Here is a 141,558-nt window from a genome sequence, read left to right on the forward strand (position 1 = left end):
CCTTTGCTTTTCACATCCAATTCCAAACACCACACTGTTATATAATGTATGATAATGGCTCACATAATAAAACATATAAATAAAGAATTTCTTGCCTCTGTTTGAATAGGAATGTTGATTTGTTAACATTATTATGGTAATACACATGTTGTTAAAGATATGATGGATAAAATAAACTTCCATCCACCCCAATCTCAATTCTATTCAAACTTTGTTCCCATATAGCAAACTCATTTTAAGAAATGCTAATTTGTATGTGCATCATAGAGGATAATTATGGGTTATAATCAAACCGCTTCCCAAAGAAACCTATGGTCACCTATCAAACAGCTCTTTTCTCTAAGCAATCACGCATTTCATTTTTAGTCATTATTATTTTTCCTTCCACTAAGCCCAATAGTGTGTCCAAATCACGTGACGTCCGCCTGCTTATTATTGCAATAACACTTTGTTTGCATAACAGTCACCCTTTTGTTCCTTATCATGGTAATTTCCGAGTGCACGGTTCACTACAGCTTTTAGGGGGCCGGCTCTGACGTCAGCCCGCCCTGCCGGACGGACACCAGCAGCACTACGCTGACTGGGTGCTGCTGACTATTAATATTCACCTTGTGAAACTATCCACAGTCAGTATATGCGGTCAGCGTTGTGCACAAAGACACGGCCACTCAGCGATACTTTTCCCAAACTGAAATCCCCTTCAGGGGAGGGAGAGAGAGAGAGAGAGAGACGGGGAGCGAGAGGGGACTGCAGAACACACAGGGTCTGGATGAATAACCATGGCAACAGCAGCAGCAGCAGGAGAAGCGATGATATAAACATTTACATCCGCGCATCCGTCCGCAAACAGCAATTCACTCCAGTAGAGGCTTGGACCAGAAACCCTCTGCGGATATCACTCCACATCAGCGCTAAGGTGAGGCTGTTTCATTCCTCATGTGACACCTTCCTCCTCTGCCTTTTGCTGGCTGGTTTGTTGTCTTCGGAACACGAGAGGATAGAGGGAAGCTCAGCTGTCATACATTACAACAGAGAAAGCTGCTTTCTGTAGTACACTGCTGCTCGGCGCCAGAGCTGCAAGGCTGACGGATTTGCTTAAAACACGGAGGCTAACGGGTTAAATTCATAGTCCATATGCGTTTCCTCTGTATGGCAGCTGAGGGTCTCTGTCTGACCTATTGCATATATGTGGTCACCACTGAGGAAACAAAACATTTAAGCCCACTCTACAGTGATAAGCTGAAGAAGCAATGGGGAAAATACATGTAGCTTTCAAAATAAAAGCATTGATAATTGTCTTTAAGCAAGCCACATACTACAGTGTGGTTTAATTTTGATAACTGGCAACTGTGTTTGGTGCAGCACTGGATTTCTTTTGATAACAAAGGATTTTTGTCAAAGCTGTCCCCCTGTAGGCTCAAATAGTGTAATACAAACACAGCAGAGACTGAAACTCGTGTGCAAAAATGCTAAAACAGACATAACTGATGACATAAGGGCAAATAGTCTTCATTTAATAATGCTGCTCATGTACTAATGTGACAAATTCAGGGACTGGTGTAGCTGACTGATCTCAAAATGTCATTATAGAACATAACGCCGAGGTTAGAGTACTTTGAAACCAGTTAATCCAACACCGAGCATTCCATTTTAATGCCCATCTTCACACTTTTAACTAGTTTTTTCTTTGGACAACGTGACCAGCACTCGGTTTCCATACAAGTGAACAGTGCTTCAGAGTTGTGAATACAAATAGTACGTCTGTTTACGGATTGCATGCAGCCCTCCAAACGCCAGCAGAAAAGCCTTTTGATCTTCAGAGAATCTAATTTGGCGATTGCAGCGATGCCAGTCACATCCTCTCAAAGTCATATTCTGATTCATTTAACTCCATAACTCGGCCCACTCCTCTCTCTTGTTCTCTTTCGTTTTTATCCTTTTTTTTTTTTGCAGGGATTTGGCGTAATATTGTAATTTAACAACAGAGAGCATAATACAGCATCATGGAGGGGTTTTAGCAAATGCTAGATTATGCCATCACATGATTGCTGGGCTGGCTCAGTGGATTTCTGTAAAGTGCCACTCCAGATAACCAATTTGCAGATAGCTTTCTCTCGAAATTAGAGATGGTGAAAATGATGGATTTGCTACAGCAACTGTGATTTGATACCCTTGCTTATAAGAAGGTGCTGTAACATATTTGGTGACAGCTTTTTGTTGTTGTGTGCTGGAGAGGGATGTGGATGTTAATCAGTGGAATAATGTCTGAGATTAATTTCCGGTTCTTTGAGCTATGTGCACATACAGCAGCTCATGGCAAACAATGGCTCTCTGTCTTACAGTGACATTTATGCCTGCTAAGCCTGCAAAAATGTGCTTATTTCACACGCAGACACTGTGAACGTGTTGCTTTTTCATCCGTTCTCAAATTGACACTGGAGATGTCATCGGTGGTCCCAGCTGAGCTGACGCCAACAGGAGCTGCAGCAAAGGAAAGAGGGCAGCTTAAGGACAACAAAGAGTTTTTAGGTTTTCCTTAAGGTGGTAGAATTAGCCAAGTTGCAAACTCTAGACCTCCAAGAATGCCAGAGTGTGTGGTGTGTTTGTGGCCTGCATTAAATAATAATAAGACAGCAGATGGGTGTTTTGCAACGATTAGTGTTTAATGATTTGCTTCTAGTAAGAAAGAGATAATTCACAAAATTGCACAAGCAGAAAATTCCAAGTGTAGTTTGGCTACAGGTTATGTAGAGATGTCTGGGAGCTGTGCTCGAACACAGTTAATTCAACAGTGTATTAAGGACATTGTATGAATGCAGGAATGTGTTTTTTACTTGTTATGTTAGTTGACATTGACCTGTTAATCATTCAGGCATAAAAGAGGCCTCCTAACTCAAAGGGTAAGCCAGGGTTGTGTCTACACATAACACACCTCTTAGCAAAGAACCAAATGTAAATTGTACCTTTAGGCACTTTGTCACTTTGTCACAGCATGTTGCAAAAACTCAACATCTGTTCAATTTCTTTTGTCGAATCTACAAAACAAACAGACAAAAAAACCTGTTTAGTATTTGTGCACCAGCACACCGATTCCCAAACATGTATTATCTAAAAATTGGGCTTATAGCAGCATCGTGTGCAATGGGTTTATAAAAAAATTGAGGAAATTGAACAAATGGAAGAAAAAAGAAAGCTGTGAGTTCTATTTTCTGCAAAGAGTTATGCAAATCGAGCAGTTAATAAAATAAAACTCTGTTGTTGTATTATTTTCGGGTCTTTACCTTACAATATAAAGCGCCTTAAGGTGACTGTTGTTGGGATTTGGCGCTATATTAATAATACTGAACTGCATTGGAATTTTCTCTCATCCTTAAATGCCAGCATTTCAAGTTCAGTCCCACAGGCATCTACATTCAACTTATTCACTAATTTATTAATGCTGACGTAAAGGTACAGAGAATGCTTTAAAACAGGGGCGTCAAACTCAAATACACAGTGGGCCAAAATTCAAAACTGGAACAAAGTCGCGGGCTAACATTAATATTTATTGAAAAATCTTCCTCCAGATATAAGAATGAATCTTTTGTTATGGACTCAAACAAGTTTTGCTGAAAAACTGAATATGGAACAAGCAAAGCTTAATACTAAACAATATATATATTACCTGTATAATACCAGTAGGCCAGCTCTAATAGTAATTTGGTATGGCTTCGCCAAATTTGGCCCGCGGGCCAGAGTTTGACACCTATGCTTTAAAAGGTCCGATGCTGCAGTTTAGCTGGTGGGGCGTTTCATCAACCAAGATCATTGTTGTCATCGTCATGAAAAGAAACACAGTGTGTCTCTCTTAGATGACTGACAGCTGTATGCCTCTGGAGCTGTCAGCGTGGGTGCTTTGGTGTGTGCCTCGCTGATTTGATTAACGTATTGATGAATTTTCAACACAGGCTGATAATCAGTGCATGCGTCTGGGTGCTCTTGTCATGTACTGTAGGCTGCTGATTGTTTCACTGGGAAATAAAAACATATTACAGTAAGTCCCCGGCCTGTGAGCTTCCATTTTATCAAGTACACAGTGTTCATTCGACTTACTGCCTACCTAACACATTGTCGGAGAAGTGAGCTGCTCCTTCTTATTATGTATGTTGGAGACAGCCGATAACAGATAAGTATAACGGTGGCCTGCACAACAGTTCAGTGAATTAAGGAAGCGACAAAGCAGCTTTAGCTATATCTTAAGCAGCGCAAAAAGAAACATATTTCAGCATCTCACCGTCTCCCATCGAATGACCTATAACTGTTCTTACAAGCAGCATGCCGAGTCAGCACAAAGAGAAAGCGTCTCTGTCGTTACTTGTCTCCTTAGGCCATTTGCGGCAGTGGGCAGCTGATGTACTACATTAGTGAAGGATACTGTGTGTCTCAGGACTGTACTCATTTGCTTTTATGGTCTTCAGCTTTAATGTGGGCACTGGATTTTACTTTCTTTCTCCACTGTTGGCAGGAATCTTCTAATCCATCTTATCAGCATTAGAAGAGAGCGTTTTTCTGCCAACTGTCAGGACACCTTAGATTCACCCTATTTGGTCAAATAAAGTGTTAAGAGAGGACACTGGGAATTAATTTCTCTGCTCAGATGAAGGGACAAGTCAGACTTTTTTCTCTAACATTTCTTTCTTTTTTAAAAGCTGTAACATCTTCTTAAAAGAATCTTGAAAAAATTCTGAAATAAAAGAAGCCTTTTTGTCCCAGCCCAGACACATTTATGCAAATGGTACAATAACTGACTCAGAAACTCACCATTAGATGCTCATTGGATAACGGCTTACTAGCTTTTCCCCAATGAGGATATTCCAGATAATCTTTCTTCCTTACTCGTAGAATGACCATCATTTTCAGGGAAATGTTTATTAAGGTGACACCTAAAGTGACCTGAAGGCGGGTGATTTCATGTAGCCTTCTATACCACCAGAAGTCTTTTTGCTTAGAGGAAGATTGCTCCCGGCTAAGCTAGCTTGGCACCTCCAAGTTAGCTTGGCCTGGACGCTCTTATACCGTCTGTGCTTTTGTCTGACTCATGCATATAGTTTAGCTGTTAATGAAATACTATGTGTGTAGTCAAGGACTCCTTTTACATAATCCTCAATTTAAAACAAATTAGATAAAAATAGAAAAAACAGTTGATATACCTGTAGTTTAGCTATTAGCACATCGTGTAAGTATTTTAAAGTGCATTCGTTTTAAAACAAGTGTCTTGAAGCTTTAAAAAAATGTGCCCCAAAGGCCCCTTTTTTAAACTAACTCAACCATTCACACCTATGGGCCATACTGAATCACCAATTAGCCTAACTGCAAACACACCCATCACCTTCTTGCTGTGAGGCAACAGTGCTAACCTCACGCTATATCGATATAAATACACTGAATACTAAGACAGGGACAGTTGTATTTTTTTCCCCCATTTTCCTTATTGCAAATTCAAATGATATACGCTCTGAGTGTCTGAGCTCTGATGAAATGAAACGTCACTGTGTACGTCTTACTTTATAGTAATATTGCTTTTATAGTTTTTACAGTGCTTACAGGAAGACTCACCCAATACCACACACATGGTGGTGTTATATTTCAAAGCGTTTAATTATGGGTTTCTTAATATGCTTGACTGTAAACACAGTCAGTGTTTGAGCACCTTTCGATTGATGGCAGCTCAAACTTGCCGTGTTTCAGCTCTCATAGCACTTTATAGCCTGTGTACTACGAGGTTGGTATCTAATGTTTGTAGTAAATTGGATGGTTCATGTTCTGAGCTTTAATTACAAGTGACAGGTAGTACTTTTAATATGGTATGAATGAACAGAGAGTCAGCAAGTCTAGTATGTACAGTACTGATCAGAAGTTATTTTGGACACATGGGTTTATAATTGTGATTTATTTAAGCAGGACTCAATGACTTGAAGCATACCTATTAGATCCTACCAATAAGAGATCCCAATAGATACCTAAGTCAAGAGACAATGGAAATTCAATATTAGTTTATATAACTGTATAATAGTAAGGCTTCTGGAGAAAGATAATGGGTTTCTGTGTTGTGTATCCAAAGGATGGATTCAAAAAAATTGTGCTACAGTAAACAAAACTGTGATAGATAATCACCCTTTCTTTTGAATAAATGGGCACCACAGCGATACACTACGTTAAACTATAAGTATTAAATGTTATTGTTATGTCAAACATAATAAGGAGACTCTTCTTCTTTGTGTTTTAAAATATTGGGCATACAAAAGTGATGTTTAAAAATGAAAAACATCTGTGTTATAAAAGTTATTATTATTCAAATGTACTATAAAGGTAATGTGACAATGCTACTGCTGCCAATAAACTGATGTTTTCTACAATAGAACCTGGCTCACAGCTTTTCTTTTTAAGGTAGATAGAAGACAGAGAACATACAGCTGCACGCATTCATTTTTTACTGTGACATAATTCAATCACAGGGGTGGTTGTCATATGTGCAACATTAACCTGACCACTGGTAATGAGAACTATATTCAGACCAGGGTCTCTATCTTTGTCTGCTATCCACACTGCAGTGGACTGAATGAGTCATGCAGTATCACTTCCATGGGAGCTAGTTTTAGAAATGTCATCATTTGTCTTACCTCTCAGTGTGGATTTGGTGTTATTTTGGCTCATTGGTCTTATACATCATATTGATTGGTTTTCTTTTTTGACAGGTGATGAGTGGGATCATATCATGTCTGAAGTACAGGGAACAGTGGAGTTTTCTCTAGAGTTGCACAAGTTTCACAATGTGGATCTCTTTCAAAGGGGGTAAGAATTTTTCTTATATATATTTAATAGTATTTAAAAAGTGCACATATCCTGAATCATTTAATTTACTGGAAAATTTCTATTTCTATTTCTGCTGCTAGTTAAATACTCTGCTGGTTAAATGCAACCATTGTTAGCTAATATCAAAATCTCTGTTTCATCATAGAACAATAACAATGCTATTTTTTGACACAGAGCTTGTGTACGCAACTAATTAAAATTAGTTCAAACATTAGTTCAATTTGTTAGCACAATCTAAAGCTTTTGATGTGGATAAAGTCCAAAAGCTATATCAAAACTGGCGCTAACTAGCTAGAGTGTTGTAGCTGCTAATTCTGCTATTGCTAGCCGATGCACAGGCCTAAGAAGAAATGTTTGCAGTAAAGTGTTGCAAAATGTCACATGCAGAGCACTGACAGTGCTGTTTGGAACAGTGTTCAAGAGAGGCAAATGAAAATGAAGCAGTGAGGCCCCCAGCAGACTGCCTGTAATGCAAAGTCGTCTTCCTATTATTATATAATGTAGTATTATTAATGAAAAAGACAGATGTTACATCCAGTGCTTTACAAATAGGGAGTTTAAAAGGTTTTGTTAATGATAGAGGTAGTTCTTCTTTCTTGTTGCAGTTTTTATGATATTCCCAGACTAAAAAAGGGCCCTGTGTAGCCTGCTCTGTCTGCAGATTAAAACATGTCATTTGGCTCAGTGAAACACCAGCTTTATCAAAATGATTTTCCCTCTCCAAATGTGATGGGCTAAAGCTTTATCACGATAATCCCTTCAGTTGAGTGCACTAATATGTTTGTTTTTACTCGATGCCACGTTGCTCTGTGATATCAGAAGAGATCCGTTGTGAGCACGAAACAAAATCTGACCCCAGTGTAAAGATAAAGCCCTATGGAAAGAGAATAGTTTAGTTACCAACATCTACACATCTTCCCACACTGAAATGTGCTTTCTTAAGTCAATACTAATCCCTGTGCTAGACTAGTGGGCCACACAGCTGTCCACTGATTGCATTAGGAATACTGATTAAATCTGCATTTGATTTGCAAAGGATAAAATGGCGATAAGCAGCATTTACATTTTATACTGTAATAGGAAAAGTACGTTTTAAAAACACAGGTGCATTTTCTTATTCAGTATTCTGTCCTTTCTGCAATTTAGCCTTTTAATAAAAACAATTCAGCTTGTTGAAAACTATTCATGGAACACTGCTATTTATACATCTCTGCCATAGCACATGAGTAAGAAGTGATCACTAAATTGACCTATTTTCTTTCCAAAAAAACACCTTTTTGATTTTCTTTATTGTGACATCTTCTCTATCGAGCGCTGTCATTAACACACTGATGACATAATCAAGTTCACAGCCATGCTTTGGTCTCAGCTTGCTAATGATGTGAAGGTTTTACCCAAATCTGCTTTGGGTCACAATGATTCAATGTAAATGATACATTTTTAACACAAAAAGACTGTTTATCATTTCAAATGAACCCTATTTGAGATATTTTCCAATACTTTTACCTAATTAATAACCCTCTGTCAATAATTCTTTAATAGTATAAGAATATTTGTGCAATCGATGGGCGACTTTGTGTAGCTTTAATGTTATTTTCTCATTAAGTTAATGGAAAGCACGTTAGAATCTGAAAACAAAGACTCTAATCAGTTTCAATAAACAGGATTACTGCAATACGTTGGTTTAAACAAGAGCTGCAAAGTTAGCCAAATTAGCCAAAGCTTTCTGTATTAGGCTCCAGGTGAATTTCACAATGCCAAAACTGCACATACCTTAAATCAGTTTCCCTGGATCTTCTTGTTAATAAAAAAATGTAGTTACAAAGATCTGTAACTGCATTTTTCAGTTGCTGAAATTTCAGCAAGTCAAACTATAAGTGGCAAATATCTTAAATGAGTTTATCACATTAATATAAATACATGGTACAATGCACAGTTATGCTCCAGAAATGGTTTGGCTAACACATACATTACCTCCAAACCATTTATTTAATTGTTTTAATCGTTAATTGTCCTAGCAACGTCTGCTCCAAGTGTTTAACTACAAAACAAGTGGGCCTGGTGAACACAGTAAAATGAACAGACAATTTTATGCAATTTTTAAGTACCATTTTCTTGTCACTTCCACTATACTAACATGCAAACTGAATGTTAATTAGCCAGATATTAGCGTGGGCAGCATGATGGCGTGGTGTTTAGCACTGTTGCCTCATAGAAGAAGGGCCTGAGTTTGATTCCACCAAGTGTCCAGGGCCTTTCTGTGTGGAGTTTGTATGGATGGTTAGGAAGAGGCTAGAAAATATGATATTTAACATCTTTTGAATTTAAGTGGCTTTAGTTGAAGAATAGTTTTACAAACAACTGCAAAGTTAAATGAAAGATGGGCTTAAGAACATTTCTGTCAAGAAAATATTTTGTGGGAATGGGAATTGAAAGCCAATACTAAGGATATAAAAAACTAAAACCTTTATTAAGGTCAAAGAGCACCAACGAGACAAAAATACAGACAAAGTACAAGGAATGCATGTCTGAAACAATAAAACAGGAAATAACTAAACAGGGAAACACCTCACACAGAGACAGGACTTGACACAGGAGAGAAAGCCAAGGGTCTTATGGAGAAACTGTTATCAAAGCTAGAAACTAAAAGGAAACTAAGGGCACAGAATATATACCTATAAAGTTATAAGTATAGGTATATACTATATATATACCTATAATAATAATAATAATAATACATTTTATTTGAGGGCGCCTTTCAGAAACCCAAGGTCACCTTACAAAAAACACAATTAATAAAAGGAACAATAGTCATAAAATACATAAAATAAGTTAAAATTACAAAACAGAGCGTGACAACAGATAAAATCAGCATTAAAGCGAATAAGCCAGTTTAAACAGATGTGTTTTGAGCTGTGTCTTAAATACGGAGAGGGAGTCAATATTTCTTAGTGCAGGAGGAAGAGAGTTCCAGAGCCGAGGAGCAGAGCGACTGAAAGCTCTGTTCCCCATAGTGATAAGGTGTGAGGACGGAACAGTAAGATGAATAGCAGATGATGATCTGAGAGTGCGGGAAACAGTGGTGATATGGAGCAGGTCACACAAATATGAAGGAGCAGATTTATGGATACACTTGTATGCAAGAAGTAAGATTTTAAAATTTATCCTGGCTTCTATGGGCAACCAGTGAAGCTGCTGAAGAACTGGGGTAATATGAGCACTTAACGGAGTGCAAGTTATGACCCGAGCTGCAGAATTTTGAAGAAGTTGGAGTTTATGAAGGGACCTTTTAGGGAGACCAAATAGGAGGGAATTACAGTAATCAATACGGGATGTAATAAGACTATGGACAAGGATGGCAGCAGCATGGGGAGTAAGGAAGGGACGGAGTCGGTGAATATTACGTAAATGGAAGTAAGCAGACCGTGTTATGTAATTAATGTGAGACTGGAATGAAAGAGTATTATCAAGTATGACACCCAAACTCTTAACCTGAGGGGAGGGAAGGGTGGGAGAATTTTCAACGTTAATGGAAAAGCTGTGGGATTTGGTTAAGATAGATGGTGTACCAACAAGTAAAACTTCAGTTTTATTACTGTTAAGTTTGAGGAAATTGGAGGAGAACCAGGATCTAATCTCAATAAGACAGTCTGAGAGGGAGGTAGGTGGGAGGGATGAATTGGGTTTAGAAGAAAGGTAGAGCTGGGTGTCATCGGCATAACAGTGAAAATTTATATTATATTTTCGGAATATATAACCAAGAGGAAGCATATAAATAATGAATAAAAGAGGCCCCAATACTGAACCCTGGGGCACACCAGCAGAAACAGGATAGAGAGCTGAAGAATGGGATTTAAGTTGGATAAACTGAGTGCGGTCTGAGAGATAGGAGGTAAACCAGGTAAGTGGGGTATGACTAATACCAATGGAAGCTAACCGGTTCAGGAGAATATTGTGAGAAATGGTATCAAACGCTGCACTAAGATCAAGAAGGATGAGAATGGTATAGGTATATATATACTATATATACCTATACATAGTATATATATACCTATACTATGACTGAGACAGAGAAACTCTTGAATCAAAAGAAACAAACCCTGAGAAACAATTCAACTGTAATACCAATAAAGTGGATCTAAAGCACTGGATAAATAATACTAAGGAAATGGATAAAGATAAAAAATAAAAATAAAACCAATAAACATACAAAGAGTACAAACAGAGACAGTAAATCGAAAGTAATTTAAAATAAACATACAAAAAATTGTTAAAACCTAAAGTTGTGTTGATACCTTTCACCTACTCACAGACTGCAGAGGGTGAAGTTAAGCAGTGCTGCTTCGTTAAGCGTGACTGTTCTGTTTTTATCCACCACCTCAGGTTCTACCAGATACGAGCAGGGCTGAAGGTCTCACCTCGAGTGCCCCACAGGGTCATAGCAACAACACAAGACAATGCAGGTAAGACAGACGATGTTTACTTCCTCACACTCTGAGAAACACACACATCAACTTTACCACTTGTTCTGGTGTGTGGAGGAACTCTTAATTTGCTGTGTTGTGTTCAGTAATCTGTTTGTGTAGTTTTGTTAAATAGATGGTGGAGCACATGTCTGAATACTTTAGTTTGACACTGGGTACTAGACCATGGTTATTGTTTTTTTGCCTCATGTTTGGCCATTTTACTGGTGCTTTTTCATGGTCAATTTCCGTCACATTTTAATTCCTTCATTGTCCCTTTCTGGCCATTTAGTGTCTCTCAGCAGTTAGTTGGCATCACCCTTTAGTCGTTGTGCTTTCATATATAGTGTTGTTCTCTGTGTGTCGTTTGTGACTACAAAGGTTGTTCTGTGTTGCTTCACCATTGTTCTCTTTTTGAATATTTTTACAACCATGTTTGGCTGTTTTGTGGTCATTTCTGATCGATCTTTTCATACAGTTTTGGATCTTTTTAAACTTGTTTGAATGACTTTCTAACAGTTAAAGGTAAATTGCATTGAGAAACAGCACACAGACTCCAAATTTACCTGCATTAATAAATTACCAGACATGATAAAATTAGACCAAATAAACCTTTGAGTTAACACACTTTGTTTTTTGAAAAAGATTGAATATTGAATATAGTTAATATTTCATGAAAAATATTAGCTAAATAAGATTCTGTACACTGCAGTCATTTCTACGTGGCCTGGCTGTGAACACCTGTAGTATTGTAGTACCAGAGTCTTTTAAGCTGATCAATTGAAACTCTTCAAATAAACAAAGAGTTTAAGTGAAGGTTTAGAACGCATCATAGCAAAAAACAGCACTAGTGAAGGTTACTAATGATCTCAGTAATGGTCTCAGATTTGAGTCAATTTGTAAAAAACACTTTACTTCAGCATCTGTATGATAGATTCTAATTTGTCCCGGTAAACAAAGAGTTTTCCTCGCACACAAAATAAGTCATAAAAATCTATCTCAGCCCCGCCCGCCGGGCAATCATATAGCCCGATGGGCGGGGCTGAGATAGATTTCGGTCGCCCGACCCGAGATATCGCTAGCCCCGGGCTAGAGATTTTGCGAGCCCTGCCCAGTGGTGACTAGTGAAACATGTAGCATTAGATTACATTTCAGTAACATGCAAGTAAGAAAAAGTAGATGTCACCCTTCAAATCAAGTCACTTAGATGTTTCTTGGTTTCACAATTCTTCTAAGATTTTCAAATCAGACATGTATAAATTGGATACAAAGGACAAGATTTGAACCTTGCAGGGATATAAGAGGTTAATCAAATCTCTAAACTAGTCTTCATTCATCTGCACATCTGTCTATGAGTGATCCTGAAAGAATAATTGATGCAGTTGTTCTAAACTTCTAAGCTGGAACATTCAAATTCTTCGTCCTCAAAGCACTCTGAAAAGCCTCTAAGTGACCCCAAATGCTGCAGCATGAATGATAGAAGGGACTAGAAGGAAAGCTAATATTTCTCACATACCTCTTTATTTGCTCCTGTTAAATCCAGAATTGAGCTTAAATGTATTCTTCTAGCATATAATTCAAGTTTCCAAAAGTAGAATGGGAGGTCCCTGTGAAGCTAGCTCCCAGTTTGGGTTCAGAAGACAGACGCCTTCTCTACTTTTATGATTAGGTCTCCAATTTTCCTGTTTAAAGCTTACTGTTGAGGCTGGTTCTGGAAATCCTGAACCATTAAGCTGCTGTAGGCTTCGTATGATGCATCGACTACTGTCACTCACGTACTTTGACTCCCCTTGCATTTATATGCTGCTATTGCATGCCCTCCTTTTTCTCTTCTTTTGCCCCTTACTCTCTAGTCAGCTGAAGACCCCTGAGCCTGCCTGATGTCTCTTCCTATTAAAAGCAGTTTTTCTCCCTACCATTAGGGACTGTCTCAACATGTGGTCCTCTATCTTTACCTAAGAATTTAAACCACCTTAAATTGGCACCATATTAAAAAATTGAATATAAAATTTTGATGTCTATATTTAAAAAAGTATCAATTAAAGATGTGACTGTTTTCTTAACGTAGAGCTGTCAACAGATGACAGATGATAATTTTAATAATAGTAATAATACTAATAATAATAATAATAATAATAATAATAATAATAATAATAATAATGACAATAGGAAAATAAAACAACCAACAATTTGACTGCTGAGTACTCAGATTTGTCTCCAAATGCACTGTAATTTCTCACTGCTATTGTGGATAAAAGACAGAAATTTACAAAAGGTTACAGTAAACAGTAAGTAGTCCCACCACTGTGCCAGCTATCCAGGATCTGTAGAGAGTGAGAGCGCTGTCTGGGAATTTTATGGCCCTGTCTTACCGATGTGATTTAGGATTTAAAAACTGAGTGATTCATCCTGCAGAATATCTGGCATCTAAAATAGCTTTGAAACATTTCAAACAATAACTCTTAAACGTTTAATAAAATTTTATTGGATTTCCAGTTATTGAGGGAAAGTCTTTAGTCTTGGCTGAAAAGGGCAAAGCCGGCTTAAAGCTGCACTGTGCTGCATAATAGAAAAACTCATCTTATGGAGAATGTCCATGTATTGAAAAAGCTCTTTAAATTTCTAAAATACATTTGTTTCCTACTTAATTAGAAAAAAAAGTGTAAACAATCACCAAAAAATACACTGTAGTGAAAGTTTTGTGAACATTGAATGCTTCATTCCTATACAAATATACAATTACTTTCAGGTTCCTCAAAGATCATGAAATATTCTTCTTCTGTTGCGTCCATATTTGTATTCATAGGTTGTGACTGAAGGCTTCCAAACCTACCTAACTGTCAAAATGTGGATCTGTGGCGTTGCAGAAAGCTGTTTCACTGCCAATCCTGATTCTCAATATTGGCTATTTTTAGCCTATCATGACTGGAGCAGTGTGTGTATGTGTGACAGTGCAGCCTACTGTTTTCACTAGGATGTTTTAGATTGTGAGGGCATTTTGGTCTTTTGGAGCAGGATATTAGTCTCAGGCATGTAGCTGTTGTCAGTGTTCTCACTGCTATAGAGGACAGCACCACCAGCAACACCAAACCGTCCATGCGTGCGTGATTGTAAAGATGATGTGTGAGTGTTTTCACCTAAAACACAGTGACAGGAGGCATGGGGTTTTTGATTAAGAAGAATTTCTTGCTCCCTCATTACTGCTGGTTCCAAGTAGCCACTATAATGTCAAGTTGAATAGAAATGAAGAATAGCGGTTTGTCTATTTTTAGGGCTGCTGAATCCTGGAGGATCAGCTTTTTTACATGTTGTAAAGAAAGAGGTAGATCATTTTCCAGACAGGGGAGGCTTCAGTTTTGTTACTTTAGCTCAGATTAGCTGACACAAATATATTTAATAATGTAACTCATTTTTAGAGGTGCCTAATGGTGCTTACTATTCAGTATTTTCACCTAAAAGCTGCTTAAGTATTGACAGTTTGTGTCTTGACAGAATGCTACCTGTTTACACAACTGTAGGCCCACACATTATCCCAAACTACAGGTGACTGTAGATGCTTGAGCTCATGATTTGTTTTAAACATGTAACTTTCCTCAAATTCACAAATTGCGTTTTTTATAAAATACTTCTTCATATACAGTAAGGAAAACTCCAGCATGCTAAGCTAGTCTAGTCTAAGCTAGTCTAAGGTCGCGCCATAGCATTTCAGTCAGGCTGATGTCTAGACTTTCACATTTGTGTTTGGTTTCATTATCTTGTTTCATAACCTAATTCGGGCCAAGCTTTAGTTGTCAGACAGATGGCGTCTCGTTGACTCTAGAATACTTTGATATATGCTCATGTTTGTGAGTTCATGGTTGACTCAAGGTTTCCAGATCCCGTGGCTGCAAAACAAGTTAAAATAATTATCCCTCCACCATCATGCTTGACAGCTGGCATGGGCTGTTTTGTTGATATACTGTGTTTAATGCAGCTTTGCAAAACCTAAGCCATTTAGTCCTGTTTTGTTTTTTAGAGAGAAGAGACTTTCTCTGGGCAATATTCTTTTATATAAGCAATATTTTATATATTTGTACTATCATGAGCTTTAACGTCTGACACTAACTGAGCTCTGTGGAGTCTGGAATGCAGCTCTTAGGTTTTTTGCAGTTTCTCTGAGAATTTTATGGTCTGATCTTGGGGTGTATTTGCTGGGTCATCTGCTCCGTGAACAATTTTTCCATTGTGTTAATGCTCACCTGAACGCTACAGAGCAGCAAACGGCCAAAACCTTTGCTTTAATAGTTGGCGTGACACTTTCTGATGATCAAATAATCAAATACATTTGATTAGCACTTGATATAGATTGGTATAGTGCATTTTTGATGCACTAATATCTAAGCTGCTGACTACACTGCAATGTTTCACCAGCCATTAGCATATGTAGACAGCAAGAAACACTGCAGCTACGTATATTACAGTGAAGATCTTGCATGCATATTGTAATTGGAAGGCTGCGGCCCTCCCCTCTCCTCTGCAGCTCTTTCCACAAGGTCATGCACTGAGCCTGCATACCTCACAGACTGAATCATAAACATAAAGCTGCCATTCTGGCCACAGATAGAACAATTACATTCATCATACAATTCCCTTACTGTGTCCTCTTTGAAAGCGTGTGCTTGACATTTCAATTGTCTGTGCCCTTCAGAAAAAAAATGAATTACTTGTGAAGGATCGTGCCACACACTCAGCTGAAGGATTTAATGACTGTGATTCATGCGCAGTAAGATTAGGATTTTCAAGTCAGAATGTTAACTGGGAGAACTGGAGTGTTGTTTACGGTGCACCGGCTAAGATGCCCTTTCTTATTAATATCATGAGGAGCAAATCTGTGTGGCGAGTTCTGTGTGCTTTACTGATAGGCAGAACACGAACACACACACACACACACACACACACACACACACACACACACACACACACACACACACACACACACACACACACACACACACACACACACACAGCAGATGCAGAGCAGAGGCTGTAAGCTGATTATTTCCAGCACAGAAGCACTGTGGCTAAAGCTGAAGGGCGTTTCAGCAGGTTTTAATGTGCAGGATGTGTTAACAGTCCAGTACCTGTGAGAAGCACAGTACACCAGAAGAGTGTCAGAACCGAGTGATTTCTGATGGCATGTGAATATGTAGTTAGTTTGATGATGCTAGGTAATTTTGTGTCAGGTAGGTTTAGCTTCTTACAAATTTCTGGACGACTAGTCCAGAAAAAAGACAAAGAAACTGGTCAAAACTGGGAGTAAAAAACCAAGATGTTTATGGCACGGTGGAACAGTGGTCAACACTGCTGCTTACAGCTACCAGATTCTGTCAATGAACATGTGGGTCAGCTTGAGCCTTCCTGTTGACATGTTTTGAACTGCCTGTGTGAGTTTTAAAGGCTCCTTCAGTTAATTGGCTTAATTCTAACTCCCTGGGAGGGGCTGGCAACATGTGCCACCCTCTCATCGATATTGATTCAATCAAAAATATTATCATTTTACTTTCAAATAAGAACACTTTCATTTTGAGATGTTGTCGGCCTGAGTAAAAAAAATACCTTGGGATTGATGATGCTTAATATTTCCTTAAGAATAGGCATCCATCCATTCACTACAGCCTATCCTTTTCAGGGTCGCGGGGGCGGGCGCTGGAGCCTATCCCAGCTATCATAGGGTGAGAGGCGGGGTACACCCTGGACAGGTCGCCAGTCTGTCGCAGGGCTAACATATAGACATAGACAATATTTACATTTAAAATAAGTAATCAGAAGTGTTATTATAGTAGATTATGATATTACTATTTTTTATCAATTAGCGTTAGATACCAGCAAAATTACAGTTTAATATATTTATATTGTAAGTCTTAAATTATATATATAATGTATATTATATATATAATATATGGTGTGTGAGTGTGTTCTACCGAATGTGTAAGAAAATGCAACTTTTAAAATTTTTTATATACTATATTTAAAGGTCTTTTCTTCTACAGCCTCATGTGACTGCCATGACAAATAGCTTACAGCCAATTTAGTGCCAGTTCTGTATAAACAAACTATAAACAATACAGTGTTACACCGATTATCAGTTTCCATCTTAACTGATCTTCAGTCTTATGAAAGAAGGGTTCATAATATTGTTATATTGCATTTTACGGGTGGTTTAGTGTTTTTTCCACCTCAAGTGTGCACAGCACTGCTAGATGTGTCAAAGCTGTTATTTCAGTTAAGCTGCGTTCTTATCAAGGCCTTATCACTGAAAGTCCCTCGACACGTATTGTAACATTTAATCAAGTCTGTAGAACAAACAGGCATTGAAAGGGAAGTATAATATCTGTGAGCGTGTGAGAGTAGCCACTGCAGCAGGTGCAGTTTGTTGATTTAGTGATTCTGGCCACATGAAGGGAGAAATCCAGCGTTTGTGAAGCACGGAGGCTCCCGAGGGAAACGATGAGTCCTTCACAGGTCAAATAGACACAGAGGATAATTTATGTTAATGACAGCACACGGTGTCGAGTTTCTAATCTGCTTATGTGTCTTGAAACAGGAGCTTGAAACCTACACAAAAACAAAATAAAAACAAGAACATCAAAGTCACATTCATGCAACTGTAAGGAGACCGTGCTAACACCGCGCAACAACTCCTACCCCAGAAAGTACATCCCCAGAGGGATTACGCTGTCTGTGCCACACATCCACCAAGCCTTTGACAGCACTCGTGCTTCCACACATCCGTCACCCTGGCTGGGGCTGCTTGATGCTGCAAGTAGTGACAGCATTATCGGGAGGAGGCCTGCAGAGAGAGGGAGAGTAAGACCGAGACAGAAAAGAGCACAACCTCAGCAGGGGATTTCAAAGACCTCTCACGGCTCACAGCTGGACAGCAGCTCTGCAGTGCTGCCAGGGAAAAATGCGCTAGTAGCACACAGTAAACAGCCACCGCGTCGCACACCAAAGTGCTGCGACGTGGACGATGATGGCAGTTGAAACAATGGGCTGCCTCTGAGATCGTGTGAGTTTTGGGGGCAAATGTGTGACCTAAGTTTTGCACATAAAATCCAATTTATTAGTTTTTCCTTGTGCTTGAAAACATATGTGAATTTAAAGGTACTACTGGCTCTGCATTCCCACACCAAGAAGTTTAAAGGACTTTAAAGTTTATCAGTTGAACTTGATGTGAGCAACATCGATAGACCTAAATATGAAAAACAGCCCACAGCTGTTCGCTTTGCCTTGCTTTAGTTAAACAAGCCTAGAGACAAGCGGTAACTTTGCTAAGAAAAACTCCAGAGTAGTTTCTGGAGGTTGTTGGCTGGCCCTGGGCGAAATTGACTGCTGCACCAACAGCCTCACTGTGATTGCTTTGGTTGCTAACAGACTGCCACGATTGCCCATAGTTTGCATGGGAAACATGTGCCATTTGTCCATGGATTAATGAAATGGGGAATGTTCACCTTTCAAAGTAAATGTTGTTCCTTACTGCTGAAACCAACAGCTTTTACACTGACACTGAACATTCTCTGTTTCCTGTTTGCATCACAATTTTTCAGGTGTTTCGAGGTAGCTGCAAATAAAAGCTGACAGATCACCCAATGTTGCAGTCAACCCGAGTCAGTCTGCCCTCACCTGTGACTCTGGTTCTATTCTACAATATGTATTCTGATATAACAGAGCGTTGCCAGGTACATGTGGGATTTTGCAATTAAATTGCCATCATGCAGCAACTACTTCGCTATTTGTGGAAGAACTTCTGAATTGAACTGATCAATACAACTGCAGGAAGGTTTTTTCTCTAGCATCCGCAGCCAGTGTGAATACAGGTTTAGAGGGAACCTACTCATAGATTTTTTTTTTGTTAACAGTGTGCGCTGACCTGCTTTCTGAACCAGCCTAAGTGGTCACATGAAGAACTGCAGTTTTTTATGTTTCCATTTTGCTGCTTGATTTCTTTTTTTTCAGCGTTCTTGGCCCAAAACTCATTTACAGATTTTATCACTTGGTTCTAGAGCTAAACGTAGATGCTTGCCTCTGAGTGCCTGTAAATATGTGCAAATGTCCTCACAAACCTGTTGATGCTGTGCAAAGATAAAGTGATGTTTTGTTTGTTTGTAGTCATGACAGAGAGCTCTGAGAAAGCTCCTGTTATCAGTTAAACATTGGTGTTTAATGCTTGTTTTAGTCTATCGGATCTATGTCTTATCATATGTGGATACTAATTGCACTTGCTGTCACTGTGCTATGCTTTTGCGTCCCACATTAGGAGAGTGCAGCTTCAGCTCTGCGGGGGTTTACGACGGCACCGTGTTCAGCCGGATATTTCAGATCCTGTACAGAAATGAGGAGATTGCGGTGAATGACTGTATGATCTTCAAAGTCCACCTGCTATTGGACGGAGAACGGGTGAGTCATGCCGGTGACATTTTCTGCACACACACAGACAAATATCCAGTTTGAAAGGGGGGGGGGGTGGATTGATTGCCATTTGCTCGCTTTTTTATTTATTCCATAGCAACTTGTAGCTTTACAGCATATTAAATGGCCCGTAATTAATGGATTTCATCATTCTCTGTTCCCTTCTGCACTTGTTGTTTTTATCATCTGACACAAACAATACTCCTTGTTCAGAACACACACATTCGTTCCACTTAATCACAGCAGATATTTTACACAACAGGGAATAAAAGATAAAAAACTACAGTGCTATATATTTTGCAGTCTGAACACCTGCAAAATATATAGTCTATCTGTCTATAGCAGTATAGATTTAAAGCAGGGGTGTTGGAGCCGTTCTATTTCTTTGGCCAAAGACAGCTCAATTTGCAAAGATGTACTTTCTGGAAACATTGACTTGTAAGGTTTGTCTAACAGAGCTTAAGATGTCTAAAGCATCATTGACTGTAGAATGAAAATAGGGCAGCAACCTCCTTGCGATTAGGAACAATCGATGGGCGCCCAGTGGTTGCATTAAATTGTTTTGCTGTTGGGAACCAATTGCAAGTAATTGTCAGTGCGCAACACCCTCACCTGACGATTGCACAGGCCACCTGGCAGGAGGCAACCTATCTCCAAACAGTTGCAGTCCGACTCAGACTAACTGCGGTCCCGCTCATCCAGATGAAGGCGAAGGTTTGCAAATAAAGCAGACGGATTGCCGATATGTTGCTTTCAATCGGACTCAGTCTTGTCAGTGACACGTAGGTAGGGACTCGACTCAACTTATATAAACTGTTTGCATTCTGATTATAGATTCCTGTTGAAAAGCAAGATTGCCGGGCAGCTATAGCAAATTGAAATTAAAGTGTCGTCATGCAGCAGAGGAATTTCTGAATTTCTACTTCAGATCTATGAACTGTGGCTGAAATGGAAGTAGTTGTGTATGAAGACAGCAACAGATTTGTGATTTTTGCAGACTGATCACAGTTACAGCTGCCATATTCTTAGAAGTTTGCACTGATGTTCTTGGTAAACATTTCATGTGATGGCTATAACAGGGATAAAAATGCATTTAAATAAACAAAGCTTATAAGTTAATGTAGCTCTAATCTTTGAAACTACTGGTCAGTCTGATGGCTCGCCCTTTGGTGCCGTTAGCTAATTTTCTGAGGCTACCAGTGTAGCCCGGATACTTGGATAGACGTTAAAGGAAATCCAGTTCAGAACTTCCTCTTAAATGTTTATGAACCCAGAAAATGTAATAAAGCTTATTGAAAGCTAAGTTGACCTCAGACACAGCAACTGTTTTTGCGATTGCATTGGTCATATTAAATTAACTATTAAATGGCTGCTAATTGGTTAGCTACATGCATGAACTGTTCCAGAAAGAGTTAGTGGTAAGTAACAGATTTTTTTAAATGGGCACTGATTTTATTTTGGAGTAGGTCTGAAGTGGAACTTTTCAACTTTTTGACAGCTGGCTTTCATTTTCAGGCCTAGAACTTGTCTCCAATACTTTCTTTAAGGGTCTGTGGGCACACTATAGTTTTTTTTGTTAACGGAGGCATTAGCGGTTTTTAAATGTGATGAAATGATTGACAGGAGTTTGGTTCCCTGAAAGATAACAAAAGCTATTCAGTGGAAAAGGTTAATTGCCTTTTTCAAAGGAATTCTGTGCTAATCATAATAACCACTCAACCAGTGTGAGGGTCACTGAGCTCGTAGACTCGTTCCGTGAAATTAATGTTATGTAACTGAAAGACTGTGCCTGTGCACCCAGACCGGCCATATTTAGTTCAGCTGATCAGGTGTGTAAACCTACCTGACAGTTATTGATGTTCTGTTTTACTGTGGGCGTGACCCTGAGAATCCACTTTGCCCGTTTTTGCCTGTGGGAGCCACCGGAGCTCAAATTGATCAGCAGTGACAGCGGTGACACGGGCTTGATGCTGGGACGTGGGAGTGTTAAGATGGCCTCATTTGAAGCTAATCATGCATTTGATAGCCGTAGCTCACACACTGACAGTACTCTAAACCGTCGCTCAGCTGCTCCCTAACATGTGGTGTATACGCCTAGTTTACTGTGGAAGGATTCCTGCTTCTGCCAGAATGTGGATTTTCTGTCTCACATGACAACTAATTTTAGAAATTTTCATTAAACGTAGGTGTTGCTGTGGAGGTGTGGAGACAGAAGAGCTTAAAGGCATATCAGATTTCATCTGTAAGCTCTCCCGAAGGCTCCCCGCTCATTAACCTTCCGGAGGTTATCTGCTGTTCACAGCTACAGATAGCGCAGACGAAAATAGCCTCTCATTTCCCCTGTGCACACCCGATGTATTCTTAATCAATCACACCATCAATATCAGATGGATTTATACGTTTACTGTAAGCGCTACAAAAGTGGAACTACTTCTATTAAAATTTAACAGCGCTGCACACCAATCCTCAGAAGAGTCTGTTGCATCCATTTTCGGCCCCGGCTTTGTAGTTTCCTAATATCGTTTTCTTTTTCTTTTTTCACTTTGTTGTTCAGATTTATGCCTTTATTTTCTACCGCACTTTGAACATGAAAGTAATTGATTTTTTCAGCCCACATGAAAGACATAAATGCCGGAATACAGAGAACATAAACAGTTAATCAAAAAGAACACTAAAGTGGCTAAATCAGAATTGCAAACAAGGTTGGTTACATTAGCTTCTGTGCCAAATAGCAGCAAATCCATCATGTTCTTGTTGGTACCGTGTGATGGCCGTTCCCCTTCATTAATTCCGAATTTCTCCATTCACGTGAGTGACAGTAAATAAATGAGAGTCAGATCCTTCTCCACAGAGCACAAGTGGCTGCCGGATGGTTTGATGAGTGCAAAGATAATGTGAAAGCTGAGGCTACAGCTGTCACATCCACCTCTGGGAGATTTTTGAACATGTTAAATGAACCCTGTCATCTAGAAATGGCATTTATAAAAAAAACATGTTTTTGTGAAATATCAGAATCTACATACGTTGACTTTTACCAGCCTACCTGTGCTGCTTAAATCTGGATATGAACACTAGTCTAGTCTTCTGTGTGAAACACCCAACGGCCTCTTGCACTGATTTGTTGCACTTCCGTTCTGAAGTCTCAGTTTTGCATTCGCCATTGTGTCAGGATGGAAGCTGTTGGGTGTTATCAGCAGTGTTGGTCAAGTTACTTAAAAAAAGTAATTAGTTGCTGATTACTTCTCCAAGAAAGTAATCCCATTACTTTACTGATATTTATTTTCAGAAGTAAATAGTTACTTTATTACTTAGTTACATGATACACAACCCAAATACATACTAAAGCAATAGACCTTTCAGCCCAATTCTATTTTTTCTGCATAATCCATCATATAAAATTGAATCAAGTGAAAAACTTGTTTTATTAGTTTTAATCTTTTAGCTTTATGCACATTGCATTAAGCAAAAATGTAATTATATGAAACAGTCTTTGACTTGAACTTTGTTTAATAATTAAACCTATTTTTTTGCATATTCCAGCATATAACATAAAATAATGTTTTAGCGGCACTAAGTCCTGTCGCTCTTATATCTATGGTCACCTGGAGGTTTGCCCCGTGCTGCAGCGGTCATGTCAGTGGGAGGATCTCTGTGAATTTCACACTCCCGTGGCAGCGTGCTAGGTGCTTGCTCAGATTTGAAGTTAAATTTTTTGCTGTAGAAAGAAGTTTTCTTCCCACGCTGAGTGTACAGCAGATGCTAATGTTTTTGTCACTTTTTACGGAATCAAGCTCAAAGTAACGTCAGTACGTCCATACTTTAAACGCTGCACAGTCGTACTCTCTCCCGCTCTCCATATTATCCATTATTGATCTACACACGTCTGTTGCTGCCACGGACGTCGCACGCTTTTACGTAATTGTCATGAGACACTCTCACAAACAAAATCATGGTCTACTAACACAGTAACGCAGTGTGCTTACAGGAAAGTGACAGTAATCTAATTAGGTTTTTTTTTCAATAGTAGTGCCTTACTTTACTCATTGCTTGAAAAAAGTAATCGGATTACGGTAACGCGTTACTGCCCATCTCTGGTTATCAGCTATTGCTAACTAGCTTGATTAGCAAGGTGCAGTTACAATTCTATGTGATATCAATGCTACATTTGGTTAGCAAATAAACAGGTGGAAGTAAATAAGTATAATCCAACACCGATTAAAATACACTAATGCAAAGGTACAGAGACCAAAACTCTCACAGACTCATGGGCCACTTGATGCCATGTCCAAAGCGAGTTAACCCACGTTCATTTTTATTTTACACCATAAAAAAGCATGTTTAGAAACCTGGTAAAAAGGGATCTGGCTTCTATGGAAAGTTTCCCCACCATAATAACTGTGTGGACGGACAGATTTGTGTACATCTGGACACTGTAGTTAGGGGCGTGGTCACCTTGGCAGACAGGGACCAGTTGAGGTAGCTGAACTTGACCTGTCTACATGAGTTTTTTTGGTTTGTTCTGTGATACAAAGATTATGATTATGATTATTTTGTGCCCAAGGTCTTTCAATATTTATGCATCAACAATCCTTATCGTTCCCATTTGCAGGTGGAGGAGGCCTTGAGTGAGGTGGATTTTCAGTTGAAGCTGGATCTTCATTTCACTGACAATGAGCAGCAGTAAGTTTCTGAACCACTTTGAAAATATGTGTTTGGTGTGTATTTGAGATGTGAAGTGAGCGACTTTCCCATTTGGCTGCTAGACATCACTTTAAGCACCTGATCACAAATATACGGCATACGATCCATGACTGCAGGGGTTTGTATGTTTGCTTGGGACAAAAGGAAGAAGAAGAAATATTTAGATTGTATCATCATTGTTGATATTGGATTATGAGTGAGCAGCTTTACCAGTTATTTAAAACTGGTACTTGCTAAAGGCAGTTGCCCTGATATTTCCCACTCACTTAACAAAGAGATGCTCCTTTTAATGTGAAGTTTTAGGCGCTACAGGGTCACACTTTTACTATCAGCAATAAAACCACTTCTTTAGTTAATCTGCACTCTGTGGCACAGATACAAAGATTATCAGATTTTAATTTTTTATGTATTATTTAATTCTCATTTTCAGTGCTGAAAAAAGCAGGCATTGAAATTCTGCTTAGTTTTAACAGTCTACTCATAACATAAATAACAGTTATGATTCGTCATATTAAAAACTTTAACTGTAAATATTTTCATTAGTGTTTCCTGATTAATTTAATATACCAACGGAGAACAGTGTAGCATTATCTAATTAAAACATCTGAGTACTTCCATCAATGATGTTGTTTAGTTATTCTGTCCTTTGCTACATGAGCCATTCTAATGGAACAGCTGCAAACATTATGGACGATGGCAAAAAAGGACGATTTTCACTTAAAGAGTTGGGTTTTGTTTTTACTCCCTCAGGTTGGCTGATATAGCGACTGTCCCCTTGATCAGTAGTCGGACCCTCAGCCTCCATTTCCACCCGCGAAGAGGCCTCCACCACCACGTCCCTGTCATGTTCGACTATTTCCACCTGTCAGTCATTTCTGTCTCCATCCACGCTTCACTGGTTGCCTTACATCAGCCCCTGCTCAGGTAAAGTCTGGAAAGCTTGCAACTGTTTCGCATCCTGCAGACCCCGAATCTTCACATTACACAAATTTGTATCTGATTTGGTATGATCTCAGGAACCCAGCTATTCTTTTCACTGCACAATCTGCTAATCCGTTATCCAAACCTTGCTTGGATTCATTTTTGTTTCTTTATAAATAAGCCATTCATTTTGTAATCTATGGCTTTGAATGCTGTTTGGAGATGTGTTCAAGAAAAAAGGTCAACCATCTGCAATGAGCAGGTTTTAATTTTTTAAGTGAAAAATTTAACTGAAATGAAACCCATACAATCAAGCAGGCGAGAACGTGAGCTTGAACTGCTGGCACATCTTATAATATGATATATAATGTATCTCTTGGCGAGCTGAATGAATAATTTTCCAAACACTCATCTGATGAATTCAGCCGTCAGTGTCATAGTCGATGTTCCAACATGCATTACATAGATTACTGCAGCACTTGACTGATTGCAGCAGAACTGCTCTTATTTCTCAGTTCATGTCTTCCTTCAGAGTCACAAACACTAAATACAACACAAACATTATTCATGCTTTGCCCCTGCTGTGTCATCCCTGCCCTCTCTCCAGCTTTGCCCGTACAGGAAAGGGCTCCTGGCTTGGGAAGGGCTCGCCAGAGAGCACGAACGACCCGTCCGCCATGTCTGTAGAGAACCTCGTGTTCGGCGCTGGCTACTGCAAACCTGTCATCTCTGAGGTGTGTTAACCTTTAGCGGTTCAGCTGCTTTCAAATAGAAAGTCACACAAAGTCAAAGCCTATTTTGTCTCACAAAGCTGAAAACAAATGTCTCCCTTTGAGCTGGTTGTTCTCTTCTTTTTGTGAGCAAGCAGCTAAATGCCAAGCGATGACGTAAACAGAAAGGTTTAGGACAGAGGCCGACAGATTTAGCCGGGATTTGCTTGGGCATGTCATCCAGAAGCAACGGGATTTTGAGCTGGGAAGGGAGTCGTCCTGATTTGGATTACAGATTCCAGACCTTGTCTGTCCTTCGGAATCAGTCATTTGTTGGCACTATGCAGAATCCTGTAGGTTTTAAGACCAGAGGCCAACGTGGTGATTATCACTGTGCAGCGCTGTGGTGTTTCATACTATTTGTTGAAGCCGCTTGCCCAGGCTTGTAGGCTTCCAGGCTTAGCATCTGGAATTGATAGGAACTCCCACTGGAAATGATGGTGCTGTCTCTCATGCTTCTGGCTTATTTATAGCGCACTTAATTCACAATGAAATAAATAATAATCTATCATAATTACTAATCATGATCATATATGGCCTATAGCAAATTTATTTTATTGCCTTTTATTCACCTAGGCGTATATTAGTAAAAAGCTGTATTCAATAGTAGCAGGTGATAAAAGACACACATGACTCATGTTCATTATTGTGACTCAACAACTTCTTTCTTTAGTTTTGTAATTAGCCTTGATCCTGTGAGTGTGTAGCTAGCTGTCAGTCAATAGGAGAGAATGCAGCACTTTGGTTAACAAGTCCTACAGCTCACAGATAAAAGTGAGAAATCTGCAGGCGTACGGAGACACAACCAGTATGCAGCAGGCGTGTCAAACGTATGGGAAGCGGGCCCGAAAAGGCCTCATCAAAGGGTCCAGTGTGAAAAGATATCATTAAAAATCAGAGTGGTGATTCCAGCAATTTCTTTTTTCCAAAAGACTCATAAAAAGGTTTTGTGCATTTGTCGATCCACTGTGTGGGTGCATTTGAGACACAGTGCCACTTATTTACCATCATTTCTCCTGTAAATGGAAGATTCATGTATAAAGTTACATGCACTTCTTAAAACTAGAAGAAAATGTTTTATATTTCAATATGTTACAATGCAGTGAATGCTGTGAAAGCACGGGTGAATGATAGTTTTAATCTCACATAGATTCCTGTCTAGACTAGTTTGCATAGTTTACAGATAAGGAGCCACACAGTATCTCTTTGCACTATCAAGCAACTAGCCTGTCCTCGTGACTCTTTGGACTCGGAGCAAACAGTACTGAGCAGACAAAAGGAAACAAAAAGTGTCACCTTTTTCAAGTCTTCCAAGAATTGCAGAACCCAATGCAGCGGTGTACTCCCAACACAACTCAAATCTATGATAGTTTCACTGCTGCTGTTTTCAGGTATCACCGCATATCCAAAAATTATATTTTGGGGCTGTTGCTCCTTACCGAGTTTAGCTTTCTTGTGTATATTTGGTAATTACACCAACATAAGGTACAAAGAGTTTTTCCTCAGGTTTTATAACATGCATCTCTCAGGTCTCCGTGAACGTCACGGTCTGCACAGTAAATCCTAATGAGCTCCCAGGCCCCCACGCCACCTTGCCTCTCCTCCTCCCGGTTTTTACTCCCACCCCTGGCTGGGCGCTTTAATAAGCTCAGCGTTTAGCCAAGCGGGGGGGTTCCGTTTGATCACAGTAATGAGTTGTGCTTGCAAGCGCCACGTACCACATAGCTGCAGGTGAAAGCTGCGCACAACGCTGCAGACTCTTTCACCTTTATTTATTTACAACTTTTTACCCGCGGCTACGCTTAGTTTCCAGCACTTTCCCCCTTAACATGTGTCATTTTGTCTAAATCTTGTGCTTCTGCTGTAAGATAAGACTTTTTAAAATGTGGTGTTTCTTTGTGGAATGAAACGCTACCTGCATGCTTCAGAAGTAAACGGCTCCGTAGCCATAAACAAGCAGCAAACAGAAGCAGAAATCGACATCAGGTGAACTGTGGCAGATTTTAACCATTGTTAGTGTGCAGAGAAACTGTGCTTTTAGGATAATAACTAGTTTATGGGGGGAAAAAAGCTATTTTTCGGTGCATCTCGCTTACAGACTGTTCCCCAGCGGGCCTCTATAAAGCTAAAGAGAATTATGGAAGTAAACATACAGGTGTTCCTTCCTGGTTCGGGTATACTCCACTGGAGCAATTACAGAGTGTGCACAGGTATGATGATAGGGCCGGCAACTTTACTAGCTCGAGGGAAATTACAGTATGTCCTGATACTCAGGCATCACATGCCTTTTGGAGCTCTACGCTCCACAGAGGCAGCCAAAAATCTCGGCACTGGGTGGGAAGAACTCTGATGAGTGTTTGGGGTCAGGGACCATGGATGGTTGTAGGCATACTGTGATGACTCACGTCTAAAGTGATACAGTCTTTTTGGACCACTGTCTCTTCTAGAAGACTTCAAGGCTTTGGTGATTTGTAGTTGGTTGCACAGTGCCAGCAAATGCTATTAACGGCTTTGGTGAAGCACAGCTAGAGCCCGTCTTTCATTGTTAGAGAGCCATCTGCTGGAACAAAGGCCCATATTACAGCCCAGATTTTACTGGCCGATCAGAAAGCAGAGGTTTGTACTTGAGCTACCAGATCTTGTTTTTATTATTTCTCTTTTTATGTGCTGGTTCCTCGTCAAGCAGCTTTTCACCTACATTTTAGCATACACTTATTTATGTAAGAAAGAAACACTCAGTGGTAAATGGGCTGGCAGGCAGATGAGTGAGCCACAGCAGACACTGATAGGGGTTAGTTGTTTTTGTTATACTTGATGACTCGCACCCTTTACATTCTGAGTTTCAGTTTCCTTCTTTTGGATGAAGTGCAAAATAACATGGTATAAAAATAACTTTTCTACACCAGCTACCAAACTGATGGTGGTGCTTTCCTGACGCAGATGCAATTTTTTGGGCACTATTTGGGGGATGACTCATCTACTCAAAACCATATCTACCTACAGGCACAAACAAAGGACCTGTGTTTGGACGTTTGATTCTAGTTCAGTGGATATAATGTGAAGCATAGTTAAATACTATTTCATACAGATTGTTGCACCGATTTTAAAAAGACTATTCTCCAAACAGTGCTTTGCTTCTTGGGCCAAGTTCCCACACCTGGGACCTCTGAAGGCCCTAAAGGGCTGCCATACATCCACGTGTGCCACATAAATGTCTTGATCTGCTTTTGCAGCTCACAGCTAGCTGTTTTTAAGAGGCATTTGTTTTATTGTATCAGATCTTCCAAGGAGTTATTGTGACTGCAAAAGTAAGTGTCACGGCTGCCGAGGCGAGCCGTGTGGATTTAGAAGGAGGACCCAAGATGCAGGCAGTGGATGAGATACCGGTGGTTTTATTTACAGAGGTGTAGTGGCAAACAAACAGTGGGGCATAACAAACAACTAAAGACACCTAAACTGGGAGAACTAAAATAACAGACCTGGGAGCATATGACAACGGATGATGAATAGCAGAGAGACGCAGACGAGGAACAGGACTCCGTGGAACACAGGGTAACAGACTGACACAGAGTTACACAGACTGACACGGAGGAACACAGACGAACCGGCAACAGGCAGGAGAACACACAGGGCTTAAATACACACACCAGTAATCAGGGGATGAGAGACAGGAGGGCAACACAGCTGGGAGGAATCTGGGCTGACGGGACAGGGGAAACGTAAACTGATCACACTCACATACGACGCGGACCTTCACAATAAAACAGGAAACTCAGATACATGGAACCAGACAAGACATTGAACTAAACAGACAGATTCAGATGCAGACTCAGAGGCAGATCGAAAATATAACACACAGAACTCAAACAATAATAATCATCATCATAAACTAGAAAATGATAACTAAAAGCGCTGGGTCACCGACCCAGGACCATGACAGTACCCCCCCCACAAGGGCGGGCTCCAGACCGCCCAACAGAAGCACAAAAAACAGCCAAAAACAGAAAACAACCCAACCAGGGTGGGCGGCAGGGGACCAGGAAGGAGGGACAGAGCCCAGAAAGACCCAGAAGGTCAAGTTCAGGGGGCCGACCCGGAGGCCGACAGCGCAGGAGGCCAAAACAGTTCAGTTCCGGGGGCCGACCGTGTGGACGGCAACTGCGACGACGGGCAAACAGTTCCGGGGGCCGGCCACGCGGAAGGCAGTGGCGGCGTTCAGGAGGGTGTTCAGGAGGGCGTCCACGGTGGCGGAGATGCCCAACAAGCGGCCTGGCAGATGACCGACGATGTGGAGGCGGTAGTAGGGGACCTGAAGGCTGCGTGGCCCCTGCAGCCCCAGGCGAAGCGGAGGCTGGACCGGACGAGGCGGAAGCTGAAGCGGAGGCTGGACCGGGCGAGGCGGAAGCCGATGCGGATGCGGAGGCTGGACCGGGCGAGGCGGAAGCCGATGAGGAGGCTGAAGCCGGGCCAGGCGAGGATGAAGACGCAGGGGCTGGACCAGACGGGGATGCAGAGGCTGGACCAGACGGGGATGCAGAGGCTGGACCAGACGGGGATGCAGAGGCTGGACCAGACGGGGATGCAGAGGCTGGACCAGACGGGGATGCAGAGGCTGGACCAGACGGGGATGCAGAGGCTGGACCAGACGGGGATGCAGAGGCTGGACCAGACGAGGCTGAAGCAGAGGCTGGACCAGACGAGGCTGAAGCAGAGGCTGGACCAGACGAGGCTGAAGCAGAGGCTGGACCAGACGAGGCTGAAGCAGAGGCTGGACCAGACGAGGCTGAAGCAGAGGCCGGACCAGACGAGGCTGAAGCAGAAGCGGAGGCCGGACCAGACGAGGCTGAAGCAGAAGCGGAGGCCGGACCAGACGAGGCTGAAGCAGAAGCGGAGGCCGGACCAGACGAGGCTGAAGCAGAAGCGGAGGCCGGACCAGACGAGGCTGAAGCAGAAGCGGAGGCCGGACCAGACGAGGCTGAAGCAGAAGCGGAGGCCGGACCAGGCAAAGCAGCTGATGAGGAAGCTGAAGCTGGACCAGGCAAAGCAGCTGATGAGGAAGCTGAAGCTGGACCAGGCAAAGCAGCTGATGAGGAAGCTGAAGCTGGACCAGGCAAAGCAGCTGAAGAGGAGGCCACTGCAGGTGATGCGGAGGCTGGACCAGGCGAGGATGAAGACACGGAGGCTGGACCAGGCGAGGATGAAGACACGGAGGCTGGACCAGGCGAGGATGAAGACACGGAGGCTGGACCAGGCGAGGATGAAGACACGGAGGCTGGACCAGGCGAGGATGAAGACACGGAGGCTGGACCAGGCGAGGATGAAGACACGGAGGCTGGACCAGGCGAGGATGAAGACACGGAGGCTGGACCAGGCGAGGATGAAGACACGGAGGCTGGACCAGGCGAGGATGAAGCAGTGGCTGGACCAGGTGAAGCGGATGAAGCCGAAGCATGCGCTGGACCAGGCGACGCTGAGGATGCTGAATCCGGACCAGGCGACGGCGTGGAGGATGCAGCAGAGGCCGGGCCAGGCAACGGCGTGGAGGATGCAGACGGAGGCGCTGCAGCAGATGGCGGCATGGATGAAACTGCTGCTGCAAGCGTGGATGAGGCTGCTGGTGGAGCAGCTGGTGGCTGGATGGGCTCCTCGGGCCCCCCAGCTGACGAGAAAGGAGGCTGGACGGGCTCCTCGGGCCCCCCAGCTGACGAGGCAGATGGCTGGACAGGCTCCTCGGGCCCCCCAGCAAAAACAGTCTCAGAACCAGTGGGCACTGGAGCCCCTGGTACACACAGAACAGAACCAGCAGGTGCGGAGACTTCTGGCAGGAACGCAACAGAACCAGCAGGTGCGGGGGCCTCTGGCAGGAACGCAACAGGACCAGCAGGCGCGGGGGCCTCTGGCAGGAACGCAACAGGACCAGCAGGCGCGGGGGCCTCTGGCAGGAACAGAACAGGACCAGCAGGCACACGGGCCTCTGGCAGGAACAGAACAGGACCAGCAGGCACACGGGCCTCTGGCAAACACATAGCGGCCTGCAGCTGCGCAGAGCATTGACCCTGCTCAGACAGCGACAGCTCTGTGCAGTCCTCAGCTGGCTTCTTAAACTCCAGGGGTCCAGAGTCTGATGGGGGCTGAAACCCAGCCTCTGGGGAGGCCCTGGAGTGCATCTCAGTCTCAGAACTGGCCAGCCTTTGAGGAATGTTGACATTGTTCTTGGGTTTGTCTCTCTGCTTAGAGTACGGAGTTGTTGAACTGTCCGTTATGGGTTGGACTGACATGGCTTGCTGTACAGGAGGAGTAGGTGAAGGTGATGGCTGAACAGGTGGTGGAGCAACTGACACAGGATGCAGGGCTGGTGACTGCTGAACAGGAGGCTGAACTGAGGATAAAGCTAATGATTCTTCTGCTAACCGGGCTACTGACTGGGCCATGGATTGTAACAGGGTTTGTAATAAGTCTGGCTGTGACTGTAATTGAGCTATGGATTGTGAGGCTGAATGTGGCAGAGGTGGCGACTGGGCTTCCGGCCGGGCGGCTAACTGAGCTTCCGGCCGGGCGGCTAACTGAGCTACCTGCTGGGCAGCTGGCTCAACAAACACAGCCCCGGAATAAACAGTCATTCGAGCTGGCGAAACAGACGGAGTGTCTTTTCCACTCACCACAGCCGGCAGTTCCGAAGTCCTACTCTCCGGCTGTGGGGCGACGCGCCGACGGCGCGATCGTCGCTTCCTCCCGGGCGAAACCTCCGGCGGGCCGGGCAAAACCTCCGGCGGGCCGGGCAAAACCTCCGGCGGGCCGGGCAAAACCTCCGGCGGGCCGGGCAAAATCTTCACTGCCAGGCCGGGCAAAATCTTCACCGCCAGGCTGGGTTGGGAAGCGGTAGCGGCTGGAGGGCGAAGGTGCAGCTCATGAAGGAGGAAGTCCCGTGCCAGTGGGTGAAGCGAGTCTAGCAGCCAGGAGTGTGCAGAGAGTAGCTGCTGTAGCCTGGCTTCTACAGCGCGGTGGAACTCTTCTTCCTCCTGCTCGAGCCACAGGTTTACCAACCTTGCGACCGTGTCGGTTACCTCCTCCCGAAACTCCTGGGTAGGTGCGAATGCTGCTGGGTCCATGTTGGCCGGTTCGTACTGTCACGGCTGCCGAGGCGAGCCGTGTGGATTTAGAAGGAGGACCCAAGATGCAGGCAGTGGATGAGATACCGGTGGTTTTATTTACAGAGGTGTAGTGGCAAACAAACAGTGGGGCATAACAAACAACTAAAGACACCTAAACTGGGAGAACTAAAATAACAGACCTGGGAGCATATGACAACGGATGATGAATAGCAGAGAGACGCAGACGAGGAACAGGACTCCGTGGAACACAGGGTAACAGACTGACACAGAGTTACACAGACTGACACGGAGGAACACAGACGAACCGGCAACAGGCAGGAGAACACACAGGGCTTAAATACACACACCAGTAATCAGGGGATGAGAGACAGGAGGGCAACACAGCTGGGAGGAATCTGGGCTGACGGGACAGGGGAAACGTAAACTGATCACACTCACATACGACGCGGACCTTCACAATAAAACAGGAAACTCAGATACATGGAACCAGACAAGACATTGAACTAAACAGACAGATTCAGATGCAGACTCAGAGGCAGATCGAAAATATAACACACAGAACTCAAACAATAATAATCATCATCATCATAAACTAGAAAATGATAACTAAAAGCGCTGGGTCACCGACCCAGGACCATGACAGTAAGCTTCTATTACTAAGAGGTCAGAGCAACAAACCTTCAAACCAGGCTATAGTAGAGCCTGTTAAGTTCAAGTATGTGTACATGTTTGTCATTAAAAGAGGACATTGTACTTGAGAGGTGGCTTGTGACCTACATAGTAGCTGACATTTCCTCTGTCCTTCTCCTCAGGGAAGTTTTTATGTGCCCAGTGAAAACTGCCTGCAGAGAGCTCATATGTGGCACCGGCGACTCTGTCGCCTCCTGTTGGTGGCACACAGAGGCCTGCACACGTACTACACAGCACTCATGAAGGAGATCCCACAGCTGCAGCAGATTCCTCTGGAATCAGGTGGCACATATATAGAAAGCCTTGGACCTGTTTCTTCATTAAAAGTCTAGTGAGATCTGAAAATAACATATTGGAACATTTTAATAATGCAGGAACTGTTTTTTTTTTACGACAATGTAAATTATTAAAAAAATATGATTAAAACTGTAGAAAAAGTATTATTTTAATGACCTTGTCAGAAAGTAATTTAAAATCAGCCCAATAGAAATAGAGGACTAACATTAAACAGTTTACCTGTACTGAAAATTAAACTATAAGTACTGCTATTATTTGATGTACTTAGAGTACTTGTTGTGTATTCTGTAAACCTTTTTCCGACTCTGGTACAGTGACAGTATATTTCCGCTAAAACCTTAACTTCGTATATATGTAGTGGAGTACAAGCATGCTGATTGTAACCTCCAGTTTCCTGAACACAGTTTGATCACATGGTCTTAAGCAGTGAATGTAAAAGTTTCCGTATTTGCCCTTTTAGACGGGGCTTCGCGCAGCCTCTTAGCCGCTCAGTAAAACAAGCCATTTCTGTTCCCTTCACTTCAGCTTGTCTATATCTAAAACTGTGCACATATGCTTAACTTGTTTTATAAGATTTTCAAACTATATGTGTGTATGACCCCCTGTCACAGGATAACGAAAGTTAAAACTCCCCAAATATCTTTATTCCCACAGATGTGTCGCCTGTAGAAGAAACGCTAAATCAGCTGACAATAGAGCTACAGGTAAGTTCATGTCTTTGTATGATAGTAACAAACATATCTTATCTTATTGTATCTTTATAAATATTTTATTACACAAAAAGTAGGAAAAATGCAGGTTAATCTATAAGTAAAAATAATTAAACTTAACAATCAATCAAACCATTACTTGTATGTGAATTACTGACATAACGCTATTTTATTTTTAACCTCATCAACGCAGAGCACACACTGACAATAACAAAAATACTTTATTATAGAGCTCTATGTAAGAAAACATTACTTTTTTAGAGTCTAACCAACAAAGCAGCCTCTGTCACTTTTCACTTTGATATGTCACTAGTCCATAGTACCTGCTGTTTCCTGTTTGTTTCTATTCTAATACAAAAAAGCACCAGCACGCTAAGAATAGATTCACATTAAAAAAGTTATTTCTTTATATTGTTATGTGCTTCTAAGGAATCAAACGTCTTAATTTTTAAAGTGATCTGGAGCAAAAGTTTTCTAGACATTCTAACTCAACATTTTTAGTCCACTCCTTCTCACTGACCATTTATTAAGTCACTCAACACTGACCTATGAACTGTCAAGCAATCAAGTACAGGATGAGCCAGTGTTCTCACCGCACATAACAGAAACTTAGCAAAGAAAGACTTTTAAATACTATCTATAGGCACTTTGTTACGAGCAGCCTGTTAAAAAAAATCACGATTTGCTTCCATGTGTTTAGATGAATCTGCAAAAAATGCCAAAGACAACTTATAAAATAGTATTTTTACGCCAGTGAGGTGATTCCCAGAGAGCTATTAGTCAAAAACTTGGTGTATCTCATCATGGTGTGCAATGTGCTCTTAAAAAATTGGAGGTAACTGAGCAAGTGTCGGACAAAATAAGATATAGCAGACCTAATGATATATATCACAGATGAACAGTATCTGATTTAGGAAAAAATCCGAAGACTCATCAGAAAAGGACTCTGTGGAAGGGTGGTGATAGTATAAGTAGTAGTTATAAGTTTGGGGTTCAAATCATTGAGTGGGTCATCAGAGATATACAGATACAACTGGAGTTCTGATTGGCAACAGCTTTTTTTTAGCTTGACAATGACCCCAAACACACTGCAGTAAAAACATAGACACAGTGGAACATTATCAGTCATAGACAGGCCTCTCCAGAGTCCGGACCTCAACATTGCTGAAACAGTGTAACAGTTTGCTGTGGCTATAGCTCAGGAGGTAGCGCAGGTCAGCTGCTGATTGGAAGGTTGGTGGTTCGACCCCCGGCTCGCCCAGTCGGCATGACAAATATCCTCGTGTTGTACTAACCGACTTGCTCTCCAATGCATCCATCAGAGTATGAATGATAGTTAGAAAGCTCTCATAGTGCTTGTATGAATGGGTGTGTATGGGGTGAATGTGGCGTGTTGTATAGAGTGCTTTGAGTACTCCGGGAGAGTAGAAAAGCGCTATATAAGAACCAGTCTATTTAACAGTGTGCAGTGTTCATCTTGACCAAAAAGCATAAAGCAGCCAACATCCAAAGAAGAGTGAATCCTGGAGAACTATTCCTGAAGGCTCCTTAAAGAAATGACATGAAAGCTTGACTAAGAGAGTTCAGGCTCTCGTGATCTTTATGTTTATGTGCGGGAATCTATTCTTAGTACTTATTTCATTTTACTTCCTTTAGTTTAGCTGAAAAAAAAGAAGTGTTTTAGTTCCCTCATTTTTTTGTCCCGTCATTGTTGTTGTCCTGATGGCGTTCACCTGTTATTATTATTCTCCATGCTGTGTGCAATTAGTTGGTTTTCTACTTCAGTCTTTGTCAGCTTGTTGTGTGATCTCCGTCTCACTCCTTTCCCTCTCTGTTTGTTACTACTAAAGTGCTTTTACCCTGGTTGTTTTTCTGCATTTGGTTTTAATTTCTGTGTTTTTCTGGCATCTCAGTGTGCATTGATATGTGCCTTAATCAGAATATGTTGGGGCATTTAATAAAATCTGTTTATGAGGCCGGAGCTTTTCAGTATAATGAAGCTATTAGATGATACCAGTAAAAATGGTCGTGATTAGTGTTTAGGTGAGCAGCTGCCAACCAGTCAATCTAGGATCTGACAATTCTTCGCTGTGTAGGCAAACTGCCACTCCATACTTGGACATAAATTTCCTATTAATAATCCGCCCACAGTCATTTTCATATCAGACAGATTGTAGACACTGTTTTCTTTGTAGGTATAAATATGTGAGCAGGACAATCACCCAGCCTTGGATTTGTGCATGCTTTATTCTGGGAGTTCTTTGAAATGCAACACTTTCAGCTAAATATTACAGGACTGCGTTTTTCTTTTCAGCTGCAAGAAGGCCACGAGAAGGTGGCGGAGCAGATCAGCAGGGACGTAAGCCAGCTCTGCTTCCAGCTGGCTGCTCTGTGGAGCTGCTTCCTGGAGGCCGCTGTGTTCAACCCCCACATCCTGTCCTATCTGGCCCAGGAGCACCACACGCTCAGGGTGAGAGTTCAGCTCCATCAAAGGCAGGCTTATACAATGTTCAAACGTCATCATTTGCCTCTCTGAGGTGCTGAGCCTTTATTAGGCCCTGGTGCCGATATGTTTAAATATAGTGATTGTGATCCACCCACGCTAAAATGCAAGAATACCACAGAACAATAAAACATGTTTCATAAGCATTGACATTTTATCTCTGAAAGCAGCTCCTTAAAGGCATGTTGTCACCAGTTTTCAGAAAGTAACATGATACTGAACAGTCTGTCTAAGAAGAATCAAACTAACTTTCACATTGATGAGGAAAAACATGTCAAAGTTAAGCCCAATCAAGCATCAATAACTGTTATGCACTAAAAAAGTTCGGATGATTACCTATAGAAAGTACTGTTAAATTTGTCCATCATGAAGATAGTTTGGATACAGCGCTTTCACAGGACTCAATGCGCACTCGTGAAAAATGAAGTACAGCCTTATTGCTTCCAATTTGGAGGTTAAGTAGGAGCCAAGTGCTACTGATTAAGTGATCGTCCCAAAAAGGACTGACCTCTGTAAAAGCAGGGTGACACAGTCCTCCCAGGGGTGGACATCCCAGCAAATTCATCCCAAGATTACCTCAAGCAAAGCTCAGAGATATTACAAAAATTACTTTTTAGGAAGAGCTGCCAGGAGAAAGTATCGTCTCCCTAAAAAGAACATGGCAGCGACTTTGGTTGCATCTTAGCAAACCTCAAGACTTGAAAAATCCATCAATCAGATCAGACCTTCTACCTACTGTTTATCATCTTCTTCTTCTACTACTACCAATACTGGCTGCTCTCTGTTCACTGATCATCACCCACATCCTTAACCTTCAACACCTTCTTCCCAGATATCTGGCAACTCTTCCCTACCACCCAGGACCAGTTTTTGTGCTTTGCTCCTTCTTCAACTTCCAATATTTAATTCCTGTTCCTGCCTTCACTTGCTTCCTTTTCTTGACTTCCAAAGTCAACCTGCACCCTACCAACACGGTGTTGTAAAGATGAGTGGGCCAAAAATCCCCCCACAGTGATGTTAGAATCTAATAAAGTCATAGAGAAAGTGATTACTTCACATTCCCGCTAGTAAAGATGGTTCTATAAGCTCCTGAATGAGGTGTACTTAGTTTTTCACAGGAGTGCATAAAGTTCTGTAAAAAGAATATACATGTTACTGTCTCCTTAAAGTTTGGTATTGGAAATACATCTGATCCCATGACATCAATGTCTGTTTAAATACATGAAGATAATAAGATACCAGAGGCAGCCAAGTCAGTCTTTAAAAGGGGAGCTTTGTTCTCAATTCCAGCTCTGCATATTTATTCTTGGATTCTTCTAGAGTAACTGCACATGATTTAAATTTATTATTATACATCCATACTGACCCTCAGTTCATCCTCTGTCTAAATAAGCCTTATAAGCTCTCCCTCCCCTGCCCTTAAGCCTAGTTGACTTTCTCAAACAGAAGATTTGATCGCAGGTGAGTAAGGAGCATGAAAAGTCTGTGCTTAGCTTACTGACAGGGCTGGACTGGGACAAAAAAATCTGCCCGGGCATTTTGACTAGAGACAAGGTATTATAGGAAAAGCCATAAGGCCTTTGAATGGAAATAAACGCTGTTGTGACAGTGATATGCACTGTCTTGTTGGTATATGTATGATTTCTATACATGTTACATCAGGTCAAAACTTTGGTTGTAAGATTCAGATAATTATTCATTAAAAGCAAAACATTTTAAATGTTAATGCCCTACCTGGCCACCTGCCAAAACTTTGCTAGACCCGCCGCTGCACAGTTACCAGCTGTCAGCTACTTAGAAAAGGATCCTGGTGTTATTTGTCTCTCAGAAACAGTTCTTAACTTCCCTTCAACTCATTCATGTCACCTAAAAGCTGTTTCTGAGGGGTGCAACGATACACAAAATTCACAGTTCGTTCGATACTTTGGTGTAACTGTTCGATATTATTTTATATTTTTTCGATACAAAAAAATGTTCATGCCTTTTTTAATTTGTCATTTATTAAAATTATAAACACATATTTTAACTCAAAAGTACAGTTGAGGCAATTGCCATGTTGTAACGAGCTTAACTTCTGTCTTGCTAGCTTGCACTGCGCTCAGTGGATCTGCACTCGACAGTGCAGCCTAGGCGGAGTAAAATGGTAAATGGCCTGTATTTGTTTAGCACTTTACGAGTCCCTAAGGACCCCAAAGCGCTTTACACATCCAGTCATCCACCCATTCACACACTGGTGATGGCAGCTACATTGTAGCCACAGCCACCCTGGGGCACACTGGCGCCACCGGGCCCTCTGACCACCACCAGTAGGCAGCGGGTGAAGTGTCTTGCCCAAGGACACAACGAGCGAGACTGTCCAAGCCGGGGCTCGAACCGGCAACCTTCTGATTACAAGGCGAACTCCCAACTCTTGAGCCACGATCGCAGTCGAACACAGTTCCACTGAGCGCTCAACACAGACAGCATCGTTAGAAGAAAAGTTGATAAAATAAATTAAAAGATTTTGTATTGTTCGATACATATGCGTACCGAACCGAAAGCAGTGTATCGAACGGTTCAATACCGATACGAGTATCGTTGCACCCCTACTGTTTCTCCAATCACCTGTTCAGCTCTGATGATTCAGTAAGGACATCTCCTGGTTTCATTTTCATGTTTCCCTCTCACCACATATCCAAACCGATGTCATGACCAGCAGGTTTACAGCTGTGGCTCCAGCAAACATCAGCTGATACTAGAAATTAATATTAAAAAATTCTAACCACAGTTGATCAAGCGTAAACGTGCTGCTGTTGTTTAGCGCGACATCCGCTGGTTTCCTCTTTCTGGCACAAAGTGTGCGATAAACAAACAAAAGAGACGGGACTTGAGACAGAAAAGCCGATCAGCTGATCATTGATCAGTTTCATGATTGAAATAATAACAGGAGAGAGAGGGGAGAGAATGAGCAAACAAGAGGCAGCTGTGCAGCAAAGACACAGAATAACTCCAGCTTTGTGTCTTTTCCATTCTAGCTGAAGTTCGGGACAAACTGTGTTCCTTCTCAGCTCAATACGAAACACGTAATATTTTCCCTGAATATGAGACGATTCCGTTTTTTACGGGACGGTTGGCAACTCTACTAACTAACCTTATGAATAAAATAAAGTTCACTATCAGTAACATCATAGCACCCACCCAGCTGTATAGAAACTCCATTATGCTAGCTAGTACGCAGTATTATTATTGTAGCTGACTGTAAAAAGTCAGCACAACAAAAATAAAACTCCACCTAAACTCTGTTTATATCTGACCCAGATAGACTGCAGGTCACAACTTTTTACCTGAATTTTAGTTCACCTGACACTCAGACCGGCGGCCGCCTCGGGTCTCTGCTCCTCCTGCCTCCCCTTTCCCTCATCCACCTGCTGGCCTCTGTGGAAGCTTCGCCATAGAAGCCACCACCAAACAACTGAGTTATTTTTACACATCTGCCAGCATCTGGCCAATCCACCACCTTTCGTTGTTTATACCGTTAAAAAAAACAACAACAAAAAAACATCAGCCCATGAAAACGAAAAATCACCATCGGGCATACCGGGCAAATACCCAGTATGCCCGATGGCCAGTCCAGCTATGCTTACTGAATATGTGTAAGATCAGAGACAAAGGTTTAAATGATGTAATTTCATATCATGAACCCCTGATCAGTCATGTCCCATTAAATCAAGTTGTCCTTTTTTCCATGTACATAATTTATTCTGTTGTTAAATATTGAATACACTAATTTCCAATCTTGTGTAAAATGCATCAAACCTGTTGCCATTAACACAGCAGGCTTGCTGCTCCCTCTCTGAGTCCACATTTAGACTATGTTTAGTCTCATTGCTGATGCACTTGACTATTTGTGAGCTTTGAGTGTTTCAAAAGGAATCATTCAAATTATAAATGCCATTCTGGACCTCTATATCCTAAAGCTTGCTGAGCAATCTAATATGATTTCCCCTGCAGTTTCTATTAAATCACTGGGCTGTTTAATATGAAAATGTGCTACACAGTGGAGTAGCTCTCAAGCTTTTTTGTCTGTTTTTTGTGCTCATCAAATACTTGGTAAATTTTTCTTGCTTATTGAACCAAGAAATCGAACCCAACCATATGTTTGCCAGTGATCTGAGACTGAGACTGAGGCTCTTATCAAAATTAATTTGTTTGTATGTCTTTGGAAACACAAGGTCAGGAGGTTCTCTGAGGCGTACTTTTTCACCGAGCACCACAAAGAGATATCTCTGACATTTCAAGAGGAATTGTAAGTACCACCCCTGTCAGAAAGCGCATTCTGTGAGTGCAAAGAAGTATAATATTTAATATTGAATTGTCCTGATTTAGAATCAATAGACACAGCCAGATAGCTGCAGAAGTACGGAGCTCAGACTACTTGACCAAAATGCCTCCTTTACCTGTTGAGTGCCTGGACATCGATGGAGACTGGAACAGCCTGCCTATCATCTTTGAGGACAGATACGTGGAGTCTCCTCAAACACGTACTACAAAATATATATCTTCTGCTACCTGCTATTAACATATCATTACGTATTGTCTCAGGACCAAACTCTTGTTCTACAAACTGAATTTCTTTGTCTTTCCAGAGTACACATCACATGTGCCAATGCCTGCAACTGCTGATGAACAAACCAACTTAGATCTTGCCAAGAGGATTCTCGAAAGCAGCCAAGAAGCCGTATCACCAGCAGTACCCAATGACTCTCTGGGTAGTGAATGCACGGACCTGCCCTTGTATGTCTCGCTCACAGCAGACCAGAATAAGAGCGACACCAGATGTACCCAGAACATCATTCCTACTGAGGGCAGAACTGAACTTTCCGCAGCAGTGAAGGAAAACTTGACGGAAGCAGCAGAAAATCACAACCAAAATAAGGAGAGCTATAGTTCAGGAGAGATCTACGTTGCAAATAAGTCATGTGATCCTTGTAGAGGAGAGGCAATTTTGGCTCCCTCCTCAAGCTTTAGTCCCCTCACAGATTCTGCAGACAACAGTGACAAGTCTTCTCATCCTGTAACAGAAGTAATTACCCAACTTTGTGATGCCACAAACCACAGCAAAGCAATAGAGAATGAAAACACTGAAGAGCAGCCTGACATTGCCATGCCTTTAAATCACTCAGTGGATGATGAAAGTGAGGATGTCCCTCCTATCAGTGTACCCGCTGGCTGTCCAGTAATACCACTCTTTCCGGGTGAGCTCAGAAAAGAGACGACTCATCGCGGAGGTTTGGTCGGCACCAAGGTCATGAAGCGCTCGTCCTCTGTTATTTCAGACTCTGGTATCGAGAGTGAGCCCAGCTCTGTAGCGTGGCCGGTGGAGGCCGCACTGCGAGGACGACCCCCTCTGGACTTTTCCAGCGAACGGGAGATCCCACAGCAAATAGTGTTAAATCATCCGGTGCACCGCAGCTATCTGGAAGGGCTGCAGATGGAGAGCAACGGCAGCCTTCCAAGTGGAGGTATACAGGCTTCACTTACATCAATTAGCTCTCTGCCCTATGAGGAGGATCAGCATCAGAGGCAGCTAAGCAAGCTGACCAAGTCTGTTTCTGCGCCGCAGATAAGTAGCCCAGAAGATGTAGAGGATGGCCATATGCTGCTCAACCAGGAAACAGATTGCAAGAGCTTAGTACAACATGAAGATTCATGTAGGACAAACTGTTCTTTGTACAGCAACCTGGATTCTGGACAGTCAGAATTATCACCATTAGACATGAGTTCATCATCAAATCCTGGCCATATTGTCAAGGAGAATGGGACCTCTGAAAAGTCAAACTCTCCACAGTACCTGTCAGAGACATACAGGATAAAGTCAGCGTCAAGCAGTGTTTCTGAAGTATTACTTTTACAAGAGTCTGCAGAAAGCCCTCATGTCAAGGAAAGTGCTGTTATTGGCAGCCAGAGGGAGAATACGAACAATCAAACACACATCAGTGGAGTAACCTCAGTGAAGAATGTCTTTGTCGTTGAATCAGAAACAGTGCCCTGCAGCTGTGGAAACAAACCATGTGTGCATGAAAGTGCAACAGATCAGGAGAGGATTAACACGGGAGATGAATGCCAAAGTTTCCATCAGACCCAACTATTCGGGCCTGAGAAACATGAATGCCTAGATCCCTCACAGATACTTATAAAACCTTCATGCTTCAGTGGTCTGCCCAACAGTAACAGCACCACTCAGAGGCCAAGTGACCCCTTGGGTGTGACAAACAGAGAGATAGTGTCACCTGCTGATGTAAATGGAGTATCGAGCTGTGAGAAAGCACCTTTGGACTGCCAATCGAAGGCCACCAAGATCCCTAACTCAGGACTAGCCTTTGTGAACAAGAAGATGGTGGAGGTGGTGAACATGTCAGTCTCCTGTGCCCCAACCTGCCTCCCATTTTCATCCGTCCTGAGAGACTCTCCATCTATCAGTGGAATGTCCACTCGTCAGACTACCTCACCTATCACCCATCAGCCTCTGGGCTCCTTCGGTATCATCTCCTCATCTTCACTCAGTCCCCTGAACATGGATGAAGAGACAAATGAACGAATGCTGAAGTGAGTTTTTCTTTTTCCTAACAGGCATTCTACCTCTTTGTATCCCGCTAAGTTTATTAGTACACTTACTACTTACTTTTGTGTTGCTGCTCAATACAAAAAAGATATTTTAAAGTGCAAATCACATCCAATTTACACAGAGTTTTAAGATCTATAAGCATATACAACTTTCTTGTGGTATTTACCAAGCAGTAACCTTTAGAAATGAAAAATTAAATGCATTAGCTAAGCCGGCAGGCCTAGCAATGCTTGCTAGCTTAGCTAATATATAATGTCTCATTGAAATGTGCTCAATTCTCTTTGCACTGCAAAGTAAAATAACTTTTCCCAAAGCAAACAAATAATATATGGGAATATATATGGGAATATGGGAAAAAGCAGAAATACACAAAGAATGATACACATACAATGCCAGTGCTAACAAAGAGACAAGACTTATGCTGCACTTTGGTTTGCAGAACAAGCAAGAGAATCAACAACTGCCTACTTAAAGAAGCACAAGTATATTTTCAATCTGAAGATCTTAAAACTCTGAGGTCTGAGTTGACAACACTGGCAACACCAACTCTAATCCCAACCTAACCATAATCAGTGGGAATTTGTCATATATGTTTTTTTTATGTGTTCCCTCAAGTTCTGGCAATGAGGGAATCAAGAAAAAAAAAATGGACACACTGAAAACTATTCATATTTATTCAAATAAAGGCATCTTTTACCTTTTTCTAAAAACTGTTTTAGGGTAGGACGAGGGTTAGGATTATGGTTACCACCTATGATGACTTTGGCCTAGGGTTAACTGGATGCTTCAAATAAACCTTAAACTTAGTTACCATTAAAATGTGGCATTAAACTGTTGACTTCGGTCAACACTGACCTACTGAGTAGCTGCAAATTTAAACATGTATTAACATAGCTTTGCAAATGTTCTCAGTCCTATGACATCAGTTCTGTTATGCACTTTTAAAGTTCAAGGACCGATGTGATCAATTTCACAAGTTTTGAAGCGCAGTATTTAGCTTAAATGTCTGTATAACTATCTATTAAATATGTACAGTGTGTCTTGTACAACAAAGCTTGAAGACTTTCTTGATTAACACCCACCAAACACGGAAGATGGAAAAGAAAGTTGAGAATATAATGTTTTTGTTCTTTCTAAAGCTCTAGCCAATTAGTGTAAAAGTAAAGTAACCATCCTAGCAGATGTGCATCAAAATCTGTAGACATTTTTTCTGATAAATACTTGCTTGTGTCCAAAACATTGGGCTAGGGTTTGAGACTTGAGGTCATCACTAATGAGAATTTAGATCTCAGGGGGTTATGGTGGGCTGGATTTATGTTCAGGGTTCCTTTCTCAATTGGGTGTCAATAAAAAATTTTTCTAAAATTTAGCTCAATTTCTGAAGGAAAATTTTGTGTTATTTGAGTGTTATCATCATCCACACCAGCTGCAGGAAACAAGGCAGTGATTCTTGAGATAAGGGACAAAACATGTCTGGCAGATAAAACCCCAATTTTGTGGTTAAAAATATGCATACAAGTGTTAACCCAACTGCCTAAAAGACAAACCAAGGCAATGTTTATACAACAAAACTATGATTTTGCATTTTTTATAAATATATATTTATTTTAAATGGTACAGTACATTACCAGTACCTTAAAAATCCATTGTCCAGAAGCAGGTGTGATAATATTAAAATACAGAAATTTTTTTTTAAAGTAATGTAAAATTAAACATCATGGCTCTCGTCACTAAGTATTTAAGTCAATACCTTATATAATATCAAAATATGCAATTGAAACTTTATTTTTAAATATTTTTTAAGTGATTAAAATCGTGTCCAGAGTTTTTGTCAACACCATCAGATTTTTTTAAAAGTACAAAAAATCAGGAATTATTGTGGGTGGCTTACACTCTGAGGACCCCTTTACCACTTCCTGTTTGATACACATGCCATGAGGTCACTGCTGTGATAATTTGTTTGTTTTTATTTCATTTATTGCACACCTTTCTGATAAAACTCTGTGTCACAACCATAGTGCGTCAACACCAAAGTCGATGTAATTAATTATTTTTTTTGTAAAAACAGCCTCATTTAGGTAGATTGTAGAGGCCATCAGCAAATGATGAAAAACAAGATGGCTTCTGTCAGATAAACATGTGTTATGAGAGAAAGTCGGGTATTTTGTCAACACCATCAGGACTTTTGTCTGACCCTTTTTCTAATGGTGTTGACAAATGTCACAAAAGTGTTCTATTCACCATTTATATTAAGTTATTTTTTACTAATATTTCAGTCATATTACTTCTTGTGTGTTTTACTGATATTTCTGCTTCACAGATGTGTCAAATATTATCAAATTTGCCTTATCTTGAATCTCATTGTTTATGTATACATTATTAATCCTGTAGAGGAATGCAGAGGAAAATGCTTAGTCCTCTGCATTTAACCCATTCACTCAGTGATGCAGTGGGCAGCTACCAATCCAGGATAGCCTCTGTTCGTTGGATTTGAACGCCCAACCTTTCAATCATGTGGCATCTACTGAGCTAGCTGTGCCCCGAGAGTTGGTCTTTAAGTGATGATGCTTCCTGCTTCCGGGCCCACACTACTCTTATAGCCTGTTGTGCTGTTAAAATTTTTAATGCTTTTTATCTTGTTCTATTACATCTGAACAAGCCCCTAAAAACAGCCAGTGATCACTGCCAGCCTAACCATCGGGAATCCTCACGTTAACCTTTATCAAGTGGTAAAAAGTTAGCATTCATCCTCCAGCTTCACTGTGTTTATGTTATGCTAACACAGCTGTGTCGCTAGCGATCACGTAGCACATCACTATATACTAGCTAGCCCAACTTCAGTAACCTGACAATAGTCACTGCTGTTTAGTTTTCTGTCTCCCTTTATGTTGGAAGTGGTAGCAGAGCTGGTGTATCATGTTCAGGTGGAAACAAGCAATCTAACTTCTAACTCTGTTAAATTTCATATATTCTGTTTTCATGGATGCCTGGATGTTACACCTGGTAGAGCCACACACTGATCATTTTATTAAAGATGAAAGAATTTAGACAGTTTGTAACTCTCAGTGATGCCGCAGAGTTCCAAAGTCAAAGGAACTCTGAACCATCAAACTTAATGGCCGGATAGCATTTCTATTGCTTAATGCATAATTGTGTTGTGAATATTCATCCTTAATCTGTGAAAAAGCATAAGGTTCAGAAAAATTATAGTAATTACAAAATGGTACATTTCAGGCTAGAATAGCAAAGGTGAACCTGTCAGTAGAGGAACGAAAGAGAAGGAACAGGGATGATCAAAAAAGAAAGAGAGAAAAAATTAACAGCCAGCCTGAGTTGAAGAAAGAGTTTCTCATAAAGGAAAGGGAAAGATGGAGAAATAGAGTGAAAGAGGGAAAAATAAAGAACACCAGTAATCTGAAAGGAAGAGAAAAAAGTCAGAAGAGAAGGTTTTGGAAACAAGCACAGAGACAAAAGGAGAGAAAGTCCAGCAGGGTCTAAACACACAACCACAGAGAACTTTAGGAATCAAGGAGTAGTAGGCAGCTACTTGCTGGTGAACTATTAAGATGTAGAACTTGACATGTGCAAAAGCAGAATTGTTATGATGTGTCTTGTGATATTACAAAGGTTGTTAAGGTTTAATTGTCATTTTGAAAGAAATAATATCTTGTTTTCTACTAGAGTGTCACCACCGTCAGCGCCTTGTCAACTCCATAATATGGAGTTTTTGTTTATTTTTCTCTTTTGGAGAACCATATATTTTCCTCCCTCATGATCTTCCAATAAAAATACATAATTTTCTCAATAAATGTGTAATTTGCATGCTGCTTAATATGACTGTTTCTTATACAGATTAAATACAAGCTTCTGAAAATATGTATGACTGTAACTCTAACAATAAAAAGCCAAAACAATCTTACTTTTAAATGTGGTATAATTACTTTGAAAACCTATGTGCATAAACAATAGAATAGAGAAGCTGCTAATAAGATAAGATAAGATAAGATAAGATAAGATAAGATAAGATAAGATAAGATAAGATGACCTTTAATAGTCCCACAGGTGGGAAATTTGTTTTGTTACAGCAAAAGTGCAAAGTTATGTAGCAGAAATTAGAAAACACTGGAATGCAATAAAATAAAATACTATATACAATAGAATAAAATAGAATAGAATAAAATAATATATACAACAGAATAAAATAGAATACAAATGCTATTTACAACTGAGTATGAAAAGTAATTGTCAAAATAGCTGCAACAACTTCATTTAAAATATATATTTTTGCATTTCTTTGTGTCTGACGGTGTTGACAAAAACCTTGCACTTCTCCAGCAAAAACATAAATTATTAAAAACTGTTACACCTGGGAGATTGTACCAAAACATGGTGAGACAGACAAAACTTTGTGTAACAATTATATGTAAATGTGTTTTTGAAAAATCAAAAAATATATTTTAGAAAATTAAAACCTGTTTTGTCCCTAATCTCAGGAATCACTGAAGGCCAAAACATGAGGGGTTTACATGGGTTTTGGGAGATGACTCCTGACATCTGGTGCAGTAGCTGGCAGTTACTCATGCTTGGAAAGTCTAGCATAACAAAATGAAACGAGGGCAAATATGAAGCAAGGAAGCCAAAACGAGGTGAAATGCCTCCTGAATGTATTAAGTCACATCAAAGAATACACAGACAAATCCATCACGATAAGCTGGAAGTACACTAACTTGAATCGGATTGGCTTTGACTTCTGCATGACTGTAATCTGAAACCTGGCAGAATGACAGAGTAATAAAACTTTTGAGCAGCTTACTGGTTAGTCTGAGACTTCTGTTAAGCAACACGGGCTTGCTCAAGAAGTGGGCAGCATGAGCAATGTAAATTCTGAAAATTGAATGTAGGTTGTCTATTATATTTGGGCCACACAGCGAAAGCTGTAGGAGTAATTCACTTTTTGGAAAATGAAACATTCATCAACTTGTCTCTAAGGCAGCGGTAGACAATTAGGTTTTCCCAACGGGCTGCAAGTGAGATACTGGGACTGTTGTGGAGGACTGTCCCAGTAGGCTGGACTCAGTTCTGCTTAATATCAATTTTATCTTTTTATAAGACTACTGGCGCGACCCTCCACATCTCATGTGGCCCCTTGGGGAAATTAATTTGCCACCCCTGCTCTAAGGTCTACATGCCAACCCTAAACTCAGGCCTAAGTTTAAAGCTAGGCAATTATAGTATATAATTTTTAAAAAATATTATTAAACTATTCTCTCCAGTGTTTACAGTCAAGAGTCATAAAAATGAATCATTCTGTCACACATGAAAAAGTAGCCACATTTTGCCCTTTTAAGACTAGATTACAATTAGAACGTATGATGGCTGAGACAGCAAAGGGTTAAAGGCTTAAATCAGCTCATATCTCATTAGCTTAAAATTGTTCAGTATAAGTTTAGTAATATAATATCACATTTTTTTCTCCAGTTTCTACAAAGCCAAAGAGGAGCTGTTCAAAGAGTTGAGCTTCCAGGCCAGCTTGTACAGCGACCTCCCGCTCCTGGCATCAGATCTCCCCTACTTCCCTCCTGAAGAGGATGATGAGGAGTTTGATGACGGCATACACCTGGTGGTGTGCGTCCATGGGCTTGATGGTGAGGCTGCACATTTAAAAAATGTTCTGCTTCGCTGCGATCCAGTTCCACGTCTGCATTGCACTGACACATCCATAACTTTCTGTACAGCCTTTCATATCATTCCCTATTAGCATTGTAAATGTAATATAGCCTGATAAAGCCCTACAACTTTATTACACTGCACTGTGCAGTCTGTGAATACTAATTCCCTGAAACTCATTTCAGGTTAACTTTTAAATGTTTATCGAACATGCTTAATAAAAGCAGAGCTACAAACTTTGTGTGTCTGTTTCGTCACCTGCTTCTAGGAAACAGTGCTGACCTTCGTCTTGTGAAGACTTTCATAGAGCTGGGATTGCCAGGATCCAGGCTCGACTTCCTCATGTCTGAGAGGAACCAGGTACATTTGACAGTGACGGGAGCAAAACTGTGAAAGTGTGCTTCGAGGCAATTTGCAGAGCGCTGACAGCCTTGCTTTTCTCCCATAGGCCGACACGTTTGCAGACTTCGACGCCATGACGGACAGGCTGCTGGATGAAATCATTCAGCACATCCAGCTCTACAATCTCACCATAGGCAGGATCAGGTCAGTCGGCCAGGTTTAACACGCTGCAGCGTGCCCATTATTGACACATTTCATTTTGATTGGATATTAAACCTCTTAATATCCACTAGCTTGCTGGTGAACCCCCTAAGGGCAGAGATAGGGTGCAAATACATTCAAGTGACTTTTCAAACAAGCCTGCTTCCAGAAATTAGAATATATCACCCTTCAAGTTGAGTTTGTAGTTTCATTTTGGTCTTACAGTTCCTCTGCTAGAAGATTCTCATGTGGGAAGTCATTTGAGGTTAAGGGAAACCAGTAAAGGACCAGCCTGAGCAGTATTCAGTCCAGTCAGCAGATGGCAGCAGAGACTTGGCTCTGATTCTTCTGTGGAAGTCTTAACTTCGGAGAATGACAGCTCCGTCATAATGTATAGACTCAAAATGGATAAGTGGCAGAAAACAGATGAAAAGCTCTTATCATACCGTGCCAATAAGCTTGTGACTTTCACATGATAGACTGCGCTGCTTTATGCAGCACTGTGCTGCCTAGTTCCAATCAAATTAAGCTATTCATCTTCCCGCTTAATTGCCCTCAATGTGACAATTTATTTCTTTGTGAGAGTTTCTGCCCAAGTTTCTTAACTCTCTTTTTATTGTGGCGTATTCTCTGGGGAGCGAGTATCAAAGACAAAAGGCAATGGAGTGCCGCAACAGCATCTGGTTCTTTCCACATTACCTCTATATTTAGTTTGGGAGCAGACAGATGAGAAGGAGCAGGGATGGAGATGAGGGATTGTGGGTAGAGCCGCAACAGTACAGTAATTAAACTAAGTGACAGACATAGCTTGATGAATCTAATATTTCCCACTGCTGGGAAGCTGCTATTAATTCGTGCGGTTTGTCCTCTATGTTCGCATCAATAAGTTGTCATTGCCTTTGAGGATGTTTAAACATTTAGCAAGTTAATGAATTTTCTGTAATCACCGCATGCTGCAGCAGGAATCTCCAAATAGCTTCCGCTGCAACCCGTTCCTGCTTCCAGAGGAATCTACCAAAGCTATCGGGCAGTGTCGTAGGTCAGCAGCGTTGGAGGCATTTTTTTTTCCCAGCCGCCCACTCATGCTGCAAGTTCCTCTCTCTGAAAGTTGTTTGTCTTCGGCCAACAGCTTCATCGGCCACTCTCTGGGGAACATCATCATCCGCTCGGTGCTGACGAGGCCTCGCTTCCGCTGCTATTTGCCCAAACTGCACACTTTCCTCTCGTTGTCAGGGCCACACTTGGGAACGCTGTACAACAACAGCACACTGGTCAGCACAGGTGAGGCCACGGCTCGTCTCCTGGAAGAAGGCAGAGCGCTGCATGTTTCGCGCCTCTCAGCAGCGTATTGTCTTTTGTCTAAGAATATCATCCATACTGCTCAGCTACTGTGATGCATGTGGAGTCCTGATTCGGTGTGTGTGTGTTTTGCTTAGGTTTGTGGTTAATGCAGAAGCTGAAAAAATCCGGATCGTTGCTGCAGCTCACCTTCAGAGATCACGTTGATCCACGGAAAACGTTCCTCTATCTCCTGAGTCAGAAACCAGGTACGGCTTGAAAGCGGCTGAGATCCGAAACAGAGGCTGCGTGTTGACGGCCCCACTTTACAGACTGTTGCTTGAAAGGCAGGCTGTTCAAATATTCATGAAAATGTTGTCATCTTGTCTTTTTTTTGTCAAATTTCTGTACGTGTCAGCTCGCTAACACTCAAACCCCTGCCAGCGAGCTGCAAGAGGCCTGTGAGAGGCCTCCCCACTGTGTGAGTGGAACAAAGCAGTCGTTTGTCACACAGGCTTGAAGAAGATAAGCCTGAAAACGCTTTTTCCCCCCCCTCTCTACAGCTGTGGCAGGCTGACAAAGTGATCCAAACCCTGTCATTGGAAACCCACCAGTGCACTCTCTTAAAAGCACACAGAGAGGAGACTAGAGAGAGAGAGAAAAAAAAAAAACACAGCTTTATCGTATCAAGGCCTGTCATTGTGCTTTGTGATTGTACTTTGCATTTTACAACCAATTCAATCCTTTACCCTGTCTTGCCCTCCTTCTCTCTACTCTGTGCTGTCTCCTTTACTTGCGTCTTTCATGTCCTTGTAGGGCTCCAGTTCTTCAAGAACGTTGTGCTAGTGGCGTCTCCGCAGGACCGCTACGTTCCTTTTCACTCTGCCAGAATAGAGATGTGCAAAACTGCTCTCAAAGATAGAACCACAGGTGAACAATCCAGCTGTCATCACTTCAGCTCATATTTGTATTTCAATAGTTTCTATCTGAATATCTGGGCACCTGGGGACCTTGTCGTCCACATTATTTTAGCACACTTGTTTGTTCCTAGAATGACATTTTACATTATTCACGAAAGGAGCGTGCCTCACATAACAGCAGGTAAGACTGTGTCCCCTTCTCTCCTCTAACACTGCAGGTTAATAGGGAAGACTTGACAGAACAGTGTCATAAAAACAGCAATTACATATTCTGATCGCCTCGGGTTCAGAGTTTGAGTTGGAGTTAGAGTTGATGGTGTCATCGATGACTTAAACGCCAGAAGGTTACTTAGTCACACTTTTTCTCATTTCATGCCATCCCTGTTGAGTTAAAATAAGATATAGGAATGCTTTACTTTTGTTTTACGTATGTCTGGGTCTAGAACACCCACATGCAAAACCTTTTAAGGGCTTCATCAGTGATGAGTCCAGCCTTTGCTCTCAACACTGACCTTATTATTTGGAGAGAAGCAAAAAAAGTACCTCTTTGGAAAATAGCCTCAACAGATTTTTATATGTGTCAGTGAGAATTATTCCTCTCTTTGTCCATGGATTGCCAAGACTTTATGGAATAATGAAAAAAAAATCTTATACCATACATTTAGGGTTGGGGTTATCAGTGGTTATAGATGGTTAGCAGAAGACCTGTAACTGTGCCAGTGTAGGCCAAATACATTCACTGATGTATCATCTTCTAGTTTTATATGTTTCTTAGTCATCCAGGTCAGGGTTTAAAAAAAGAAAGGAACTGGACCGTTCATCCAAGGCTATGTCCACACGTACATGGGTAGTTTTGAAAACGCTGACACCCAGGCTTCTAGACTTCTGATTGGCCAACATTTCGTTTTTAGCGTTTACATGTGGACAGAGTTTTGTTTTGTTTTTTCAAAACGAAAACGGAAAATCTCAGTTTTCAAAAATATCCGTGTGCATGTGGACGTAGCGCAAGAGACTTCTTCAGATTTAAAAACCAAAAGGTGGAGAGTTCAAGGTGGTCTTGAGGGTCGTTGATCCACTATTGATCATGTGAGCTAAGGTGTGAAAACAGGCGCAAGTTGTTAACGTCACCAGGAGTTAAGGGTTAAATCACTGCGAGACCTTAAGGTAACTAGAGGCAAAGTGTGAATACGGGTAAAATGCCTGGAAAGAGATCTCAAGACTGCATGGTAGGTAGCTGATAGCTGGTGTTGTAAGCCACAAGCTCTGTTTAACCCCCACAGGGAGGTAAATACCTGGCACTCTGCACCTTTTGTTTTTAGAAATCAAGAAACCTTGAATGAGAAGTGAAATGTCCTTAAAACATCAAGCCGTCAGCTCTTAAAACATCTACTAGTTTGTATAAAAACCGTTAAGCATGTGGCTAAATATGAATGCATCGCCTGATGACGTCTTTAACAAATTCATTTGCTTTCATTTATAAACCTGGACTTTAACAGCTCAGATTTAGCAACTTCTTCTAAATTTCTACCCATATGGAAAACTTAAGTCATACATATCTGTGCAGACACTCTGAACTGATCCTGCCACCCATGTTCCACACATGACATGGTTGGGGGGGTTGGCATGACATTTTTAGTTTTACAGGAGATTAGGCTCTAGGGTGTTGTATGGCAACCAGCCAAGACTCTAGGAAGTCATTGCACTGGGGCAAAAAACAGTCTGGCTCACCAGCACCTGTACATGCCTCATGCAACTTTGGGCAAAAATCCCAGTAAGGGTAAACACTCTGCAATGGCAAAACTTTGCACTCATCAGAGATTTCAAAAAAAGTGGAACGGAAGTATGTTGCAGTAAGTATGCAAATCAGAAAAATTGACAAGAATTATTGTTATTATGGGGTGTATGTTTCATGTTTCTTATTAAGGTCGTTTAGATGGTGGTGATGTTCTGCACTGCGTTATATTTAGAAGCTTTCCTAATTTTATATCCACTCTATCAACATGAAAAAGTAAGTTTCTCCATAGAATATCTGGCATTTGTTGACCAAACAAAAACAGCTGATGAATCACTAATGAATCTAACTGTGGCCCTAAGTTTTAACACTTGAATATGGATAAGACATCATGCACGTAGGAGGACACGCTATTACTTTCCTTTTTTTTTTCCTCGCACTGAAGGGCCCGTGTACACCGAGATGATCAACAACCTCCTGCAGCCACTCGTAGAAGCTAAAGAGTGCCGCCTGATCCGCCAGAATGTGTTCCACGCTCTACCCAACACAGCCAACACGCTGATCGGCCGCGCCGCCCACATCGCCGTCTTGGACTCTGAGCTATTCCTGGAGAAGTTCTTCTTAGTGGCAGGACTCAACTACTTCAAGTAAAGGTGCTCCTACTGCAGGCTTGCTGGACCGATCTGAATGGTGGATAAAGGAGTATAAAGGAAGGGGATGAGGTCATTTTACCCTGTACAATAGATGTAATGTATATATTTCCTGGTATCCAAGAGGCCAGATTTGTATATCCCATTTGTTAGGATGGTTAGCAGCTGTTAATAAAGGATTGGTATATTGTGACTGTTTAAACCGCTAACTCAGAAGTCTGAGTTTGATGTGTAGCCAGTCAAAGCAAAACATCTGACATCGATGACAGGATTGATTGTAGATGTTTTGTCAGCCTTATGAATAACCTCTCAGCCAGAACACTAACAGATGCTAATTGTGGTTTAAAGCATTTACTTTCTTTCCCTTTAGAGTTGGTTTAGAGCCTTTGCTATCGCTGGTTGATTGAATTCTTCTTTAAGGGTTACACTAATGATAGTCTTACACTATCCTTACAAGGCAATAGATGCATAGCATTTATGTCCTTGATTGTACATGAAGTATTTTGTTGTACGAAACATAGATGTTCATTTATACAGAAATGACTATATTGTTTAAAATTATTTATTTTTTACCTGCTTATGTTATTTACAGTGTAAGTAGTCCGTCTACATTTAAGTCTCTGTGTGTAATTATCATCAAATGTGTCAAATGAAAAGTAAAAAGTGTGTTGTCTGTATGTTTATCTGTACATCTCAAAAAATCTTGCTGTCCATGACTAGCTAAGTGTTAGGCTACAACAAACGTTTGCATAGAAGTGTGCAGCAAAGTATATTTGATAAGAAATGATCCTACCTGCTGTGATAGCATTTACTTTGTAATTGTGTTTTTGTACTGACTTAGTAACAGATTAACAAGATTCAGGATTGGAACATTTGCTAAGCCCCACCTCCCCTTAGTTACCATCGTGCCACCTGTCGAGCTTTTCAGCCTCTTAAGGCCCTTATGCAATCTAGAATGATACCCCTCCAACCTGCAGTAATGTTTACATTACTAAAATGTGATGTCAGACCTAAGTAGACAAAAGCAGACCTGTCACTGCTCCTGGATTTTTCAGCGTTAGCTAGCTAACCAATCAAGCTAATCTCAGCTACTTGACTATCATACCTCTGTTTGACTTTGTTGCCTGCAATTTTTCCTTTTTTAAGCTGAATTTAGACATAACATAGCTTTATTTGCATGATTTTTATGACGTTTGCATGACGTTTTGGGTTATGTTGGTTGGGGAAGCCAACATCCCAAAATGTGTTAAACAGCGCACAAAGGAAAAAGTAGTACAAGTTGTGATTAGACGTTTTTATACTGATTCTGTAGACATTTGACCACCAACCATTCATCACCCATTTTAGACATGTGCCAAAAATGGTGACAAGATCAGTTGAAGACTAGACACAAAATCTTAGCGACAGTCTGACCATTACTTTGAAGGTGAGCTTTCTCCCTTTCTGGTTTGTTTTATATCTGCTTGGCTAATAGTGCCGGTAACAGTGTTTGCTGACAAATCTGAAGAACTACAGGAAACATTTGCTGCCAGCCAGTCAAGGCATACATATGTTTCCTTAGCAACAGGTTGTTGTATCATGTCCATTATGGCAGACAAATTTTAGGCAATGTGTGCATGGCATTATATAAAAAGTGAATGTGAATTTGGCATTTGGGATTTTTGGAACAAGAAGTGTATATGTAGATTCATGATGTTTTTGGACTTCTTATATGGTGTGTTTGAAATAAATAACTGCACAGCCATAGTATTTGTCAAATAATGCAAAAAAAAAAGAAAAAAAAGAAAAAAGAAATCAGCTCCAAATAAAAGATACTGTATGTGGCTTTAAACATGCATTTCTTCTAATGACCAGAAGGGGGCGACTCCTCTTGTGTCAAAAAGAACTTCTATAGTCAATGGAAAAATTGTCCTTGGCTCTTCTGATCTCTTTTATGGTGTCACAGTGCATGTTTGGTAAATTCTGGTCCTTAGTAGGTTAGTAGGTTATAAAAAAAATAGTAAAAGGGTAAAAGCCCTTAGGCCAGGGCTGCTGTGTGGTTGACAAGTGGCTGCTGCATGTGATTGCAGTGCATTCTGGTTCTCCGTCAGTTTCCCCTCTTACATCCGGTTTAAAAACACCAAAGTAGCGACAGTGAAAATGTTCAGCCCTCAGCACAGTACAGCACATTTTCTTCCAAAAGGTAACGTCATATTTATCTAAAGGCAGTCTACAACTTCTTATATGTCACAACCTATAACACAAATTATTCATCTACTTTTGCCCGGACATCTTTGGATGTGGAAGTTGATAGGTTACAATGATGTAAGATGTAAATGCATACAGCTGCAGCTGATGGTAGCACCCAACATTATCATACCCTCCCATACTTTTGTGCCTACTTTTGGTTTTGGAACAAGCCACGGGCAGCGTTTAGTTCTGTTGCTTCACTGGTTTGAACCCCAGCTGGGAATTTTCTGTGTTGAGCTTTCGTGTTCTCCCTGTGAATGAGCAGGTTTTCCTCGGGGTAATCTTCCTCCACAGTCTAAAGTCTAAATTGGCCATGCATGTGATGTATAGATAAAATATTTAAACTGCATCGAGTAAAGCACTCTATGAATGTATGTTTAAGTGTGGCTTGGAGTCAAAAGCACTTTGATTTATCAACAAAGCTAGAAAAGCACTGTATAAATGCCCACACACTTAAACATGCAGAAATCCATAGCTTGACAGGCTTCTTGTGCCTAAACGAGTTGCTACGATGGAGCGATAGCTAACCGGGGGAGAGGTTTAGCAAACAATTTTTCCTTTGACGTGATGAATATTTAACAATCTAACAATCATGAAGCAATTTTATGGAATTACTGCTATAAAATATAAAATTATATACAACTACTAGTAGTTGTAGCCTCTAGTTAATCAGTTCTTTTGATAATGCGTCTTGAATCTCGAATGGCAGGCGGTAAACAGGCTTGCTGGTATAATCAACGGCAGATTTGATGTGCATGCATGTGACAAAGATTTGCCATTCATGACTGTACGATACAATAGACTATTGTGGTCTAATGAGGATCTATTTTCTAATTAGCCATGTAAAGCTGTAGATTAAAACCCTTTGAAATGCATTGCTTTTTTTTTTTAAAATTGGTGTAAATCAGGGTGTCATTGCTTTTGTTATCCTGGATGATTCTGTGTAATACTGACACACTGCCAAGATTCTCCCCCGCACACTGTCTACGCAATGTGATGCATGATGATAGCAGGGAACCGCTGTGCAAGCAGTCGAATGTTCTCTTGAACATGTAACATGCCGTGTTGTGATCTCATCAGCTTTTCCCACATCCTTGGCTGTCAGATGCAAAGTGTTGTTTTCTAGCATCCTGGCGAGGATTGTTTCCTCACCGCCGTGCTGTTCATCAGACAGTGTTTACATATTCTGATATTAGAGAACTGTCACACACGTCTCATTTCCAGCTGTAGTTATGCGTCTGCTGCATATGTAGTTATATACAGACAGAGAGATATATTTTAACCTTTGCACTGGTTTGAAGTGCACTTTATTGAAAACCTTGGATCAACTTCCACTAGCTTTACAAACTACAAACAGCTATTTTTCTTTCTTTTTTAGATCTGAAGGTCACGTCCTGTTCTCATTGTAAAAACTAACCTCACCTGTCTGTCTTGGCTGTACAAGCATTGTTTTTTGTTCAAAGCGTGCTGTCTCAAAGAACGACCGGTGACACGGCAAAGTGCTTTTTTTCCCCGTGTGGAAGCTGCTGCTCTGTCACTGTGATCGACTCTAACCAAATGGGTTCCTTAAGGAAGACGGTTCTCAAAGACCCGCTAAGCAAAGCTGCGCAAGCAGTCTGCTGGAGCTGCCGTGTATCATGCACCAAAAACACACATACTGTACATGGCTGAGGCTTAAGCTTGTTTGCTTTTCCTTTGTGTGTGTTTACTCAAAGGAGTCGGCAGGAATCAATGGAGGGGAAAAGTGATGGAGAGGTATTGAGATTGACCCCTTCAAGGGCAAACAGAGGTATGAAATTGCTTTATGAGATGGATGGCTGTCCTGCAAAAGGTTTCATTTGAAGGTTTCATCAGAAAGAATTGTATTTACGTCACTCTTAGCTCTCTTTTTTACCAAATATTTATTGGCTGTTAACTGTACATTTATGTTGTTGAGTAAATTCTATAAACCCAACACTTGACTGACTTGAACCATTTTGTATTTGACTTTTTAGAGAGCCTTGTTTATGTGTAGCACATGGAGGTGTGTATGGAAACTGTGTTATATGTCTGTGAAAGCTCATCTGTCTTCGCTGTCCCTATTATTTTGGACCCTCCATTTGTTTGATCTGATTATAAAAATGTTTCATGTCCCTCAAAGAATCATTAATTTATTTCATTCTGCATTTCTTTTGCTGAATGTACAACATGTAAAGTATAAAACAAATACTACTTCATCTGTGCCAATACTACTATAATATTTTTCTATGTTGCTGACTGTACTGTACGCATTCCTTAGTAGCTTGTGTTCAATGTAGAAATAGAAATATAATTATATGCAGTATATAGCATAATATTGTTATAACATATATGAAAAAAATAAATGACAAATGTTCTTTTGCATAATTATTTTGTTCGTGAGCCTCAGTTCTATATTGATGTTAACTCTCTCAGTTTGAATGATGATTCCAACCTGAACCCAAAACAAAAAAAAGAATCTTTCTACCTGATAAACACTAAAAATGGACATTTTTCTTTCTTAAAAGTACAGAGTTAGCATAAGGTTAGGATTATCATTAATAATGCCTTAGATCTCAGAGGATTAGCCACTTAACACTGCGAACAACTAGACATGGAGCACATGTGCAAGAGTCGTTGCGGTCACAAAACCTCAGCATTCATGTGGACCATTGTGTTCACTGTCTTATAATGAAACTCATGTCACTCATACCTGATTTGATCCTAGCGTACTTGAGGACACAGAAAGTACAATCAAGGCCACAGCAAATCCAGCATGTCCAAATTAACACTGTCAGATTTGATTTCAACACTATTAGAGTGTCTATATGGGTCCACACCAGAGAGTGTTAATTTAACTCTTTTTGGAGAGTTGGTAAGTTAACTCTGATTTAGTGTTAAACACCAAATCTGTCTGGAGTTGATAATTTAACACTTACTAATGCTAACTAGGTGTTAAGAGTTTATATATTAACTCCCAAAGAGTATTTTAGTTTAACTACGTAAGAGTTATCTTCTAATTAATTCTAAAAAGCGGGAATTTTCCTGTTCTGAACCTCTAGAAATTTCTTTTGGAAATAAACATTTACTAAAAAGATGCAATGGTTTTTAAAAACATTTATTCTGAACTGTGCACCACAATTTTAAAACATTTTCTGAAAGATGTAACAGTATACATGTTCTCACTTTCATTAGAATTTTGTTTATCAAAAGGTCTGACATGGTAAATGCAAATAACAGCATTCTCATCACTTATTTCTTCAATACAATATGCATGTCCTTCATTCATCACTTTGTGGAACTTCAACGCACTTCTGCTCTCCCCCACATTCCATCTTCACAAGCATATCCTATGTGGAGATTGAAAAAAAAATAATTAGTTGACACTAATTAATGGCACAAATAATCCGGTAATCAATTGCAGCACAGTAAAAAAAAAAAAAAGGAATCCTCTTTGAGCCATTACTTGTGTAAAGTATTTTCCCAAAAGACAAGGACACAAGCAACAGGTAATACTGAACTAAATGTAAAACCTCAACCTTTTTCATTTTTACCTAAACCGTGTGCGCAAAACTCTGGAGGGATCTAAATGCTAACGTAGAACCCAGTCAGGACGTCTGCTACTGCTGTTTGCTCGTTTTTTTTTTTTTATGGGAGATCATTTTCAGGCTTCAAGTAGCACCATTATACCAACATTTCACATTCTAGACATTGTTTTAGGTGTATTTGACCAAAAAATTTGACTGAAAATTCACATGCAAGCTTTTTTTCAAGGCTAGCTAAAACAGAATATTATGCTATCACCGAGCAACATGGCTAATGCCTTTCACACAGCTTTGTCTCAACTCCAAAGAGCCACAGAAGTAAAAGCTAATAATAATAATTGAAACAATCTTTGAAAAAATGACTTACCAAGCATGGCAAACAGCTCAAATATGTAGAGCAAAATGTTCTAAAACGTAGTGATGTGCGGATCGATCCTGAAATATCGATTCCTCCGATACCAATCATTTATGTTCTAGAATCGATTCTCACATTAAAATATCGATATTTTAGTAATTTAGGGTAAATTTGTAGTTTATCATTAACAGGAACACAGTGGAAAGAAACTATAACATTCGGATTGTCTACATTCAAAGGAACTACTTCCTCTTCCGCCTTTCATAGTCATGTGCGAAATACGGCTGTATAAATGTCTTGCAGCCCCTTGGCGTGCGCACTCACAACAATGGCTGATAAATACATTTTACAGTGTTCATTTATCGAATGAAATACGTTAAATGTCACCGTTATTATTGGCCGGCCCGGAAACAGCGGGGGTGTCCAAATTCAGAGGCTGCTTCCACCTGAGGACCCGGCCTTCGCGGTCTAAAGAAAGCCGGGTATACGCCACGAGCTCCCTCGGTGCAGTGAAACTGCCGTCTGCTCCTTGCTATCTAATATATAACCGGGCGCTGACGTAAACCGTCTCACACTTTGTTTAATTAGTTTTCTGTTTGACGTTTATTCAGCTGTGTGAAAACCCCTGAGGAACCCTCCCGAGGGATTAATAAAGTTAAATTTAATTTAATTTAATCTAATCTAATAACTTTAATCTCAGCCAAACCGATTTACTCACTAACAAATAAAACGCTGAAAAAGCCAAACAATAACATTTCTAGGTTATCAAAGTGACTTATTTATCATGTTTAACCCGAGTAGTGAAAGACTGCGGGGGTTTGAAGACAATGTGTCGGTCGGCTCAGATATTTGAAGTTTACACAGCTACATTCTCACCTGAAAATAAGTCAGTGCCGCCATTGGTGGAGACTGGAATTGGCTGGGCCGCGCTATGAATTCTGCGATATGGTTTTTCAATTTTGTTGTCCGGGTGGAAAATCTGGAGAAATTCGGGAGAATGGTGGCTCTGGGAGATTTTTGGGAGGGGCACTGAAATTCGGGATTCTCCCGGAAAAATCAGCAGGGTTGGCATGTATGGTTGTGGCAACATCACTAACCTTGTTAAACACCTCAGAGTAAATCATATCACAGAATATGACGAGCGTATGTTGAGGTGAACTGAAGAGGAGGAGAGGGACAGGTGCTGCTAGGGCGAGACAGACGTCTCTCATGGAGTCCTTTAGTGATGCAGGCAGGCAAGGTGTTCAAATAGTGCACGACTTCAGTTTTTCTATTTCTATATGATGAGCTCTGCATTATTAAGTGATAAGAACAAGAAATCTGATGTCCTGTAATCATTATGATGCTATACTTTGAGATACAATAAATAAAATAAGTTTTTGTGCAAAGTATCGTATCGGATCAGTATCGTCGATACCACACTGAATATTACTTGGTATCGGATCGGAAATGAAATCAGTGGTATCGCACATCACTACTAAAACGGCTTCACTTCAGCTTCGATTGGAGCCGTGCTGGGGGCGGAGTCTGTGAATTTACTCTGTTGGTGTCATAGCCCCTGTAGGAGTTCAGAGTTCAGAGGTCAAGAGTTAATGTTTCCATTGTAACACCTCCAGATTTGACATAGAAACACTCATTTTTAACACTCGATTTTAACTACTATCATTTTACACCTCAGAGTTACATTAAAAGAATGTGACTCTGCTTAGAGTAAAATTAACTCTACTTTTGCAAGAAGACTATTAACACCAAAACATTTAACACTTTTGAATTTGCTGTGGGATTAGGGGTACGGTTGTGTTGCATATTGGCGACATGGTAAACAAGCCTAGTTTTAGGAGCCTGGTTCATGTTAAGAGGTCATACATGTTACATATTCTCATAGCATGAGGTAAAGGCTAGGTTTTAGCTCGGCGAGGTCATTACTGTTAACTCTAACAGAGTGCTATCAGCATATATGTTTCCCCTTAAAAGTACTTTTAATTAGGGGCGACAAAGAACGTAATCATTCTGACTGATACACATCAAAAGATGACTGCCCCTCTCTCAGATTCTGCTGGAGGTTTCTGCCTGTTAAAAGGGAGTTTTTCTTTCCCACTGTCGCCAAGTGCTTGCTCATAGGGGATCATCTGAATATTGGGGGTTTCTCTCTATTATTGTGAGGTCTTGACCTTACAATAGAAAGCACTTTGAGGTGACTTGTTATTTTGGGCTATACATATTAAACTGAATTGAACTGAATCAAAAACCTGGTACAGTTTAAAAAGAAGGAATCCAAGTCTAAGTACAGTAACAGGTAACACTCACAAGCAGAAAGACATTCACAGGAAACATCTTAAAGTCTGTTCATGTATGAAACAAGTTTTTCGGGACAGCTTAAACCTAGATGAACTCGTAGAAGAGGGATGGGATGAGTGTGGAGAAGGGAAATGAGAAGCTCATGATCCAAAGCATCTTTCAAACATTGTGAAAGGCATAATTACTGCATTGTCATTCATGGGTGCCACTGGACCCGGGTCACTGGTATTTACTGATGATATGAATCTTTGTCATGTTCATTAAACCATCCTGTGGACTGCTCTGTGAAATGAAGCATGTTCATGTTGGAAGTTACCTTGAGAAGGTGCAAAATTGTGGCCATAAAAGGCCACAAAGCATTCAAACAGTGATTGATTGGTGCAGGCAACACAACACACCTCACACCGTGATACTGAGCGTGAACTGTTGACGTGCTGCAAGTTTGGTCTGTTCGTTCATGCTGTTGTGAGCCAACTTGTGAGCGTATGTGCAGCCTCAGCAGAATGCATTCTGAGAAGCTTGTCATCTCAGCACAGTTCGAAAGAGGGGTTATCTTAGTTACTGTAGTCTCCGCTCCATCAATTCCGGCAGTCCTTCTCAGGGTGAAATGACTCGCGAAAAGCTTAAAATGTGTTGACATGACACGGAAAATGTCCTGAAAAGTGTTGGTTAATAATACGGAAACAATTGCTGGCTATTAATGCAAAGATGTAAAATTGCAGCAGAATCAATCTTCCTTTGTCATGGAGAAGACTGAAAACATGCTACTTTTTGGCAACTTTGTATATATTAAAAAAAATGAGATTTGTTGTTTAGACCTGTGAAAGAGGCTAGGAATTATCTAGACATATGATTCGTGTCACAATATGGAATTTGTCAAAATTAAAGTTTCATCAGTTTTCTTTTACATCAGGATGTATTTGGTTTTATTACATGCCAATAGCTATCCAATTCAGGCTTTGGCCTTGTGAGACAGGTTGTTGTGAGTTAAACTGTACTCCAAATTAATTACTGTGCTTGTCTAATAAGGGCTAATCATTTTTCTGGACGGGCTGAAGGATTTATGTGGACCAAACTGTACCTCAACAAACTATAAAAGACATAATTTTCAAATAAATACAAGCATGTCCATCCATCCATCCATCCTAAGCAGAGAAGCCCAGACCTCCCTCTACCCGGCCACCTCCTCCAGCCTTCCCACGTGAACACCAAAGCGTTTCCAGGCCCACTGAGAGGTATAATCTCTCCAGCGTGTCCTGGGTCTGCCCCGGGGCCTCCTCTCGGTGTGACATGCCCGCAACTACTCACCCAGGAGGTGCCCAGGAGGCATCCTTGTCAGATGCCCGAACCACGTCAACTGGATCCTTTTGATGTGGAGGAGCAGAGGCTCTACTCTGAGCAGACGGCTAAACTGCTCACCCTGTCTCTAAGGGAGAGGCCAGCCACCCGTCGGAGAAAGCTAATTTCCGACGCTTGTATCTGCGAACTTGTTCTTTCGGTCACTACACAAAACCTGTGACCATAGGTGAGGGTAGGGACGTAGACCAACTGATAAATTGAGAGCTTCAACTCTGCTCAACTCTCTCTTTTCAAATTATGTTCAATCATAATTTCCTTGGGGATTAGTGAAGTATTAACCCCCTGAGGTGTAAGTAGGGAGCGGAATTAAAAAATAACTCTTGCAGCGAACTGTAGTTCAATTCCTTGGAATTGTTAGCTCGCCTATCATTTCCATTTATCAGTCCACTACTGCTATAATCCACTGATTTGAATTTGGTGCTGAACGAGGAAAATAGTGTTGCAGCCTACAGCGTGGATGTGGACATTATACTTTTATTTTTATTGCACAAAAGGACGAGAGTGAGATGGTAAAGTGCAAACTGCATCCAGGACAGCTGGATTATGCTGCTAACAGAACTTCTGCTCTTTGCTAGCACCTACGCAGATGGCAAGCTAATGCTAAGCTAGCCAAGAACCCAAATGATGTTAAAGCAGTGATGAGCAGTCAGGCTTACAACCTCTACTTCTACCTGTTCATGTTTCTAAAGTAGAATCTTTGTGACGATCGCTTCAACGTATTTTTGGCTCTTTTAACTTTTACTTTGTGTTGTTGACTTGTAACTATACCTAAAAACTAAACAAAAGATCCTATCTCCGTCTCCTTATGAAAATGGGGAATTGTGTTGGTGTGTGATAAAGTGTTTCAGGTCATTTTGCAGAGTAATGAGAAAGTAATGTAACTCGTAGTGTAACCCAGCGGTCTCCAACCTTTTTTTGCACCACGAACCAGTTTAATGTCACACAATATTTTCACAGACTGGCCTTTAAGGTGTCGCGGATAAATACAACAAAATAAATGGTACGACCGAGACAAAAACTGTGGTATTTTGGAAATATAATAACAAACGCAAATTCACTGTGTAATTGTGTAACTTTATTACTGAAATGCGCTAACAGCAGTAAGAGTAACATCCTCCTCTCTGCCCCTTAATGCTCTTTGGTCGCTATGGTAACGCGTAAATATTTCTTTCAAAATAAAACACACAACTACAACACGGGGAAAGACCCAGGGTAACAGAGTTAACAATAAAAACCCTGAAAACCAAAAATTTCACACCCGAGCCTCAACTCTCGGTACCAAGCGACTCACGGACCAGTGCCGGTCCGTGGCCCGGGGGTTGGGGACCGCTGGTGTAACCCATGACTTTCTCTGGTGACCAATGAAGTAATGTAATGCATTACTTTTAAGAAAAGCAACAAGTAACATGCAGAATGTTAAAAAAGTGAATAGATTTTTGTTATATGTTACTTTCTTTATCCATTGAATGTTGAAAATATACATTTTCATAAACATTTAGCATCATAGGCTCACGAATGACGATCACTTAGACTTGGATGCTTATTAAAACATTTCTATTCCTTGTGATTCTTCTTTCCCCATATGGACCTTACTGAAAAGTGGTTTAGAAACCTCAGATTTAATGCATCACTTTATTTTTTTGCAAAGTAACTGTTTACCTTGTAGTTTGTGTATTTTTACACAAACTACAATTTTGTGAAAAAAATGTGTACTCTACCTGGTCTAACCTCGCATGTCAACCTATCAGTGTCCCTTAGCGGTGCTTGTGCCGCGCGCAGATATGTGGCTGTTTCCTGCCTCCCTGAGCCACTCGGCCCACAGAGGCAGATTTGTCACGCCCTTTAAATTCTGTCTGTGTATATTCTATTAACGAGCCCTGTTGTGGGACTACAGTGACTCGCCATTTGTAAACGCGCAGTAAACGAATCATAGCAGCAATCCCCTACTGACGCCCCATTTCAACTACATCAATTTATGACTTCCAGGTCTGGGGTACCCTGGAGCTATAAATCCAGGCCCACAACAATCCATACTCAATTTGATTTCAGGGTGTTCTTTCTCATTCCGCCCCCCATTTGTCATTGCGTGTTGAACTCATGATCCAACTGAGGCTAGTTGGAGTCCCACTACTTGCCTTTCTCCTTTCTTTCTTCCCTCCCTGAAATCAATAGAGCTCATTTTTCCTCCCCCAACCCTAAAGACATCACTGTCACTGGAAAAATGATGAGGGAATTGCGCTCACACATAGTAATGCATTTCATTTTCATCAAGTTAACAGTAATTTGTCGGTCACATTCACTTATCATCAAATGCAGGGAAATCGTAGCAAATAAAAGGCATGTTTCGTGTTTACAGCTCGACTCTCGCACAAACACATCCCCTCGGAGACCCATCTCATTCTGCATGTGTTGCTCCGCCCCGGCCATAAAGCGGAGCGAGGAATGATTTTGTCATTAAATCCATCACTCAGAGTTGATTGAAGCAGTGTTCATTCCATTGTTTGCCTTGTGAAGGAGGGAAACCATTAGTCCCAGAGCGATACTTTGGGCAGGCGTCGTCAATAAGCAAAGCTGCCAGTGGGAGTAATTATTGCTGCACGAAACTGTCGGTGCTGGAAGGTAATAAGATCTCACATGGTCTCATTATCTCCAGTGACACTGATTAGCAGGATTTCACACCTAAATATTGGGGAGATAAAGCAGCACAAATGTGACGGAACTGGACTTCCAGAGCTGTTCTGAATGACGTCTCGCTGTCTGCTGTTTGGAAGTGCACACGGTTCTGAAGCCTAACCGCTATGGATTTTTGCTGCAGAATTTGTTTGGAAAATGATGTATTTGAAAGAAAGATCCAACTGAGAACAATACCCCCACTCTACATGCCTTTAAAAACAAGTGTAGTGTACCATTATGTGCAGACAGGATGCATGAAAACATCAGCAAAAATGGCTTTCCTCAGGGTGTAGCTCAGGCGGTAGGTTGGTGGTTCAACTCCTGGCTTCCCCCTAGTCTGCTTGCTAAAGTCTTTTTTTCCCTTTCTCATATATTAGGATTGGGCTTAGGGGACCACCTGTGATGACTCGTTGCCCTGAGTAGGCTGTGTTTTTAAATGTTTCTGAATGAATGGGCTAAAAGTTAAGCTGGCCTTTAAGTTCCAGACTAAGTGCAGTTCCTCACAATGCCTCTAATTTTCAAATGACTGTCAGTCACTGTGGATTTCTTAAAATCTACTTCACAGTTTTACAAAAAGCCTGTTTACACTGGTTTACTTGTTTTTATAACTTATACTGGTGTTATACTGGTAAGGTGCATGACTGCTGTGATTGCCAGGATCTGCTAGGTCCAGCTGGTTTATCTGCTAGGTTCATCCTAGATAAACCAGCTGGACCTCTTAACTGTGTTTTTACTGCTGTAACTATCTTACTTGCTGTGTGCACTATCTCATCAAAGAAGATTGTGTTTTAAATGTTTCTGAATGATTTTTGTTTTTGGTGTACTTGCTTGGGACTAATTAACAGGATTAGTTTTTAACTTTGTTAAAAAAAGGAAAAAGTTTTCTAGCATGAGCTGAAAACTCATATTCCACTTCGTTGTCCCTTCTGTTCCCAAAACATCCAAGATGTTGTAGTCACCCTAACAACAAATGCAGAATTTAGAAGCACTTTTCATATTTGCTTAAGGCCAGCACAGCTAGCTGCTTCATTTACACATGTAAGTTTCTGTTTCTGAATTTAACTACACATCAAAGGAGCATGTCATGTCATGAATCCTTAATGTCTAAACCAATCAAACAGTATGACTCTCGTGGATTGGCTCTGGAATAATCTGCTCACATCACTACGACTGTTATCTCAGATATTTTACATATTTGCTTCCAAGCTTGGCCTTCCAAATATGTATAAATGAAAATTTGAGAAAGTCAAGAAGTTGACTGAAAAGTTGAGATGTCAATCTCCTTAAAATGATAATTTCATCTGTCACTGACGACAGCATGTGTACACCACAGCCTGCTGGCAATCTTTCAAAAATGTTATACTGAGAAGTACAATTTTTCTAATTGCTAGATGGAGTTATATACATTCAAAATTGTTTGCCTTATACTAATCACCATGACAGAAATGCCAGTGAATCATGAAAAGATGGTGACAACTCCTGTGCAAGTTCAGTATGGATCAGATACATAATTAGAACATATGTTTGGTCTGAAACACCATTTAAGTGTGTGATATGTGTCTAAGTAGCATCCACAAGAGGGTATTGCGTTTCAACATTGCATTGCAGCAGCTGAATATTACTGTAGCTGTTGAAAGTGTAAGGGCATAAATACATCTGGCTGTCTTCTGTCACGGTGCGTTTGTCCAGCAGGTGATGCTACTGCACCTGTAACTGCAGCCTGTTATTAAAAGAACCATCAATGAAAACATTTTGTCAGTAATATGGGGAATAAAACTTCTACACAGTGCCCTTTAAATCATTGCATTATGTTTATGTAGCTCCTGTTTGTGCAGTTTTAAGGTTATGTAGACCCATGGGTCAGATGCATCTATAATGAGCAGAGAAGTGAGAGAGATGTTGTACTGTGCAGCGCTACAGGCAATGATATTGATCCAGAGACATTTACTGTAGCATCCTTACAGGCCATAAAGTGTCAAGATGCCTCCTCATATCTCAGCTAAGTGGTTAGAAAGCAGACAAGAAAAAAGGAAGGAAAAAATACACAAAATCTATTCGTTTTCACCTCGATGAGACCCATTTCCTCCATCTTTCCTCAAGGTGACCAACCTCTGCTGTGGGATAATAGCAAGTCGGCTTCCAAAAGTGATTCAGACAATACCTACCAATTTTGTGTCATTGCTGGTGAACACACTTCACCTGACACATTCATATCATTTCTCAGCTGGGCTGGGCTGTAACTATAGAGGTCAGTGAAACCTGAAACTAGATATATCTGTGGGGGGTGACAGGCTGTCAAGAAAGAGCTGGGCAGATGCAAAGTGGGAGGATAAGAGAAGAAAATGATGTGGTTAAAGCGAGTGTTCAACATTTGGAGGAAAAATACTTATTCTCACGTATAGAGTGCTCCACAATATAAGGCATCTGATAGCAGGGATCACGAGAAAGTATAGTATTAGTGCTTTTAATAAATTGTCAGATAATTTGCTGGGACAAAAAATTCTTGCTTCTTGAATGAAGAAATATTAATGGTTATGCAATGGTGCAGAATTTCACTAACCAAAACAGGAAGCACTGTGTTCTTATACAGGACGTACCAAACCACGAACACGGTGGAGAGCTGCAGCAGCTGCTCTGAATGTCAGGATACAGGAAAGCAGTGTGGAGCAGGGAAATTATTTTACTGCTATTGTTAAAAATCATTATTACCAGCATAATATAATCTGCAATATGATCATTGCTCTAACAATGTAACAGATAGCTTTAAGATGGCCTTAAGATGTTTATGCATACAAGTTATTATATTAACTTTGTATTTCAGGTGCAGTTATAACTATTTTATACATATTGCATATCTGTGCTTATTTGAGTTGATGTTCAGGTTCATTAATGGTCTAAAGCTTCACTAGTGAGAGTGTCTAGATGATCTATGCTGAGGGAAAACTAGAACATAGAAGGAATTGCAATACATGCTTACACAACAGTTCATTTTAATATCTTTTATATGTTCATATTCTTGTATTAAGCTTTTAGTAGGGGTTCTTGATTAAAACATTTATTTAGTAGAGGACATATCCATAGTTTTAGTTCAGTCATTACATATCTGAGAGTGGCTTCTGTCTCTCTGTCTGGTTAGAGGTCAGGAGCTAGTCGGCGAGGTGAAATAGGGTGCAATTGTGGTTAGCACACAGACACACACACACTCAGTTAGAGAGAATCATTTATAGGTGAAAGTTTAATCATGTTTTGCTGGGGTTGCAAAAAGAGCAGTTTGTTGCAGAACTGCTGCTGAGGTGTCAAGATGACAAGCGAGCATCCGGCAGTGACAGGAAGCACCTGTTATGAAGATAGAAGACAATTGTTCTTTTAAATTGTGTCAAAAGTCGTTGTGGTTTTGATATTGACGTATGTGTATATATCCTGTCTGTGACGCATGAAGGGGGCGTCAGTAAATCAAACCCTGACGGTATAAAATATCTGTTTATGCTTTGATTAAGTTGAAGACCACTTGCTGTCTGCGTACAGAGTGTCTTCCCACACGTGTGTAGTCATTAAAATCATTGTTTGACCAAGATCTTCTGGACCATGGTGGTTTGTACTCTCCTTCCTCAATTTCTGAACCTTAACAGCAGCTACGCTCCAAACTTTAGTAGTAACCATAGAAGTGAATACTGCAATCTCCACTGTACAGCTGCTAGAAAGGTGAAATATTTTCCCTAATAAAATGAAATAATGGTGCTTTACAAAACTTTTTATGATCACCAACAGTCCATTTTTCCAGTGTCGCATGTTTTAGACGGTGCACACTCATCTCACGGTGCCTCTTTCTATTTAATTCAATTCAATTTTATATATACATCATCAAACCACATTAACAGTCACCTCAAGTTGCCTTACACTGTAAGGTAGACCCTACAATAACATACAGAGAGCAACCCAACAATCAGATGACACACTATGGGCAAGCACTTTGGCGACAGTGGGAAAGAAAAACTCCCCTTCCCATCGGTTGAGAAGTCATTCAGTGTGTAACACTTAGACACTGAGTTACAACCAGTTTCATTAAATTGTCCAGCTTTGATCATTTTGGTGAAAATGTCTGCAGTTGGAAATCAGCATTATTTGTGTTTTTAGATCTTTCAATTATGATTTTAGGTGATCCAATAGATTAATATGATCCCATCGGCCATGTCTGGACTTTAAGGTTAAAGTCACTCTTTGCATTTCCTACGCAGTAAGGACAGCTGAAATGGAAAAACAGCTAAGTTGGCTATTATCCCGAAATAGAGAAAACGTTTTGAAACTTCCCAGAAGTGGCCAGCCTACAAAATAGAATACTAATAGAGCGCATGAACGACTCACCCAGGAGGTCACAACAGAACCCAGAACAACATCTAAAGGACTCAGTTAAGGTCAGAGTTCATAATTCAGCAATAAGAGAGAGACCGAGCAAAGATGGCATCCATGCAAGAGTTCTGAGGAGAAAACTACTGCTGACCAAGAGAAACTCTATCTATCTATCTATCTATCTATCTATCTATCTATCTATCTATCTATCTATCTATCTATCTATCTATCTATCTATCTATCTATCTATCTATCTATCTATCTATCTATCTATCTATCTATCTATCTATCTATCTATCTATCTATCTAGATTTTATTTAAGCCAGCTTCCTGTGCTTTGTTGGAGACACAATTCCCAAGCCTATTATTTATCCCCATACAGGAATTCCAAGAAGGCAAAAGAGAACAGATCAGAATATCACCTTCAAATTTACTCAGCTGACTTCGTGCGTTGTTAATAAAGTGCAGTTTCCTACATGGAACAGCTACTATATCTCCTTCAAATCCTTAGGGAGAGAGAACAGGCAAGTCTTGCTCAATGCATATGAAAATGTAAAAAAACAACAACAAAAAACACCCAAACTGAAGCATATAATACTGATTTGGTCTTACAGAGGTAATGGTGATAATGGCTAGAATGGTGATGGATGCACATAAATCACAAGTTTTACTAATGTTGACAAAATAGAAATTAATTCTCTGAGAAGTCGTCAGGATGGAGGAGATTGAGTGTCTTACCAAAAACTGTTGGATGGAAAAGATAAAGGCAGATTTAGCACAGGGGTTTAAAAATATGAAGTAATCTCCCTGTAATCCCAAGAGATCCCTACATGCAAAGAAATAGTAATCCCACATAATGATAGATGATCTTTACAAAGGTCCACTCTATCATGCAAAAGAAAGCCTGTGAAAGAAAGGTGAAAGAGGATATACAGACATAAACCCATGCAGGCTTTACGTCTGGACTCTCAAGTAAGTCATCATGACTTTCGCCCTCCAGCTAAATGTGCTGCATTGGCAAAACCACAGAACGTGCTGAGTGAGAGATATTTGGTCTTGATATCTTCTGAATCCATTTCATTTTTTAACAACAGATTAACCTTGATCCTGTGTATCTCGGGATTATCCACTCAGTGACAAGTACATATGGTGTGCTTTTCTGAAATGCATCCAAATCCACCATCATAGCTGCATGCATTTGTACAGTCCCCTCCTCTTCAAGATCGCACTGCTGGCACTCTTTAGAATCAACAGCATCTTCTTCAGATGTCAGGGGCCTTTGTGGTCCTCGTCTGAACATCACACAACTACACCGAGGCAGAATCAGACGCTTTACGTGCACAGCATTTGTCCTCCACTTGTTTACCTTTGCTTCTTCTGCAGCCTCAGCCTGCTTCTTCTCAGGTGGTAAGAGAAACTGAAAGGTGAAGGAGTTTTGGAAAGTTTAAGCCCTGCAGGCCAGCCTCAGGCTACAGGCCCCGGTGAAGAGTGCAGACTGAAAAAGACATTTTAAGTTGCATAATTGAGGGTTATTTAATAATAGACAGTATAGAATAGACTATAGGGGAATTATTCATGCAAAGACAACAGAGAGATGACAGAGAGGTTCAAACTTCACATCAAGCACAAACAAACAAATCTGTGGCTTGTTTTCGATGCATTTAAGATTTCATTTAAAAAAAAAAGGACGTCAGAGGATTGAAAAGATACAACAGATCTAATGTTGATGAGTCTGACGTTTCTGGAGAGAGTTTTTGCTCACTGCTGTATAATAAGAGTTTGTTTTTCGCTGAGGTTTTCATTTGACGCTGCCTGGGATTACAGAAGAAAGTATACCTGACACCTGAAATGACAAATCTGCAACATCTTAGCTGGTGGGGATGAGGTGGGGAAAGAGTGAGGCAGTGAGGATGAATATTTCAAAAAGCCAAACTCTGTCTTTCCACAGGAGAAGAAAACAGTGAAGCAAAGAGGATACTGATGGAATGAAAGCCTTAGCGTCTTAACATCCACCTCTGAGTGGAGGTAGGATTAGGGTTGTTTAGTCATTATACATATACACTACAGAAGAGGACAAAATACTGTAACTAAACCAAGAATAAAACGTTCGTCTGGTCCAATAACAAAGCCAAAGACTCATAAATCTCATAAGAAGAATATTGTGAGTTGGAATCATTGGCTTCCTCCTATGTGTAGACGTGAATGGAAGGTAGATACTGAACTTTACAGGGGATTTCCTTGACTTTCAGACAGTGGGGGACACAGAGTCATCTGGTGGAGCGTTATTCCCAGAATCCGATCTTTAAGTCTGACGTCATTAGCCGTGTCTGGGCCCAAACTCCGCCGCAGGTCCCAAAGTCACACGATCACTGCGGCGTCACTGAGAGTGAAAAACTGTTTAAATCCTTTCATCTGTAATAAAATGATCAGCGTTGCTGCTTTACCAGGTGTAACAATTAAGTTTAACATCCAGGCATCCATGAAAACAGAATTAATGAAATTTAATGGAGTTAGAAGTTAGCAGGAAGTTAGCTTGCTAGTTTCCATCTAAATATATCACGTTCTGACTGAGAGATTTCCGAAACAAATTAACACGCACAGCTCTGTTATCACTTCCAACATAAATGAAGACAGGAGAGTAAACAGCAGTGACGTTTGTAGGGTTACTGAAGTTGGGCTAGCTGGTATATAATGATGTGCTACGTTAGGGTGACCAACCGTCCTTTTTTCCCTGGACATGTCCACTTTTCACGTTCTGTCCGGGGCATCCGGGGGGATTTTCGAGATTGATGAAAATGTCCGGGTTTTCCTATAGTCCGACAGAGGACCCATGTATTTGAAGTCACCCAAAGTTGCATTATTGTATTATTAAAGCTCTTCATGACTGAGCCAAGTGTCCTCTTTTTGGAAAAACAAAATATGGTCACCCTATGCTACGTGATCGCTAACAACAAAACTATCCTAACATAATATAAACATTGATGCTGGAGGATGAACGCTAACTTTTTCCACTCAGTAAAAGCTAACGTGAGGGTTTCCGATGTTCAGGAACAAATGCAATCGCATGGCAGGATGCTGTAAACGGACCAAACTTCAGTCAGGAGAACAACTGAGATAATCCATCCACAATACGAGGTTAGTCATTAATATGCGCAGAGTACGCAGAGTAGTTTGGGCCCGGAAGCAGGATTCATCACGTCATCACTTAAAGACCGGATTGCTCATATTTTTGACCATAAAGTTAAGCTTGTAAAGGTAGCTGGTGCGCTCTGCGAGTCCCGTAGCCTCAATCGGACTCATGCAGCTTGGGATGTCAGCAGTGGCAAAATAGGCAGACAAATTACATCCATTCACATGCTCACCTATAAAAATGTTTACTTCGCCTAAAAAGGCTCTCTTTCCATCACATTTGCACGTGATTTTGGGCTTTCACTGCTGAATAAAAGTCATGTGCTTATAACACCAGACAAAATGACAGCTGTCATTAACTGTCCAGCCATGTACTGAAATGCATAAAAAAAGTGCTGAAATTATATATTATTAAAGAGTATATGTGGCTTTCAGGGGTCATTAAGACTAAAAACAGGCTGTATGTTTCCACACTGACTGCATGTGTGAGGAACTAATACATATGTGCCATAATGAGCATAACAACATTACAATATTGTAGCAAGTAGAGAGCACTACTTCATGGAGCCTTTGCTCCAAAAGTGGCTGATGATAACAGTGGTTTTTAGGCTGTCACTTTTTTGATGTCGTGTTAGCATTGTGCAAAGCATTGTGCAACTTCAGAGCACCACTCCGTGATATTTTCTTTTTTTGCTTCCATAAATGCTTTTTTCCCACCTCCATCTGACACTTGGTCTTGATGGGCACAAGTAAGAAAAGGGGAGTGAATTGAGATGGATGGACGGACAGATGGAGGAGGACGGGCGTAAGAGCTGCCTGGGTTTTAGTTACTCTCCCTGGGTGGTTATGTCTGCAGGATGCAATAATAGGACACGGTACACAAATTTGCTCATCTCTATTTATGCTTCACTCCCGTAATCTGTGAAAATGTAGTTGTACATATGCAGGTAAATAATTAAGCATCAAAGTCTAATTCAAAGGTAATTACCAGATTAGCAGATGAAGGTCATCCTCCGAAGATTTCACTTGCCTTATAGTTTCATTAAGAGAAAGGAAGGGGAGCAACTGGGATCCATCAATTCTAAACATGTAGCCTCCCCTGCTAATACAGTTAATTGGCAATTTGATTAAATTTCAGAATTGAATTGCGCAGTTGGCTATTCACCCTTTTAATTTTACAGAGATATAGTTTTCTCTCTCCGGACTATGAGGGAGAAGTCTATTAATAAAAAGTAATATGATTCTGAGCTAATTTTTAAAGCTGCTGAGCCGTTTAATCACTAGCAGATGTGGATTCTCGATAAAGATAGTGGAGACAAAAGATTTTACCAGGGATTACTTTAAAATGCCAGCTTCACTATGATGTTGGCCTGAAACTAAGCAGTTTGCAGAGTTGGCAGAAATCTTTGCAAGAAGAATCAAACAGAAATATTGGGTCAAACGCAGATGATTTTTAAACATGAAGCTTCAGTCAATCTCAGTGGGGACATCCAGCAAAGAGGGAAGGATAGACCACTTCATGAATTTAAAAGGAGGGGAAAAATATGCAAACGTAAAGCTGTGTTAGTCTGTTAATCCCAGGCTTCATTCTGCCTTCCTGGAAGCCAGCACAGTGCACAGCGACCTGCTGAAATTGCTGGTGCAGGTGGGTTTTCTGAATTAAAAAAAAAAAATTCTTATATTCTATGTGCCTACATTACAGACTTGAAAAATATACGGACAACAGCGTGCTGCAGAGTCAGAAAACAGGAGCGCGAGAGAGGAGGAAATACACCATGTGAGGTGAATTAATGAGGAGCAGGTGATGAAAGGGTTACAGGGAAATCATGAACAGAGAAAGTCCAACAAAGAACAGTCAGGAGTCATTTTTAATTGAAAGGAGAACTCATCTCATTTGGGTAGAAGTGGTGCTGGCAGCTTTGATGTTGGGTATCAAACTGTCAAGATTACATTTTAATGGCGACCAGGTAGGACAAAGAATGAATAACAGAAATAAAAGAGGACGGTTTGTTCAACAGAGTCGACGTTATGCAAGATTTGCAACAGAGCAGAGATCAATGGTGATGCATTTTTCATTATCCAACAGTTGGAAGATGTCAGAAACTACTGTGAAGCTGAAGTTGCAGAGTACTAACATTAAAAGTAAAACTTTTTTTAAGGTCGGGCGATGCTCTCAGAGTAGAACTGTCTTCTTTGCTATCAATAATTGTAGCAGCTTAGAAAATACATCGCTTCAAGGTGCTTTATATTGTAAGGCAGACACAACAATGATACATACAGAGAAAAACCCAACAATCATGTGACAGTGGGAAGGAAAAACTCCCTTTTAACAGGAAGAAACCTCAGGCAGAACCAGGCTGAGGGAGGGGCGGGGCCATCTGCTGTGACTGGAATAAATATGAACAGTAATGTGGATCACGTTCGTAGACTAAAACAGGACATATTAATCATGTGTTGAGTTAAGCTTTGGCCACTTTTCTCCTGCACAGAAAAAGTCAGAAAGGAAGTAGGTATAACACAAAGCACTAAATGACAGCATTTCATATTAGACAGCTTGTTGCTACACGTCAGAGTGGAGACACTGTGTTAGTTACATAAATTACAACCTAAACTTTTTCTTTTGAAATGTTCTTATATACTTGAGACTTCTGGTCAATATGAAAGTTCATCTGTGCATTTAAACCATTTACAAATGAACATGAACATCCCTGTAGACTAAAGTATTCTATATTCAAATGTGAGGGAATCTGTCCAACAGCTAAAGTTTGGCTGAAATTGGCTCATATTGTAACGGTTTGTCCAAGAACTTCCTTATTTATATCCTTTTTTTATTTTATATTTTTGTGGTGCCAGCCAGAGGGCTCTTTGTGAAAGGAAAAAACTTAGCTACTAGGTGAGTCTCAGAAAAACAGCATTGACTAAACAGCGCTCAGGTGTCCCTTTGACCTTTTCAAATTCAAAGTTATTTTTTGGATCTTCAGTGTGTGTTAGACAAATTAAGGCAGGTCAAGCTCATTTATTCCAGACATAATTAAGTTTATTAAGATCACAGTGTATCAGCAGAAAGCATCCAGGTGGATCCAGAAAAAACAAAGGTATGAAGGATTTCATAGCACCTACTAGTCTCAGGGCTGTTCAGAGGTTCTTGGGAATAGTAGAATTTCCCCTTGAATCGCTGAATGCTTTAAACTGAAAAGGAGCCAAATTCCATTGGACCACAGAATGTAAGCATTCCTTTGAGACACTTAAACAACATCTGATATCCCCTCCCATCTTAGGCCATCCCAACCTTGACCTATCCTCTGTTGTGTACACAGACCAGTTTGACTTGGAGCTGTGCTTGTTCAACAAAGTGCATTAGGCACAGAAGAAGTGTTCGCCTACATCAGCAGAATCCTGAACAAAGCAGAGAGAAATTATTCCTCTACAATATAATGGGACAATATTCCAAAGCACAGCAACACATCTAAAACTGAATGGCTAAAAAAGAATCAAGGTATTGCAGTGGCTCAGTGAAAGTCCAGATGTTAACCTGACTAAAATGTTGTGGTGGTAGCTTAAAAAAGCTGCGCACAAAATCGAAATGAACTCAAATACAGAAGCAAAGAAGAGTTTGTCAAAAATTCCTCCACAAAGACGTGAGAGACTGATAAAGTCGTACTGAAAATAAATCAGTTACTGCTGCTACAAGTAGTTCTACCAGCTGCTGACTCATGGAGTTTACTTCATTTTTCACAGCAAGTCCTATGAAAACTTTAATTTTCATGTCCAACATGCCACACAACACAAAAGCATAGCTGAAAGCCCTGAAACATTTTCACGAGTCATTAGACAGGAAAGAAATTTGCATTTCACAGATTATCCTTGATTCTGAGTCTCTCTAATACATCCAAAATAACTAGAGCATTATCTGATATTGTGCTGTGTTCCAACATACTCGATATCATGAGTCTGACTGAGAACAAACAAAGAAACTTACTTAAAGTCTGTGTTTAACCTGCTCATCCATGAGAACCAGCTCCTCGTTTCCCCTCAGAGCTATGATATGAACACTAAGGTGAATGGTCACTTTGAAACACATTCTTATATGACTGAATAGGATATTTTATAAACTATGCCATTCACTGTTATCACTTCTTTTCTACTTGTGAGTAATGTGTGCATAAATGTTGCTAGGCAGGTCTTGTAACAAACTTCTGTAACAAACAGAAACTCAGTGGTCACTCACCAAGAGCTTCAGCCATTGTTGAATTAACCATTTCAATAAATAGAGATCATTAGAAGGATTCCATGATTTATTAATATGCAGAATTTAATTAAGGTATTTGGTGATTAGACTTCTATGGCCCATCGCAGCAGAATGTAATCCCAGCGGTGATCGGGATTAGGCCACGACCACCCCAGGAGTCTAGACGCTTGTAGCGGACATGAAAATGGAGACATAGCTGGAGCCTGAGTAACCTGGGGGAGGCTGAGATGGGAGGAGGTGAATCGTATGAAGGTGCCTACAACGAGCAGTGAGACTTAAAGTACGTGGAGTGGAGGCTGATTGGACTGAAGAAGGCGGACGGAAACATGATTGGATTAGACGAGTGACGTCGCAATGAGCTTGACAGTGTGTTGAAGTGGAAGTGATTAGATTATCCACCAAACACCTGGGAAGCAGACAGATGTGTGACTACAGATGTTTCTTATTGAACCTACACACAAGCTTCATTTTATTTATTGCCTCTTTTCCCAAAAACATGACTAACAATAGGTAGGAATCGTAAACTTATGAAAGAATCATGCAAGCAGCTTCTTTAAGACCAGTCGTGCTCATTTAGCATGACTACAGTAAGACCTTTGAACAAGCTGAACCCTACATTTAGTGCTGCTAGCTTTTTCAATGCAAATGTTAAATGTCAGGAAAAAAATCTCTGCAGCCTATCATTTTAAGAGAGGAGCATTTTAACACCAACTATGTTGTTGCTACACTTACAACTGATTCTAGACTGATAAACTCTCTGTAAACTGTATATCGATTGAGACCTGTGGAGTCTGTGCACCTGATATGCACTGCAGATGAATCAGCCCGAAGCTCTACTTTGGGTTTCTTCAGCCATTTGATAACAGTCAAGAACAACCAGATAGGTTTTTACTAAAGGCTTCGACAGTTCAGAGACCAGAACATTGAGCTTCTAGTAAGTCTTCAAATTCTGACATGATAGAAGCAACGGGGAGGTTCCTTTACTTATTTCTCTTTTTTAAAATTGCATTTAAAAAAAAATTAAATAATAAATGACTTTAGTGATATCTAATAAATGAAACAATTAAAGATATTTCATTCCACGATTCTTATTGAAGCACGAAATTCTTTATCTGATGTGCGTGACTCTTCTGAGCCTCCACAGACAGCCACACAGTTGGGAGCATTTAAAATTCAGATTTACTGAACCTGCAGCATGATCTGTTGCAATGATCTGAATAAATCTGGTGTGAGTGCACCACCTCCCCCCCACAGTGATATATTGGTACATTGATCTGGAATATGACTTCGTTTCCTTGTCTGCCTTTTTTCTCTGCACATGCACACTGACTGTCAAGAGACAAGAGATTCAGGTAAGCTCCACAATTTACACATTTCACTATTCAAACAGCACCTGTTCAGTAATGATAGATCAACACTGCGCGGGGAATGAGAGAGCATATTTAATTGGATGTTTACATGAGGAATAACTTCAACCATATGGATTAGATTATTGGACCATATGCACGTCGACGCTTCATCTGGACTCCTCAGTTGCTGAAGTATTTCCAAAAGAACTCTTAAAACTGTGCAGAGAAGAAATAAAAGCTGCTTCAAATCCCATAAAGACCATCACATATCTCCTTCAAAAACAATGGTGAAAACAGGGACATAAAACACATATTGTTAAAAAGCCTGCCAAATAGTTGCCTGAAGACCTTTAACAAACACAAACTGAGTTATAGCACATTTAGACTTTTAGTGAACTCTGCTCGGAGGCTATTTATTGCTATGTGGGTGGATGATTTGTAGGAATTCAGCCATTGCTGGACTCACCTGCAAGTTTCTTGGTCCCTGCTAAAACACACTTAAACAAAAATTTATTATGTGTCTTATCCAGTTTTGCAGCATTTTGTGAGTGTGAAACTACCCTTAGTTCATGGGCCAGATGCTACCCTATTTATTGTCAAATGCATGATACCTTTTATCCATAAAATAATAAATGTTTTCCCCTTTCTTTAGATTTAGTTATAATTGCATTCCGATGATGTTCACTTGAGCGATTGCCTGGATTTTAAAAAAGTGAAACCACAAGCCCGTACACCTCTCATCTGACAAATGACTAGACAACAGAAGGCATTATTTCTTGTTAAGATATTCTCCTCTTTTAATAAGTGGCTATTTAGTTTACAAAAGAAATGATGAACAGCCTCATTTCAACAGTATATCACAGTTTTTCACATAAATTAGGTCTACTATCAATTATATGTATATTACACCCAAACCTTCACATTTAACTATTTTCACAGCTTTTCAATTCAAAACAACTAGTCTAGATATAGAAATGCTAGAATTTTGCAAAGCTTGATGCCATTTTGATCTGTAATTAAAGCTTAAATTCTGATTTTCTTATAGTACTAAAGCATAAAATTATTGCACCAGTCTATCTTTTTAAAAGCATGCTTATATTGCATCATTTCTTATATCCATATGTATCACTGATGGCTGTACACACCCAGTGCTTTATGTCTCTTCTGACCTCCGTACACAGATTTTCAGATTCCGATTCCTTTATTGGTATTCAGTCAATACATCAAGAATCAATTGAAGAAAAATTACAAGCAAAATTCTCATATACACACACAAAAGAAATCACAGTTCATACTGAACCAGGTTAAAAGCGTAGGTTGCAAATGGCTATTAAACAATGAACAATAAAATGAAATAACTGATGATGATTTCAACCCAAAATTTTAAATTTGGGTCCATCACTCCAAAACACTTGTTTCAGTGCAGTTCTTGTGTGATGCGTCATTCCTCAGCCTTTTCTTCCCGTTCACCGTCCTTAAGAATTAAGACCAAGGATAGTTGAGGAGCGAGGATCTCTGGGGAATTGGTGTTGGCGGATCAATTTTTCATTCCCTAAAGGCCTTTAGGAGAAGTGAGATACATGAGCTTAATGAGCTAAATGAGCTTAATAGCTAAAAATCACTAAAATTGTGCTTTAAACTTATGTCAGATTTGGCTGCTGTTCCTCTGTCGTGCTGTCCGTATGAGCAGCCCCCATGCACATTACACATTTCATCTACTGACTGAATATAAAAAGAATGATTCAACGCTTTAAGCCATCGACGTCATTGAAATTAGATTTTTGCCAGCTGCGAGTCCTGATTTGCATTTACCAGGAATAAAAGCATGAAATGGTGGGAATTTGTGCGTTATTATCAAACATCTGGTCACATTGCATGTATTTATCACGTAAGAAGACCACAGCGCAAAGAACAAACTGATGATTCCAAAAATCACCGGCCGTCAACATGTCATGTTGGTGAAGGGTAACCCTCCTGATTCGCCTGTACTTGTGCAAGCTCGCTGAATCATAAACATTCTTCTTTTGTCAGTTCATAGACTCTGGGCCCAACGAGAACACATTACAAGTCCTGTGCTTCCACCTGAACCCTGGCTTTGATTACAGAAAAGAGCAGGTGTGAATGAAGCGGGTGAAACAGGACAGCTTCCTGTGAATAAATGCATTTTGATTATGAGCAAACATTGGCCTCCTTTGGCCCTCATTATGCAAATCAGGAATTGTATTTTAGGGTAAGGGAAGGGACGGAGGGCGAGGGTGATTTGTTTGCAAGAGGATTTTGTGCAGCCTGGCAGTCATATGCTGTTGATTAACGGACTAATGGACAGGCAGCAGAGTGGGGTGAAGTAATTTCATACCAATCACTATTCATTACTTAATGAGAGATGATGACTCGGGGCACTCTCCGAGCTCAAATGGCAGTGAAAGGCAAAGTTGATGAATCGTAATAAAAAAATCATATCATTATTTACCTCTTTAAATTCACCGGGGCCAAGGAACATAATTAAGAGGCACACGGGAGAGCGATGGAACAGTTTTCTCACAGAAAGATAATCATTTATCATGACCTAATAGGATTTTTGTTTACAGCCGGGGCCATCACAACAGCTGCAGCCTTTACCTGTTGAACCAAAGCATAATCGAATCAAATAAGCCAATAAATCGACCATATATTTTACGTTTCTGTAATTCGCACAATCCCACTGAGTAAGTGAACCAGAAAGATAAATATTATTTAATGATTTTAATTGACTACATTTTACAGAATTTTATTTTAATGGGATGTTCTTTCTGGGGTCTGGGCACTGAGAAAACAATGACACATGACAACATATTTATTTGAGCAACAGAAATGAACACTTTTGTCTTTAGCAAATGGAGGCAACTGTTTATAAATGAAGCACATGAATTATATGAACAGGGCTTTATATAATGAAGGCACTGTTAGTCATGCAATGGTAGCTGAGCATTGCAAAATCCGTCTACCATCTCACTACATTTTGTACCATACAAGGCAATAAAAATGCTCAGTTCACTGCTTATTAGTCAGCGTACTGTTGCTGATGTGTAACATGAATTCAATTCAATGTTATTTATACAGCATCAAATCACAACAACAGTCGCCTCCAGATGATTTATACTGTAAGGTAGACCCTACAATAATACATACAGAGGAAAAACCCAACAATCATATGACCCCCTGTGAGCACTTTGGTGAAAGTGGGAAGGAAAAACTCCCTTTTAACAGGAAGAAACCTCCAGCAGAACCAGGCTCAGGGAGGGGCACCAAATTATAAAACGCTATTGAAAAACCCTCTTAACATTCACCAGGTTATTGGTGACAAATTACCGTAATTGTCGGGCTATAAGCCGCTACTTTTTGCACAAGCTTTGAACCCTGCGGCTTTTAGTCAGGTGCGGCTTTTCTATGGATTGTCCATGATTTTTGTCATATCGTAAGACGATTTGTTTTGTTTGTTCCGCTGTTGTACGGCACTACGTTGCCTGGCGGAAGGGCATGTGATCAGACACACAGTGGTCGTGTCCAAATTCATGGGCTGCATCCTCCTCAGGACCAGGCCTTCGCGGTCTACGTGGGCCGGGTCCTCAGAAGGTCGGGTAGGCCGGAAGTAAACGGCCGTGAAATTGGACAGTCTAGCCTTCTGATTAGCGTCACCGCTGTCTCGGTGGAGTTTAATAAACTCAGCCGTCTGCTCCTTGCTATCTAAAATATAACGGGACACTGGCGTAAATTCTCGACTGTCTCATACTTCTGTTTAATCAGTTTTCTGTTTGACGTTTAGTCAGCTGTGTAAAAACCAAGGAGGAACCCACCCGGGGGATTGATAAAGTTTTATTTTATCTAATCTAATAACTTTAATCTCAGCCAAACCGATTTACTCACGAACAAACAAAACACTGAAAAAAGCCCAACAATAACATTTTTAGGTTGTCTAAGTGACTTATATATTACGTTTAACCCGAGCAGCGAAAGTCCGCGGTGATCTGAAAATGATGTGCCGGGAGTTGTGTCGTTCTCGGCCGCATCAGTAACCCTCGAGCTCCCGGCTAGCTATCGAGCTGGTGGGTAGCAGACGCCTCCGAAAACGTCGAAGCACTTTTGCAAATATGCGATATCTTGATAAACTGAGCAGATATTTGATGTTTACATAACTACTTTATCGCCTGAAAATATGTTAAAAGTTTATTTTGTGACCCAGAAAGATTAGTATGAGTAATTTTAAAACTTAGTAGCGGCCGCCATTGTTGGAAACTGGAGTTTGGCTGGGCCGCGCTATGAATTCTGGGATATGGTAGGCCACGAAGGACACACCCGACCCATCCTTCAAATTCGGGGAAAAGGAGGACGCATTTGTCGGCTGCATTCGGAGGAGTCTACGAATTTGGACAGCCTTCGGCGCGTCGCTGTGACGTAATCGGTCTACAAATGCGGCCTCAGGAGGATGCAGCCCATGAATTTGGACACGACAAGTATCTGGGTTCAAGAGTGGTATGTTGGTCACGTGTCCATCCGCCAGGCAACATAGTGCCGTACAAGTAGCGCGAAAAACAAACTTCAAATTAACGCTACGCGTTCAGCGGGAGTCGTGGATGACGAGCGGCGATAAACTTGCGAAAAGCAAGTTATGCTCAACTCCACCGGTGGAATCTGACAGCGTGGAAAAGTGTGAAAACATCCATGATCACCAACGGATTTCGAAGGGCTGGACTGCTGCACGATGGAGAGGAGGACACCGCCACGGCCCTTCTGATGGTGTTTGACTCTGACACTGACAACGAGGATTTCTTTGGTTTTGTAAGTGACAACGAAGGAGAGAAGTGGAGAGTGGATGACGAAGCCATCCTGAGCCTGTTCGTGTCCGACACTGGAGAAGAGGACTTTGGTGGTTTTAGTGCGCAGGAAGATGGTGGTGAATGACTGACTTTTCTTCTTGTTAAAGCCGTGTCACTGCACCTGAGCCTAAAAGGTAGTCTGAATCTATTTTTCTGGTGTGCTGTAGGTTATTGTTATGTACTACATTTGTTACTCATTTATGAAACACAGCACATGTTTCGTACTTGTAATTACCGCTACTTGTACATATACCTAAAAAGTTATGCAAATATGTACCCATAACTTGTTTTTCAAAATATTAATAAAAGGGGTGTGTCTCCAAACAGCCATCTCTTTCCTGACAATTCCCTTTGTGCATATTCTTTTACATATGATAAGTCAACATTGAAACACCTGCGGCTTTTGGTCAGTTGCGGCTAATGTATGTACAAAACAGAATTTTCCCCTGATTTTAGCTTGTGCGGCTAATATTCAGGTGCGCTTTGTAGTCCGGGAAATACGGTAATTAGTTATTGGTGACTATTTAAGGTTGAGGTTAGGGGGTCGGAGAAACTGTATATTTGCCCTTTATACTGTATAGTATTTTCACCCATTGGGCAGGACTATGTAGTGTAAAATCGTGGAAAATTAACCTTCTTCTTTCAGCCAGCAGACTGAAGATAGGTCTTCAAAAACACACCACCAACAATACAAAATGGCTAAAAAAAAGACCCCAAAAGAAGCACATTAATGTCATGGAGTAGCCTAACCAGGCTCCAGACCTCAGAAAGGGAGCTGAAGCTTCAGGTTTCACCCAAAGAAGCCTAAAGGATTTTACAGAGTTCAGGTAAACAGGCCCTCGTGAAATGTGTCCAAATCTGGTGACCAACTACGAGAAGCTTCTTACCACCATGTCACAAATTTCAAAACTTGCTGTTCATATCACTCTTCTGGCTTTTACTGTCATGCCCACAACCTCCCCTTTCCCTCAGCAACCAAATGCCTCATGTTGCCTTCTAATCTTTTGATTGGCTGACGTGGTGCATTTTTCCACCAGAAGGCTTGGTGGTGCTTTCAAGCAGAAAGTTTTAAATCTTCTTAAATCCCATCTTTACTGTTTTTTTCCTGCGCTGAGCTCGACAATAGTTTATTTATCATAAGTCTGGTTTTACCCGACCTATCAAGATAATTGAACAATTTGAGATTCGACACAACTTGAAATGAAGACTCAACCAGAGTGTATGTTGCTATTACATGATCTTAATTGGTCATGTGATCTGGACCTACCAGCAATTTCTTCGACTCTAGAAGGTTAAATGTCCAACCTTTGCAGACAAAACTAAAATTCAAAACAAAACACAGCCACTTTATTGCAAACATAGTTAGTGACAAGCAGCATGAGAGCTAAAGCAAAGAATATTTTCCATAGAATTAAAGCACATGATGGGAGAATAAATATCAAAAGAATAATTTTTTTAAGACACTTTGTGCAAAAAACCCCCCTCAAAAAAAAAAACCAGTCGGTTTCCTGATGCACAGTAACTGTATAGGTGTAATACAGCAAATGATAAAACAATCATCAAAACAATTATTTTAAAAAATGACAAAAACTAGCATTAGCAGCAGCTCAGAAAAATCAAACAGATGATTGTTCCTGTTTAAACTAAAAGAAAAATAGATACAAAACAAGGCTTACTTTTCTTTATTTCCTTTTATCTCTATCTGTCTTAGCTCTCTGAAATTACCACGGATCAACATTTGTAATGTATGCTATAACTGATATAACAGCATTTTATAAATACATGTTACAATATTTAAAAAATGGTAAGCACCAAAAAAGGGTTGCCAGTTGTCTACTGTAAAAGGAAGGCAATGAAGAAATGCACTGTATCCAAGGCATGGTGTATTTACTGTTTACATACTGTAAAGAAGATCACAATGAGGTGAGACAATCAAAAGCCTGCTATCTTTTTAGAGAATATTTTTCTAAACTGCTGGGATAGGGGAAGTCCAAAGAAAACAGTAGGAAAACTAAGTTAAGACGGGAAACACAGGCACAAAAGAAGGAAGAACAACTGAGGAGCACAACAGGATGGAACAAAGACAAGAAGAAAGCAGGAATAAAAAGGACTAAAAGCAAACTTATCCATCGTAGACGTTACTGGGAGATGTGAAACAGATCGAGAACAACGGACAAGTGAAAGTAAAGAGGAAGTGAAAACAAAAACAATACACACATCAAGTAAAACATGCATTCATCACAAAACAACAGCATAGAGAAAGCACTAATACAGCGGTCCCCAACTCCCGGGCCTCGGACCGGTACCGGTCCGTGACTCGTTTGGTACCGGCTCAGGTGTGAAAATGTATGGTTTTCCGGGTTTTTATCGGTTTTCAGCTTTATTTTGTTATCGCTTTTATCGTTAATTCGGTTTTCCTTGGTCTTTTCACGTGTGTTATGAATAAATCTTCTTTTTTTCAGTACCGGTATTAGTTTTATTTTGTTGTATTTATCCACCTTAAAGGCCGGTCCATGAAAATATTGTCGGGCATAAACCGGTCCGTGGCACAAAAAAGGTCGGGGACCGCTGCACTAATACATAGAAGACCAAAACAGGAGACGCTATTTTTAGCCTTTTTTAAAGCTTTTTTTAAAAAATGAAGTCATCATGTGAAACCTGCATTTTGTCATTTTTGTCTAATATTTATGTTTTGATGACCTGAAACATTTAAGTGTGACAAATATGCAAAAACATGCATTTTAGTACACTCCACCTTCTATACACTGTTTATTGTTTATTGTTTAGTGCATAAGCTAAAAAAATAGGTTCCATCAGAAGTGTCTTGTTAGCCTTAATGCAATATATTTCATGGTGAACAAATCAAAACAAACAAGCTTTGTGAGGACCGTCTTCTTAATATGTCCACATTGTGGGATGTAAATGCTTTGTGATGGTTGGTGTGTCTGGGTCAGTAAGGGTCACATTTTCCCGTCTCCTCTACTGTCACAGTTTCCCAACGCACTCCCCTGATCCCAGGTGCTCATCCTGATTAGCATCTTGCCACAGAGTTTCAGCACAGCACCTCCCAGAGGTCACCTGTCAATCAAGCCATGTGTTTGGCACTCTGACGTCTCTTTGATTTACTGCTTGACTTTGTTAGGAGAGCAACCTCTTTCCTTTTGCTGTTAAACCACTGTAGCATCTCCTGTCCACGGCTGCTTCTCCTGCACATCTGAAATTTTATGCCTAGCCCTTCATATTTGGAGCAAAATTTATAAAAAACAAAACAAAAAAAAAAACATCTGTCAGTCCCGGTGATGACAATAAAATTGTTACACACTGATTATTATGTTAATGACCAACAGTGGGTATACTTAAGCAATCATTATTCTAAATGTGACACATTGTGTTCATCTTAAGGCTCCAAATTCATTGTTTAAGCTAGGCATCAGTTCACTCTAAATAAAAATAAGATGCTTTATAAAAGCCGATCAGCATAAATCAGAGTTGTTGCAGTAATAATGACAAAAGACCATCACAAACGCACAGGAAACTAATTTCAGCCGGGGACTGGAAATCACCTTGTAATGGACGAGGTCAGTAAATACACACGGACATACTATAATTGATTAATAAGAACATATTTACCTGTTATGATTTAAAAAAGAATACGTGTGTAATAATTGGACAGAATCTAATTGAAGGATTTTTGGGAGGAGCTCAAAGAGCCGGATCGCCCCGTGCGTGTGGCTGGACAACGAGCAGCCATCTATACTGTTAACGAGCTAACCACGCTAAGGCGCTGACGCCGTGCAGCCCTCACACGGGGCGATCTGTGTTAACTCGCTAACAGAGATTTGCCGCGTTAAAACGGTTATGGCGTTAACGTCATGTTGAGATTAACGCTGACAGCGCGACTTTTTTTTTATGCTACAAAGTTACAGTGACAGCTTTTTTTAGGAGGGGAAAAAAAGGGAAAAGAAGGAAATATTACACAGTTTCTAAAAAAAAATCAGTCAAACATTTGAAAACTTTATTTGAAATTTATGGATTTTATTCGTTTGTTTGATTCTTTTGCATTTAAAATGAAAGCTTTTATCAAATTGAGTCTGTATTCTTGAGAGGGGGGGTGAAAGCATCTCATGGCTTTTCGTGTTATCAAACAGACAGTGACAGTCCCAGTGAAACATGTAAATGTGAACATGCTCTGACCTAACAAGGACACTTTGTTAACCAACATCATTCTGTAAGATGAAACGAGAAAAAGCAGGCTTATCCATCTCTGTCAGAAAAACAAGCAGCCTAATAGAATGGATAAGGTCATCACCAAATGTCAAACGTGTTTACCCTCCAGAAGCAGACAGATTGGCCAGAATTCATCATAAACACAACAGGTTCCCATTACGGAAAAATTCCCTCATCCCCTTTTGAGCTGTGCAGCCATTGCCTCTGGTTTAATTGTGTGAAAATAAAAAGGAGAGAAAGGTAGATGCGGGAAAAGTCTGCTGCTCTCTTTTCCAGAGAAATGCTAGTTTAGGGACTATAAAGGTCATCTATTCAGGAATGATGACACAATGAAGACACACTGCAAGCTTATTACAGTTTTTCTCAGTCGCTTTGGTGCATTTCTCACAACAGAATTAAACATTGCACAACAGTTAGTTCAACCACCACAACATGTAGTCGTTTTGGCACAACCCTGTGGCGGTTTCACGTTCACTGCGTCCAAAGGCAAATGCCTTTGGACATGAAGCAGTTGAGTGAGTACAAATATCTAAAGAATGGTCACGTTTGACTTCCTATTCATCACTATCTCCTTTCTTTCATCATGAATGTCACAATTATTCATACTTGTACCGGCTGAATAGTCATTGTCCTTACAACTAATAGTCTTCATTGCATTGCTTGTGTCAGTGCACTCAAAATTGCTGAACAGCTTGTCAAACGATTCATACACCCATTTTGAAAACCCTATTTTGGAGGAGTTCCCATGAAAATCTCCATAAACTACATGTCTCAGGTGAACCTTATCTCACACTAATGAAAATTGGTGTGTGTCACTCCTACTTGCAACCAATGAAAAGCCTCTCCTACCCAGTCACAGGTGAACCGCGGCACAGCATCCCCCACTCCACAAGTACATATATACTGCAATGTAAACCAACAGACAGGATTGGCATGAGGTGCATACTGAATCTACAAAACAGCAGAACATGGAACGTCAGCCTCGTGGAAGAGGAGTGAGGATCGGTGGAGGACGAGGACAAAACCGGGTGAGAAGAGGCCAACCACATAGACACGTTCCTGACGAAATCAGGGCAACACTTGTGGATCATGTGATAAACCATGGCCTCACAATGGCCGAGGCTGGTCGAAGGGTGCAGCCAAATGTTGGGAGAACTACTGTAAGTTCTATCATCCAGACATTTCGTCGGGAAAACAGGTGAGCACACCGTAATCTAGTTACAGTATGCAGCACAAACTAATTTGCTCTGCACTTTCATAGTCATACAGGAGACTTGCATTAGGACATGACCTTACAGATCCTTACACATAGACGTACTGTAACTGAAGCGCAGACTTGGCCCAGGTGTGGCATAGTGTGCTGTGGTACAATACAGTAATGCTGTAAAGAAAGGAGTTTTGAATGATAGTCCTGTGACAATCACTGTAAGCATGTTTGCGCTTACATGTGTGTGTTTTCCCATCTGCATCTCAAAAAGGACTGCCAGACAACCTAGAGGAGGTGGAAGAGGTCGACTTATGACTCCGCAGCAAGAGGAAAGAATTTGTGCAATGGTGGCTGCAAACAACGCTTTGAGACTGAGAGAAATACAAAGAACTGTCGTAAACGATGACACCATCTTCGGAAATATTCAGTCAATATCAATTTCCACCATAGACAGAGTCCTCAGACGGAATGAAATGTCCATGAAGCAATTGTACAGAGTGCCATTTGAACGGAACAGTGATCGAGTGAAGGAGCTCCGTCACCAGTATGTACAGGTAACACATGTTCGCATATGTACCTCTGTTCACTGTAACAGTTTAGGCCATGTACTCAACCTACATTTATGCATGTTACTGTAATCCTATGTACAATTCCAACTGTACAATCTGTTCTGCCAAATGCACCATTACAGACCTGTCTGATTCTCATCCTTTGTAAAGCATATCCTGGAGTTGGAGGCCAGGGAACCCCTGCACATGTTTGTATATCTTGACGAAGCGGGATTCAATCTCGCAAAAGGCAGACGGCGTGGACGGAATCACATTGGTGAAAGAGCCACCATTGATGTCCCAGGCCAACGAGGAGGGAATATTACAATGTGTGCCGCAATCTCAGAGAATGGTGTTCACACCCATATTCCTCGTATTGGTGCATACAATTCACAACACCTGTTGGCTTTTCTGGATGCTCTTCATAGGGACCTGATCCCACAAAATGGAAGGGATGATCCTGGTGACAATCGGACAATGTATGTAGTGGTTTGGGATAATGTAAGCTTCCATCACTCTGCTGTAGTCAGGCAGTGGTTTGCAGCACACGACAGGATGCTTATGGAGTTTCTTCCTCCTTACAGTCCATTCCTGAATCCAATTGAGGAGTTTTTCTCTTCCTGGAGGTGGAAGGTATATGACAGGCATCCACATACCCAAATGACCCTGCTAGCAGCTATGGATGCAGCTTGTGATGACATCACAGCAGAGTCCTGCAGAGGGTGGATTCGACACTCCAGAAGATACTTTCCCCGATGCATCGATAGAGCTGACATACGCTGTGATGTTGATGCAAATATGTGGGCAGACAGACGGGAGCGTCTAGATATCAATGATTGATATGCAGCAGTGTCTGTTTTTCAGTTTGTTTTTTTTGAGTCGTAACTACTGCAGTGAGGTTTACTGTCTAGGTGAGTTTGTTTGCTGTAAAATGTTTGATTTACTGTATTTCCCCAGTTTGCACAATGCTGTGAACAGTTTCAATTAAATATTATCAAGAGTGCATATGGAGTGTCTTGATTGTCCTTTACAATTTATGGTTTTCAACATGCCATGCATGCGGTCCGGACTTGACATGTCATTGGGAAGCACCTACAAAGACATCCGTCACAATGGGAACATGTTCAGACCATGTGATTTTGTGACCAAAGGTGCTGGTCTAATGACTTGTAATTGTGACAGCCCTGACACTTTGTTTGGTATCAGTACTTGCTTTTGATGAATGTATTGTCTGTTTTGCTCAAGGGATTTGTTGTTGATGCATTGACAACTTATTTTGGACACCTGACTTTTCTTTTTGATGGAGTGACTCACTTTTGCAAGTTATCCACCATGTTTTGCAGTTTGCACTAATTGTTTTGAGAAGTGCCTTAGTAGTGGTGGAGAGTTCAATTCTGTTGTGAGAAATGCACCAAAGCGACTGAGAAAAACTGTAAGCAGGGATGTAACCTGTAGTTGTTCAAGGCGAGTGTGAGCCACAGAGTGTTTTGACTAAAGGAAAACAAGAGGGAATTCTATGGCTGTTACTCTCCTTGCTGTTATCTCCAAAAAACTGAGAACTACTGAGTGAATGAATTCTTTTGTGACAGGGAACATGCACTGTACATGACAACATTCCTAGCTGGTGTTTACTGTCCAGCTCTGCATGGAAATGATGAGGATGAGAATACTCTGAAACGCAGACCTCACATTCGCTCATGGCTCTGTGTAATTCCCGTGCTTCATTATTTGTGAGATGGAAGGTAAGTGTTAAAAAAAAAGTGCCACAGATGCTTGGACGATTTATGATTCTCTACAAGACCCAAACTGCTAGAGATCAATAGAACAGGAGTAAAGAGAGGGGCTGGGAGTGCAATGTGTCATCATTTTAATGAAATATAGATTTGGGACTATTAAACAGCTTGCTAGTGCGAGTAAAATTGCTCACTTTTTCACTGTTAAACAAAGCCATCCATTTAACTGTAGAAAAATCAATATCGGGCTGTGACCAATATGTACCTTTCAACTGTGGCTACAGTTACATTGAGCAGGAGCTAATAAATCAAAGCAAAGGGTGCCGCATCTTTTACAGTCATTGCATCAATACAAACCTCTGTAGCTCTCTGCGGTGTCTCCTGCAGAGTCTTTCGTCCTGCTGAAATGCATCGCAGAACAAATAAGCCCCGGTCCTTGCTGCTTATTATGTGCAGGTATGCACGGGTTTGTTTTGCAGTAGATTTCATTCTGTTAGAATGGTCAGCACTAAAAAAGCAAAGCTTCTTTGCAGCGACTCAAGAAGCACTACTTGTCTGCGTGTCTGGATCCTTTAATAAGTGAGGATGGTGGAGCTAGGACCAGGACTAGGGCGGCACCTATACCATATCTGGATGAGATATCAGTCCGATCTCAACTCAGAAAGCTGAGTCATGACACAGAGCAATTTATATGGTTAATCTAGTCATTTCAATTCAATTCTGTGTTATTCTTTGCAATGCCAGCCATTGGAATGAGTTATTAGTAGAGTTGCTAACACAGCATGAAGAACATTGACAGCAAAGAATCAGTAGTTTGAAGGTATTTCATGACTGTGACACTTTCATCCAGTGAGCGCTGTCAAACAAATCCTTTTGATGCTGCTGAAGTAAAACCAGTTGTAGTCAATCATGATCACTAACGAGAAGTTAATAGACCTTGTCAAGTTAAAAGACACTAAAGCAACACTTACTAAAAGATTAGGTGACTATATGTATATAAAAGACTTAATATATACTTTTGACCCTGTGTGGATTAAATTCTTGCATATGACGAGAGTATATCTATATGTATTATTATGATTATTATTATTATCTTTTACAGAGTTAGGACAGAAACAGTTAGTTTGAGCCTGATGTCATGTATACTTTAACAAAGTCACACAGTCACCGCGGGATCATTGAGAGCTGAAAAACTGTCTAATTTCTTTCATCTGTAATAAAATGAAACAAAATAAAATGTACCAGGTGTAACAATTAAGTTTAGCATCCAGGCATCCAAGAAAACAGAATTTATTAAATTTAACAGAGTCAGAAGTTAGCAGGGAGTTAGCTCGCTAGTTTCCATCTAAATATAATATAGCAAGTTCTTACTGAGAGATTTCTGAGACAAATTAACACGTACAGCTCTGCTATCACTTCCAACATAAATGAAGACAGGAGAGTAAACAGCAGTGACGTTTGTAGGGTTACTGAAGTTGGGCTAGCTGGTATATAATGATGTGCTACGTGATCGCTAGCGACACAGCTATGTTAGCATAATTAAAACAGCGAAGCTGGGGGATGAACACTAACTTTTTTACAGAAATGTTAACGTGAGGGTGGGAAAACAACTGAGATAATCCATCCACAATATGAGGTTAGTCATTAATATACTGCTGCATGGGCTGGGCCGTAGTTACATCGTAAGAGTTTAAAAATGAGCTTTAAAATGAACAGTGACAATAAACACCGAGAGAGGCCGACAGTGATCACTGCCTATTTTTAGGGGCTTATTGAGATTAAATAGAACAAGATACAAATCATTAAAACATGTTAAAAACACAACAGCCTTATTAAATGCAGAGTAGTTTGGGCCCTGAAGCAGGATTCATCAATTATAGACCGAATAATGTGTTCCTGAGGTGTTCAGAGCCCATTTTATATAAAGTGAAGCGCACTGGTCCTGACCAAGCATTAAGAATTGGCACTGAAAAATAAAACACTTCCACTTTCCATATGAGGAAGTTACATTTACATAGAGTGAATGAGCTACTCCAAATATGCACCTTGCTAACCCAAACTAAAGCAAGAAAAGCATAGAAAATACCATTAATGATTCTAACTTGTGATTTTGTAATATCTAATAATTACCACCAAAACAGTTTATTTTCCCACAGAATCAGCTAAATTGATTATACTAGTATTAATTGGAATTTTTCTTTTCTATCTGTCTGAAGCTAATTTGGTATTTGTTCAGTTGATGGCTTATAGACAATATGATAATGTCTGTGAATTCTCTGAAGATCAGTCTCTGCTTTGCCAAAGATTGTCCTCAGTTCCAAAAAGTAAGGACAATCAGGGATGAAGCATAACACATTTTATAGCCCTATAAAGTAAATACAAAATGTGGGTGGAGGAAACGCTTCCTCTCTCATCTAACACTCAGTCTTGCAACGAGCTGCCTGAAAATCAGTACATAAAATTACAGCTTAATCAGTTGTATTGTTAGAGTATAGCTGTTGGCCATTATGAGGTATGTCCCACTATGATGTGCAATAGAGTGATAATGAGGTGATCTTTTTATCAGACAGTTTGGAGAAACTGCTGTATCTCTGCACCCTAGCTGATGTTTCTGTGAAAGACTCAGAGGGGTGAAACAGAGTTACAGCAAATCCAGACTTTATCCTTGGGTCCACATCTTGTTTTATTTAGGCTCCTGTATGTGTTATTGGGTTTCTCACAGTCTGTAGCTACAGAGTTAGCAGCTCAAGGCTCACCTTGTTGTGTGTTAAAGTCATATAAAGTCACTGCTGATCCTTCAAACCATGCAGCAGACAGTCAACACATAGCTATTAGTGCTGCACAAAGACAAACATTGTAACAAATGCACCAGCTGTAACAAAGTTGTGCCATTTCAGCTTAAGCCTTCGTTTCACTTGGACATTCCTGTACAGCTTCTAACGCTGAAGACGGCGTCTCGTGTCATTTAAAGGGTTTAAATTGAGCAGACGCTTTGCAAGAAGCTGAGCGTACACAGCAGTGAGGAGTTGATTGGGAGATTTTGTCTCTGATTAGGAGGAAATGTCTACCGCTGCCATTGGATGTACAGTTTGTGTTTACCATGGTCAGCATCGCGAGTGGCGAGATCATTTAAAAGTAGTTGAATCTTCACAAAAAACCTAGCAACGTGAGCATTGCTCTCATTTTCAAAGAAATGCCTTTCTTTGCTTTGTTGAAGACCTCTTTTCACTTTGTTAATACATAATTAGACTGCTTGACCGTGAAGGTGTTGACGGTACAGCTTTATTGATTTTCATAATTTAATATAATTTAAATTCCCCTTTGTTTTTATTTTGATTCAGTGTTGCTGCAAATCAGACATGCATGCCAATGAATAAAACTGGAAATAGTTGAGTCTAGGCTTAAATTTGGTTGATCCTGACTTAAAACCTATTCTATACACTGCTCTTGACAAAGATCAACTGAAGACTACCATGCCAGAAAACTTTGAAAAGATTGCGAAAGTCTGCCACCCTCTTACAGCTAAAAACAAAATGTTATTATCAGTCAATGTTTTCAGATATAACCTATTAGATTTCTCAAAGATGGGGGCTCTTTGCAGGGTCGCTGATTGCAAGACTACAAATAAACTCCCTTTCAGATTATTTTCCATCCTGCTCCAGGGAGAAACTGAAAAACTGTTGAACAGTGGAGCAGAAACATAAGGAGTTTTTGGCCACAGTCTCCCTCGTGTGTGCAATGTTCTATTCTGTTCAGACAAAAACGGGTTAAAAGAACAAAAAGAGGAAGATGCTGCAGAATGTGAACATGAGGCTGAGAGAACAGAGAGTTCAACTCAATCAGTCAGTCGATCGATATGTTCAGTCCTGTTCCCTCTCCGGGGATGCAAAAGTGCAGTGATCAGCCTAACAGCAAGGAAACGTGAAATGTGCAAGTAGTGACTAATCTTTCAAAAAATTAAAATATAAAGAGTGAAGGGATTGTACAGTAGTGTATTCATTGTGATGGTTGAAAAGACAAACTATAAAAATAACTGGGTGCACATGCATAAAATGTGTGTATAAATTCAGTGATGCAGGTCTGTACTGGGATGATATTAAAGTTTGAGTCGCCCACACAAGTAAAATCCAGGTACGCTCAGGTACAGAAGTTATAATAGAAAATGATTTGAAATCATTCATATTCACTGGTTATGATCATGTATTTGTTCATCTTTACTGTGAATGCTCGTCTTTTTAGATCCTATGAGGCATGTATTTATAACGCACTGCTAAAAAAAAAGTAAGGGATCAATTTATTAAATATTCTGATGCATAATTTTAGTAGCAAAGTATACAATTTTACAGATTCAAATCAATTACTTTTCAAGCAAAGTATTCAATGAACCAAATAATAATAATATAAGAAGGGTCAGATACTTTCACATCAAAGTTAAGATTGTCCATGTTAACTAATAGATTTTAAGGAGTGTGCATGGATACTGTACACTAAATTAAAAAAAAGTATCATCAAAATATACAATTAAGCTTTTATCTATTTACATTTTGATTATTCTCTTATAGCTAATGAAAACCAGAAGTCCAGTATTTCAGTTTATCAGAATATTTCATGTAAAGTCTGAAGAAATAAATATTCAAATTCTCAGCCTAGTTCCACGTACACAACCACAATCATGGGGAAAACTGCTGACTTGACAAGTGTCCAGATGATGATCAGTGACACCCTCCCCAAAGAGGTAAGCTACAGAAGGTTGTTGCTGAAAATGCTGGCTGTTTACAGAGTGCTGTATCGATGTAAGCATATGGAAAGTTGACTGAAAGGGAGAGGTGTGGTAGGACGAGGAACGGGGCTAAGTGCAGCCTCAAGGCGACAGTCGAGAAAAGTTTATTCAAGAGCTTGGGAGCGTTTCACAGGAAACGGGGCTGGCGTCAAAGCATTAAGAAACATTGACAAACATCTGAAATGTTCCTCAGTGGTTCAATATCCTCTTTTCAGATGAAAGTAAAATTTTAATTTTAATTTGGGAAATCAAAGTCTGGAAGAAGAGCGGAGAGGCACAAATTCTAAGTTGGCTGTGATGATTTGGGGTGTGAACTGTTGGAGTAGGTGGTCGTGGTTTTATCAAGTCCACTGTCAACACAGCTGCCTACAAGGTTTTTAGGTTTTAGACCACTACATGCTTCCATCAGCTGAAAATCTTTTTGTAGTCCTGTCCATCAGTGTACAGGGTTCTGGTCAGGTGGAGGAGGGAAAGGTATTTTCTTGCTAACAAGTTGGCCAGAATATTTAAATAGGGACAGGAACCAGTTTAATGGTAACAGGAGAACTGTAAAGATAAACCAAAAAAATAAAGCATGAAAAGATGGTGGCTGCATTGGACACATTTCATTGTTTTAAACACTCTGTTTCACTTGAGCTCATTTTATGTAATAACTTTCTGTCTTCATGACAACTAACTGATGGGCCAAAGAAGCGCAAGATAGAGTCCGGTTGTACACTGCCTCTATCTGACAGCAGCGCTCACTGCAGGCAGATGGTCAGTCCCAGACTGGAGGAGACAGCGAACGTGCTACCTCTGCTCGACGGTAAAATCAGATTTATGGAAAAACCCATTCCTTTCTAGCAGGACTTAGCATCTAACCAAAGGGCCAATACTACTACTAAACAGTTTCCTGACCATGCTAGTGCTATGGTTGATTTGCCGTAACAACTCACCTGACCTGAACAAGTGGACGATGACGAACACCCAACCCAGAAATACAGTCGCAGGCACTATCAGATCAGTCAGGACTTTAATAAATCAGCAGTGCCACAAGCTGAACTCCTCCCTGCCACACCTTACTGATGCAGTAATTCCTACTGAAAGAAGTACTAATAACACTAGTATAAATGGGGTTATTGTGGGATCTTTACAGTATAAAGTACCTTGAGACAACTGCTGTTGTGATTTGGCGCTCTATAAATAACACTGAATTGAATTGAAAACGTAAAAATTAAAAATGCCTTTCATAAGTTGGACATATATGTATTTAATGCAAGAATATATATAAATGTTTGCCTTTTTGAATTAATTTATGAATAAATTCACTCTGTATTAAATGCAAGTACATATTTAAGTTGGGTACCGAATCAGACTGACATAGAAAAGTCAACATTTCCTAACTGAATCTACCATGTCAACCAAAATTCATGGATTTTCTCACTTTCAGAAACGGTGCTTTGCATTTTGTATCTCAGTCAGTCTTACTCACCATGACCAAAACCGGTTCATTCAATCTCCCGTAACAACACAGCCAGTCATTAATGTAAAGAGTGGTAATAGATAATAAACATTTGGTAAAGGCACAAATGCACCTAATACAAATAATCATAATTATAAACCATATAATAGAACCATATAATATAATATAACCATATAATATCAAGAAAAAAATAATACTGATTTTCTTCTGGGATCACCACTTCGCTTCCCACAATGTTAGTTCTGAGGCTGTGAGAAGTAATAGTTCATTCGGGTCAAGTCGGGTCAAGTCTAACCTACCCATCATGGGCTTTTAAGCAAAGGAGCCGAACAGAAAGAAAAAACCCCGAGAGAAAAATAAAAGCAAAACACTCAACCGCAGTTTCAACACATCAAACAATTAGAAAAACTGTGTATCAGATTTTTTACAAAAACATGAAGCATTGCATTGTGTAGGTCAAAATAATAATTAGCGGTTGCTCAAAGTAAACAGAGTGAGTACACTTGATGCTTGTGGTGTTAATGCATTTTCAGCAGGTTGTAACGTGTTATCTGGACACATTCTAATTTAACCCTGCGTGATATGTTTGTTTTGCGGCTGAACCACTGCATTCAGACAGAAAGATCAGACGAAAGGTGTTCCTCGTCCATGAGCTCCCTGTCTCTGAAAGCTGCGCTAATGGCCGCTTTTAACGCAACCTAAGTGACCCTTAAAAGTGTGGTAGATGTTAAAGTGGAATAAATGGCTCCATAAAAGCCAGCCAGGATGTTTTGTCATCCTTCATGAAAAATATCTGTGCAAAACATGTATTTTTCTTTGTCACTTTTTGTCAGGCACATATGAGACCAAAACCCCATACTTTATTTCAACGCTTTCAAACAGCTATCCAACCTATGACTCGGAGATATCAATTTGAGCCTGGCTGGACTGAATCTCTTTTCCATTTTGCATAAAACCAAAAATTACTATTTATCTGTGGTGATTTTAACATTGATTTGCTAAATCCAACAAGGTTAAAAGCCATTGATGACTTTACTGACACAATGTACAGCTTATCACTATATCCAACAATAACAAAGCTGTTACAGGAAAAATGATTCTATGTTTCTTTACCTTCTTTTAAATGTGCAAGCATGCCCTTTTGTCTATGGTTAGATTAGTTTAGAATTATCTTTTTAGACTTTCTCAGCAAAGACATACTGTTTTGGGACATATTGTTTTAGATTGTTTTATCTCTCACAGCCTTCTCCCAGCTCTCTGCTGACGAGACTAGCGCCACATATGGAGTTGTTTATTTTATTTGTTTTGTATTTTCTTATCCTGTTCTCACTGTCTTTCCTATAAAAAGTGCCCAGCCTCTGTACACGTTGTGAGTTGTTCTGAACAGCTTACCCGTGTGCACGTTAAAGCATAAAAAGTGATCTTGTCTCATTGTGTCTTTATTTCTCCTGGGTCTTTTACAGAGTTTTCCCCCAACATTTCTTGGTCCTTCGGAGCCGGAGCGCCTCCATCGTGTCCCATCTCCGTGACCAGTCCACGTTGCTCGCCTGTCGACAGCTCACATACTAGGTGTGTGATAAAAGACCAAGAGCGTTAAATTCGAGTCTTGGCCAACGTTCTTAGAAAGCGACCCACGGTGGTGGGGCCCGATCGAGGTGGACCAGACCCGGCGACACTGACCAGGTAGATACAGACACACTGACACAATCTTGCGTAAAAGCGCATTTTGAATTCAGGGAATTTAAAATAGCGGAAGTAGCTCGTCGACTGGTAGCTCTGGGAGCTCGTCGACTCGTAGCGTAGCTCGTCGGCTGGTAGCTCTGGGAGCTCGTCGACTGGTAGCTTTGGAGCTCTGGGTAGCTCCCCCAGCTGGGTCTAGACTGGGTCTAGGGAGTAAGTAGCTCTGGGAGCTCCCCTTATTATAAGGGTTCCGGTCGCGCGCGTCGAAGCTGTGAATGTGAATGTGTGTGTATTGTTTTAATTAATGGAGCAAGCTGAATTTTCACGGTCCAATAAGAGACTGAGCTGCTCCTACTGTGTTTTTCTTTTACTGCTATTCACTGACGTGCTGGTGAGTTGAGAGAACGGTCGAGTTCCGTCTCGTAAAGTTCACACCGCTTTTGGAAATAGTCCGAAAGTAGAAGGGCGTGTGAGCAACCACTCTCGTCTCTAATACCAGCGAAGGTGATAGCAGCTGTATCGTGTATATATTACTTAATAAACAAAAATAAGTAAATACATAAATAAGATGGGTAATCAAGCAAGTGAAATTAAAACTCATTCCTGCTGACGAGCAGTGGTGAGAAAAGAAAAGTCCAGACGCCGGACAAAAACAGTGTCTGTAAACTGAGAGATTTAAGAAAACAAAATATAAACAGTCAGAAGAACAGAATCCAACTGCCAGTTTAGTAAAACCAGAAGACGAGACACTGTGCAGTTCCCACAATCCTTTTAGTAAACCATCACTCACTCCTGCAGCCGCATCTGCAGCAACACCCATATCAGGAAGAACTTAATAATCCCTTATTAAGTGAAAACTAGAGATCAAAGTAGTTTGAGGTAGTTTAAAAGGGTTGAAAACAGACCCCACTGAGTAGATATAAATATAAAAAGTACGAAATAAAGATAAACAAAGGGAAAATTACAGTAGAAATTATCTTTAGAGTATTTGAAATTAATAATAGCAAGGATAACAACCTGTAAAGTGATATTATCAATGAAACACAGTTGGCATGATGACCATGCCCACAATGTATAAAATGAATATAAAGCAAATAATTCACACGAAAATATTTTAATAACATAAATAAGGTATATTAAGGCTGTGTCACTGTTCAGCCAAGGACAGTGTGTGAAAAGGTAACTGTCTCCATCTTGGGAAAAGGATGATTCTGCAGGTCATCTGAAGCCCTTGATGGATACAAAATAAAATATAAATAATATATTATAATAAAACTGCCTGGTCCGCCATGCAACAGAGAGAACAAATGTGACCGCAGATTGGATGAATTCAAAATTATCTGTTTGCTGAATAAGATGATCCTAACTAACAAATTGGCTCAGGAGTAGTATAATGGTACACACTGATAAAATATTATAATATGCTATTGCTGTTATATAAGACAAAGAGGATAATATTAACAATGACATAATATTAATATGAAGAGGCACCTTAATCGGTTATGATGTGAGGTGGATAATTGTTAAGCAGTAGTCTGCATCAAGCTTAAGGTTTGCTGAAACTCAGTGTAATGACATGTGAGATGAAGACAATACAGAGAATAACTAAACTAATGAAGTGCATAGAGGCACTTGACCAGCTTGAGACCTATCATCCTAGAATGACACATTGCTGAGATATAGAGCACACCTATAATAACAACCAATAAGCAAAACCCTGTAGACAACAGCTACAACTACAGGATTGAGAAGCTGAATTAAATATGTAGACACTGCTAAGCTGATGAGCATGTTCCACATTTTCTCTTCTTTTTATTTATTTGTTTCTTTTAGAGCAGAAGCTGCTGTAACACACCCAAAGAAAGACTCTAGGTCTGACCAACCGTCTCAGTCGTGGGCAAAAAGATGACAGTCAATAAAATTCTAAAAGATAATTTATTGACGAAAAATATATCAAGAGATAAAAGATAAAACAGTCCAGTGTCCCACTTATGAATTGTATAAAAACACACAGTCCCAAGGCCAGAGCCAGCTATGCCACACGGCCAAGTTGCACCCCACATGTTGCCTTTAACAGGGTTAGAAGTTGTCCTTGGAGACCCACCACCCTGCAAGCATATAGTCAGTGGTCACTCAAGCCTCTGCAACCCAGCTGCCTTTAGGCTGTGGCATATAATAGGCCCTGGCCTGCACAGAGAGACAAAACGACACACTTGATATAAAATTCATAGGGCAAAACCCATCCATCCCAAACATATCTGATTTCATCACATTACATACCTGCACAGAGAGACAAAACAACACAGCAGTGTTTGTAGTGTGGGCTATAAGAAGACCAGTGTATCAGTGCAATCAAGTACACCTGCCTCTAATTAGTCCAACCCCATTCCAGCCATTGGCTCACCAAAAATGTGACACACACAAAACCACTCCCAACCCAGTGCAACTTCACACAATAATATGGAGCTGAATTAACACAGGCACATTAGTCTACCATGTTACAAGCTGCATGCTATTACAAGCCAACATATGCAGACTTCTGCCTTGTTCGGGTGGCAGCATTTTTCTTTTTTCCTTTGTGTCCTGACACGTTTATGTTTTTTGTTTTTGTTTGATTATTTTGTTGGTTTTGGAAACGAATTTGAACGAACTTGTGACAATACTTGAGAGTCACAGTGACACATAGTGATTAGGCATATGATTGAAAAATGCCTAGGTTTAGAGCTGTGAGCTATGAGCTATGAAAAATGCAAAGTTAAATATATATATATATTTGTATAAATGGGAAACAACCCTAACTTAAAAGTTTGAAATGTGTGAGATCCATGAATTGTTTGAAGAACTAGAAATTATCTAAAACTGCCTTAAGTGAAAATGTAGAGTTGCATCTATTCTCCCAAACAAAAAAAAAAAGGGAGAAGCATTCTGTAACTTAAAAATAAGGCTGACTGTTGACAACAGACTAAAACACTAATCCGCAGGTGGCTATCAGGAACAGAGAGGCGAGCAAAGTCACAAACACCAAGGCCGCAGACAGCCACGCAGCAACAGCAGATAACATAGAGACAACGCCTGCTAGAACCGTGGAGAGGAAGGTCACTTCACACGAGATTGTAGGAGTAGGCCACAGAGAAATAACGCAAAACAGTTTTGAGGCAGCCACTTAAACTTACAGTTTTCAAAGGACAAATTAGTTGTAAAGTCAGCTTCAGGCCACACAACTGTACAACAATTAACTGCCCTTTTAGAACTAGTACACACAGCAAGTGGCCGCAGGTGCTTTATTAAATGCATATATGACCCGTCGTGTCCAGTAAATTTGCTAGGTAGAGACGCTCTGACAAAACTTAAGATAGCAGTCATGCCATTCTTTTCTGGTATTACACCCGCCACATCTACTTTCCAGAAACCGACCGAGTATCACAACATTCTGAGATTTAAACAAACTCCAGGCCCAGATCCACCTTATGATCAGCAAGTGTGGAAGCTAGGAGAACAGCATTTGACCTTACAGCACAGGCCGAAATTGTGTAGGTTACGCAGTAACCACAGATAGTAAAATAATAGAAGCAAAACCATTTTCTTCTTCATGTTCTGCACAGAGCGCTGAGCTGATAGCTGTGATACGCGAAAGCTAAATACAAAAAGACAAACTAATAAACATACATACAGACAGCCAGTATGTTTTCTCTGCTGTGCATCATTTTGCAAAAAATTTGGCATAAACTGACTCTTTCATTACTACAGGCAACAATTTTGCAGACAGAGCAGCAAAACAGGCGGCACAAAAGACAAACATCACATTGATGGCAGTAAACACACATCAGATTCCACTGGATGTGTTACAAAATGAACAAAAAGCAGCAAGCACAGCAGAGCAGGCAAAATGGCTAAAACACGGTGCAGTTCTGACAAACGACTTAATGATGTGTTATGGCAAGCCAGTGTTGCCAAAAATTCCTCCACAAAATGGCGGCATTAGTGACTCATGGCTGTACGCATTTGTCATTGGGGGGGGAATGCCCTGTATTGTCAACTCTCATTTCTACACTATAAATTTTGAAACCTCAGCAAAACAATTTGTCAGAACGTGCATGACGTGTCAAAAATATAATGCTCAGGAAAACCTGAGACCACACAATCCATATGGACTTTATTGAGCTAAATGAATGCCAAGGGTAAAAATACACCCTAGTGGTTATAGATGTATTCTCAAAGTGGCCAGAAATCTACCCAGTGAAAAAGGCAGATACAATTTCAGTAGCAAAATGTATGTCTAAGTTGTAGGAAAATAAAGAGATGATTGTAAATGACGAAGAATGTAATGATGTCTATCAAGTGTCTTGCAGATCACAGCCCGGTGACTGGGTTCTGATCAAAGTGCTCCAAAGGAAAAACTGGAGCACACCCAGGTGGGAGGGGCCATACCAAGTCCTCCTCACTACACCGACCGCTTGCAAAATTGCGGAACGACCATCTTGCATCCATCAGAGCCAGTAAGTGAAGCCATCTAAACACAGCTGACAGCAGGCTTGCCCACTTGTTGTGATCTCGCCCGGTGGAGGGGTCAGCTTTCCTGGCCGGGGGGTCTACTCGCGACAGGAGGGTGTGTCCCGTCGTCATGAGGTGGTGGCTCTTAACAACTGCAGCGGCCCTGACCATGGCCGGGCTCCTCATCTTTGCTTCCGTGAGGGACAATAAGTCACGCTATATGAAGAAAAGGCAGACACTGTATGACAAAGGAAAGTACACCAAGTTTCCCCATGGCTATGCCACTAATTTCTGGTGGCAGTTTATGAACACTACAGCTTACTGGAATAATAAAACTGACTGCTATGCAAATACATATACACTTTCTGCCCACCAAGGAACGAGAGGAAGTGTATGGACTGTTCACTCAACGAAACCTGTGCCAGTAACGCGACACTGATGAGCCCCAACTGTCGCTCCAACTACAGCTACCGAATGATACTACAAACAAAGACTCAGTACCAGACAGGATGTGCACGGACGGCACCAAGCAGTAAAGGAACCAGAGTTTCGCATCTGAGGAGGAGTGAAATTCTTACAGAGCTTGATCCCCGGCATTGGAGCTGCCCAGGTGCGGGATCACGTGGAAATCAACCGATATGCTCTGCTACGACGCATCAACTTTGACAAAGACCCTGGGACCGGCTTTAGCAGGAGAACAGAAGGCCATCAGAACGATGGTGTTGCAGAACAGACTGACACTAGACCTGCTAACAGCATCACAAGGAGGAGTATGTAAGCGGAGACACTTATGAAGCTTTGCAGAATTTGACCATTCTGCAGAAATATGTCACTGACCACACATCTGGAGCAGCTACACCGCCATGTCTAAGACTAATTATTTCAAAGATGATAACAACTACAATGACTGCTTATGTTGCCGTGCCTGAAGAAGACCAGCATCCCGTTGCAATTCTGTTAGAGGAGAACTTGTAATAACTGCTAATAAATGACGTGGTGATTAAAAATGACTTGTCAAGTGATCATGCACTGATTAACACATTAGTAGTTTATGCAGGTACAATATAAGGTTTTCATCCTTTTATTTTTTGAAGTTCTCATCCTTTTATTTTTTGAAGTTTTCATTTTAAATATGAGGTTTTCATCATTTTACATATAAAGTTTTCAATTTAAGGTTTGCATCATTTTAAATATAAGGTTTTCATCCTTTTATTTTTTGAAGTTTTCATCCTTGTATTTTTTGAAGTTTTCATTTTACATATTAGGTTTTCATCATTTTTAAATACAAAGTTTTCATTTTAGTTTTCATCCTTTTATTTTTTGTAGTTTTCGTTTTATTATTTTTTCTTGTTTATTCCACTTGTTATTTCATTTACTATGATTTTCTTTTTCTTTTTATTATTTTATTTTGTTTTATTCTTTAGACCAAATGATTTCCATTTCTGCTATGCTGACATTTTGAAAATTAAAAAATTGCTTAAGATACTTAATAAATAACCTTCACAGACAATTGTTGTATACATTTAAAATAAGTTAAAACAGGAGGGAATGTTACAGGAAAAATGATTCTATGTTTCTTTACCTTCTTTTAAATGTGCAAGCATGCCCTTTTGTCTATGGTTAGATTAGTTTAGAATTATCTTTTTAGACTTTCTCAGCAAAGACATACTGTTTTGGGACATATTGTTTTAGATTGTTTTATCTCTCACAGCCTTCTCCCAGCTCTCTGCTGACGAGACTAGCGCCACATATGGAGTTGTTTATTTTATTTGTTTTGTATTTTCTTATCCTGTTCTCACTGTCTTTCCTATAAAAAGTGCCCAGCCTCTGTACACGTTGTGAGTTGTTCTGAACAGCTTACCCGTGTGCACGTTAAAGCATAAAAAGTGATCTTGTCTCATTGTGTCTTTATTTCTCCTGGGTCTTTTACAGAGTTTTCCCCCAACAAAAGCCAAGCAGAATAACATCACATAGCGCCACTATTATTGACAATATTTTTACTAATGTCATGGATTTCCAAATTAATAGTGGCCTGCTTGTCTGTGATATAACTGACCACTTACCGGTTTTTACTTTGTGTGACTGTGATTTAAAAAAAATAGATACCAAGATCATGATAGCAAAGCGAACAATAAATGAAGAAGCAATTCATGCCTTCAATTTCGATTTAGCACAACAAGATTGGAGTTCGGTGTATGAAGAGTCAGATGTGGACAAGGCTTATGATAATTTTCTAGATATTTTTACTATGTGGTACAATAAACATTGTCCTGTAAACGAACACATGACAAAGAAAAAAAAGATAAAAAGTCCTTGGCTCACAAAAGGAATTATTAATGCTTGCAAAAAGAAAAACAATCTGTATAAACAGTTTATCAAAGTAAAAACAAAAGAAGTGGAACAAAGATATAAAGCATATAGAAATAAATTGACTGATATTATAAGAACGAGCAAACAACTTTATTATAGAAGAAGATTATATGAAAATAAAAACAATATAAAAGGAACTTGGGATGTGTTAAACAACTTAATTAAACAAGGATCTTCTGGAACATCATATCCTGAATATTTTACTGATGCAAATGGTGAAAATCACAACATGAGTAATATTGTCGATGGGTTCAATAAATTCTTCATAAATGTTGGCCCTGAACTAGCAGCGGACATCCCGTGTCATAAAAATGAAAATATCAGTAATATAAAATCAAATCCCTTTTCACTGTTCCTCTCAGCTACAAATGAGCAAGAAGTAATAAATATCACATTAAAATGTAAAAGTAAGTCTTCAATGGATTATCATGACATAAATATGTCTGTAGTTAAACAGGTTATTCTGAATATTGCTAGTCCCTTAACATATATCTGTAATTTATCATTTCAGTCCGGTTGTTTTCCAAAAAAAATGAAAATTGCGAAAGTAATACCACTATATAAAAGTAATGACAAACACAGTTTTACCAATTATAGGCCTATTTCTCTACTGCCTCAATTCTCAAAAATTCTAGAAAAACTTTTTAATTCAAGATTAGAAAAATTCCTTGAAAAACATCAAATAATAAATGTTGGTCAGTATGGTTTCAGAACGCAAAGAACCACTTCAATGGCGATAATTGAGGCAGTAGAAGAAATTACTGATACACTGGATAAAAATAAATATGCAGTTGGTATTTTTGTTGATCTCAAAAAGGCCTTCGACACAATCAATCACTCAATTTTACTGGATAAATTGGAAAGATATGGTATTCGAGGGAAAGCTGGTAACTGGTTAAAAAGTTACCTAACGGGTCGGGAACAATATGTTAGCATAGGGCATTACCATTCAGAGAAACTTGGTATTACATGTGGTGTTCCCCAAGGGTCAGTGTTGGGACCAAAACTTTTCAATGTATACATAAATGATATTTTTGATGTTTCTCAAGTACTTAAACTCATACTGTTCGCAGATGACACCAACATATTTTTCAGTAGCGATGATTATACTGATCTTGTAATGACCGTAAACAGGGAGCTACAATTAATAAAAAAATGGATGGACATAAATAAATTATCATTAAATATAAATAAAACTAAAGCAATGTTTTTTGGTAATTTAAAATATAATATAGAATTACCAATTATCATTGAAGGTGTACCAATTGATAATGTGAGTGAAAACAAATTTTTGGGAGTTATAATTGATAACAAAATTTCATGGAAACCCCACGTCAGACACATAAAAACCAAAATTTCTAGAAGCCTCGCAGTTTTGAACAAAGTGAAACAATTCCTTGATAAAGATGCACTTCGTACTCTGTACTGTACCCTGGTTCTTCCATATCTTACATATTGTGTGGAAGTGTGGGGAAATACATATAAAAATACAACTAATCCATTAGTCACAGTACAGAAACGAGCACTGCGTATTATTCACAAGGCTGGTTATCTAGATCATACTCACAAATTCTTTCTTCAGGCAAAGTTACTTAAATTCCAGGATCTGGTTAATTACAATACATCCATAATTTTTTATAAAGCTTTTACTAAACTTTTACCGGCAAATTTACAAACTAGATTTGAAATTCGAGAAAAGGTTTATAATGTGAGAGGCTTTGGAGAATTCAAATTACCCAGAACTCGAACAACCCGTAAAGGCTTTTGCGTGTCTGTATGTGGTGTGAAAATCTGGAACAGTCTGAGTTTACAATTGAAACGATGCAAAAATATTCATAGATTTAAATTTCTCTACAAACAGTTGGTCTGGTCACAGTATACTCAATGATGGGTTTTAGTGTGCTCTGTAATGTCTGTCCTCTTACCATTGCTGGTATGGATTCCAAAATAAAATAAAAAAAATAAAGTGTGCGTATGTATGTACATATATGTACTTGTGTGTGTAGATATATATGTATGTATATGTATGTGTGTTTGTTACTTGTAGTTATTACTGCCTGTTACCTGTGGTAATGCAATTTATAATTTATATATTCTGTATTCAGTTATGAAGGCTCTAATTGTTGGTTGCGAGCTGCCGCTTAGATGCTTGTATGTGCCCGGAGCTGTTGATGGGTCTGTATGCAATGATGGGCGTAGCTGCGGGAAGTTTATTGTTTTTTTTTGTTGATGAGTGAGTATAGGGGTGGGATTTAATAAGTTTTCTTCGTCCCACTCCTTTTTCAGGCAATTTTTGTTTTTTGTTTTGTGTATTTTATGTTCAATATAGGTATTTGTTGTGCCTGAAAATGAATAAATAAATGAATGAATGAAATGAATGAAAATTGACAGCCATCTGGGGAAGCCTTGGAAAATTGCCTTGCGCTGAATAAGTGATGAAGAGATGAGTCTACTGTCAGTTGTAATAATGTGGCTGCTTTAAATTCATTGGCACCATTGCGGAACATAATTACAGTAACGGGGGGATGCCATGTCTCTGGTCTGCATCGTGTAATGCAAACCAAGCTTAGAGTGTTTTCAAAAGTGGTGTCTCTCATTTTGGCTGCACTGCTATCGTATTAGTATCTCTTCAAGAAACACGCAAGCTGTCAACAGCTATTCACAAGAAGCGGTGGACACAATGAACTAAAGGGGTTAAAAATCCATTGTGCAAAGAAAGCACTAGCTTTAGGTTAAAAGAAGTAGTTCAGCTTAAGGACAAGAACTGCATGCTCTTGCATGATGAGCTAATTCAAAAGTTAAGCTAAAATATAAGAAAAACTGCAGTTCTTCTAATAAACACCTGTGATTGCCTCCAAAAGTAATTCAGTTCCCATGTTAATGACCTCAGCTTTAATATCAATAAAATGTTTAGAGGCAAATATAAAAACCATTTTGGCCAATGGTTATAGTTTTGTTGTTGTGCTGTTGTTGTGAATGGTTGTGTGTCTCTGGCACAGGCTAAAAACAGGGAGCTGCCCTATAGCAGCTGGGGTATACGGAAGTGTAGAGCTGCCATTGTTAGAACAGTAAAGTTTTCATGTTATAACGTGAAATACTATTTTTCTTTTGCCTGGGTGGCAGCTCTACATTTCCGTAGGGATAGGCTCCAGCTCCCAGTGACATCAAATTGGATAAGTGGAGGAAAATGGATGGGTGTCCATCAATTTTATTCTTGATAGACGTCAATATACTATATGAGCACAAACAAAAGCACCATTGGGCCCAAGTATATCTACTTAGCAGGAAAAGTCAGATTATAAATCTTCTAGCTGAGACGTCCAAAAATCTTAAAATGCAGGACTGAGCTGGACAAGCTGAGTTTGAGAAAAACGTCATATTTTAGATCAGTTTAGATCCTTAAGACAAGCTTAGCTTTTCCCCACTATTGGCTGTGCATAGTGTAAGAAAGGTAATTCTCATTCTAGTCTCACTGCTGCCAACAGGGCTAAGGAGTTTTGGTCTTGTATAAATCTAAAGTAACCTACTAATTTACCTCATGGTCTAATTAGCTATCCCATAATGGCCACATTAGCAACCTGGTTTCTCCTATGAACCTGGATGGCAACTAAATTACCTCCTATGAACACTCCTTAAGTACTGATAATGGTGACAAAGAGAATGTTGATGAGGCCGAATTAATTAATCAGGAGATGTCTATATTTTACCAGTTAAATAGAATTATCTCAGTCGTGCCTCGAAACTTCAAACAGAAAACCTGTCTTACAAACTAGGGGTCTGTATATTAAAGATATTTATCAGACATCAGGTATAGCGGAGCTTGAACACAGAGATGTGTTTTCAGAACCACCTGTTAAAACAATACTCTAAAAATCCTGAACAGTAGACAACACAATGAAGACATCAAGTCCTAATGGAAGAAGTAGTGGATGAGGCCTACCATCCTCCACCTGCCTGTGCCTGGACATTTGTCAGTCATCTTTGACAGATCTGACTGAATTATCCTGGAAAAAGACTTTAAAAAAAATCAATATTATGTTACGATTGGGGAAAATATACTTTTTTTTCTACCCAGCTGTAAACATGTATTTTAATGATTATTGATAAGTGGACATTTTAACATGTAAATTCTATTTGTCTTGACTCCCTGTGGAGCCAACCACAGGAGGCACACAGAAGAAGGGGAGAAGATAGAAATAAACAAAAGAAAAGAAGTTATAAAGCTTGGCCAGTAGCAGATCTCTCTGAATTAAAACAACTTTCCACTGGTCTTTAATATAGATGGCCTCATGTATAAAGTACAACCTCAAGTTACCATTAGGGGATCTACAGTTTTACTGCTTCACATTGCCTTCTTTTTCACTTTAGCAGGTCGACTCCTGCTCTCATTTACTCTAGAGCTGAAAGCCAGGGTACCTCTGCTTCTTATGCTTTTTTTAACTGTAAAAAAAAAGCACAGTACCCCTGATTTCAGATCTTTAAGCACAAATTAAACATCCTTGTAAATTGTATGTTACCACAACACATAAACATTACAAGCGTGTGTCACTGACTTACGCTACGTATTATTCCTCTCTGCCAACACACTAGCTCATCTTAACATGCTCACTGATATGACTGACTGAAATGTGTCATTTTAACAATGCAAATTTGAAAGTCTTCATTACACCTAACACACTTATAGTATAGAATAAGAATCTGTGAAGTAGTTGTACATATGTACTGTACATTTACAATTATAATTAAAAAAAAAAAAAACTAAACTGCTACTATTTAGATATTTAGAAAACTAATTGTTATCAGTATTATTAATCTCACTTTGTATGTCTAAGTTAAATGACTAGATGTCTTATAAGTGTTAGACATTACAAGCTAAACTTTAGGATTGACTTTTTAACCATAATTAAGTTGTCCTCTCATCAGCTTGATGTTTTCTCAAAAAAAAAAAAAAACCTCACTAAATTAAAAATGCAAATGGCAGCTTGAAGGAACACAACAGCTTCATTGTTAACCCAAAGAAAAAGAGAGACACCTGCGTCTATGCATATCCCATTAATCTTGTTACAGTCCGTCCTCTTTCTTACTGTTAAATATGCATTGAAAAGAATGGAGTCATTGAGTATATTTGGTGCATAAAAGATACGGGCTCATCATTAAAAATCCATGTAAGCCCTTTAAACCTGAAGAGAGGTGATTTCATGCTCGACTGCATCGTTTCGTAGGTGCTACACTCCACCGCCGCAATACAAAACACGCAGACACACATGAGAACACGCACAGCATCAGACGGTGACGTCCTTGGTTCTGCCTCCCCCGTGTGAGGCTCGGCGGGATGGATGCGGTGTCTGAACTAATGGAGCAGGGAGAACACAGGCTGCCTGTGAATAGAAGGAGGTGGAGGAGAGATCAGGGTGCTCTTGAAGCACCTCTTTGCATTTGCACAACAGCAGGTTACTGTCATCGGGGTTTCTCTTTTTTCTTTTTTAGGAAGCAGAGTAATATTTAGTGGCGAAAGATGCCATGGCTTCCTAGGGGGTTCCGGCGGGATGATCCCTTTAGAGTGTTTGGATCTGCAATTTAAAGGTCTCTTGCTTTTGTTTACATCCAGCTCTGCAGTCATACATCAAGTCATTGCTGGCAATGTGCTTCGAAATCAGACGTATGTGCTAATGATACAAATGTGCCAAAAAGTCCCCTAAAGAACATCTGCGGTTCCATAACCATAAAAACATTTTGCCTCTGATTAATGTGGTATTCTTAGGCTCATGGCTCTCCTTAGCAGACCACCAGACGAGATGTTCAATCAACTATGCATGACTTGACCTTAATGGATTTTGCAATGGGAGGCTTGGGTTGGTTATTAGGGAACCAGCTCATGTGGAACAACCTTGTCCCCTTGGGAGGGGAATTACACCAGTTCAGAGGAAACCCACATTATGGCTCGAGGAGAACAGAGGAAAGCACAATTTCCTCTCTCCTGTCATACATCTCTCAGTTTAAAATGAGCCAACTGTGTGGTCTCAAAAGAAAATTTTCCATCTGCTGCTTGATTATCAATTCCCCGTCCTTTCTCTTTGCTTTATGGTACTGTTGGTGTTTTGTCAGTTTATCTTTGGAGTTTAGTGTCATCTCTTGTGACTAATGTTACTTGCAACTAGATATTTCTAATGACAAAATCAGCTTTTTTAAATTGAAGATATACAAATGGGGTCTTTATGATTATCCCCGTGTGTTTAAACGAATAGTCTTCATTAGACCCCAAGCAACTCTGAAGTTGCTTTGGAAATTAAAGCGCGTCTAGTTAAAACGACGACCATCGTTGTGGCGCCAAGCAAAAGCCTCGATCTCTCAAGCTCTGTTTACCCCATTGCAATCGGCGCACGTTGGTAAATAAACAAACAAAATGGCCCGGTGTTGAATTAATTTCCTCCTCCAGCTGTGTACTCTAATTGGCATAATAAGCTGAAAGGTTATCAACACTTCATGAACCATTATTCAAGCACCTAGCTCGAGCAACCCCCCTCCCCCCTCCAGCTTCCTTCAGCACCACTGAAGTGCATCTGTGCTACAAGGTGAGAAGTAAAGTATGTCATTGTAGGTGTGCTTGTTGGTAAGGCAGTAGTTATGAAAGGGAAATAAAAAGATAAAAAGCCTGCTGATTTGTGGCAGCAGATTAAAGATGTGTAAATCAATCAAAGTCTTGTTAATATGTATTAAGGCTGTCACGGTTCTGGGTCCGTTGGACCCAGTATTTTGAGTTTATTATGTTTTGGTTTATTTTTGCATTATGGATTGTTTTCTGATGTTCTGGTGCTTTGTTTATTATTATCATTATGGATCTGTTTCTGTTATTCTTGGTGAGGGATCAGTTCTTAGGTTTTGGGTTCTCATGTGTGTTGCAGTTTCTGTTCAGTGTCTAGTCCGTCTCTCAGTGTCATGTCTGCATCTGGTTTAGTAATTCTTGTTTCCTGTCTTATTGTGAAAGTCTTTGTCTTATGTTAGTGTGTGCAGCTTAGCTCCCCCGTCTCGTTAGCCCTGATCTCCCCCAGCTGTGTCTCCCTTCTGTTGCCCATTCCCTCATTACTACCCTGTGTATTTAAGCCCTGTATTTTCCCATGCTCGGTGTCGCGTCGTACCCTCAGACCCTGCCTGTGTGTTCCAGTTAGTGTTTTCATGTTTGGTTTCTGTTTTGTTGGTGCCAGCAATAAAGCTGTGGTTTTCAGTTATATTTCCGTCTGAGAGTCCTGCACTTGGATCCACATCTCCACCTCCCCGCACACAGAGCCCTGACAAAGGCATTCACCAAGACTTCACTTGTTAAATGGGGTGGCGGGAGGATGGGGGTCACATGATTGCTGGGTTTTTCTCTGTATGTATTATTGTAGGCTCTACCTTACAATATAAAGCACCTTGAGGCGACTGTTGTTGTGATTTGGTGCTGTATAAATAAAATTGAATCGAACTTATTCCATCTTCTGAAATGCTTAAGTGGGTTTGACACTAGTGACACCACAGTGGAATATCTGCTGCCAATAAGTGCATTTACAGCAGCAGCCTGTCTGTCAAACAGGTTGACCTAATAACACTTGAAGCAAGCCTTATGCACTAAGAAAAATGCCGCAACGCTAAGCTAACACAGTTGTTTAACTGTTAACTACATCCAAGAGAAAGGAATGACTGTGTAGTAACTTGTGTATATATAATATGTTCTGCAAGAAGTGTGCAATTTGCACTATTTTGAAAAAGACAAAATAGGCAGTAAATGCAGAAATATCTATATTTTATAGTCTTCAGCTCCCAAAGGTGTTTGACTGTATGTATAAAACTTCACACAGTTGATTTCAAAAGATTTCAGAAGACTTCATCTTTCTTCATAATACATCTACAAACGGTCTTTGATCTGCACAGACTGTGGTGCTTCTTTTTTTTTTTATGCCATGTATCCTTGTAACACTTGATTACAGAGTGGTAGTAGCATGAGTACACACATATCAACTCATTTGACGTTGGTGGCATGTAATGTGTTAAAATTACACGAAAGGCAAGATGCCTTAGGTCTTGATTACTATGAAGACAATTCCCACCCCTTTCTGGAAATGACAGATTTCCTTGCAGTTATTGAAGCAACTGTAGCAATAATCTTTTCCCAAACCCAACCGACCGCAGTTGTTGTTGCTTAATCAAGCTGCATTAAAATGCAAAAGCTAACTGCCGAATATCTATAAATAATGACCCCACAGGGATATTGATCTCAGACAAGTTTTAGGAGCACCTTTTTATCTAACTTTTTATTAATTTATTTGGCAGATGGGCAATAAATACTTAGTGGACTTGTCCTTACACAGTGCTTTTCTACTCTCTCTGGGCACTCAAAGCACTTGCTTCATTCACATCCATTCAAGCAAGCAGTTTTTTCTATATGTAAGTGTTTTTTATCTAACATTCACAGTGGATGCATCAAATAGCTATCTTGGAGTTAGCATCTTTCCCGAGGACATTTGGCATGCAGTATAACAAACAGCCCGCTCTACCTCCTGGGCTTCTGAGCTAGCTAAGTCTGTTGAAGAAAAACCATGGACACGTTTGGAAATACTTGTACACACCTTCTGCTTAATGCTGCCCCCTGGTGGTGAAGGTTTTGGCTCAATTCTACAGAAGCTAATCACAAAAATATCTTTGAACATTTGCGTTCATTTAACGTATTTCTATTTTATCAGCTAAAGCCAAAAACTACTCAAGAGGTAAATTCAGAAATAAACACATTAAAGGTTCCTTGCAGACCATTAATAGTATCCATAGCAGTAAAGGATACATCTGATTGGCATAAAGGCGTAAAATACATTACTTGCACAATCTGAACCTGGAAGGGTCACTAGCAACCAACCATCATGATGCACGATGAGTGAACTGCTTTTTAAGTAATAGAGAGTGTTTCTATTGGTGATTACTTCAACAGAAAATAGAGAACTTCAACTGACATGTAGATGAAGGGAACAGAGGTGATGAGGAGGTGTTTAGAGGAGGAAACAGCAAAGGAAAAGTTTTAAGTTTTGAATGAAAAAGTGGAAACTGGCTTATATCAACTAGACAGAGAGATCAATTTGGAAAAGATGTGCAGCAGGTTAGAGTGATTAAGGGTACAGCTGGAAATGAGCTAAAAAGTGAAGAGAGTGTCTTGAGATGATGTAAGGACTAATTTGAGGAGCTGACGAATGTAGAAAATGAAAGAGAAGGGAGGATGGATGGAGAACAGTTAATTAAATCAGGGAGTGCAGGGGAAGTGAGAGTAGCTATGGAGTTGATTGGTCTAAATTGCATACCTGTAATACAGAGAGGATCAACCATCCAAAGCAATGAACAGAGCACAAGAGAGGTAAAGAAGAGCGCAGAGCGGGTGAAGATGTTTGAAACATCTGCTGTGATTCATGGTTTAGACACAGTAGCACTAACAAAAAAGCAACAGGCTGAGTTGGAGGTGACAGAGCTCAAGATGTTAACATTTTCACTGGGAGTGACCGGGATTAGAAATGAGTCATCAGAGGTCAGATTGAGCAGTTTGTAACAATTTCAGAGATGCAAGGCTTAGATGATTTTGACATATGCAGAAGCGGTACCATTGCAAGTCATACTGGACAAAGGATGCTGAAAGGTGAGCTGCCTGTCAGGAGAAAAAGAAGAAGACCACAGAGAAGATTCAGTGAAAGACGTTGTGAAAGGGGACTGTGAGAGTAACCCTCTTCTGTGACAGAAGAGGATGCTAGAAATAGGATGAGATGGAGAAAGGTGATCCACTGTGGCGATTGCTAAAGGAAGGAGCAGAAGAAGAAGAACAGATTTTTTCTTGGTTTGTTTATTGTTTACAATTTGATACCTTGTGTTTTAGTTTATCCCAGACTTCCCATTAGTGTAAAGTTGCTATGTGTTTGTGTAACGTCTAACCTTTTTACTTACTTCCTGTTCTATTTGGGTATTTTGTCACCTTGTATTGTATTATTTGTGCTTACCTTGTATCGTTATCTTTATTGGTTTGACCTGAGTCTATCGTCCTGTATCTACTCCACTTGATGAGCTCGTGTGTGAGCATTTAAATCCTGCCTTTTTAAAAAAAATTTCATCATCTAAAATAAAAACCTTGCTTATTGTTATTCAGTCTATCTTGAAGTCTCAATTTGGCTTATGATCCTTCAGCTGGTGACACTCCACTGTTCCCTAACAATGAAAATACATTAGACTGCCAAATGTATTCACTCACCCATCAAAATCAGGTGTTCCAATTGCACAGGTGTATAAAATCAAACAACAGCTGAGCATCAGGTCCAGTCGTGAAATTTCCCTGCTGCTAAATATTCCACAGTCAACTAAATGGAAGCGACTGGGAACAACAGCAACTCAGTCCACGTAAAATCACAGAGTGGGGTCAGTAGATGAGGTGCAAAGTGTACAGAGGTCACCAAGATTCTGCAGAGTCAGTAGCTACAGACCTCCAAGCTCCAAGTGCCTATCAGATCAAGAACAGTGTGTAGAGAGCTTCATGGAATGACTTTCCACGGTGAAGCAGCTGCATTCAAGCCTTACATCAGCAAGTTGAATGAAAGTGTCAAATTCAGTGTTGTAAAGCATGCCACCACTGGATTCTAGAGCTGTGGAGACATGTTCTCTGGAATAACAAATCAGGTCTCCATCTGGGAATCCAATGAGTCTGTATTTGGCAGCTGCCAGGAAATCAGTCCTTGTTTGACTGCACTGTGCCAAGTTTGACTGCACACCAGCGCACAAAGAAAGGTTAGACAAGACATACATCAGCAAGACTGGTGGGAAGAACTTGACTAACTGCACTGAGCCGTGACCTCAACCTGACAGAACACCTTTGGGGAGAATTAGAGTGGAGGCTGTAAGCCAGTACTTCTTCTCCAACATCAGTGTCTGACCTCACAAATGTGCTTCTGGAAGAACGGTCAAACATTCCCATAAACCTAAACCTTGTGGAAAGCCTTCATAGAAAAGTTGCAGCTGACATCATATTATACCCTGTGGATCAAGAATGGAATGTCATTCAAGTTCATATGGGTGTCAAGGCAGATGAGCATAGTGTAGTTCGCAATCACGGCTCAAGAGTTGGGAGTTCGCCTTGTAATTGGAAGGTTGTCGGTTCGAGCCCCAGCTTGGACAGTCTCGGTCGTTGTGTCCTTGGGCAAGACACTTCACCCGTTGCCTACTGGTGGTGGTCAGAGGGCCTGGTGGCGCCAGTGTGCGGCAGCCTCGCCTCTGTCAGTGCGCCCCAGGGTGGCTGTGGCTACAATGTAGCTGCCATCACCAGTGTGTGAATGGGTGGATGACTGGTTGTGTAAAGCGCTTTGGGGTCCTTAGGGACTAGAAAAGCGCTATACAAATACAGGCCATTTACCATTTTAGTTCTGACCTAAATTTGCTCAGATAATTAAGAAATAAAACATTATTTAAATAACATTTCTTAAATACATGAAATTTATAGTTTCCAGGGGTTTTATGGTTAACTCGTTTTCCCTGCGTCTTTTCCCTTGTTATAGTTGTGTGTCTTATTTTGAAAGAAATAGCGACCAGACAGCATTAAGGGGCAGGGAGGAGGTTGTTGCTCTCAATGTTGTTGGCACATTTCAGGAGGACGCTGCTAATAAAGTTACACAATTACACAGTGAATTCACGTTTATTATTATATATATTTACAAAATACCACAGTTTTTGTCTCGGTCGTATCATTTTATTTTGTTGTATTTATCTGCGACACCTTAAAGGCCGGTCCATGAAAATATTCTCTGGCATTAAACCGGTTGGTGGCACACAAAAAGGTTGGGGACTGCTGCTTTAAAATATCTTTAAAAAACACTGGTAATGTTTTTAATTTAAACAAAATAACTTTTTCTTGGTACCATGAAGTTATCATGAGCTCATCATTAGTATCCAGAAGATTTATAGGACCTAGGCATGCTAGCATCATGGAAAGACAGAATTGTTTAACTAAATATCTTTTAAATAACTTCTTAATGTTAACTTACAAAGTGGATTATCCATGATACTATTGCTCAGGATGTATCGCTAAAAACACAGGTTCCAAATAATTCATAAATATATGAAAATATATATAAATATAATTAAAGAAGTCCAGTCGCCTTCTTTCTAATTTCTACCATCACCTCGGTAACTGGTACCTATACAAACGCCCTTTTATCAAATGTTTGCATGACTGTTATTCATGATAATTTTTAATCTACTGCTCAATGGGAGTAAACATGATGCAAAGCAATTAAAGTATATTACACAGTTGTGTTTTATCACTGAAAAGAAAATATGTTAGACGAGGTGTTTGTCATTGTGCGGCACGGAGGTGAGATTGTACTTGCATAAAATTTCATCAGCAGCGCAGTAGCAGTTCCCATCTGCTCAGCACAATGACAAAACTCTCGCCAAGTCTGAGGCTGTACCGCCAGAGGGGAAAGCCAATCAAATTAATCACTTACTCTTCAACCCCGCTGGGAATCACTGTGTGCATGAATAGAGAAAACTGTATTTATAATGGGCCATGACCCACTGATAAGTACCATGGGTGGAGTGTATGATTAAATTAATGAGAGCTGGTCACATGTTGCTTGCGGGGGGCAAGAAGCCTAAAATACATCTTGATGCGACACCAAAAAAAAGAACTATTCTATTATGAAGAACTTTAGAAAACCGAATTATCACGAGTTTCTATTGAGAGTCAAGGTGCTTGAGGAGTTTTACTTCAGGCTTTAACTGTGTCAAGAAGAGATGGAGGGCACTGGCCATCAGTGCCCCATTTTTCATCTGTACTGACTTGCTGGAAATCTATTTCCCTTTCTTCTCCTTTTTAAACACTACCTTAGCAACAAAAGCTGCATTCTCCAGATTTACTAACAAGTCAATTTGCATGACATTTCTGCACCAGAGGCACTTTTTTGTCATTGTTGTTTGTGTGTGTGCGCCTGTGGCACTCTGAAGGAGAGGGAAAGCTTGTTGTCTGGGGAAAAAAATGAGCTTCAGAGTGTGTGACAAACACTTTACCCGGAGCCTTTACACAGCCCCGGGGCTTTCTCACCGGCACTCAAGCATGTTGCTGCTGTCAGAGGGAATACTCGCCTCGCGAAGCCTCCGTTGTTCAGGTTATAAGTCAATAGTGGGAAATTGTATGCAAATGTGACCTTCAGTTAAGTTGCCCATCTCCCTGCAATTTAGGGCAGTTTGTTCATTTTTTATCTAAGTAACTCAATAATTGCTTGACTTGGACTGAAGGGAGAGTCATAAAACAACATGCTGCGGAATGTTAAACAATAGATAGACAAAGATTAAGAAAGAGAGTGATTAGTGAATCTGTGACGTTGCTTACAGCATGAGAAAGTCCCAGATCTTTTCTATGTGCCCTAAGTCAGCGGTCCCCAACCCCCGGACCTCGGACCGGTACCGGGCCGCGAAAGTTGAGGCTCGGGTGTGAAATGTATGTTTTTCAGGGTTTTTATCGGTTTTCAGTGTTATTTTGTTATCGTTTTTATCTTTAACTCACTAACGTGTGTTATGAATAAATCTTCTTTTTTTTCAGTACCGGTACTAGTTTTATTTTGTTGTATTTATCCGCGACACCTTAAAGGCCGGTCCGTGAAAATATTGTCGGGCATAAACCGGTCCGTGGCGCAAAAAAGGTTGGGGACCGCTGCCCTAAGTCATTGTTGGTGATGACCTCAGCCGTAGCCCCACACCCTAACCACAACACTGTGTTTTTGAAAAAAGTAAGAAGAAGAACTTTTTGGTGGGAAAAAAGTAAACAAATGTTGATATCTGCCATCACTTTTTGTCTCCTGTTTGACAAAGTGTCAGAGAATTTTTTTAAAAGAACAACAAATACATTATGGCTGGTTTGAAGTTAGTTTTAGGATGATGAGGGTTAACATACACAAGGTGAAATGAAAATCTGCCTGAAAATTTGGGTTGGGTTTTGTTTAGTCATACAATAATGTTACTGTTATAGTGTTTTTTGTAATAGTAACAAGCCTGGCTCTATGTCATGATTCTCTCTGTATATATGACCTTTGGCTGTTTGTGGTTGACAGCATATAAAAAAAGAGAAATCATTTTTTATTCATTTTTTATTTTAAAAGGTGTTAGACGCGTAACTTGGAGGGTGACTGTAATGTCAAGCAGGAAAACAATTGATGAGGTGAGGACAAAGAGGAAGACAAGAGACGAGACCACAGCGAATTATCTGCCTCCATCTCACCCTATCTGTGTCACACAAAACCTCTCCATATCCTCCTTCACTGCTTCTATGAATCTTCTCGATGAGCCATTCCTTTGATTTGGCAAAGATTATATTCTGGATGCTCTTCCTCACACAGGCCTCTCCTTTTATCCAGGGTTGGGACCAGCACTAGGGGTACGTTAGAGCTTATTTAATTATTTTGAGTGAGAGATTATAAGGTTAACATTTCAGAGTGGGTTTCCTTTCCTATTCAAAAACCGACAATACTAATATACATTTTGTTCTCTCGTATCAACGTATACCACAGACAAATGTTTGAAGCTGCTGTCACTGCCAGTATAAACTATTGAAAAGGGAACAAACTCTGCAGTAAGCAACTTGTGTAAATCAAGCTTCTAAAGGGAGGCTTGCTTGTAGAATTACAACATTGATTCTAAAACATAAATATAAAATTAAAATAACACAGCATATCTTGCTTCTAAACCATTATATGCCTTTCCACATGTCAAAGTTGCCACTTCCACTGTCACTTGTGCACCGATAGTTGCAGGCTTTTGAACTGAGAGGTCATAACAAAACAGAATTGCCCCTTTTAGCTGTGATTGAAAGGATGTGGCATTTAGATATCACATTTTGATTTGGCTAGTCCATTTTAAAAATCTTTGCCTCAGACAAAGCAGCAGCCTTTCTTGATCATGTTCATATAGGGGTTCTTCTTTGCATGATAGAGCCAAAAGTACATTTGTTATCATCACAGCAATGATTTTGATCATTCTTGGTTATTTCACCATACATGTAAAACCTGTCATTTTCTTGTTGTATTCTGTATTCATGTTAAAAATAAAACACATGCTGCGTTACTGAGCAAATTGTGACTTAGGCTAATTGCTGATCAGACTTAATTTGAATAGATTTTTTTAAGATGATATATATATTTTCTATGTTTCTATGATGTAGTGATGAAGAATCACAAGGATTTAATAAAAAAATATTTTGGTGGTGGTGCCACGGACAAATCTTCCAACTTTTGGAATCCAACATGGTTGCAACAGGTGTTAGCTGTACTTTGTTACCTATGTACACCAAAAAACTGTGAGGGTGCAACACACAGACACAGATCAGCTTATTAATGCTATGTAATGCATTAATAACGAACTAGAATTTTACTCACACAAACTGAAACTTCAGGGTGGTCTAAGCCACATAGTAAGCCATAATAGTAGTGATGGGTCAGTCGCGAACGAAATGGCTCTTAGAGCCGGGTCTTTGACGTGAACGACGGGAGCCGGCTCCTTATCGCGAGCCGTGGGGTTTTTATTTTTCTTTCTCTCACCCTCTCTCTCTCTCTCGCAATTTTTTTTCGCTTCACTCAGCATGCGAGCCTTGTGCTTTACGCTGGGCAGAGGGGGAGGGGCGGTAGTTTCACTCAGTAGCACAAGAACAGAGCGGGAGGGGGAGAGAGAGACAGAGAGTCAGGGACAACAATGTCACATTAGAAAGGTATAGTAATCATCCACAACTATTTTCAGTTGCAGATGATAAAGGATTCGGAAAGTTTATTCATGCAGGCCCATATGACAGAGAATATGCATCTTCTTTTATATTTAATTGTGTTGTGGTTTGCAGTGTTTTGTGTTGTTTTCACTTTAAATTTGTAAAAGGAAAAAGCTGAAAATTTAAATAGTTAAAAGTTGAAATGTGAATAGTTGATTTTTGTATTATATGATTTATTTATTACATTTTATGTGGAGTGAATAAATAAAAGTATATTTACGGTGGCCCCTACAGACAACGCACATACAAACTTCAAAACACGTACAAACTCCGAAGCACATAAAAACTCAAAACACGTACAAAAGACAATAGAAGTGCTCCAGGATGCTAGGGGCAGTGTTGAGCTTTTGTTACCTAGTGGCTACACAAGCCAGCAAGTACCAACGACCGGATATGGTGTGTGGTAGTAAAAGGTAAAAGAACTTTTTTTCATTTTATTTGACTATATATGAAAGCTTGTGTATAAATACACAAACAATACACATATGCTTTCATGCTCTCAATTGTGTAATTTAAGTGATCTAGGTAGCTCTGTTTTGGAAGTTCAGTTCATGCTAGAAATGTGTTTTGGAGTTTGTATGTGCTTTTTGGAGTTTGTGCGTGTTTTGTCTCTAGGGGCCACCGCATATATTTATATATAAACATATATAAATAAAACCACTTTTTTTTAACATTAGTAATTCCTTTTGTGCATAATTTTATTTATTATTTATTTATTTATTTATTGTTAATAATAAATTAATTAAAGCAACAAAACAACCTGAAGAGCCGGTTCGGAGGCGAAAGAGCCGGCTCTTTTTAGTGAGCCGAACCGAAAGAGCCGGATCTCTAAAAAGAGCCGGAAGTCCCATCACTACATAATAGTAGTCAGATAGTCCTGATTACCATTACGTTGATAGGCAGATAGGCCCGTGAGATTTCTGTTGGGTCCAGCTCTTTCCCCTAACTCCAGTATCCACCTGGATGAGTTATAACAAAACTATTCATTGTACTCAGCCTGGTACAGAAAGCATTTTTGTGTTCCAGGCTGTAAATATGAAGTTTTATCATGATCCCCCAACAAGCAAAATTTAATTATATGCAACATTCTCTGACTGGAAGAAATTTGTTTAACATTTAAACCTATTTTCTGCACATTCCAGCACATAAACTTTAAACACAGCAGAAAATAGATAAAATCAAAGACTAGCGGTCCTGTTGCTCTATTTTCACCTGTAAAGCAGGAGTTGGGTAGGTGGAGGTTTACCCTGGTGCAGGTGTGCCGCAGCGGTCAGTGGAAGATTTCTCTGTGAGTTTCCCATTACGTGGTAGCGCACTCGGTGCTTGCTTGGAAGTTTAGGGGGGGGTTTTTTTTGCTGTAAAAAGAAGTTTTCTTCCCACGCACAGCGGACACTAATGTGTTTGTCACTTTTTATGGAATCAAACTCAAAGTAAGGTCAGTACTTCCACGCTTTAAACGCTGCACACTCATACTCTCCCCCGCACTCCATATTATCCATTGTTGATCTGCAGACGGCTGTTGTCACAAATGTCGCACTCGCTTACGTCACTGTCATGAGACATTCTCGCATTAACGCAGTAACGCAGCGTGCTTACGGGAAAGTAACGGTAATCTAATTACCATTTTTGCAATAGTAATCCCTTACTTTAGTTGTTACTTGAAAAAAGTAATGGGATTACAGTAACGCGCCCATCTCTGCATAAATGCCACCTGTCTTTGTAGCAAATTGTTAAATGAGCATATTAAAGTTGTCTTGAGCAATCTAGTCCGGACCATTTTCAGAGAATTTCTTTAAGTTTCCTAACTAAAGGGATGAACCAGTTTGTGTGTACACTATCAAACCATACACACCTACAACTTAGCAAAGAACCACTTTTAAATAGTGTGTTTAGGTGCTTTAGAAGCCTGCAAAAAAATAATTTGCTCCAATTTCTTTTGCTGAATCTATGAAAAATGCCAAAGCTAACATAGTTTGGCAGACAGAAAATAGTATTTTTGCATCAATAAGGTGATTTCATATCCATTTAACTATTTTCCCCAGTGTGTACTATGAGTTACTATGAGCTTCAGCATTGGTGCCACTAAGAATATTTGAGTAATTCTGCCCAATACTGTTCTACTTCAAAAACAAAAATAAACAAAAAAATTACAGAAATGTGGCATTTATTCCATAATCTTTGAGCTTTGGCTCTACATTATTTGACAGCTGAAAGTATGTGAGCAGGCAGACAAATTGTCAGTCTGAGACGATTTGTCACACGGAGCGTGGCAGGTCTCCATTCACTTTCAGACACTGTGGCTTAATGTTTGCACCAGTGACAGGACTGTCAGAGCTATTTGTCACAGCTCCGTTTAGTGATCAGACTGGTTGCACCCTCTCTGGCCTCCTCTTCTCCAGTCCACAATAAATGTCAACAGCTAAACCAGTGGAACACAATCAAATTATCTGCTTTCTTTACGGGTGTTTGTATCTTTTTACCCAACTTCACTGACATCTGACAGCAGAGGTTCACTGTCATATAGCGTTTGGCACCGGACTCATCAAATCAGAATTTAATGGTTGCCCAGCAGGGTGAGAGAAATCATTGCTCTGAATATGTCACAGTTCGTATAAAGATTATAAAAGGAGGTTCACACTTTACAGTCAATGCTTTCTAACAGCTGGATTTACAGCAGTAATACATGTAGGACGCAACAGGTTTCCTGAAGCACTTTTTATTGCATGAGCTTAGTTAATGTCTGTGAAACTGTTCATTTAAGTCAATGTGTGCATCAAAAATGTGTGCTAATATAGAGTGTTACTGTCTGTGTTATATAAATGGAGCCTATCCTGGCTGTCATGAGGTGAGGAATAGGGTACACCCTGGACATTACAAAACAGGCAAACATCCACGCTCACCTACAGCCAATTTCAATTTCCACAATTAACCTAACGTGAAAATGGGAAGAAGGCGTGTGTGTGTGTGGGGGGGGGGGGGGGCACAAACCCCAACAAACCGACTCCAGCTGGCCAGTGGATCACTGTCTAGCACAACACCTGCAGCTAAGGGGGCAAAACAATCGCATGAGTGCTGCTGTTTGACTGAGGAAGAATAAAGTAGTCGTGGTAAGCCAATCACATGACCACTTAAAGACAAAGCAACAAGGTGACATATACCAGCTTTTAAATTGTGTTGATAGGCCACGTAAAACCAGAGTCATGATAAACATTTTTCCTCAATAGTTTCGTCACATTTACTGTCTAAGGACAACGCTAGTAAGCACTCTCTGCTTATGACCAAAAAAACAAAAACAAAAAAAAACGGGACGTTTTAGGAGTGACGGCAAGAGAGAGAGAGAGAGAGAAGACAGCAGAAAAACAGAGAGAGCGAGTTTTGAGATGGGAGAGATTTGTGACGTTTAGCGTGTTTCGAGTGTGTAGTTAATGTGTTGTCTTGTGTAGTTAGTGTGTAGTGTTGTGGATGGACCGAGTTCGATAGCGTTCTCTTGTCGCCCGATGCACCGATTGGCGCAGGAGGCTCTAAGTCTGATTCTCTTCTGGTTCCAGCCTCAAGTGGTCATCAGTAGAATAGGCCTAATTTTTCAGCCTATAGACTCTTTTGGTTTTCATGAGAGCAAGCATTATGTAAAGCTGCTCGCGTTATTGCAGATGCTAAGGTATTTGAGGTTGTTTCTGAGCACAAGGCTAACATTCAATCCTGAGGTTTTTGCAGATGCTTATGGAAATACCCAGCTCTTTGACCGCAACATGTTCTACTATAGTTTCATGAAATGTTTGTGAAGTGTTCCTATTTGCCTTGATTGCTGCATTAAACAGTTGCTAAATATGTCTTGATCATCAGTTCTAGACAAAGCCGATTTGACTTAATGAATAATTGTCTAAACAAACTGTCCAAAAATGGAAGAAAAGCAATAACTGCTGCTACTCTATATGGGTGTTTGCATCCTGCAAAGATAAAAAATTACATATACTGCATGTGCAGTCACTTAAATATATTATAGAAATATGCATAAATATTTTTTAAATATAGCAATGTAAATGTAATTTATTTTTTCCCATCACTTCTTTTAAAGTCAGTAGTTATTTGTTGCCCTCTAGTTTTTCCAGCTCCCTCTGTAAGTCAGACTTTCAGGTAATTAGATCAAATTGCTTGTTTGCCCTGGATCCTCTTTAATTTCATGCTGAAGCTGCTTATTTTTTTTCTTCATTTTTTGCCTCCTTGCATTAGCAGAGGAACCCCTGCCAGTACTTTTATACAAATTATACATTCATCTCGCAAGTATTCCCACCTTTGCACCAATCAAGCTTTCAATCAAACTGAAACAGAAATGCCTGGCTCAGTAAGACATTGATATGCAGTGATTTGATTTCAGTCCATGGCACAGTGGCAGTATGACACATATGATAAAATAATGTGTATGAAAGGAAGTCTGTCCTTTACAAAAGTAGCAGCAGCTGCCATCAAATTCAAAGTATCTCCATGGAAAACCAGTAGCAACCAACTTCAGTACAATGCGCCTTGTTTTTGTTCTTAGCCTACTCTGGCACTCCAGCTATTTCCTTCTTTTTATTAAATGAATTGGAATCCACAGGGAAATCAATAAATCAATGCACAAAGCGCTGGGATAGTGTTACCCCTTTTTTGTTAATGACTGGACAAGGGAAAGTTACATTGTTGAATGGATTTTCTTCCTTTCAATGTTTCTTTTTCTTAGATCCAATTAACACGCTGAATGCAGTAAAAACCGCCGCATGGAGTTTGCAAGATAAAAAGCTTTAAAGCTTTTATTACACTGATTTTTCTCACAGAAGGTTCATATTTAAAACAGTCTTATAGCAAAATTCAACTCATAGGATCAGTTCAGGTATCAATATCATTTAGTAGGTTCAATCTAAATCAGCAAAACATAAAGAAATGTTATTAGTGTAATGCAAAAACTGCATAAACAAAACTGCATATTTGTGTCGTACTTCTAGGGGGCTACCACAATATTTAATATGAACACATTTAATTAATGTGTACTTTAAGCAAACACAGTAGTGAAAGTACCAATGCCATTTCATTTACAAGCATTTTTTAAAATATAAAAACTATGATAGCTTTATAGGATTAAAGGATCTCTTGGTTTTGCTAAAGTATATTTGTTTTGGGGGGGGGGAGGCAGGGTTGCAGCACAGCATGGGGCACTGTGTTGGATTCACTACTCACCTGACAAAATGATCACGCTCCAGTACTGCACATAGTTTGAAAACCCCACAAGTGTTCCAGCTAACTGCCACCAATAAGAATAGGACCACAAAAGCATAAATCCTCCGAAAAAATAAATAGCTAAAAGAAATCAATAATTCAAATCCCAGAGGATAATAATCCATGCCTGACTGGAATTTAAAGAACAGAGAGAACAATTTGACTGAAACACAGCATAAATGTATTTGTTGAGAAAAATCCAGCTCTTTCTCTAGTACACAAGAAATACACCAGACCTAACAGGTGTCCACACAACCCAGGTTTGTGTCCTCTGAGTAAATGCTGTAATTTTAGTGTACGGTAGTGACTTGAATACATCACAGATGGTCGCTGTTGAGATGCATGGTGACTGTAGATTTGTGCAATTTCCACCATTTGTCCTCTACAGGACACTGTAGTTCAAGTTTCTTGTTTGCGCGGGCACCATCTTGGTGTTTACTGCGTTTGCTTTGCAAGGTAAAGGTAAAGTCAGTGGCATCGCGCATGGGTTTTGTGTAAAAATAAACATTATACTTTGTAAGATGGCGATTGTCCAGTCATACTATTTATGGTGCATTTGTTGAGATGTTCGTGCTGTCCAATGAGAGTGTGAGGAGTTTCTGTTCATGTTTCATTTGGAATATCTGTCGCGATTTTGGGCTACATTTCCATTTGTTAGGGGAAAATGCAAGATGAAGCATTAACTCCTTAGCTACACTTGCTAGTAGTGTTGTTAGGTTAATTTTGAGTCATTTGCATACCTGAAACCAAGAAATGTTTTAAAGGTGCCTTAGTTACATGATTATTTTTTATACAATATGTGGCTTATTTCTTTGCACTTCATTATTTTTTAAGCACATAGGGCCTGTCTCAATATGTGTACTTGTGCGTTGCACTTTCTCGTGTACTCGTGATACGTCATCAGTCGGAGACCAAGTACTGTTCCAATTCAAAGTACGCATTGTCACTGTCACTACCCGATCCGTACCGGAAACCCAATCGGTACCCCGCATGCGCGAAAGTTGTCTACTTCCGGTCGAAGTGTTTTACGATAGTTACGGGTCAGAGTATCTGTTAAGATGTTAAGAATAACAAGTATCTCTTAAAATGTTTCCAATAATGAAACATTTCAATATAATGTAGACAAAAACGAAAAATAAAAAGATAGTTACGGATTAGGTCTGGGTATCGTCACTGATTTCTAGAATCGATTCGATTCCGATTCACAAGGTCCCGAATAGATTTGATCCACGATTCGATTCAATTCGATTTGTTTCAATTCGATTCAATTCTGGGAAATTTTGCCTCAGACAGTCAGAAATATTATAATTCAGATCAGTACATTTACATATTTTTGTATCTATAAAAAGGAAGCTGACACTCGCAAGACTTTATCAAAGGTGTGAGCATCACAGCAGATGCTTTTGTGTCAAAGTAGCTGAAGATAAAACACAGAAAAACATGAAGGTGATTTTCCTGGCCTGGGGTTTTATAAAAATATTCTGCAGTACATCAAAAACGAAAGAAAACCATTAATCAACATATGAACATTACCTCTGAAGTTACAGCGATTTTATTAGAGACACGGCTAAGCGTTTTGCATTTTGCATAATTTGAAAAAGTTTAAATTTGTTCAGAAGCCTATTGAATGGCAGAAATTAGGTTTTCTTTTAGGAAGTAAGTAAAAGGAAAAAAAAACAGCAGCCGACAGCGCTGTAAACAACGGTAGACTTGTGCGTAAACAAGCAAGCGAATAATGCAGAAAACAGATTTTTAGACGGGAAACTGTTCTTGAAGTACACTGAGAGAGAGAGAGAGAGGGAATTTATGACGATGTTTATGTGAAGCTAGTTTGGAATCAGCGAGCTGTCGGCTTTCAGCCCCGACCGTGTCCGTGCCGTCGGGTGAGAAAGGCGACATCTCACTGATTCTGATCCGCGGGTCTGCGCTTTGTGTTTATGTCCTTATGCAGAATCCGTGTTCCTTCTCTCATTTACTGTTTTAGCTGTTTGGTGGATCTTGAAATTTTGTGAGGTTTAACCTGAGATTCTGGCGTTTCGGGCAAAATAAATTAATGTTAAAAAATTGATTCAGGATTTTAATGAATTGATATCACATTATCCAAGCCAGAATCGATTTTAATCGATAAATCGATTATCAAAACCCACCCTTATTACGGATCAGGACTCCCGATCCTTACTGCGCATGTGCAGGGGTTTTCTTCTTCTTCTTCTGTTCGTTTAATGGCAGTTTACTCCCCAGTGTATGAGGATACTGCCACCTGTTGACTGAGCGAATTAACCCTATTGTAAACTGAATTAGCGTCATTACAAACGTGTGTTAAATTTGATTTAGTGATAGTCAAGTGTGTTTTTGCTTGTCTGTGTGGAGAGGATTGATTGGAATCCGATTGTTAAGTGATGACATGACGAATCCTACTTCCGGGCCTAAAGTAGTCTGCGTTTAATATGGCTTTTGTGTTAACATGTTTAATGTTTTGTATTTTCTTCTATTTAATCTCAAAAAGTTCCTAAAACAGTCAGTGATCACTGTTGACCTCCCCCGGCTTTTATTACCGCTAATCATTTATTTAAGCTCAGTTTTTAAAACCTTAGGATGTAACTACAGCCCAGCCCATGCAGCAGTATATGAATGACTAACCTCGTATTGTGGATGGATTATCTCAGTTGTTCTCCTGGCTGAAGTTTGGTTCTTTTACAGCATCCTGCCATGCGATTACATTTGTTCCTGACCACCGAGAACACTCACGTTAACTTTTATCGAGTGGAAAAAAAGTTAGCTTGTTTATATTATGTGTCGCTAGCGGTCACGTAGCACATCGTTATATACCAGCTAGCCCAACTTCAGTAACCCTACAAATGTCACTGCTGTTTAGTTTTCTGTCTTCATTTATGCTGGAAGTGATAACAGAGCTCTACGTTTTAATTTGTTTCCAAAACCCCGCAGTCAGGACATGCTATATTGTATTTAGATAGAAGCTAGCAAGCTAACTCCCTGCTAACTTCTAACTCCGTTAAATGTCATAAATTCCGTTTTCATGGATGCCTGGATATTAAACTCAATTGTTACACCTGGTAGAGCAGAACGCTGATCATTTTATTAAAGATGAAAGACTTTAGACAGTTTTTCAACTCTCAGTAATGCCATAGTGATCGTTTGATATATGGACCTGCAGCGGAGTTTAGGTCCAGACACGGCTAGTGACGTCAGACTGAACGACCGGATACTGATGATGATGTCTGCTCCTCACTGTCAATTGTCAGTAAACATTAATCTGGCTAATGAATCTTCACGTGACATATTACAAAGTCTGTATTATTAACTCTGTAATTAGGCGCCATTCTTCTTATTTTACAGCGCTGTTGTTCAATTGGGGAATGCTCTCTGTTGAGGAGAAAAGCATGAATTTGTTTCTATATGGAGGTATCCATTGTTTAAATGTCCCGGTAGTCGAAAAGGAGGCAGAGCTGTTGAGAAATGCTAGGAGCTAACCGGGCGCTAACCGTATCATTCAAATATATTGAATGTCGCAATGTTGGCAAAGAGAGGAAGTGACGTAAGATTTGCGCATGCGGGGTACCAATCGGGTTTCCGGTACGGATCGGGTAGCGACGCGCATCAAGCCGAGAACGCGAAAAAGTCCCGGATGTGTTCTCGCTCCACCTGTTTTATCGAGCATGCATCGGTGGTGACTTGGTACAGCTAAATATCCCAGAATGCATTTTGTCCAAAACTCAAATGCGGCAATGGCGGACAAGCGGGCCTAAAAACTTTTAAATATTACTCTTTCTGGGTCATAAAATAATTTTCAGGCGAGAATGTAGCTGTGTAAACTTCAAATATCTGCTCGATTTATCAAGATATCATATATTTCCAAACGTGCGCCGACGTCTTCGGAGACGTCTGTGACCCGCCAGCTCCATAGCAGACAGCGAGGTCGAGGATCGCTAGAGCCGGCGAGAACAGCGGACTCCCAAGACATTGTTTTCAACCCCCCCCCCCGGTCTTTTCGCTACTCAGGTTAAACAAACCCCAAACCCCAGCAGCTGTCTATTGTATTGAGTGTCCACTAAAATAAAAATAAAAGCGTTCTAACATCTCACCTGCGTGTTTTTATTAAGGCATACATGTACACTATTTTTATTAATAGAGATTTAGCTACTGAGGTTAAACATGATATATAAGTAACTTTGATCACTTCTAAATGTTAATGTTTGGGTTATTTCAGTGTTTTATTTGTTCCTGAATAAATCAGTTTGGCTGTGATTAAAGTTAAGCTTCATAACATATTAATCACAGTTAAATTAAGAGGGGACGGCATTAAAAACTCCGGACCTGTGACATCATCAAGTTCCAATTGTACAAATTGCGTGTCCGTACTCGCATTCTCGGCAAGTCCGTACTCCGTGCGGTTTCGGCAAATCCGGTCTTGCCGAGAACGCGAGTACGTACTCGCTTACTTAGAATTGAGACTGTTTACTGTGTTTGAACCATACTTGCCAACTTTCGACCTCAGAATTAGGTAGACAAACAGGGAGACATACAAAAAACTTGAATTTTACAGTGTTTATTTATCGGATAAAATAAGTTAAATGTCACCGTTATTGTCCGGCGGACCTGGCCTTCGCAGTCTAAGTGGGCCGGGTCCTCCAAAAGCCAGAAGTGAGAAACTGTGAAATTGGACGGTCTAGCCTCCAGAATTACGTCACGAGCTCTCTCGATGGAGTGAAACTTTGCCGTCTGCTCCTTGCTATCTCAAATATAACTGGACGCTGTCGTAAACTCTCGACCATCTCACACTTCTGTTTAATCAGTTTTCTGTTTGACGTTTATTCAGCTGTGTGAAAACCCCGGCGGAATCCTCCCGAGGGATTAATAAAGTTTTATTTAATCTAATCTAATCTAATAACTTTAATCTTAGTAATTTTATTATTATTATTATTACTCTCTAACAAATAAAACACTGAAAAAAGCCAAACAATAACATGTTTAAGTTATTTAACTAAGTTGTTTATGTTATCATGTTTAACCTGAGTAGCAAAAGACCGCTGGGAGTTCGCTGTTCTCGCCGGCTCAGATATTTGAAGTTTACATAGCTACATTCTTGCCTGAAAATATGTTAAAAGTTTATTTTGCAACCCAGAAAGAGTAATAAGAGTGATATTAAAACTAAGTAGCTGCAGTAGTAGTAGCCATTGTTGGAAACTGGAATTGGCTGGGCCAATCTGGGTTGTGGTTTTTTTTAATTTTGTTGTCTGGGTGAAAAGTCGGGAGAAATTCGGGAGAATGGTGGCTCCGGGAGATTTTCGGGAGGGGCACTGAAATTTCCTTTTAGCTTTTTCCCTAGCATTGCTGAAACTCCTACAACCTACAGTACAAGTCCCATCCACAGCATTTTTGTTTATGTATGTGTCATGATCCTGAGTCTGCCGACTCAGTGTTTTGTGTTTCTTTATGCTTGTGTTTATTCTGAGTATGTATTCTGCTATGATTTGCCATTTGTTAGGTTTCTGTTCTGTGCCTGCCCTGGTCCCACTTCTGTGTTCTGTCTGTGGTGTCACACTGTCTGTTTGTGAATCTGTCTGTTTCGTTCAGTGTCTTGTCTGGTTCTCTGTGTCTGAGTTTCCTGTTTTAATCTGAAGGTCCCCGTCTCATGTGAGTGTGGTCAGTTTACGTTTCCCCTGTCCCGTCAGCCCTGATTTCTCCCAGGTGTGTTGCCCTCCTGTCTCTCATCCCCTGATTACTGCTGTGTGTATTTAAGCCCTGTGTGTTCTCCTGCCTGTTGTCTAGGTTTTTTCAGTCATTCGTCATAGCGCACTGCCTGTTCTGTCACTCCACTCCTTGTAAATAAATGTCACTAGTATCATCAGTCTACTGCTTACATTTTGGGTCCTTTCTCCCACCAACACCACACGGCTCGCCCCGGCAGCCTTGACAGTACGAACCGGCCAAACATGGACCCAGCAGCATTCGCACCTTCTGAGGAGCTTCGGGAGGAATTAATTGATTCAGTTTCAAGATTTTAAAATGGCGCCGGTGAGGTCGGCTGCCGTGCTGGATGCTCTGCCCCAACTTCTCCACTTTTTGCGGTTTTTCGTCACTTTTTGCTATATCGGCCATAATCTTGAATGGGCATCATGCAAAACACACAAATTCACTACAGTAGAGACACTCTGGTTTCTATTGGTCTACAATACACGAACATTTCACCATGTTTAACTCCAGACCCAACCTGGCCAAAGGATATCCTGAGAGAGAACAAAGGACGCGACCCTAAGCAACGGCCTCGAGGGAAACGAGCCGGCATCAGGAACAGGCTACGGGCTCGCACACACCGTTCTGTTCTGTCACTGCCAGAGGCCCGTGCGCCTACTGGTTCTGCTCTGTGTCTTCCAGAGGCCCGTGCGCCTACAGGGGCCCCTGTGCCCGCTGGTTTTGGGACTGTTTTTGCTGGGGGGCCTGAGGAGCCCGTCCAGCCACCAGCTGCTCCACCATCAGCTTCACCCACGCCGTCGCCTGGTCCAGCTTCAGCTTCAGCTTCGCCGTCGCCTGGTCCAGCCTCTGCCTCAGCATCATCAGCATCGCCTGGTCCAGCCTCTGCCTCAGCGTCGCCTGGTCCAGCCTCCGCTTTAGCCTCACCTGGTCCAGCCTCCGCTTCATCCTCCGCATCAGCTTCAGCGTCGCCTGGTCCAGCCTCCGCTTCAGCTTCTGCCTCGTCTGGCCCAGCCTCTGCCTCGCCTGGTGCTGCGGGGGCCACGCCGTCTTCAGGTCCCAAACCGCCGGCCAATTTCCGGGCCTCTTGCCGGACGTTATCGCCGTCATGGGCGGCCTCCGAATCAGCACTGTCATCCCTGTCGCCGCTATTGCCTTCCGCACGGTCGGCCCCCAGAACTGTTTGCCCGTCGCCGCCGTTGCCGTCCGCACGGTCGGCCCCCAGAACTGTTTGCCCGTCGCCGCCGTTGCCGTCCGCACGGTCGGCCCCCAGAACTGTTGCCCCGTTGTTGTCGCTGCTGTCCGCACGGTCAGCCCCCTGAATTATTGGTGAACTGTACGCCAGTGATTTTGTGCTCCTGTTTTTTTTTTGTTCTAGGTTTTTTTTTTTTAACCTATTTGGAACTCCATAATAGAAAAGCTTTTAACGGGGTAACTGTATTTCCAAAAAGGAATGTATGAGGCCTCATTCAAAACATCCATTATAAAAATTTCTGGAAAAGAGTGTGGTGGGTTAACCACCCCACTATGGAGCTGTTTAGTGTGTTTGGTGTATCACCAAAGTATTTGCCAGTTATCAGCACAAAATTCTTGCTAACCATAATGCAAATGTAACTTGTTTTACAGTTATTTAGACATGTTATATACATATAATAATGCTAAGGAAATTACATTTTCAAAACAAGGAGATTACCAGCATCATGGAGGCGAATGCTTGAGAGAACAATCATATCTGTCTTAATTATGACAATTTATTGCTGGTTAAATTTTAAAAGTTTTAAATCAAATGTAGATACAATGTAAGTATCACCACATTCTGATTACATGGTGGGCCTCGATTTAATGCTCGACTTAGACTTATTATGCAAGATGACCATTGCAGGAAGACAAATGGAGGAGTTAATGGTGCTGCTCCTTCTGAGAAATACATTTCTGATGTCATGTGGTGATAAATTTCTTTTGTGTGCCCCCTTCAGGTGATTTGTGGTTTTGTTAAGTGCCAGGGAGGAGATGGATGCACGTTGGACTTTCCAGTGGAATTCACGTGGCTTCACATAATCAGCTCATTTCTTTCAGAGTACTTTTTTTTTCTTTCCTTTTTTTTGGGACCAGAAACGTTTTTCTGTGATGTACAGAACAAAGCTTTATAACCTTGAGAAGCTTCTTTCATACCATATTTTTAGTGTAGTCCTGTGTAATATGAACATAAGATTCAATAATCGTTTGAAAACCATGCAATAGAGTCTTCAAAAGGGGCCAAGACATCTTCTTAATTAAGTCAGCTGGAAGCTTCAGTACTGAGGGTGGAGGAATGTCATCAGCTGAGGAGCTCTCCAGCATTACCAAAATGACTGTTGACCCACAACGTGCAGGTTGAAAGCTCCTCTACATGTGACAGGGATGTCTGCTGAATATGTGCCTGCCTGCTTAGTGTCAGATGAAAATTAATAGACACAGATGTATTCCACAGCTTAGGATAATCACGTAGCCCTCAGGGCACAAGGAAAAGAAAATCACAGTCTAAATATCCCATTAATTCAAATTCAGGGAGGTCATGTCGAGGTTTTGCCTTCGTGGCCCTGACATTTTAATCTGAAGTCTGCTCAATTCTTCATTAATAGAATAATGGAGATTGTGATAGTTGGCTTTGTGTTAATAATACCTTTCCACGGTTGGACTGAGGCATTCACGCTTCTTTTCTTTCTGGAATCCATCTGCGTGAGATATTCTAACAATGACACCTGCTCTGCATCCTGCCTGTCCCAGCACGGGATACATCTGCCCTAGAATATTTCAACATTTAATTTACAGCCCGAGGCCACGCTAAACAACATGTTTCTACATTTGTGTTGTAAAGGAGGCGTGTTGTGTTGCAGAGACAGCTTTAGAAATGTTTCAATCTTTATGGATCTACGAGTGTTTATGGCAGCATTTTTATTTCCGCCTCCCCCTGTGCATGTATGTGTGTGTGCAAAAAGAGACAGCAGTCAGCGTTCTACTTTTATGGAGCAGACTGCAAACAGCATGCAGGATGTTGATATCACTCGTTTCCAACACAATGTTTGGGAAAGATGAGAAAAGTCTTTAGTGAGCTTGAGATATTCATATGTGGCCACTTTAAGTCATAATTGATTTCTCAATTTTGAGGTTAATTAGCGACATCAGCAACCAGCGTTAATAGGACCACATTTTAAGGGTGTATAACTAATGAGAAAAACCTTAATAACCGGTGTAAAATTCCTGTATGTCATAATCTTTAACAGCCAAAGCAGTATGTGCATATTAGACGGATTCTGAAAAAGTAGGGACAGTTTGTAAAGTGTAAATGAAAATTTGCAATGGCCCATGGAAAACATATAAAAATGTTTGAACTGAGTAAGTGGACCATTTTGAGGAACAGCTTGTCACATTTTGAATTTGATGGCAGCATCAGATCTCAAAAAGCTGGGACAACAACCAAAAAACAGCATCATTAGAGAGGGACACTCGCAACAGGTCAGTAATATGACTGGTTCGAAAAAAAGAGTGTCTTAGAGAGCGGCAGCAAAGATGGGCAAGGCCTCACCAGGCTGTAAAAAGATATGCTAAATTGAATGAAGACATTATGGAGCAATTTCATAACTTTAAATATCTCATCATCCACAGAACATAATATCATCAGTATCATATATCATTCAAAAGAATGTCAGAATGGAGAAATCTCTGTGTGGAAGGAAAGTAACGGATGCCCGTGAGCTGTTGTGCCCTCAACAAAAACAGACATGATTTTGGCCATGTCCAAACTAATACGTTTTCGTTTGAAAACGCATCTTTTTCTCCCCCTTTTGGCCTTCCGCCCACATTGAGACGCCGCTTTCGGTCAAGGAAAATGCAGTGTTTTGAAAACGCTCTCCAAAACGGATACATTTGAAAACGTCGTTTTCTGGTCGCAGTGTGGACGGCGAACCCGGAGACTTTTTGAAAATGATGACGCATTTTAGTCATATGATGCAGTCATGTGACCAATTAAACTGAGATAGCGGAGGGCATTATACAGCAGTAGTTTTGTTTGCTCTCAATTTCGACAGCCCTATTAAAGATTAATATCAGTCTGTACATGCTCCAGATAGCTTTTCTTCACATTTTTATCCGGGCTAGTGTGGACATAGTCTCTGTTATAGAAATCACTCTATGAAATCACTGTCTGTGAACACAGTTTGCCGTGTGTGTTTCTCTGTGTGTGTCTGAATGTGCGCATTGCTGGGGCTGGGGCTTGCTGTTCTTTGGCCCCTGTGAGACAAGGTTATGATTGATGGGGGGTTGTTGCTGGGGGTACTTGGTGGCTCCGCGCCCGATCTCTGCCGGGCAATTCTTGGTTACCTGGGTCCCTGGGGTGCTGGGGTCACGTCCTGGGCTTGTGCTAGGATAGCCAGCTTCTGTTGGGGTCAGCTGCCTGTTGCCTCTGGTCCTCTGAGGCTGCTGTCCTTTGGCTGTGGAGGCTCCGTCTGGGACCTCCGTCTTCCTTCTGCTGGGGCGTGCATGCAGTTGTCATTAGGAAGTGTGGTTTCAGGACTTCATTGGTCTTCGGGGGGATGGGGGGTGGTAGTCAGGTGGCCCTCATTATCAAAGATGTTTCGTGACAAAGACACATACACAGAAACACACAAACCTTTTTTTAGAAGTAGCAGTTGCTGACCCGTTGCTCTGATTCGGATGCAACAAATGAATATTGCTCCTTTCTTTTTTTACTCTCTCTTCTCCTATTGGCTCCGGCATTGTTACACAATGTAGATACAGCGCCTTGAGGCAACTGTTGTTGTGATTTGGTGCTATATAAATGAAATTGAATTGAATATACTAATGTGAATAATAAAGAATATTAGAGTAAAAAGAAATTGCCTTTTAAGAGAAATTATGATTAGCATTGAAAGCTGCACATGGTTTAACAGTAACAGATGAATAAACACATCTGTATATAAATGACATATAAAGGAGGAGTAATTAATAATACCTTACTCATACCATAATAATGCCCTACTAATCCTTAATAGTGGGACATTATTAGAATGTGGAACCAAATTTTACTATTATTTCAATATTACTATTATTTTTCTGAAACTGTGTGATGGACCGAGCAGTGAAAGAAAGTCAGGCACAGGTGAAAGTACTTTTGTTTAACCCAACAACATGGTTGGTTAAATCATACATGAAATCAAAATCTTGGGCCCGTAAAAGAGGTTGAAATAACAGAACTCTACTCAAAGTTTAGTTAAGTAGTATCTGCAAACTATGCTGATAACTCAAACAAACTGACATAACCAAGAGACAAAGGGGAAACTTAAATAGTTGCTGATCAGCCCACAGAAAACACAAAAAGGGGTAAAACACACAAAACACATAACTAAAACTAACATAATAAACTCTAATTCTCCCCCATGGTCGCTCAGTAACTCAGTAAATCATAAATAACAGTGTAAACTAAAACGTGCACTTATTTAAGAAGACAGTGTCATGCTAATATGTGAATTAATTCTAAACCAAAACCAGTTATTTATTATCCTGTAAATTAAACCTTATATTTAAAGAAAGACAAATGTGAATGCAGTGTTGTGCGTACGCCTCTACACTGAAGTGACCACTGTGTGGCTGTAACTGCAGCCATCACAAACTGGTACATTTTCTTGTACCAACAAACAGAGTTTTTCTGCCTGTTTCTGTTGTTAATAAAATATTAGTTTATGAAATTTGCAAATCATTGCATTCTGCTTTTATTAACATGTTTGCACAACGTTCTTTTTTTAAATTTTGGAATTGGGTTTATACATGAATACTCCCCTTCAGAGCTGAAAAGACATTAATAAGAGTCAGGTGATGCCCTGCTTCATGTAGGACAAACCCAAAGATGACTTCTATTGCAAATATTTTGTAGCGCTGGTGCGTGTGTGCTCACATGTGTGTTCTTAATTAACAACTTTAAACACATTTGTGTTGACATTGTAAATTGAAACTCGTGTGCATAAAGGAGAAAATGTGTCTTGCATACATCCAAATGGAGCCAGTGCAGATAAGGAGGAGATTAGAATAAAATCCATTCCTGTTATCGAGGATGGATTATCCCAGCAGGAGCCCCGAGGGTATGGATGTTTTCTGCAGGACCCCCTTTGCGCTGTGCCCAATCACCATTCAACCCCCTCTGAGTGAACGAGGAATTTATCTCATCCAACTGACTTAGTGTCATTACATCGTCTCAGGCTTGTTCCGAAATCTCCCCAGTGCTCGATCATTTTATTGCCAGTAAATCACCTCCGTTTAATTCTATATATTAATGTGCTATTATCAATCTTCTATTTAATTAAACATAAAAAAATTTAGCTGAAGTTAACATCTACAGTTGTCTTAAGGCACTTTACATTGTCATAAAATCCCTACAACATGAAAAAGATCAGACGCTTCCCAGTGAAGACGAACTCCCAGTTTAAAGGAAGATACATCTGTCAGACCTCAGCATTTGCCAGACATCAATTTTCAAGTTTCATTTTAAAAACAGAGTTCGTCTGTGTCCTCAATCCAAACTGGGAGTTCTTCATAAAATAAATCTGAACACTGAAGGATCTGCCTCCCATTCTACCTTTGAAAATAGTTTTGGGTCAAAATTTAAAAACAGGGTTTTTCTTTTCTTTCTTTTTTGCCTCTTCAGTCGCTTTCGCAGCCTTTCAAGCGTGCACACAGTTGAAACGTCAAGACAACTGATAATTTAATTGCAAAATCTTTTCTAAAGGTTAAGTATCCTAAATACAAAAGCAGAACATGCCTGCACAGAAATAACTTATGAAGAAAGGAATTTTTATTCCATTTCACAGGTATTTATATATAATCCACTATTTTGTTAAATAATTCACTGATATAACATAGATTATTCTCTAACAGCTTCATCAGCTGTTCAAGTCGATATTCATTAGTTATTCAGGCCCTACTTTGTTAACCACTTCGTAATTATGTGGTCATTCCTCACTTTTTCCACTTACTCAGAATTTTTGTGCATTTGTATATTATACTTCAAATTATTTCCCAACCAA

The 141,558-nt window shown here is 40.3% G+C and overlaps 2 protein-coding genes across 2 annotated transcripts; both read left to right on the forward strand.

The window, feature by feature from the left end:
* Nucleotides 1-590: 590 nt before the first annotated feature.
* On the forward strand, nt 591-59,425 carry fam135b (family with sequence similarity 135 member B). The gene is made up of 20 exons (XM_085396135.1): nt 591-916; nt 6,735-6,831; nt 11,236-11,315; nt 19,612-19,751; nt 24,373-24,443; nt 25,215-25,388; nt 25,993-26,119; nt 34,080-34,239; nt 34,909-34,958; nt 37,279-37,434; nt 41,679-41,752; nt 41,833-41,987; nt 42,093-44,052; nt 49,550-49,716; nt 50,007-50,098; nt 50,187-50,284; nt 51,411-51,562; nt 51,718-51,828; nt 52,376-52,489; nt 54,657-59,425. The coding sequence occupies exons 2-20, from the start codon at nt 6,755-6,757 to the stop codon at nt 54,860-54,862; spliced, it is 4,164 nt and encodes a 1,387-aa protein (XP_085252261.1). The 5' UTR covers nt 591-916; nt 6,735-6,754; the 3' UTR covers nt 54,863-59,425.
* A 30,728-nt stretch (nt 59,426-90,153) lies between these two features.
* LOC146644259 (uncharacterized) lies at nt 90,154-92,075 on the forward strand. The gene is made up of 3 exons (XM_085397022.1): nt 90,154-90,669; nt 90,950-91,232; nt 91,398-92,075. Exons 1-3 carry the CDS (start codon nt 90,440-90,442, stop codon nt 92,064-92,066), a joined length of 1,182 nt encoding a protein of 393 aa, XP_085253148.1. The 5' UTR covers nt 90,154-90,439; the 3' UTR covers nt 92,067-92,075.
* The last annotated feature ends 49,483 nt before the right edge of the window (nt 92,076-141,558 follow it).

Source organism: Rhamphochromis longiceps, linkage group LG22 (assembly GCF_057381845.1).
Source record: "Rhamphochromis longiceps isolate RC_006_pf linkage group LG22, R_longiceps_female_GT1.1, whole genome shotgun sequence".
Classification (NCBI taxonomy): domain Eukaryota; kingdom Metazoa; phylum Chordata; class Actinopteri; order Cichliformes; family Cichlidae; genus Rhamphochromis; species Rhamphochromis longiceps.

Coding starts and splice junctions, on each gene's coding strand:
- LOC146644259 (XM_085397022.1), top strand. CDS start 90,440: ATGGAACGTCAGCCTCGTGGAAGAGGAGTGAGGATCGGTGGAGGACGA. Junction 90,670..90,949: donor ACATTTCGTCGGGAAAACAG/GTGAGCACACCG, acceptor CATCTCAAAAAG/GACTGCCAGACAACCTAGAG. Junction 91,233..91,397: donor TCCGTCACCAGTATGTACAG/GTAACACATGTT, acceptor TCCTTTGTAAAG/CATATCCTGGAGTTGGAGGC.
- fam135b (XM_085396135.1), top strand. CDS start 6,755: ATGTCTGAAGTACAGGGAACAGTGGAGTTTTCTCTAGAGTTGCACAAG. Junction 37,435..41,678: donor AGGAGCACCACACGCTCAGG/GTGAGAGTTCAG, acceptor TGGAAACACAAG/GTCAGGAGGTTCTCTGAGGC. Junction 51,829..52,375: donor TCTCCTGAGTCAGAAACCAG/GTACGGCTTGAA, acceptor ATGTCCTTGTAG/GGCTCCAGTTCTTCAAGAAC.